At 40.1% G+C, this 144,179-nt stretch overlaps 5 protein-coding genes across 10 annotated transcripts in view; 3 read left to right on the top strand and 2 right to left on the bottom strand.

The window, feature by feature from the left end:
* The window catches only part of LOC120794181 (protocadherin-15-like), a 258,482-nt gene extending 258,090 nt beyond the window's left edge, over nt 1–392 (bottom strand). For all 3 annotated transcript variants that reach the window (XM_040134962.1, XM_040134959.1, XM_040134961.1), the window contains exon 1: nt 1–392. This exon is cut by the window's left edge and continues 71 nt beyond it. The gene's annotated coding sequence lies outside the window, so the exon portion shown is untranslated.
* Nucleotides 393–5,690: 5,298 nt separating this feature from the next.
* LOC120794471 (glycylpeptide N-tetradecanoyltransferase 1-like) lies at nt 5,691–24,073 on the top strand. Of its 2 annotated transcripts, XM_040135575.1 has the most exons (13): nt 5,691–5,846; nt 6,007–6,155; nt 18,622–18,794; nt 18,992–19,136; nt 20,093–20,211; nt 20,402–20,493; nt 21,063–21,179; nt 21,288–21,458; nt 21,990–22,098; nt 22,309–22,479; nt 22,637–22,804; nt 23,228–23,365; nt 23,917–24,073. In XM_040135575.1, the coding sequence occupies exons 2-13, from the start codon at nt 6,101–6,103 to the stop codon at nt 23,938–23,940; spliced, it is 1,482 nt and encodes a 493-aa protein (XP_039991509.1). In that variant the 5' UTR covers nt 5,691–5,846; nt 6,007–6,100; the 3' UTR covers nt 23,941–24,073. The 2 variants fall into 2 exon arrangements, with proteins under 2 accessions (XP_039991509.1, XP_039991510.1); XM_040135576.1 differs by lacking the exons at nt 5,691–5,846; nt 6,007–6,155 and adding an exon at nt 18,540–18,592 and having other exon boundaries at nt 18,686–18,794.
* Nucleotides 24,074–25,771: 1,698 nt separating this feature from the next.
* Nucleotides 25,772–76,872, top strand: svild (supervillin d). Its single transcript, XM_040135132.1, has 30 exons — nt 25,772–26,137; nt 38,943–39,454; nt 46,219–46,253; nt 49,858–49,919; nt 52,912–53,009; nt 54,399–54,504; nt 55,554–55,796; nt 55,887–56,161; nt 56,742–56,877; nt 65,172–65,319; nt 65,982–66,065; nt 66,299–66,385; nt 66,690–66,873; nt 67,126–67,298; nt 68,241–68,396; nt 68,658–68,794; nt 69,078–69,225; nt 69,760–69,905; nt 70,137–70,312; nt 70,508–70,643; nt 70,808–71,108; nt 71,394–71,548; nt 71,799–71,901; nt 72,181–72,388; nt 72,469–72,602; nt 72,694–72,849; nt 73,561–73,704; nt 74,120–74,232; nt 74,766–74,921; nt 75,394–76,872. Exons 2-30 carry the CDS (start codon nt 39,066–39,068, stop codon nt 75,478–75,480), a joined length of 4,476 nt encoding a protein of 1,491 aa, XP_039991066.1. The 5' UTR covers nt 25,772–26,137; nt 38,943–39,065; the 3' UTR covers nt 75,481–76,872.
* A 43,111-nt stretch (nt 76,873–119,983) lies between these two features.
* LOC120794327 (G protein-activated inward rectifier potassium channel 1-like) lies at nt 119,984–130,372 on the bottom strand. The gene is made up of 3 exons (XM_040135302.1): nt 129,704–130,372; nt 121,047–121,263; nt 119,984–120,657 (listed from the first exon to the last, which is right to left on the bottom strand). The coding sequence occupies exons 1-3, from the start codon at nt 130,370–130,372 to the stop codon at nt 119,984–119,986; spliced, it is 1,560 nt and encodes a 519-aa protein (XP_039991236.1).
* A 3,725-nt stretch (nt 130,373–134,097) lies between these two features.
* Nucleotides 134,098–142,187, top strand: znf281b (zinc finger protein 281b). Of its 3 annotated transcripts, none has more exons than XM_040136091.1 (7): nt 134,098–134,288; nt 136,439–136,963; nt 137,143–137,256; nt 137,464–137,587; nt 138,608–138,700; nt 138,815–138,933; nt 139,294–142,187. In XM_040136091.1, exons 2-7 carry the CDS (start codon nt 136,511–136,513, stop codon nt 140,920–140,922), a joined length of 2,532 nt encoding a protein of 843 aa, XP_039992025.1. In that variant the 5' UTR covers nt 134,098–134,288; nt 136,439–136,510; the 3' UTR covers nt 140,923–142,187. The 3 variants fall into 3 exon arrangements, with proteins under 3 accessions (XP_039992025.1, XP_039992027.1, XP_039992026.1); XM_040136093.1 differs by having other exon boundaries at nt 138,617–138,700; XM_040136092.1 differs by lacking the exon at nt 134,098–134,288 and adding an exon at nt 134,498–134,623.
* Nucleotides 142,188–144,179: the final 1,992 nt, after the last annotated feature.

Genomic DNA, 144,179 nt, shown 5'->3' on the forward strand with positions numbered 1-144,179 from the left:
GAATACTGAAAGTTTTCAAAGTAGTTTGACATTTAGGGCGAAGGCCTGTAGGACACGCAACGTCCAGTACTTCAGCTATTAAGTCCCTGTCCTGTAAGGCCCATGTTAAGTCCTCCAGAGGTGGCGAGGACTGGTGCTGGCAGGTGGATTTGGGGCTAAATTAACGATAGCAGACGCGTTTTTCCTGGTTACGGGGCTGGCGGGGAGGAAATAGCACGTAGCCTGTCGTTGAGAATGGCGGGTGAACTTGAACATTTCTTGTCTCCGTCTCGAAGTTGTTTTTTTTTTTGCTCCTGTATGGCTAGACTAGAGCACTGTCACAACTAGCTAGCGTCCCTTCCTCTGGGTACTGTCGACTGCCGAGTGACAGAAAAGGATCATGGGCGCATGAACTGCTGACACTTTTACAAAATAAAGGCTCGCTGTGGCAGCAACAGGTGTTTTATTTTTAAGTCACCTACTGTAGTCCGCAGAAATTTTAAGAATTAAGAGCTCTTAAATGATGTATCTCTTGCAAAGCACTTTGTAACATTTGTTTTTACCAATATTTGATTCCTGTATTTCTGCTTTTATTGTTTGGTGTGTTTGAGGTATTTGTAAGGTGCTATACAAATAAACTTAATAATAATTATTATTATTATTATCATTATTATTATACTGTGTATTATTTTTAACAAAACCCAAGAGTGAAAAATCAATAGATCTTTCTAACAAATATTGTCAATGTAGCTTATTCCTTTGTGCTAAATCTATTAAAAACCCACCTCTATTGGTGGCACTGGGTACTGGGCACCATGATGCTGCCAAAAGCTCTAACTACTACGCCATATCCTAAAAATGGCCTTAGAAATGCACTATTTACCCCTGTTTGAGTGATGTTTGCCAAGAAACAGAAATAATAATATTCCCACGTTTTGTGGCACAGACTTGACTTTTCCAGTACAGCTCAATGCTGGTAACTCAGGTTCATATTTAATTTATGTGGCTCCTGTTTCTTAGCATTTAATTAAACCTTTCATAGTCAGGATCCCCATGCCACATGTAAATCTGACACATGGTGTTTTGGAGCTATCATCGGCCATAGCTGCAATTGCATCATTATTCTGCAACTAGTATCCTTCCCACTAAAATGTCTAGATGGTAGTTGAATATCAAAACTGCCAGATCCATACAAAATGCTCAGGTGAACAGGTGGCGCAATAGTGATGGGTTCTGGATCCTCTGCCAGCAGGATTTGGTATAAATTAAGTCCTGGCCCCTTTTATATTATCACAGAAAGATGAAATGGGAGAGCGGATGTAATGTGTGAACACTGTGTACACAATGGCATTAAGAGGGTCAGAAATATACGTTTGAAGCACTGAAAATGTACAATTGTTTTTTTGTTTTTTTGTTTTGTGATTGTGTTTGAGTGGATCTATGAGTAAGATCCCAGGAGAAAGATGACAGAGGAGGAGAGAGAATCAAGCTCTAGAGGGAAAGAAAAAGAAAGAGAGCGCTCTGCATGACCCCTTCTCTCCATCAACAACTGCACACACACTGAGAGTGTAACACATTTGGAATGCATGACCAGAAGTCTGGGAAGAGTGATTCACATATTTTACCGATGCTTTCCCACAGCAATAAACGCTTCAACGCACAGCTCACCAAACCTATTTTACCCCCTGGTGGGAAAACCAATCATACCCGACAACTATTCAATTGTCAAACTCGCCCTTTGCCAGCACTATTACTGTTGCCCTGCTCATCTCTTACGTTCAGCCATCTGTTGGAAGTCCAAGAATCACCTCACCATGCCATCATCACCTATTCTCCTTCTCTGAAAATCAGGTAGACTCCGCTGTGGGTATTTCAGCACAAACTCAATCCACCTTCAATGACTGACATCACTGGGCTGTGTCAGAGCCAAAGAGTGTCTTCCTTTTCTTCCCTTTTTTTTTTTTTTAATTGCCCTCTCTGGCACAGTGCATGTTATAGATGTCTGAGGTACCCAGATACTTGATGTTCTTAATACAAAATGCGTTGTGCCAGGTAGATCTTGAGTGTGCAAATATGCCTGTCGAGTATATAAACTGGGGAGGTCAGAAAAAAAAGTTGTGCTATTACATAGTGGAGTTAAGCACAAGAGCCTAGTGTTAATCGAGCTTTGCCCTGCTCTCAGAGCAACAAGGGCTTCAAGAAACGACAACAAGGTTGGCCGTCCGCAACCTTTAGACCAACACGTGGAAGTGTTTTCTGAGCTGACGCCCCAGTCGGCAGGGCGAAATATTTTGTTTCTGCCTGCCAAAACCAAATCTCGAGTCATAATTACTACAGAAAAATCAGTTGATCTTACTGACAGGTATTGTCAATGCGCATCATGACTCGTTTTGTGGTGCACGGAGCAAACCTTGGTCTTGTTTAGATCTTTTCTTTGACTTTGCATGCAAAATTGCTTTTTCCCCAAAATTCACTTGCACTCATTCTGAACATACCCTAAGACCTTAAAAATCTCTCTGTGACAATTCTTCTGAGTCTCGTCTGCATCTCCACTCTCCATGTCAAGAGTGGATTTAACGGGCAAAGTCAAAGGGAATCATACAGTAGCTTTGACCCGGATATGAGGAGGATATATGACGTTTGAAGAGGAAAATTCTTGTTTCTAAATCCCTCTACTTCGAGGGAGAAGATACTCTCAGAAATATACATACTGCAAATACATTTCTCTCTCGATCTTTAACTCCCCTCTGTCTGTCTTTCACAGAAAAGTATAACATTGCCTAATTGTGACTACATTAACTGTGCATGTGGATATGTGTGGTTTTGTGTGTGTGTGTGTGTGTGTGTGTGTGTGTGTGTGTGTGTGTGTGTGTGTGTGTGTGTGTGTGTGTGTGTGTGTGTGTGTGTGTGTTTTAGCAGTCCCTGGCCCCAGTCTCCTAGTTGGATTGACATGATGTTGCACTGCACAGTCACTGGCAAATTGCAGTGCCAACCATTTCCCTCTGTGATGGTGTTTCAAAAAACATCTGTGAGCACATGTGTGACTGTATGTGTTTATGTATTATTTGAGCCTATGGGCATGTATGTGTATTATTGCATTTTTGCCTGTGCTTATATATTTTCTGTATTCTGAGCGTGCGGGTGTGGATGTTTCTGCATAAGTACGTGTGTGTGTGTGTGTGTGTGTGTGTGGCTTACCCAACCACATGCTGTCTCGTGCTGTTGTCGTTTTCCTTCTTATAATGTTTGTGCTGAATCAATCAGCTGGGAGCCAGAGAAGGAGCAAATCTTCTAGAGACTCAAGGATCCCCTCTCTCCTCAGTAAGAAGTAGCTTTTATTACAGCAGAATATATGTGCTGTCGCCACAAAACATTCTGCAGCACCAGTTTTTGTGCTACATCAGCTCGAGGTCTGCGTTATCCATGGTCTTAGGAGCCATAAACCCCATTCAGATCCTGTTGTCCTATACGCTTTTGATGTAGTGACTCTAAAAATAGCACTAACTCATTGTCCCAACAGGCTGCAGTGTTGTGAAGTACAGGCTCTATTCACAATAAGAGAAGCAAAGCATCTGATTTTTGATTTTTACTGCTTTTGATTTCTCACTGGGGATTCAGGGCAGTGAATAATAGTAGTGTTCAGATTTTCTGCTAAAAGTAAAACAAGTTTAAGTGAGAGCATACACACCATGTGGTGCACTCTTAATTAGTCCTTGAATGTCCTGTTTCTTACTTTCCCTGGGAAGTAACAAACAGAACCAACTGCAGTGAAATTTTTTGGCAGGACCGCAACAGCGGGGCCAGCACTACAAACGCTTGATTAATATTTCAAAAATTTAACACTGATATATATTGGATTTTTACTCCTGCTTTAGGTAAATCAACCAAACAAGGATTTTATGGCTCTACAGCCATAGTGAGTCAGAGGAGTGAATTTTCAATGATCGATCGCTGTTGGTAAAAATCTACTCCACTGAACTCTTCTCAGCAGCTGCACCGGTACTACTGCTCTTACTTATGAAAAGTAAGCGGAGACTTCAAAATGATAGATAATTTTTAAAGGTTATTTTATTTTTTTATTTTTTTGGGTGGCCCATGTTGCTGTTTGTTAATGAACAAGCAGAAAATCTAGGTGATGTGATTATATGAATTTTGTTGTTTCAAACAGTTGCTGTTTGGCAACTCACTCAAATCTCAGTGAGCTGAGAGTTTTCAGCTGGCAACTGTATTCACATTGTAGCATTCTGTAAACTGAAGTATAAAGGTGACAAAATGTCCACTGATCAATTATTATCTGAAACCCTTTTGGAAGTTAATGGAGAACAATTACTATCTTGAAGGCAGGACATCAGTTTTAAAACATAAAGATGACTGGCAGCCCAATGTACTGTAAAATATACCCAGTTTGGAGATAATGAGTCACATCGAGTGGTCTTTCATTTGCTCTGTTTTACATATACTCAGCAGAAAAGCTCTGCAGGGTGAGTTTAGTTCAGCTGGAGCTGAAAGAGCTAAAACCTGATCCACAGTACAATGTGATTTTCCTTTTCCCTCTAAAAAATGCCTGAAAAACAAACTCAGGATTCATTCAGTCACCTTATGCCAATCCCTCTGCCTTCCAGCCAGTCAACCAAGCGTTGCCTCTCCCACTGTGCCAATGCTGGCACACAAGATCCCTGCCTGTACTGTATACAGCCTGTAGTGCGCGTGTGCGCCGATGAGTGTCCTATGCATACACGTGCATGTGTCTGTGTGTGTGTAGACTCATCTGTGTGTGAGAGTGTGTGACTGCAAATTTTGGCCAGAGTAAGATACTATGCCTGTTTTTCCTCCGGTTTCTTTTCAAGAGGATGGAATTGTCCCTCGGTCAGTCAGTCAGCGTGTTGGTCCATCAGTCCAACACTTTGGTCCAATGTGATATATGTCATCAACTGGATTATAATAAAATGTGGCACAGAGATTCATAGCCCCGAAGTTTGAATCCCAATAACCTGAGTGACATTTAAACTGGTGCTTGTAGCACATCAAGAATTTCACTTGACCAACACTCCAGTTCAAAACAAGACACAAAAAACACTAATAACCAAGTTCCCATTAAGTTTGCAACCCATTCCTACCACAAAGAAGGTGAGTCAAATTTATTTTAATAATACCCAGACCTTTGCATTAGCATGATGGTTAGGCTGAAATTCCCAGCTGTAGCAAGACATACCACAAAATCAATACAACAATATATTGCAATACTTACTCTACTGATAACTGTACCAATACTGTGACACTTTCTCTGGTATCCTAGTGTATCCTCTGTTATCCATCCAGTATTTTAAGTAGAAAATGCTTCAGTCCTCTAATGGCCACTTGATGCTGGTTCCATTGCTCCATTAAGGAGCTATTAAAGCTCACAGAGAAGTTTTAGGAGCATGTTTGCTAGATTGACAGGTGTCTTATATGATCACCTTCAGACATATTTGTCATGATCTGTCCCTCTGTTCCCCTCGGCCCATCTTCAGCCTCTTCTCACTGCTCCCAGGCCATGTTTCTCGCCTCACCTCCTCAAACCTGCATTCCCCAAACTGTCCACCAGATGTCCTCAGACTTTATCTCCATTGTCTCATCACCTGACTGCCCCACCCATCCATACACCTTTTCCCACTTCCCCAATCAGCCCTGCACTATTGATACCTTTGTTCCTTGCCAAACTGTTATGTTGTGTTGCTGTCTGCTTTACGTCTTGGTTCCCTGTTCCTGCCAGCTTCACCTGTGTTTTGACATAAATTGGATTTTGGATTCCTTTCTGTGCTTTACTGGACTTGTCCGCCTATTTGGACAGCTTCTCTGGTTTTGACACTCGCCTGCCTCACCATCCCGTAAGCCTTCTTTCCACATGTTTAATAAATCACTGAACTTCATTAACTCTGCCTCTGGCATCTGCACTTGGGTCCTATCCTCTATGTTCTTGTTACCCTGTTTGCACCAGTTGTGATGATATTAACTGTTTTTCGCTATTTCTACCTCATCTCTACCCAGGCTTTCTCCCCATTAACCAAATAAGAATCTTCTGGCTCCAGGCTACATAGCAGCGATTGACAAAAAATACTGTATATCCATTTTTCAAGAGAAGATGAAGAAAACCCCTAAGAAATACAGCAAGTGCATCACTCTCTGTGCACCAGTGGGTAAGACTGAACGCCAGATTACATTAGCGTTTGAAACTGTTAAATTTTGCGGCAAAATCAGTTCTTTTCAATTAAATCAATGTGGTTAATTGAACTAATTTGCAGGGAAAGAATAAATCCACATGGATCTTTCACACTGAGTTTAACTTTGACAAACAATAGATAGTTGCGGAACAAGAGTCAGAAATTGTACAAATACGTCAAGTAAACTGTCTTAATGTCCTGTCAGTGACTGAGCTAACAACCTTGCTAACTGACAACTGTTAGCCTGCTAACTCTTTATTGAATAAATTCATGTATAATCCTGAGAACAAAATGCCAGGGGGGAGTAAATGTCAGACATAATAGAATCTTGGATAGCTATTGTGACTGACTAGTGCTAGCATATTCGTAGCTTGCTAGCCATTAGCTCACCAGCTACTGTACAGTAGTGGACCAACTAGCCCTGCTAGTCTCTATATCACCACGCCTCTTGCACCTTTTCCTCAATAGTTCATGCATTTGTGCATGAACTTCATTGTACCACCTTGACTGGACCATAATGTAAAACCTGGCACTCAGAGCAGCTACAGTAAAAGCTTTGGGAACTGAAGTACAATTGTGGTATGTCAAGGCAATACTGGCAGCAGCAGCAATTGTGTATATGAAAATGTTACTTTAATTACAGTGAAAACCACTTACTGGTCTGTGTCAAATTGATCACTATAAGCGGATGACTATTATAACCAATTGTTTTTTCTCTTTCTTTATTTCTCATACCATTTAATTGACATTTGTATATTTATTACATGAATATAAAGTAATTAAATGGACAGCTTCCCTATTTACTGATTTAAAGATAAATTAAGCTAACAAAGTGCATGGCCCTCTCCTGCTCTAAGCCCTTCTGAATAGTCAGGGTGAAAGCATTGCACTCCACTCACGTAACATACCTGCTGCTGTGACAGAGCCGGGATGATAATTACACACTGTAAAAGTCCCAAAATGCCAGCAGAGCAGGTATGGCAGGAGGGCAAAATAATTCACTGAGCCAGTGAGTAGAGGAAGATATCACATGGCATCTAAGTGCACACAGCAAGTGCACACAGCAAGCGCACACGCGCGTACGCACAGGGCACACAGAGTGAATTTATGTTAGGAGGGCAGACAGGGACAGTACACACTGTGGCAGTCCAAAAACCTCGTATAAATAAGTTAGTAGAGAGCCCAAGTATATGACAGCTTGCAGAGGTAGGCTACAACAGTTTTAAAATCTTTCTCCATGTGTTGTCAGGTATGAAAAGTCCGAACATGAACACTGTAAGCGGACTACTTGATTACTAGAAGCAAATTATAAAAACAGCATTTGTATAGGAATGATTGTCCCAAGCTTTTTGATCCATATAGGCGGTTGATCGCTGTAACCGTGATCACTATACGTGGTTTCCACTTCGCTACATAGCCAATGTTAGCATTAACAGCTATTTATTTACCAGTCTAGAAGAAACATTGCGAGCTCAGCATCAAACTTCATTCCTTTACTCGCCAAGAGCTGTCTCCAGTGGAGGAAAGCAACGACAGTGATAACTCTTGTTTTGCTTCTGTTTCTATCACTTCTTTTCTTCCACTGAAGTTAGCGATAGTGAGTCACTGTAGCGTCCAGTCTGCCCTCAGTCTAACACGAGAGGATGAAGAAGTAGCGCTGCCCAGAGGGAGTATTCTAACCTCTTATCTTGTAAACGCAACGGTGTCTGGAGATCTCGGCAAATGACCATCACCACCACTCACTCCTGACAAGAAACCACGTTTGACGGCAGAGAAAACTTACTAGCCCATTTATTGTAACATGGTGTGCATTGGAATTGAATGTGCAGCACAGCTAACTAAAAGTTGTTTACGGTTTTGTGTTGTTGTTCAGTTGTCTTTACTATGACCTCTCTGTCTCTCCTTTCTTTGTCTCTGTCAGGAGGGGTTTCAGCATGAAAGGCCTCCCTCTGTCTTTGTAGAAGTCAAAATCCACTCTACACTACATGAATCTGTATGAATCTGTTTTTTTGTCCTGTTTTTTTTTTTTTTTTTCCCCTGCCCTCTGTGTGTGTCTCTCTCTCTCTCCTTCTCGGTTTCTATTATCCAATGAAGAAAACAGGACCAATGTTCTGTTGCTCCATGACTGTCTGTCCGTGTGTCTGTCATTGTGTGTTTCTTCACATCTTTTACCGATGTCAAAAATAGAACTGTTCACTCTTGCTCTTTTCTTTTTCTTTTTTTTTCTTTCTTTTTTGCCCCCTGTTGCCTCTCTTTTCCTCTCTGTCTGTCTTTCAGAAATGTCACAGAGAAATTTGTGTGCTCTGAATGTGGAGTAGAGGTGATGTTTGGGTGTTTTTGAAGCAGAACTGTCTGTCTAACCATCTGAATACAGACTCAGGTCTATTGATTTCTGGTTTACGAAGGGATCAGAAGCTCATCTGTATGGCGCGCACACACTGAAATGCATACACTTACACACATCTGTGCGAAGACCATATGCACATGCTCCCGTTCGGTGGCAAATGTTTCCCGCCACTATTACAGGAATTAAGGGTTCGCACACAAATTAACACAAAAAAAAATGTTTACCTTTGGAAGGTTTTCATGGAGAATCATGACTTCCATATTGAAGGAGAAGCATTGGGGAACGCAAAAACACACCTGCATAGATATAAACAAACGAAGAGTTTACTTTAGGTCACAACAGTAGTGAAAAGTGTGGACTGAAGAAACTAAGTAGTTTCAATTCCTACAGCAGACATCATTCTTCTCAAAGGTATCTGTTCATCTATCAGAAACATCTCTCAGATGTTCTGTCTCTCTCACACACACAAACACAATTTATGTGTTCACAGTTAGGCATCCAGTGCATAAATAGTACTGTACATACACACAATCATCCATGCATATAATACACAAACACAACCAAAATGATCAGATGAACTGTCCTATCATTTTCCAAGCAAAGTGATTTGCTGGGTCTCATGCGGCTTGACAGTCCCAATAGCACAGCTGCTCTTTTATTAATCCCCCCCGTCTCTCCTCTACCCGCTCCTCCTTTTGTTTAATCAGTTCATCTGTCTGCTCTTCCTTCTGTCATGTTGATTTGTGAAGACACTCAGATGGAAGACTGGAGCTGATCTATCTAAACTAAATCAAACTCAGATTGTCGTGTTAAACGGACTTGTACGTCTAAATCCAAAGCTTCCCGAAAGAGTGTGATCATGCGTAGTTTTCAAACTGAAATTGAACGCTGATGTTGTTACAGATTTTGTCAAGTAATGGTCATAGGATTACAGTAAACTTCTAAGAGAAGAGGAATGATTGTTGTGATCTGTGCAATAGTCCAATTTTTGAAACTAAAGCAGACACCATAATAGGGAATAAGGGGTATGTCTAAGTCTTGCATTTTCTGTTCAGGTTGATTTGTGATGAAACTGAGATGAAATAATGTCCCAAATGGAGCAAAAACAGTTTCCTTAACTTAAGCAGAGTTATTTATCTGACCCTAAGGCTGCTTCTGCTGCAGTCAGAGGGAGAACTGTTTTCCTTCAAGCTTGAAATTTTCTGCTTTGGCACTCCTCAAGAGCTGGTGTAGCATCCAAAGTTGGGTCATTAGTTGATTTTAAATGGGTTACTACATTTTCCTGGAGATACTGGTGTCAGACAAATTTATTTATAAAGTCCTTTTCATAAACAGGCTTCTCACAGACTTCTTTGCAGAGAACAAAGGATTATAAATTCAGGTAAGAGGAGGACACAGAACATGACAGGTAGGACAAGAAATGAACAAAACAAACACAATAAAAGATGGCAGGATATTGTTGGCAGGTTTCAGTTTTCATAGGGACGCTGTATGAAGTAAGTGCCTCTTTTCGTTTTCTATTCCAGTTGCATCCCACATAAGGTAAATCACACACAATCAGTGTGGGAAACTAATATGAGCCAACAAGCAATAAATGCTAGTAAATTTTGACTGCAGTTGTTAAGCTTCATCTAGGCTACTTCTACCAACCACTTTGGCAGATACCCAAACCAGCATATGGAGGTTCACTTAAAGCACAAAATTAATTTGGCTGCTAGAATAATGTGACTGATGAATTTTGGAATGCGCAAACCACCATGGCCAAATCCCAAAAGACTGGTTTCCTGCTCAAAATATAATCAAGTAAGATAGGAGTACATATAGTTGCATGAATAGATATAGCACATATTGTGCATTCTGGTAGACTAGTCTCCATAGTTACAGATGATATAAATCTGTAACTAAAGAAAGTCGTTCCCCTTTAAAAAATGTTACAGGAATACTTAGACATTTTGGGAAATATGCTTATTTGCTTTCTTTCCAAGAGTTAGATGAAAGGATCGATACCACTCTCGTATCAGTCCCATAGCATAAAGACTGGAAATAGGGGGAAACGGCTAGCCTGGCTCTGTTCAGAAGTAACAAAATCCACCTAACAGCCGCCCTAAAACCCACTGATTAACACATTAAATCTTGTTTGTTTAATCCGTAAAAAATCTGAGTCAATATGTATGACATATGTAAAAACCTTTGCTACCTTTGGACAGAACCAAGCTAGCCATTTCCCCTAAGCTAAGATAACTCACTGCAAGCTGTAGCTTTAATATTTAGGAGACAAACATGAGAGTGGCATCAATCTTCTCATCTAAGTCTCGGCAAGAAAGATAAGTGTATATCCCAAAATCCTGAATTACTTCTTTAAGTAAACGGATTAATAACTTAGGTGCACTTCTTGTAATCATTGCCGTTGAGGCTCAACATAAAATTCATTCAGCTCCTTAATTTTTCAGACCCAGTCCTGAGTCAGTGAGTTGAATTGTGCACTCCTTGTTTTCATTTACTGAACTGAAATTAGCCTCGAGGTCTGAAACTGACTGGCTGAGCTGATATAAGGATTAACAGGTTGTAACAGCTAAGAATGCATTTTAAACAGTGTAGCCTATTTTGAATGTGTTCAAAGTGAAATTTGTACTTTGAATGACAGCTTAATGTATTTCTCTGTACTGTACTCGATAGCGATGAATTCCATATTTGGGATGTTACTGCATCTGGAATCACGGGAGTCAGTTTATATTCACATTATGGTCATCCAACTGTTTTATTATTTTCCAAGCAAGCCACACATTCGTTTACTGTACAAACACAGTGATGCACTTCAATACACTTTTGTACTTTGAATTACAGTATTGCGGCCTCATTCTTGGCAACAATTTTTGGACAAAGATACGTGTTTGTTTTTTTGTAGCTGTCAGGGAGGCAGTGCCAGAGGGTTTGAGTTGAAAGGCCTTGTATCCCTTAAGAGAAAATAAACACTGAGCTGAAACAAGAAAGTTCTCATTCAGTGTTGTGCCACAGAAGTTCCCCACATGGTAAAATGAATTCACCTGACGCCAAATGACTGCCCTGTCCCATTTAAATTGGTGATATTTAGACTGAAAGCCACCCCCCTTCTTTTAAGGAAAATTCCTGTATTTTTAAAGCTGGGCCCTATTTTCCCATCTGTTTGGGTCTGAATGATTAATAGGGACAAAAATAAATGGGACGCAATGAACCAGCAAAGGCGAAATGGCTGCAATGTAAACCAAAGGTTCTCTCCACTAAAAGTGCTGGTTTTTGCCACTGACAGGTTCAGATTGTTATTATAAGTGTCTGACAACATAACGGAAAGGATCCCTACAGAGAGAGACCTTTTTGTGTACGTTTCGCTTCTTCCAGTTTCTGTTGTAACATCCCTTTCAGTACCTGTATTATTTGCACAGGGGGGCATTTTCTGATGTTTACAAGAGGAGATGTCACGCTGAATCCTATCAGCAATAACATTAATAATTATCATTAATAATCTCTCTGATAACTCGTAATGTATAGGATATGCAAATGATGGCATAAAAATGGTCTTATAATGTTCGGCTATATGACTTTTTTACACTACTGTGGCTCAGGAGGTAGAGCGGGTCGTCCACTAACCGGAAGGTCCGTGGTTTTCGATCCCTGGCTCCTTCTGTCCGCATGTCGAAGTGTCCTTGGGCAAGATACTGAACCCCAAATTTCCTCTGATGAATCATCGGTGCGTGAATGTGTGCGTGTGTGTGTGTGTGTGTATAGAAAAGTGTTGTATAAATGTGTGTGTAAAAAGGATGAAAGTGGCATGTAGTGTAAAGCGCTTTGAGTGGTCAAAAGAGACTAGAAAAGTGCTATATAAGTGCAGTCCATTTACACTTTTGCAAGAATATTACCCCAATGACGTAAGGTTGCTGATATCACATCATTATGAATGTCAACTGCTGAAAAGGGGAAATTGATCTATGTAATTATTTTATAATGAGTCACGGCTCAATTGACGATTTGTAAATAATACTGGCTTATTGAGTGATTGTTTTTTTTTTTTTTTTTTTTTGTTTTTATCATGCCATGCTTTCATCTGTACTGATGGCAGGTTATCAAAATAACTTTAGCCTTTAGCTTTGGTGTAGGATTTCTTCTCCTCTTTGACTGGCAGTAGTCATCCTGGTCAAAATGGTTACTGCAAACAAGATTGTCTCAAAGATTAAACAGTGTAGACTAGACAGTTTGTTGCACAGTGCTCATACAGTAGTTTATGTTTTGTTGTATTAATAATATTTAAATCCTTATTTGTACCTTCCCTATGGGTTGCCAGTTTTCTAAACTTGGCATTCTTGTGGATTTGCACTCTCAGCAGGACAGTCGCATTCTCATTCAGGGAAGCAGTTGGAAGAATTTTGTTGGTAATGCGGTAGGTGAAAGTAGCTCAGATCAAATAGGCATTAAAGCTCTTCCATGTTTTCCAGTTACAGCCTTTCTTAATCAGCTTATTTAACGATTCTCATCAATGCACGGTGTGTTCATTTGGCCCGTAACTGGATAATCTTTACTTTTTATTTAATTTTAATTTTAATTTTATTTGCACTGACTTTCATTTATTTCCTTGGGACCTAATTTAACATTAACTGTAACCAATACATACTTAATCCCAACCTTAATCCAATTTTAGCCTAAATTTAAACTTGACCTTGACCAAAAACCTTAAACCTTAAAATGTAACGGTTTACCTTATGAGGACCAGCTTTTTGTCTCCAAATGGGAGGTGAGTCCCCATAATCTTAGTGCAGGGACAGATATTTGTCCCACGACATGAGTGAAACAATTACACAAGCACACATTCACGTACACGCAAACACACACACTGCTGTACTTCTACCTTTATTTGTGCAGTAGAAAAGAAGTGAAGTTGTGGTTAAAATCCCAAATGCTGGGGACTGGCTAATTTTAATAAAATCCATCCTTCAGACAAACTGTGGGTGATGGAGAGGCTGTAGTTTAAACAAGACTGAAGTCTGAAAGTAAACCCACACAACTTTATAGAAAAATAACAGTATGTTTATCCCTCTTTGTTACTGTGTTTCCAAATGTCTGACAACTTTCCAATAGTAGTTAAGGTTGATGCAATATTTCACATGTGTTTGTCTTGTTTGTCCTTAAGAATTCTCTTAATTTTTTTTAATTTTCCCCAAGTCAAGGCTGAATGAAATTTTAGAACGGTACTCGCCCAGACGAGTAAAGTTTGTCACTGCTTCTTTTTTATGTCTCATTCCTTTGTAGGAGTAAGGAAAGCATGAGCATATGAGAGAGAGAGAGAGAGAGAGAGAGAGCGATAGAAAGGGAGACAGAAAGGAATGGTGGGATGGATGGTTTTCCATGGTTGTAGATATAGTAGTCATTATTTGTAAAGTCAATGTTTCAATCTCCCACAACAGCTATTTTATCCAACAGTCACCCCCTACGTCCTTGCCTTAAATGTGGACAGAAGAGACAATTTGCCGATAACACAGCCAGCCAGCTTCAACATTCAAAGTAAGACCTTTATGGCAAAATCTGGCAGAGAGAGAAAGATAACAGTATTTAGCTCAGAGTGCAAGGGGAATGCAAATCCTGTTGTCCGGTCCTCTTATCAAGGCTGGCAACATGGCCAAATAAAATCAACAAACATGGCCCTGCGATTGCAGGATTTAAGAAGGATGACCCTCCAATAGGAACAAAACCCACCTTCTCATTTCCTCAGTTGTTGGCAACATCAAATTATTGTCCTGGACTCTTTGATGAGAAAGCCAGACCTGCACTAATTCCATAGGCAGGAAAGAGACTGGTTCTGCCTTCTCCAATTTAACCAAAAGATTAGACTCAGAGTTTTGGTTTTAGGGCTAATTATGAAAGCGTTTTAACTTTCCAGGGGTGGATCCCACAGGCTAGCTTCTATTAAATCTTCATTCTTGTTTGGAGCCAGTTAGCTCAGCCTCAGGCTAGAAACCTTTGCAAGGTAGACAGCCCATCAAGATGAGTGACAAGTGTCTCGGAAGTGCTGGATAGATAATGTACTGTTCTCCCTGCCGTAAGGCAATATTGTATTACTGTTTCTGCAACCTGCTTGCTAAATACGAACATTCATAATGGATAATCCTGAAAAAATAACTGGTTAAAGCAACTCTAGGTAAAATTTGACAAAAATTGACTTTGGTGGGGGGGGCAAAGTCAATTTTTGTCAAATTTTACCCAATTCTACTACTTGTCTGCTACTTCAAACAAGAAGTAGCAGACAGTAAAACACACCAACGTCCGCCATTCCCCTACCCCCAGTAATCCAGGGACACTGAGATCAATGATCTGAAACACCAGGGTTGTCTAATTTTTCTAAAAATAAACGTTAAGGATGAAAGGGTATCACTCTGGTAAAAGAGAAAAATGATTATCATCCAGCCCACTGATTAACGAGACTGAATGCAAAAGATAGACAGATATTTAATGGCCTAATCATTCCTTTGCACCTTTTAGAATTTACTATACATTTGGAGACTGTGATGACTAATTTGACAGTCAAGCCTTTGAAAAAGAATTGAGTTGAGCTGAGTTTAGATAAAGAATTGCATAAGTGAGAGAGAATGAGACAAAAACAGAACAATAAGCTGAAAGAGAAATATCTGAGATACGGTGAGTCAGAGAAACTGGAAGGCAGATGCAGATGCAGGGATTGTTGTTCATTCATCCACTCTCACAAACAACCGAGTCACAGACACTGAGAAGAGGGAGATGGAAGAAGAGAAAGCGAGGAGGATCTTGTTCGGCAGAAAGATCACAGCAATACAGATCTATTTACAGATTGGTAATGGTTCTGACTGTGTGTGTGTGTGTGTGTGTGTGTGTGTGTGTGTGTGTGTGTGTGTGTGTGTGTGTGTGTGTGTGTGTGTGTGTGTGTGTGTGTGTGTGTGTGTGTGTGTGTGTGTGTGTGTCTGTGTGTGTGTGTACTGCAGGCACCAGCACAACACAATCACACATTTGGCACACAATTACACACACATGATTGCACGATCACACCTATACACACACACACACACACACACACACAACAAACAGAGGCTGCTTTTGCCTCCTCATATCCCCTGAGCAGAGAGCAACAAATTGCCACACTGCAGTTTATTATTGATTGGCTTTAATAGTGGTGTATTTTATTATTGTCTGTGTTTTTGCACCATCTGCAGGCCTGGGTGTTAATATATGACATTCATTTTTTAGGGATTAAGTTACACCTATTATAACTGCATGTATAGGATAAATAATTTATAGAGTAAAAGTAGTAAATAATGTTTTAACATCTCTGCCCAGACGGCTGTCTCTCATAGGATAAACAGGTTGTGGGTTTTGCTTCTCACCAATGCCATATTACCACATCAAATTGTATATAAATATCCATCATAAAAACACAGTAGTAGTCATCATAGAAAACTTCCTAGAAAACATCATAGAAAAACGGGAAACGAGGATGTACAGGCCAGTCCATGAAAAAAGGACAATTACAATGAATAAAATCTTACTGAATTCTATATACACTATGTATTATCATCTACTGTTTTGAATGTGCTAGCTACACAGAAGACAAATATCTATGCTTACATTCTGAATCACAGTAGTCATCAGTTTATCCGGCGTATGACAGTAATCGCCATAGGCAGACTCAAATCATTAATACATTCAACTTTATTTACCTGCCTCCTTGACAAATTTGGTAAATTATTTTCCACACAACAACAAACCTGAGCGACTCTTTAAGTAACTCAAGAGAGCTCCAGCACAGTTATAAGAATAAAATTTAATGAATTTTGTGAGAAATTTGAGCCTTTTTCAGATTCCCAGCAGAAATGGGACACAACTACAACAAAACAAAACAAAACTGAATGCTAACAGAGATGGGCACAGATTTACAGTGTATTAGAAGCTGCATTAGCTCACCAGAGACATGCTGTATGTTGTTCAAATAGAGATTTCATTTAGTCTTCATCGTCTGTCCCACTGACACCTCGAGGGTGTGGAGCCGGCTGCGTCACTTGTTTGGTCATCCTGCCTGCATCCCAAGACTTGTCGCTGGAAAGTGAAAGCGCACTGACCATGAGTAATTGGTGAAACATGTAGTGTGTTACAAGGTGTTGAAACACCTGAGCCCCAAGAGGAACATGCTCCTCTGCCCTCTCTGCTCTCGCCCTCTGCCTCCTTATTGTCAAGTCATCAGCTGTTTATGAGCTTAGCCAGGTATACCGGTTATAGGACTGCACTAGTTCCACTACTTCACCCTGATTGGTGACAAGCGTTGGTAGCATCCTTCTCCTGTTGGCATTTAGCTTTCAGTGGAAGGATAATAACACAGTACAACCATGAAGTAGAGACAAAAATAGCTCCTGGCTGCACTTTAAAAATGAAAAAAAAAATAAATAAAAAAATAAATGTAGACTGCATCTATTTTACACGTATACGTGTTTCAGCTAAAAACACTCAGATAAAAGGAGATTGAACCTTTTAGAGCACAATGGTTATACAGATGTATTAGGCAAAAAATGCTCAGTACTCTTGAGGATGCTCCCCAGATGTGATGACATACAACAGACTGCACAGGGGCTCTAGTAAACCTCCATTGGGGTATACAGAGAAGAGCATACAAGATGCACAATGCAAGAGGTTTCACAGTTATTATTAGATATGAATGATATGAATGATCATCAGAGAGAAGCTGTGAGCTGTTGGATCACTTGGCCCAACTAACAGACTAACTTGTTTGAATATAACTAGTGATTGCATGAGTGGCCACACAATGATCAGCTGATAGTCGGCATGGCTTTGAACTAAAGCCAGAAACGCCAAAACACGTAGTTCTGTATTATCTGTATTTTTCAAATCTTTTTGATGTAGGCTCTTTTTATTTATTTCTTACGTTAAATCTCAAATGTAAGAATCCAAAAAAAAGAAAAGAAAAAGGAAACCCCCCCGCCTCCCCCAGCAGCATTTAGCAACCTCATAGTTAGATGTGGGCTCAGTGTCTGCCCTATCCAGAGACTGCATGGTCAGTCGGATAATGGATGACACTTTAGTTACGGATCTGCGAATGTGTTAAATTCTTGGCATTTGTGTTTTATCCTGGGAACCACCTTTTACCATGTAGGGATATATTTTTATTTTAGTAAAGAACTTTTACTTTGACAAACAACTCTCTCTTATATTCTCAAATTCAAAGTTAGTAAGTACTCTCGATTTCATAGAATTCTTCTCATCCTTCTTCACTGGGAAATAAACCTACAAATTTTGAATTGAATTTGTCGGCTGAATTGGTTTTTAGTTATATTTTATTTAATATTATTTTATAATCTTTACTTTAAGAATCTTGTCTTCTTCCAAATTATTGGTCGGATGCAAGCCATCTCAGAGAAAATGCCTAAAAATCTTCCTTTAATCATTAATACTTTAATTTAAATATTTTTAAGCCCATATTGCTATGTATTTTTAGATTATGAAAGCAGCAGAAAATTAATGAAATGCAACCCTTTGTATAATTTTTACTTTGTTGTTTAGTTTTTCTTTGTCATTACTATATACACGTATATATCAACACACATCATGTCAATCAAAAGGTTACATTTGTTCTTTGTGTGGAATAATCCTCAACAACTTGGTAATGAGTCTATGGTCAAAATGCCGAGCTAATGGTGATACACTTTACTGAACAGTGCTGGATTTCAAATGGAAGACAATATGGGAACTCTTCAATTAGACAACCTCAACCAATTAAACCTGCTCCTTGGATCAAGCTGCTATAAGCTTTAATCTGCCACAGGGCTCTAGCCAGCAGCTGTCTGACATATGTAGACCGTGAGAAGTCATGTTTAATTGTTGGCATTGTTCTCAGTTATCTATCTGCTGGGTGGGAGTTGGGCTTGGTAGCTGAGGCGGTGACTCTCCTCCCCGCACTGCTCGCCGAGATAAGAGCGAAAAAACCACAAATGTGTCAGAAAACACCCCAGTTCACCCTCAGCTTCAAGGATTCTCACTTGTTCACAATGACTGATTCTAACTCGTAAGTACGCCCGTCCTCTCTGTTTTCAGTGAAATTGACTGGATATCCGAATATGTGCACGCAGGAAGGTCAGCGCATGAATATGTCTTTTAGTGATAAGAAGCTGACAGAGGATGATGGTGGAAGTCTAAAAAAGAGCAAAAAGAAGCAAAAGAAGGGAGATGCCTGGAGACCAGAGGGACCCAAAGACCCATTCGCCATGGTATGTGTCTTTGTGTGAGTGCATATATGCACTGGTGTCTTTACTAGTTTTGATTTGTGACTGTGTGCACACTCATGCCACTCGCATATGAAACAGATAAATGTCTTTTACATGTAGACAAGGTGACTCAAGGTGATTTACCCTTCTGGGTGATTTCAGTCTTCAACCTGTCCTTTCCCTGTCCTGTTCTGTCCTAGCTGGACTCTCTGCCAGAAAAGAAGCAGCAGGAGATCCAGAAGGCCCTCCACCTCTTCTCCTTGGGCCCAAGCCTGCCCAAGACCCTGCAGCAGGCCAAGAGACATACCTACCGTTTCTGGGACACACAGCCTGTCCCCAGACTGGGTAAGAAGTAATTTCTCTCCTCTCCCAGAAATATTCTAAATAGTAAAAAAAAACAAAAACAAAAGTATTGGCTCAAACTTATGCTTGAAGCAAAAGTTTGACATTTTGGATTAGACTTACTTTGTTTCTTGCATGGATTAGACAAACGAGATATGACATGTCAATTTTGTGAGCTTTAGAGGAGCTGGCAGGTGGATATTGTGGCCTTGCGTACAGAGCCAAGCTAGCTGCTTCCCCCTGTTTCCGGTCTGTATGCTAAGCAGTTGACAGTAGCCTTATATTTAACGGACAGAGAGTGGTATCGATCTTCTCACCTAACTCTCTGCCACAGAACAAATGAGAGTATTTCCCAAAAATTGAACTACTCCTTTTAGTATTAAAATATGTGCTTTTCACTGTACAGAAATACTGAAAGTCAAAACTTTTGCAAATCCATCTTGTGAATATTTTTAAACCTACATTGTTTATGTCGACTTACGGGCTACTTCTGCCATTTTATTGGCACATTCCCACCTTTTAAAGCACATTACCACCAAATGTTAGACAATTGGCATAAATGTCTATCATATGACCCTGGGTTGTAGATGGGTATGGCAGCCAAGTGTGTGTGCAGTTAGCGGACAAGATTACAAACAATATGGGACCTGCTCAGTAAAGCATTGCTATACAGAGCCACTGTTTTTTCCGTTGCTTAAAGTATCTGTATGAGATTCCATACTAATTTTGTGAATTTAAAATAAAATAAAAAATTGCCTATACGTTATGTTTCTATACAAAATAGTAAGAAGAAGAAGCCCTATAAGCAGTCGCGTTATAAAAACATTATAAAGTATACATTTTAAAAAGTCATTACTGGGAGCATATACATCCTTCACTATGAATAAAATATTCAGAATAAATTTGATCTACATTGATTTGTAATATAAAATCTTTCCTCTTTATACTTATGTCCTCAGATGGCAATATTACAACTCATGGTCCAATAGCAGAGGGTGAAGTCAGTGTCCGTAAGGAGCCCTACTCTCTACCTCAAGGTTTCTCCTGGGATACTCTGGACCTGAGCAGCCCTGCGGTGGTAAGTTACTAACTGTAAATTACTCCAGAAACTGCACGGACACACAGCTTCGGAATTTCCATCTTTCAGAAGTAAGGGCCTGTACTGCGTTCTGCGGTGAAAGTTGCGGCAGGCAAACGTTTCGCGGTGTGAAGTTCGGGAAAGGTTGACTCAGATTTACTGCAAATTCAATGCTTTTCTTTAATCTCAGCTGACAGAGCTATGCACTCTACTAAATGAGAACTACATGGAGGAAGACGACAACACCATCAGATTTAACTTCTCTCCGGAGTATCTGCAATGGTAAGATCCAAGCAGGTGCATTTTGTCACTTTTGATTTCTGTATTTTCAGAATTTGTACCCTTTTTAAAAAAAACATTTATTAACCATTTTATACATCTAGTGGAGACTGACTGAGTGCACATGCCTCAGACAATCACAGTGAATTTATTTTAGCCTCTGAGTTACACTGGAGGAATTAAAACATTCAGTGTCTGAAAAGGACAAGATAATTTTCCCACTTAACTTTCTACTCTGACCCTCCGACATATTGTATCAGTACAGGTTTGCTACTCTAATCTCTTTGCTACTGTGTTTTTTCTCTCTGATCTGCATAAATGGTATCTCCACCTTCGGGGAAGACTTACAACGAAACATAATAACATTTACTTTGAAACTAATAATTAGCATTCCAGGAACTGGCACAGGTTCCTGGCCCCGAGCTTAACAGAACCTGCTCTATTCATTTAAGCTTAGTCAACTCGTGCTCAATTCTTTAATTGGAAATAGTTATTAATCAGAGTTTATTGAACTCCCCTTACATTTATTCATAGAGTCTAACTTCAGAAACTGTAATTCCTTCCCTCTTAAGGGCTTTACAACCTCCTAACTGGCTGGCCCAGTGGCACTGTGGTGTGCGAGTAGACACCAATAAGAAGTTAGTTGGCTTCATTGCTGCTGTTCCTGCAGATGTCCGTGTATATGAGACGTGAGTAGCTCATAAATGTATGCGAAGGTATGTGTTTATGTGAATCCTGGTGAGTAATGTTAGTATTCAGAGCACTTGCCAACAAAACGCTCAAAACATATTCTTCAGGCAGACGCGGATGGTACAGGTCAAATTCCTGTGTGTTCATAAGAAGCTGCGCCTCAAGCGGATGACTCCGGTTCTGATCCGTGAGCTCACCAGACGGGTCAACCAGCAGGGTTTCCACCAGGCTGTCTACACAGCTGGCATAGTGCTGCCCACTCCTCTAAGCTCCTGCAGGTAGTAGCTCCTACACAGGGTTGATTCACATTTGATTTAAAGGGGAAGTGAAGCCACAATTATCACTTTTAAAGCCCCTGAAAAACTATTTTCTCAACAACCTTCTTATTACGACTCTAAATTTGAACGCAACATTTTTGCCAAAGCTACAACAACAACATGATAGATTTCTGTTTTCATGGGTGCTTTTTTTAAAAAGTAATAACTTCAAGCAGCAGGTTGCATTTAACTTATTTTATTGCTTATTTATTAATGATGTTCAATTCTATGATGAAATTCTTAAGTTTTGAAACCAAGTTTTCAGGCAATTAAATGAAAACAAGCAATTTCTTTATCAGTTTATGGGTGTCACTTTCCCCATAATTAGCAAAAACATGCAGTCTTTGTTTGAAGTGTATATGCTTTGTCTTCCAAACAAATCTGTTACAATAGGGTCTACAAATTATCTTCAGTATGTGTATATCTTTGATATTTTACTTATGAGGCAATGTCTACCTTCGCCGTCCCTGTCAAATAAACTAATCATTTCAGATACTGGCACCGCCTTCTGAATCCCCAAAAGCTGATGGATGTCAACTACCCGGGTCTGAGACAGAACATGAACCTGCAGAGAGCTCGCAAATTCAACCGCCTGCCTGAGGTGAGTTTGTGCTGCCACCTAGAGACAAAAAACTATTAGTGCCACTAGAGGTCTGACCTTGGCCCAAAAACAATGACCAAAATGTCGGGCTGGCAAAAAAAACGGATGAAAAATATCAAAAGATAACGATTTTAATCATGAGGACCTTATGGTTACTGAAAAGGTTTTTTTTTTCTGTCCTGCTATTTCTTTCCTCTCTTTTCCTCCAAGGTGACAAAGACGAAAGGTTTGCGCCCTATGACCAAAAAAGATGTCGCAGGGATACACTCACTACTCCAGACAAACAGCAGCAAGTTTCATCTCAGCCCCGTCTTGTCTCTTCAGGAAGTAGAGCACTGGCTGTTGCCACGGGAGAATGTGATCGACACTTATGTGGTGGAGGTCTGATTTCACAGTTTGCCAGTTACATTATCTATATTTTTCATTTCTTTGGAGAGGGAAAAACTTTCCTCGCCATTTTCTGGAAAAAAAAAAAGGCCACACATTACACTGAAGCAGTTACTATAAGAATTCATTCACCTCCCCTCTTCACACACAGGGTGATGATGGTACACTGACAGATGTGGTGAGCTTCTATGGCGTCTCCTCCAAGGTGCTGAATCACGCAGTCCACACTGGCCTGAGAGCGGCTCAACTCCTATGCATTGCCTCTACTGCCACAGACCTGGCTGACCTCATGGAGGACATCCTGGTCCTTGCTAAATCTGTGAGTGTGTCAGGATAAAAATCCCACTGATTTAACAATTGCACAAGGAGTCTGACAGAGTATTTGTAGCAAATGCATGTATTCAGCATGTTCAAATGAGCTAAGATGAGTTAACAAAGTCATAGACAGGCTAGTAATCGGTTGTATATTACTAATTAACTTCCTCAACACTGTGATGTGTAACTAATCCACTAGAACTCATAATATTCACATAACATCCACTGAAGACATTCAAATGATTTCGGATTTCTTTTCCTCCAAACTCACATACATTATGCAGTTGATTATCAATATACTCAGAGTTAGAAGCCAAGAGTTGGCCTATGAGGTTTAGGGTTATTGACATAAACATTTTTCATGGATGTGAAAATTTGTTTTTGTGTGTGTCTTGACAAAATAAATGCTCTTTTTCCTCGCTGATAGAAACGTTTTGACATCTTCTCTGCGCTTGATGTAATGGATAACAAGGATTTCTTGGAGAAGCTAAAGTTCAGCATCGGTGACGAGTGCCTCCATTACTACCTGTACAACTGGATGTGTCCTAATATGAGCCCAGACAAGGTACTGGTTACTGCTATGTCACCACCTGTCAAGACACGGTCATGCTATGTGTTCAAGGCCCAAAATCCTGTCAGATGTGTGTATTTTGCAAAAATAGCTATGGAATCAGTCCTTTAAGTGGGATGAAACTCTTTGATTCAAATAAATACTACAGTAGAAGTTTGTCATTACACTATTATGGTATCCAGTGCATTAGAAAATGAATACGCATTTTCTTTTAGTGAGAAATTGAAATACATTTAGGGTAATAACACACATAGAACCTAGAAAGAAAACCATGTTTGAAAATGGTTTTAGATAGATTTTAGTATTTGCTAAATTCAGCAGGGATGAGGATACGTGAAGAGGAGCTGCTAAAATGCACCTTTACCAAAACTGTAAACACAATCAACAAAGGTAAAATGCTGAAATACAAAGTGGAGCATTGATCTGTAGAATTTTGTGGAATACAAGTTTTCAGCCTCATAGAGTTTACCTTCAGTGGGGATGATGGTTGTGATTGATAGCTGTCCATCATCAGGAATTTATGCTGATGGGCAAATGTTTTACAGGTGGGCTTAGTGTTTCCCAACTAACCTGCCACTGAGAGACGAAGGGAGTGTCGAAGAGGAGAGGACCGGAGTGACTGGCAGGACAGTGGACATCAAACTGCATCAACAGCATGAATAAGGGTTTAAAATACAAACTGGCAAACTGCAAAACACACAGTCACAGATCTATGAAAGAAATAAAGATAAAATTCTATTTGTAAATGAGTTCTCATCTTGCTGTCACTTATCCACTGGGTTAAGCACTTCTGCAAAAGGGAAATATAATTTCTGACATGATTAAAAAATAAATTAATGTGGGTCAGAAAACGATCCCTGTATATCCTGATACCATTTTGTGAGTGTGTGTGTGTGTGTGTGTGTGTGTGTGTGTGTGTGTGTGTGTGTGTGTGTGTGTGTGTGTGTGTGTATGTGTATGTCTGGGTTCACATAGCTACTAGTGACGTGACACATAATATTAGTAGGACCAATACACAAATTTGATTAGAGGACAAAAACATTAATCATTCTCACACACACACACACACACACACACACACACACACACACACACACACACAAACACATAAACATGTAAGAAGACACTCATGCATGCACTCAATCTAATACATGCCCATACAATCCAATTTCAGTGTGCATGCAGCAGATACATATTGTCAGGCGTAAATGCAATCAAGTTCAATCTCATCTGGCCGTGATATTGATATAAGATATAAGTTGATGAAAGATCTGCTCCCATGGATTTAACCCCTTCATAAACAAAGCTAGAGTATAACCCAAAGGACAGTGCTATATAGTAATTTATGCTCCCCCAAGCCATATCTCATGCTGCAAGAAAGCATGTCATTCTGTCCTTTTATCACCTTTTTTCCTGAGTTGCTGCTAACAAGCATGTCATTTCACAGTCATTTGTTTATTCTCGACAGAACCCATTTAAAGAGCATGAGCAGCAGGAGGCGCTGCAATGTTAACGGTGGCCTTTTTATTGCAAGCAGCAACAGAGGCACTGTAGATACAGACATCAACTACTTTGCATTTATTGTTGGATGTGTAAGAAAATCATTAACATAAATCAAATGTGTGTTTCCCTGTGTGTTGGAACGACTGGATAGTTTTACCTCTTTGGGCCCCTCACAATTTATCAAATGAAAGAATCAGAAGTTCTCTTTGATACTTCCTTAAGTGGGGCATGTACACTCAGTTGCCAGTTTATTAGGAACACCAAGCTAAAACGAATGCAGTATAATAAGTATAATAATAACACTCCTGCAATAAGTCCTACCTGAAGGTTACGATGTTAAGTTTTTATTGAAATTGTTTTACAGAGGTGTTGATTCTGCTGTACGATCATTTTGGAGGATGTAGTTTGTGGTGCTGTTGAACTGTATTGCGTTATACAGAGAGCTGTTTCTGTTATTTAGCCTACCTTCATTGATATAAATGAGTCATATCCTTCATGAGGAAGTATTTTTCTGTCCCCTTAGACATCCTATATGACAGTCTTTCCTACAAGGAGGCTCTCCAGGTGTCTTCCAGTTCCTGAAAATAATTTGCCATCCAGTCATTGGATGGAAGACATTGAAGTATAAGACTGCATTAGCTTTAGCTAGGAGTTCCTAATTAATGGCAACTGAGTGTATATTTCTTTTATTTCTAAGCAAGCGACTCTGTATTTTGGTTGACTTAACTTGCAAAATGTCACTTTCCACAGAAACACAAGCCTTACATTGGGCTCCACAATCAGAGAAAGGGGGCGTTTACTGGAAGCACGTGAACGCAGCACCGCCGTGAGTTCGGGCCAATCAGAAGCGAGAAAGCATTTTAAGTTTGAAGTGTCACTAGAGCAGCAGAGGCAACAGCAGCAGTAGCAGCGACAGCGCCTCTCGCCGCAGACCGAGCACCCTGCCCGGGCAGGACGGAGCCCTGTCTCCCCTCAGTTTTGGTGAAGGATGCGTAAAAAAAGCCTGACTGTTCTCTAAGGAAGATTAGGGTCGATCTGTTTTCATTGTTTCTTTCATTCTCGTCGTGGACTCGCTCTCGCCGGCGACTGCGGGCGTGCTCGGGTTGAAGCTAGCGTTGTCACGAACTTTCCAAAACACAGCTAGTGTGCGGTTAAGAGTTAACCGTGGTTTGGTCGTGTTTTGTTTCGACAACTGTCTCACACGGGACAAATCATTGTATCTCAGTGAATTCCTCGTGGTCGAACTTCCATAAATGATTGCAGGTATGTTGCCTTACAGTATGTTGTATTTTGTACCGAGTACGTTGTTGCGATCGAACTTGCACTCCTGTTGATTTCGAGCCATTGGCACAACCTGTGAGCTTCCTGTGAGCCATTTGAAGAGTTTGATGTGTGTGTAAGGAAATGCTCATCCGTCACACTCGTATTTTTATGCAACAAAATGTTACATGCAAGGATGTGATGCGTAGTTTTGTGTCGAAACGCTGTCTCACACACACACACACACACACACGCGCACACACACAACTACTGTCGTTACATTAGTCAAAGTGGTTTCCTTCCTTAAACATCATTCTAGTTCTCACAGTGAGAATACAGTAGAAACTGGAGGAAATCTTTGCTTTTTATTTGACACTACATAACCCTTCTGCTGTTTTAATCTTGCATCTGAAAACCCCTACTTGCTATTTGTGCCTTTTTTTTTTTTTTTAAGGTTTGTGCCATGCATAACTGCATCCTATGAAGAGAACAATGCTCAATAGTCCATTCAATTTTTAGGCTTTTTTTTTTTTTTTTTTTTTTTAATTCTTTCACCCGCTGTCTAACTTTGGCAGATTAGTCAGCAGAGACTATTTGAGTGGCTTTCCTGCCCCTCTTTCCACAGCCAAGATCTAACCCTGAGCAGTCCCTCTGTAAACAGTGACCGAGGGGAGTGAACATTTTAGTGCCTTGTTGTACAAAAACACCTGTGAAAACAAAGTGATAAAAAAGTCTGAGAACGCTGGGATTGCCTCACAACCCACTATCACTATGTACATTATTTTTCCAACTCTGCTGTGGTGAAAAGGATTACAGTAATGTCACTAAAAACTAGATTATCTAAGTTAGCGTGTAGCCTGAAGTTCATTACACAGTATCTTTTGAAATGTACTGCGTGAAAATGTATCCCACATTTACTTCAGTTACTCACTTGCTTCCAAGAGGTACTACAGTTTCTTTTAATTTTGTGCTATCTATCACTTTAAGAGTAGTTGATACTTTTTTAATAAAAATGCTGAACAGAATGAAACTCATCCAAGCCTCACATCGGAGGGATATGGTATTTGAGGCTTGCCCAACTGTAGTTTTCCCACTGTAGTGGCCTGTGTCACAACAGCCGGGCTGGTGTTGAGCAAAACAAAAAAAAAGATGTGTGCCTCGATAAGACATGCTCAGTGTGTATGTGTCAGGACAGCGCATGATTGTGTTACTCTGCGGCTCAATAATAACTGAGCGTGCTGCTTTGTGTTACTTTTGCGGAGCTGGGAAATAACAGAAAGTTGATGGACAAAGCGCACTCGCCACTGAGCAGTATCCAGCCTGTGCAGAGCAGCTGGATCAGAAGAAGGGAGTGGCTCGTGTCATGCTTCTTTTTTCCCCCTCCCACCCACATAATTCTGCAGCCCTTTACCTGCCCAAAGACCCCAAACAAAGTCACAGACACTCCATTGTTGTTGACCAGAAGTGAGTGTTATGCAGTTGTGTTGAGTTTTATCATTCACTGGAACGCCTCGTGTCAGTCAATCTGGGGGTGGTGCTGCCTTGCCCCTCTAGGGATCTTGTTACTCAACACTGGTGCGAGGGCTTTCGGAGGGTAGAGGAGCATGCTGTAGATGAGGGCTCCTGCTGCATGGACTTGCCTTTTTCTGTACTGGAACATCAACTTGTTATTTTTTTTTTTTCTCTTCACAGCAAGTTTTCATGAATGCAACTGAGGATCAAGTTTCAATTCCTGGATCACTAACATCACAAGAAAACAATAGCAAGAAGTGCAAAGGTCTGAATCACAGCTTATAAAAATCCCCCTGGCCTTTTCTCTAGAATGCTCACACATTTCAGAGCTGTTTTAGATAAAGAAGTAGTAGCTTAATTGGGAAAGCTATTTACGCTTTTATGTGCAAGCAGCGGTACCTATTCACTGGACCCTCAAAAAGTGTGGGACCAAAGTGTTGCCCAATTGCTTGCTGGCTTTGTGTTTTATAACTAATTTTTTGCAGCCAGCAGAGGACTTTCCGTCCCCTTTAAAGCTTCAGAGCGTTTGAAGGTCTCTCAGTAGGCTTTTATTCTGTGTATTGTGCTGCTGTTTTGCCAGCATGCTGTCAAAAAGGTGAGAGATTTTTCGTGCCCTGTGTGAATGTACCTCCCACGGAGTGTTGCTTAGCTGAAAAGTAATTGAAGGGATGTTAAAAAAAAAAAAAAACACTGGTTAAATAATTATTGTAACCTAGATTTATATGGGTAATTAAGGTTTTTAACAAGGCTTTAAAAGAGAGAAGCCCAAAGTATGTACACTTGTGCACCTGGATTGCCTCGGTTTAGTCTGAAATTAGGAGCTAACTACTTTATGTTCCTTTTTGGATGGCTGAATTGATACCTTTTTGTAGTGAATTTTTATTCATGAATTTCTGAATCTGGTGAGATTAAGCGAAATGGCAAAAGATGCCTCTAAGGGCTTTTTTTTTCTTTCTTTTTTTTTCTCTATTCCTTGCTTATATTTGTGACCACACTGTATTTATAATATTAAGGAGGCTTAGGAAACACTTGAAAGTGTATCCCTCTTGCTCTCGTGTGAAGGTTTTCCATAAGAAGTGCCAAGCTATGAAGATGCTCATGTACAAAGTAAGACAGAATTTATTTATTAGAGTAGAAAGTGTTTCACGTGGTCGGATAGATATCAGTATTATGAGCAGGTCTCAGTCTGAAGCAGTACAGTATCTGCCTGTGTTACTTAACAGTTAAGTAACATGCAGCAGCTGAACTGCAAAACTTGGCTGCAACAAAGTCAGGCACAAGATCAAACCCCCCCCCCAGTCCCATCTCTCTCCTCTCTCCTCAGCTCTCAGTAGAGTTTAATGTCGGCTGACCATCCAAGACGTTCTGCAGTACAAATATTTATATAACGCAGAAGGGATGTGACAATGTGAATGATAGGAACTCCACAGGGACAGATGCTAGGGGTTACCCTCAGGCTAATATCCACTACGACATATTTATAAACATTGCTAGCAGTTAGTGTGGACAGCTTCTAGCTTTGACACTAAGATGCTAATTATATTTAGTCAGCAACTACACAGTCAAGGCCCACTTCAGTGACGTCTTAAACCAGTGTAATATTTGCATGGCACATAAACATATGGTTATTCTTCAGACTTTGACTTGTGCACACATAATAGTTTCCATGCTTAGGGGCAGCACAAGGCCTCTCTCCATACTACATTTGACTTTGTTTTAGCTGTCTGACAGAGCTGAATTTCGTCTGACACCATCATGAAGTGAAAACAAAGCCTGTGAATAACATGTCAGAGGGTGTTTTGAATCTGCGTTCAAAACAAGTGGGTTCATGGGCAACCTTTTCTGTGCATGTCCGCCAGGGTCTTGCTGTCTTTGTGCCCATGTGAGTGACAGATGTTGCCATGAAACATCTATTAATAAAACATGCACAAACAAATTTATCTCTGGTAAACCATATATAGGGATCGTATTATTATTATTTTTTTTTTTTTTAAAGGAAGCAACACTTGCTGTTAATATAAATTAAAGGGGGGTTTTAAGGGTTCACTTGAATCTATCTTAATGGAACAAGTTTAAAGAGCAAATTCAAAATTTTCTTCCCTTTTTTTCATCTTATTCTTAGAGTTTTATCACCATTAGATTGTGTGCGCAGTATTTTGAACAATAGTTCCTGTGTCAATAAAGTTTCTGCTATAGTGCCATTAAAAATATCAGGTACACTGAATTTGAGGCACCCGTTCAATTTTAAGGTTGAATCCATGTTACTATTCGTTAAGGGGAGTGGTTAGTTGATTTTTCACATTCATCAGTCATCAGCAACAGTCATCCATTGTCATTTTCTGCACACTTCACACAATGAACATTTAAACTATTCATAAACCAATACACATTTTGGAATATATGCTTATTCGCTTTCTTGCCGAAAGTCAGATGAGAAGAGTTTTACCACTCTAATGTTTGTATAGTAAATATGAAGCTAGAGCCAGCAGCTGGTCACATTAGCTTAGCATAAACACTGGAGGCGGGGAAAACACCAAGCCTGATTCTGTTCAAAGGTAACAGAATTTGCATGCCACACGTCCAAAGCACATGCACACGAACCCTGTGACCATGCATATTAGTTTTTTCTTTTCTTTTCTTGTGCTATAATATGAAGGAGCAGTACACACTTTGATTCAATTTTTAACAGGATGGATATATCCTTTAAACAACATTTTAGACATTTTCATGAAGATATGTACAGGACACAGAACGGCTAACAGCCTCAGGGGCCTCAGTACTGTTACCCAAACAGTTCTGTGGGGTTTTGTCCCCCCCCCCCCACTTTAAACAATTTAGTTGGTCTGGCTAAGAGGTTAGTACCACTACTGTTAACACTCCATCTCTTCGCCATAACCCATCCCCCCCAAAGATAGGAGACCCCCTTAACCCCTCCACCCCCTGCTCAGTAGCATTCCAACTGTCCAGATGGCGTCTGCTCCGCTCAGTGGACACCACAGTGCTGAGAGGGAGAAACCCCGCGAGCAGGATTCTCTGGAATAGACATTCCACCCTGCTGATCCCACCCCTCCTCCTCGTGTTGCTCTGTCTCTCTCCCCAAGTCTTGTCTGTATCTTGACTGGTCGTCATTCTGTGGATGAAGACCCTGTTGATAAGTTGTTGACAGGCGGAAAAATCGCATTAGATGGTTTCTAGGGGGAGACAGCTCTGTAGTTACTCTGTGGTAAACTGTGAGCAACAATAACAGTGGAAATCACTAATTTCTGTGTTGATCCCAGAATATTTGTAAAAATAGTTGGAGTTGCATGCACACGTATTTACATTAATATGGATGAAATAATTGTTGTCTGCCTCTTACTTTGAGTGAAAAATTATGCAAGGTCATGTATATTTATATCAATCTATAGCAATTGAAGTCATTTTTTCTGTTAAATATCCTCTTGCTGGCAGCTTTCAAATTTGACTTTATTGTATAAGAATGTATGTTTTTGCAAATTTAATAGAAAGTGGCTTCAGGAACTAGCAAAATAAATGCTGGAAGTACACACGGAAGAGGAAGAATAAATTAAACAAAGCATCAGTTCTCTTCAAAACTACTGGCCTCTTTCAACTTTAAAAATAGTCGGCACAGCTTTGATTGAGTGTACTGATAAATGCCCTGGTCAGTTTGCAAATTTTTAGTCTTTTTGTCAAACGTTGGGAAGTTTAACACACTTCAAGTGTTTCTGGAGCAAGGCAATGCTTTCCGTATGTTTTTGTGCAGCAAAGGGTAGTGATTAGTGTGAGGGTAGGGGCTTTAACTGTAGCTGATACAGTGCATCTGTTCCATTTATTAAAAAAAACAACAACAAAAAACAAAAACCTGTGTGGGTGTTTGTTTTTGGCCGCCATTAACTATTTGAAAAGATTCCTATTTATTACATTGTGAGTGCTTATGCATATTATCCCCTTGCTATATAAAGCATCATAAACCCCACCCTTCCTACTCACCACCCCTGCTTCCCTGATTGCAGTCTTGTTGGGGAGCCAGTGTGTGTATTCCTGTTGGCTTGTATTTGGGACTCTTCAGTTGCGTGTCAGTTTGTGCTACAGTGTGTGTTTCTGTGTGCTTTTGATTGTTTGCTTTCCCATACGTCACATTTAATGGCTCCTATAATTGCAACAAAAAGAAAGCCGGAAGTGTGGGACAAAGAGCTAGCCTGTAGAAGAAACTTCAGAGCTTTGTTGAGATTGAATGACACAAGCCGTTGTCCCCCTTGTCAAAGATTTCAAGGAGGGGAAGCAGCATTATTTCTTTGCCTGGTGACAATGGTAGCTCTGCCTCAAGCAGGTCAGTACATTTTTTTTTTTTTACAGTGTCAGTTATTAAGGAAAAGAAGAGCACGGGCATGAGTACCCAGGGGGATGTTATGTCAACTGCCTTTCGGGTGACTGGCTCCAGTCAGCAGGACTTCTGGTAAATGGGATTTGAGGGACTTTGTTTCTGTGTGAGAAAGAGGGGGGGGAGAGAGAGAGGGAGAGATGGATTAGTCTCCAACCCTGTTTTTGCCCCATCCTCCTCCTCCTCCTCCTCCTCTGCAGCAGATCTTGTCCTCCCTCCGCCCCCTTACCACCAGACTGGGGCCCCTTGGCACTGTTGGGACACATGCCCCACAAAGCCATCACATCCATATCCTCAAAAGCCCATTCTCTCCAGCCTCCGCTCCATCTCCTTCCCCCCCTGCTCTGACCTCTGCAGCTCTCTCCATTCTCTTGTTGTACCCAACCTTCTTTGCTGCTGGACTCTTCATCCTCTCTTGCCTTTTTAAAAAAATATATATATCCTCCTCCACCCTCTGTACTCTTCCTCATCTTTCCTCTGCTTTTCCTTCCTCTGTCACTTCAACCGCTTCTCCCCCCCTTTTTCCTCCTTTCAGGGAAGAGTTGAGTCATATGAAAGAAGGGCTTTTGCCATGTTAGACAAATATACCCCTCCTATCAGATTCATTTTTGGAAGCTCTCTGTTAGTGGTGGTCATTTTCAAAAGGATAAAGTGTTTTGAGCCTCTACAATTGCAATTAAAACTTAATGCTGCCAGTGGTTGCAGGCATAGTACTTAAACCGCCTTGAAGGCAGGAAGATTGCTTTTTAATGAGAAACACATTGGAAACTCAGTGTGTGGTTGATGAGGATGACTTTAAAAAAAAGTGTAACACCCTGGACCCCCCCCCCAGCTGTTTCCTTATGTATTTGTTTGGTTGAATAGATCGGTTAGAAGCCAATGCTTAATGTCCAGCATGTGGAAGATGGAGTTTATTGGATTAGGGACTGGTGACCCGTACTCTGGCCTGTCTGCTTTCAGTGGTTGGTCACATGACCTAGTTTTAGTCATACACACCAATGCTGACAAACACACAACATACTGTATAGTGTACAAATCACAGGATACATGCCCTTTTACACTTCCTGGCAATATTTTGATTATTGGTCAACGGTAGCCTGGTATGTCTTTTTTTTTTTTTTTTTTTTTTTTTCTGGATGCATATTGAACTGAATAAAGGTAAGATTTGATTTTTTTTTAATTTGATTTTTTTTTCTTTCTTTCTTCTTTCTTTAAATCACAAATAAGATTTTTAATGTGGCTTTCTTGGTACAGAAGTTTGGGATAGTTAGGGATACACATTACGTGACCAAACCTCAAGAGAAGGAAGTCACTCAGATATCCTCTGCTGTGAAACTGTCACTTGCCTCCTCACTGAAAAGTGTACTTGATACTTCCATCTTTTGTTTTTCTCCTTATGGTTCCTGAACACAGCTGAATATTTCTCAGAACTGCACCAGCTGAAGAAACGGCACTGTTTTTACACTGGCACCTGGTTTTCTCTGTGGAGTAAAGTTTCCACTCTCCACCTTCTTCCCTTAGGAAGAATGTGTGTCAGGAGTTGGCTGCATCTTTAACTGCCTCCTCTCCTCTCTTTTTTTTTTTTTTTTTTTTGGTACAGCAAAGGAAAGTTGATGTCTTAAAGTCTCTCTGATGCTTGCGGTTACTTTATGTGGATTCCTGAAGGTTTCCAGTGGCAAAATGTTGTCAATTTTTTCATTGTAGTGTCCTTTTCAAATGTGACAACAACTTTACTGAAGTGTTTTAAACCTAATAACTGTCAGAATGCCAGCGGTTTCAGGTGGGTGTAAAGCTCTGTGGTGGTAACTAAGATTTTAAAAGGTAAGATGAGAAAAGACAAAGATGATGGAGACTGATGTGGGAATTCCGGTAAAGCTGAACTGAAATAATGCTGAAAAATCTGACACATTTGTAAACTAGTTTGTTGGTTTCTAGCTCTATATGTTCCATTAGTCTTATGACCCCTGTCATTAAATTGATGGCAACAGAGACCTGTGGGTTTTGTGGTTAAACTAAAAGGCAGACTGTCTGTCCCTTTTTTTAAAATGTTTGCTAAACAGAGCTCACATGTTCATTGCTTGGTCCTGGGCCAAGGAAGTGACCAGGGTATTGCCTTGCCCCTTCAAGCTTCAGTTTGGGTGTCTCTCGCTCAGAGAAAGCCCCTGATTTATTTTTTCAAAACCAATTTCACTGTTTACGGGTAGGGTGTAGCCTGCATTCCTGCTCTGTCTTATTGTGTGAGCATGTGATTTCTTAAATAATACACAAACTGGTGGGCTACAGGTCAACCTTTGCCTCTGAGACAGCTTTCTGTCTGGCCCTTGTCTTGAGTGAATCAGTGAGTTAATGTGTATGTGCTCCCTGTGGATCTGTGTGGCAGGTATTCTTTTCCCAGAAGCAGCCTGCTCCACGTTGCTTCATGCAGATGTATGTAGATAATGACATCAGTGGGCTATGAATAAGAATGAAATCATCGAATTATACTAGAATTTTTTTTTTTTTTTTTTTTTTTTCCAGGTGCTTGAGTTGATTCACTTTTCATAATGTTAAAACAAACTTTCTGTAAGTTCAATTATGCCTATCCTAATCTTTTATGTATATATTCTCATAGTATTACTTGACTCCACAGTTCCTATTGAAAAACTATATTTGCTTTCTGTGCTTTGGGAAATACTTTGTACCTGGTGCACAGAGGGATGTTGATAGAACTTCTTGTTGGCATAAGGAAACTTATCAGATTTTGAGAGCTTTCTTATCCTGCCGTACCTTCTGTGTCTATAGATCAAGGTTTCAAGTTCTCACCTCTGTTAAATCAAAACACAAGCCAGTAACACATTAAGAGTATAAGGACAGCATAGATACTGTTAAACTACAGACAGTAATTCTCAACTAGGGGTACTTGTCACCCAATGGGTGCTTTTGCAGTTGCCAAGGAGTACATGAAAAATTGTAAAGTAGTTCAATTTGGAAAAAGAGACAGCACATATTAATTGGAAAAAAAATACACGCATGTGGCATCGGCTGTAACACCTTAACGGTATGTGTTGTGATGGCTGAATATGTGAAAACTAGGTAGAAAGCAAGAAGAGAGGTCTAAACTGCAAAAAGTAATGCATAAATGGGTAAAATAGATAGATAAAAATGAAAATTAAAAGTAATGCTTACATGATTGAAATAGTTTGCTAAAAGTATTGGATAAATGATTGGATTAAATAGTTTAAAAATAACTAATAGTTTGAATAACTAAATGAATTGGATAAGTGGTTGAAATAGTTAGATAAAAAGAATTAAACCACTGAAATAGTTACATAAAAGTCTTTTTAGAGATGAATGGTTTAAATGTACGTCGTAGTAGTAGAAATGCAAACTTAACCAAACCGACCTAAGCATTGACAGTTCACTTGTATGAAAACATCGTTTTATGTGATGAATAGTATGAAATAACACCCAGTATAAAATCAGTTTAAATAAACATATTTGGAACATTAAGGGTGGTGTCAATTGAGGCCTGCTTGGGTTCATGTGACAGGGCTGCGGGGAGACGCAAAACCAAAAAGGTTGGCAACCATTGAACTGCTGGATTAGCGGACAAAGAAACTCAAAAACTATCCTCAAACCTTTCAAATTGTCTACGAATTGTCTTGGTCGTTGAATCTTCTGCATTTGTGGTATATTGCAGTTGACAGCAGGCCTAAAACAGTTGTTATGCAATCTAAAGTAACAGCTTGTAGTCACCGGCAGTCTTTGCAGAGAAGTAAATATTTAAAAATTTGACCATCATGGAGCACTTTGCCTTATAAGAGGAAATGATGATACTAAAGTCAATACTGTTTTGAGTGCGAAGGGGATGTCTGGCTTTTAAACCCATTCAAAGTTTTCTCACTGCACTTATCCATCCCATCTCTCAAGAGTTTATGAGTAACATTTCCTGATTAATTGAGTTTTATGAAAAAGGATACGGGGCAAAGTCGGGAAGTGACACATTCTGCCTATGTTGAAACAGATCTTCCTCTTGTAGCCAGTAACAACTCCCAAGGGGCAACAAAAGGTCAGAGAACACTCCAGTCATTGAATCAGTTTGTTTACATGCCCTAGACGAGCAGAAATAATATCACCTGTATGAATTAGCAAGTAGTACTGGTATAACTGCATATTGAGCAAGACAGATGCACTGTGGTCAACGTAACAAAAGCCATGCATGTGCTCAGATATTTTTCTCACATTCTGTCCATCAACAAACTCCTCAGTTGTGATAAGTGTGACACTGAGTGCCTGTAAGACGGTCAGGCCAAACAAGCTCACTTATCCACTTCAATCTACTACAAATAGAAGGAGGTATTTTTTATTATCATGTTCTGAATTGGTACTTGAACATTAGAGCTTATTCAGAGCCCTCTTAAAATATTTTGGTCCGGCATGTTTCCGCTTGCTCTACTTGCCTGTATTTCTTCAGAAATAACCATAAATAGGTAACAACACCTTTGGCTATTGTGGCTGTGTAAATCGCCTACCAAAACCAACACTCTTCGGTGAGTTCACATTTGCTGATAGGGCTGATGATTTTTAAAGTATGACTCACAACTGTGTTTTCAGTCCCCCTTGTTGCTTAAAATAACAAAGGCAGCTTCCAAACAAAGCAGCCTCAATGTTCTGGGTCTCCATGGACCAGCTTTAGCATACTGTTTAGCACTCCATTTATAGGTACTGACCTAGGTGAATTATGTAAGCTTGTGCATAGTCCTGAAATCAACATCCGAACTCGGGATCATTTTTGCCTTCATAAGGCAACTCACAGGCATTAGAGTGACATTCGGTTATAACCCAAAAGTCAAAAATACCTGCATTCATTTGTCACGAGGGAAATGGCTGTCTGCCTGAGACAGGTCAAGGAGCATAGCAGTTTACTGCTGCCTCAATTTTACATATATACATTTTTACCATATTATGACATAGACTTCACATTTTGAATTGCTAGACTTTTTTTAATCCTAAAGCAGAAATGTAATATAATTCCTAGAACATCCTTTTCTTATCAAGCTGTGGAGCTCCTGAAGGTTTGAGGCTTGGTAATAGTCGATTTACTACCAGTTGATTAGGCTTTCATATTTAATAGGCCATTTGGTTTCCATATTATGCGGTAAACTCTATTTAAAAAGCTTTAGTCTCATCTGATCCTGGTTACTTTCCTAGAATCAGTTCTAGTTTCTGTTCTGACTAAGTTTAATTGGCTATGGATTCTTGGTTACTGGACTAACTGGAAAGGAAATGAACTGTGCTCATTTGTTAATTTAACAAACGGATGGTGGTTTTTTTCTTCTTCCCCCCCCCCCCCCCCTCCTCCGACACAGGTTAGAGCATGCATTTCCCACAGTGTAGGTGTGGTGGACATCTCCAGGATTATGACAAGGAGCAGACGACTTGTAATTGTCCAGCAGAGTTACAGTTTATGGTTAAACATTGCATTTAAATTTACACAAGGGAGGCACTGTGGTCCCTCATTGTTTAGCCAAACACTATTTTGTTAGGTGGACGAGGGATTGGAGCGGTTAAGGTGAAGACTGACACGTGCAAATACACACACACACACACATCCCCTGACATATACACTGATTTCCTGTGTAATATTTCGAAGCCATATATTTTAAGCTGACCAAGAGTCCGAATTCTGGGCCGTTTTTTATGGCCCAGCAGGTGGTCAAGGGTCAGAGGTGTGCGCCTGGGATTTGCTCAAGCTTGCATCATTACAGAAAAGGCTCTTATGACAAGGCAAACCTCTCTTTCATCCCTTTTGTTTTGACCCATTCTTCACTTACCCTCTTTGTTCTTGACTCTCTCATTACTAATATTGTCCAGACACAGCACCCTCTTTTATATGTGTCCCTGTTCCTGACGATAAATGTGAGAACCAGTGTGCTGAATTAACTCACGCCCTGTAAATTAATGGAAAACGGGGCTATGTTAAACCCCTCCACGTCTATAAAATAAATATACCTCCTTTTTATTCATCTTTCTCTTCTCTTTGGCTTTAATCAGACAGAAGCCCCAAAGCATTGTAAGCATACTTGTGAAGTGAAAAATGTCTGTGGAAAAGCCCCTGTGCTTGGTGTAGAGAAATCAGAACCTGCACACACACATATTTCATTGCTGCTGTCAGTTGGCAATGCATTTACATGAGTGCAGTTCTCAAACCTCTGCATCCAAGCCACATGTGGTTTTCTACTCTGTGAATTCTTAATGGAACAAAATGAGCTCAACTCAGCCTCCTAATTTTTACCTCCTAAATTTAACTCACTAGGTATTGACAATTGAAAAGTTATTATATAGAGAACATTTTATTGTGCTAGATGTGGAAAGGAGATGTCTAACGGATCATCCTTTCAGGGACACAGGAGCCTGGATGGCTAAACCAGAGACTGTGCACACACTGGAGAAGACGCGCAAATATAGACAAACACATTCACACTTACAGGCTATTTAAGTTTCTTATGCATTGTGTTTGTAGTCAGTATGGGGTGGCATAATGTTCAAGAGGTGATTAGCCCAGGCACAAAGCCTTAACTAAGTAAGGAATAAAATGGGATGAAGATGTTATTTAATGTGTGTTCTCACTTTCTCTCACTTCCTCCTCCCTCTATCCAACCGGCTCCATGTGAGTCAGTGGGATGGAGGTTATATGAGAGCCTTACTGCGGTGGTCAGCTGTCTTCGAGCAGAGCTGGCTGACATCACTCTCACGGGGGGGTGTTAGCTGGGGCAGGGCAGGGCTTGGCTTGGAGCTCTTCAGTTAACCAGTTTCCTATGAAAGCTGGAGAAGAATATGACTTGGTACATCTGGTTTTACAGTTTTAGGGAGACAGTCTTCTGAAATTGTACTCTACAATCATGCACTAATGATGTCTTCCTTTCTTGCTTGCAGCACTGGGTTGATTTTGATGGTGTGAGACGTTGCTGTCAAGGGAGATCTACACGAAAGTTGGACACCATACCAGTTGAAGAAGCCAATTTGAATCTTATCACTTAAACTGCATTGAACCGCATAATGGATGGAATAGACACCTTGCAGAGCTCGGCCCCAGAGACCAAGGCTGAGCGAATTGCCCGCTACAAAGCAGAAAGGAGGAGGGAGCTTGCTGAGCGCTATGGCAACACAGAAGAAATCACCTCCAAATATGTCCGTAGGGAGAGGAGAACTGGTGACACATCCGATACTGTGTCCTCAGCAACCAAGGAGAAGGAAAAATATGATGATAATGGCTCAGAGCCAACATATAGCAGGAGGGGCCCAAGGAATAAAGTAGTAGAACCTGCGGAGCACACAGATGATGAGCCCGCCCAGGTGAAAGAGGCTACAACTCACCTCAAAACAGACACAGTTTTATCCTCCAAATCAGAAGCTGTCTCCTCCATAAAGACATCCTCTCATTTCAGGTGAGTTTATTCACATTGTCACAAGATTAAACAAAAGCACACTTCTCTTTCCCGTTGTTTGTATAAGACCAGTAACACTGTTGTTCTCAATGTGACCAAAGTGACTTGGCCAAAGACATTGAACACTAAGATACGCAGGCGTAGAGACTCCGAAGGCTGAAGTAAAAAATTAAGTAAATCTGCTGAAACTGGGAGCATAATGTTCAGATCAACCCAATTTGCAATTGAATCAAGTGCAGTAGCTCCTTTCTGAGGTATTTCTTTATTTAGAGAACTTTTTTGGTTTAGCTAGTAAAGATGGCTATTAGAGTACTGTACAACAGCTTGCTGGCTCCTAATGAGTGAAGAGGAGGCAACGAGTCTGCACATTTGAGACAACTTAGTGCTATCTTCTGATTGAAGTAAACACGGCTGCTAACATTTCCAAAATTGGCCATGTGTGTCAAACAGAGAACTACCACATTTATTTGGGGGACAAATCTGCAGCCCCCCCCCCCCCCAGAAAGAATAAAAATTTTGTAAACTCATTTCCTGCCATTGTAAAAAAAATGTTTACAGTAATGTCTAATTGTGTATTGTATTATATTACTTTTTTTTTTTCCTTTTGTAGCTTTTTCTTGTTCCATTGTATGTAATGGCAGAGATTAGGGATTAATGAAGTACAGCCTTAATCAAATGAACAGAAATCTAAACATCGTTATATGAAGACAAGTCCAGATATTGTGGCCAAGGTTTAGCAAACTGTTTTGGTTTACATATTTACAAGTAAACGTGGGTGGGCAGCAGCGGTGTTTGCTCTGCTCAGCTCTCCTCTCATTTTCTCCTCTCGTGCTATCTTCTCCTCTCCAGCCCCCTCTCCTCCTCTCCTCTAGTCCTATATGCTCCTTTCCCTTTTCAGTCATCTCTTCTCCTGTCCTTTCCTCTGATGCCTCCTCTTTGTTCCTCTCCTCTCCTCTCCTCTCCATGTCTCCTCTGGTCCTATATTCTCCTCTTCTGTCATCTATTTTCCTTTACCCAGCCCCCCAATCATCTCCTCTCCTCTGCTCCCATTTCGTTTTATTTATTTATTTAATTGTTTTATAAACCCACCCCCCTCATGCTGGGGACAAATTTATTAGTTTTAATGTTGTTATTTTTTCAAATTAGGGCTTTTACTCTTTTTTGTTGACGCTCTCCAGTCATTTATTCTCTTCTCTTCTGGTCCTATCTTTTCCTCATTATTATTGTTGTTGTTGTTGTTGTTTTCGGTGTTATTATTATTATTATTAGTAGTAGTAGTATTGTATTGTATTGTATTGTGTATTGACTTGCCATTCCTTAAACCAGAGATCCAAAGGCCTTTTTGCACTTATCGTTGGATGAAAATCCTTTGCAGTCAATGCCTGTCTTAACTCTGGAACCCATGGACATCACCAAATCCTGAGTTTTCTCCCTTGAGCTGCTTTACCAGGCCTTTACTGCAGCTGCCTTCAGCTGCTGCTTGTTTGTGGATCTATCTGCCCTCAGTTTTGTCTTCAGGAAGTGAAAAACATGCTCAGTTGGGCTGAGGTCAGGTGACTGACTTGGGAATTGAAGAATATGCCATTTCGTTGACATGAGAAGCTCTTGGGTTGCTGTCATAGGCTTTTTTTTTTTTTTTTTTTTTTAAAGATGTTTTTAGATGTTTTCTGGCAAATCTGGACTTTCTTCTGAGTCTTAGCAGTGGTTTGCACCTTGTGGTAAATCCTCTGTATTTACGTTCATGAAGGTGTCTCTTGATTTTACACTTTGACAATGATCCCCCTACCTCCTTGAGTGTTCTTGACCTTGCGAGACGTTGTGTAGGGTTTTTTCTTCACCAAGGACAGAATTCCACGATCATCCACTTTAGTTGTCTTCTGTGGTCTTTCGGTAATTCCAAGCTCGCCAGTGCATTCCTTCGTTTAAAGAATGTACCCAATTGTTGATTTGTCCACTCCTAAAGACATATCCCCAAAAGCATTTTTGGGATATATATTATAATTATGTCCTTGATTTGCAGTAATGACATGCACGCTGCTTGTTTTGGTTCACTTTAAAGTCATACCGGGGATCTCGCATGTTAAACACATCTGGGAATAACAAACCGGTACTGTCAAGATGGCTTGGAAGACTTTGGGAGTTTTCTCATTGGTTGCCAGGAATGCTCTTCTGAGAATTGTACATAGATGGAGTAAAACATGTCCAGTCGTGGGTCTGGGGATGTTTGAGTTGTAATCAAGCTGGGGATTCTTGTCAGACTTGTCTGCTCTTGAAAAACAGCCTGAGGGAATGACAATAGAGAGAGAAGAACTGAGATGGACGGGGTTTTGAGATCATTTCAGAGTTTGGGGTTTGCGGGGGTAGGGAGATTGAGCTCTGCCAAGTTTCATGCCCTGTGCTTAATGAAGCAAGATAGCTGTGATTGATGGCTTGTTAGACATTATGGACCAGGTACTTTATAAGATTGGGAGAGACATGTCTTGTGTTGTAATAGGCTTTCAAAAGAAGTACAGTACGTGCAGCACGATAAGTTTCGTCAGATCTCAGCTGTCAAGTGTTTTACTTGATGATCGCTCATGGCAAAGCTTTGGTAGTTTGAAAATTTTCATATGGCCCTGCTTATGTCAGAATATGTGTAAGTGCAAAATTTAATATAGAAATCAATCCAGATTAAAAATCTTTTAAAGCATTGGAATTTGTGCTTAATTGTGGATATAGAGGAAGTTTAAATAAAATTGTGTTGAGCAAATTGTGCAATGTAAAAGGAGCTGTTTTCTTACTGTATCATCTTATCAAGGCAGAAAGAATATTTGGCAAAATACAGAGTTAAGTCACACACAAAGATATGGCCTACATTTTTAATTAAAGATCACAGAGACAAGTTGACATGTTGATGTGTTTGTCTCTCATGCCTGACATGTTAGCTACTAATCTCGTCAGTTTTGTTATGACATTCGCTGCGTGTCAAAGTCCAGCTGTGCAGTCTTGTGTGCAGGCACATTCACAGTACATGTATTATTACAAAGAAGAGATGTTCAGAGGCTATTGCTATGAGTAAAAACTCATCAGCTGATCCCCCACATATAAGAGGGTTATTTGTATATTATGCTTTCACTTTGAATTCTAGGGAATAATTGGAGTTATGTGTTCTTTATGTGTTCTTGTAAGTATCTTTACAGATCATTCTGAATTGTATATTAATAAAGTATATCCCAGATTCCTGGTGGACTCGCATGTGCTTTATGATTAGAGCTTTACAAATGTTCACTGAACCTTCTTAGGCAACGTATTTGTGTGTGTCTGTTACAGAAATAGCATGAAGGAAACTGGAACTCAGCGATCCCGTGGTTAATGAAAACTGTCTGTCAACAGGTTTATCTCACAAAGACAGGAATCATTCGCATGTAAAGTTACAGTTGAAGGGTGACATTCCAAAACATTCACATTCCAAGTGCATTTTTTACATTTAAAACTCACTGCTGCTTAAAATTCACCCCTAGTAATCCAGAAAAATACAGATTCTGTACTGTCCCACTACCTAATTCATCTGTTCATATAAATATAATTTCAGCGTCCTGTCTGCCTAAATCTCATTTCAGAGAGAACACAGTAACATCAGGTTCCTTGGGTTGGCATTTAATGTTAGCACCTGAACAAACAGTATGAATATAGGTGCACTTTTTGTACAAAAATGTGATTCTTTATCTAAAGGTACTGTGTGTACATCAGTTTTGCAGCAGTCAGCATGCAAACTTATCATGCTTCTTTACACATAGCAGTGTAAAGAGGTAAAAAGTATTATATACAAAAGTAAGATACTGGGAACTGGGGAGATTTTATAGGGAAGTGTATATAATACTGTACATACAACTGTTTTTACATCTATCCATGTTACCTACGCCATAAAGAATGCGTTTGATTTTTTGAATACATTTAGGCCTGTGTAGTAAAAACACCAGTTATTGTGCTACTGGCACATTGGTGTTAGTTGAACGCGTTGGATTATAAACAAGACTGCATGGGATTTTGGCTAATTATTGTTTACATGGCTGAACAATTACAGACTTACAGTACCATCTGTATGAAGGGCCAACCTTTCCATCAGTTAAGCTCACATATTAGAGACAACAAGATATAAATCTTTTAACCATGCCACAGTCATGATTATATCCGTTCTACACTCCTACTTCACCCTCTCCCTCTGTTTCACAGTCTCACTTATTGCTTTGTGTGTATAACATAATTAATAGAGCAAGAGTGAGAAAGTTTACTGTAAACGTGTGATTAATAACTGGCCTGCCTTTATTAGAATGTGTGTTTTAACTTTTCTTTCTTTAACTTCTATATTGCTTTTCTTCTTCTCGTCCTCTCTCTGCACTCCACTCTACTTATCTGGTTACTGTTTATGGGAGCGCAGGACCGACGTGTGCGGCCCCTCTCTGTCAGCCAGCAGTCAAAGCGTGGGTGGGGTTGACGAAGTATCACTGAGCCCTGCAGTTACAGAGTAGAGCGCTTCAGAACTAGGAGGCGTCAGTTGCCAAGATTGCCAAGGTCTGCAAACAGACTTTCCAGTAGCCTTAAATGGGTAATGTTGCATACTCTAGTGCTTTTACCCACGTGGCTGAAATTGAGTAAATTATGTCACACTGTAATCATTTTGAAGTTCATGTGTATTTTACACTGCCACAGATTGGTGTGTATTACATCACTGACTTTATTGTTACACCTACATCAATTTGTCTTCCATCACATTTCCCATCCCCAACTACTCCATATTCACACACCATAAATACCTTGGTCTGGCATATTCTGATTTCCAACAATATCACTAAGCTGCACTTAGGCATGCCAGCCAAAAACTGACAAAACTTTCTGCGGTAGCCAAACCCAAGCCCAAAATTACTCATAATAATATACTGCTGTAAAAATTATTTTTTAACAATGTTTTGCTTATATTTTTGTTTTTTCCTACGTAGCATAGTCCACACTTAGCCTACAGTGTTCCTACTAGGGCTTTAGTCAACCAAAGAAAATCTTGGTCGACTGAAATCGTACCTACTCTTCAACCAATCAATTGGTCACTGGGGAAAAAAATCTGCATGTTATCTCTGGATCAGCAGCGCACTGAGAGTATTCTACCTGGTAGACTTATTAGCCTAAATGAGTTATAAATAAACCTAAAAAGCTAGTATTTGCAGCATATTTAATCATTTTAACCTAATTATTTTATACTGAAATGATGACAACAGACTCAGAGCCGACTAGCATGTACCTGCAAATATTCATATGATTTCCGAAAATAGAACTAGTGTTTTCAACTGGTGATCACAGCACAAGAATTGAAGAATATACACTCAAAGCCTCTCGTGTTAAACAGGAAAGTTAATGGAGCACCCTAACGCAGACAAGATAGCCTACTGTTTCTAAATGCCATGTTGGTTGTTGAGCTCTGATATTCAAACTACTGCTTGCAAAGTTTACACTCTTTGTGGCAGCATTTTGTTAAAACAGATGACCAATGATGACTTCTTTGGCTTGGTGTCAATTAGTTTGGAACCGACTCCGAGTAAATGTTCAGTAAACATTCATAAACACTAAATATGTTTAGACCCAGCAGTTCCCATTCGGTTGGGTGTTTTCACAACACCCCCCTGTTTTCACAGGTAGTCTGTCCCTCCCACCGCTGCATTAAATAATGGATTAATCCTGGAAGGCTATTGGTGTAGTGCTTTTCTTGTCATGAAACTCACACCGGCGATTGTCTGAACAATGAGAATTTGGTCAGACGAGAGCAAATTAACCAACCAGTCGACCAGTCGAGTGGGATACTAAAGCCCTAATTCCTACTTTAAATGTATCACAGCAGTTATTTGATATCTTTAACAGCTGAATAACTCTGCATTAAGAAATGTTTTCTGCATCATAGGCTTAATTGATGTTTGCTGTAATGTTTAATGGCCTCTAGTATTTTGTATAATATGAACTTTGGTTCACCTCCGAAATGTCACTGTAATAGACGCTAAGTGACCCACAGAGGCTAAGCATCGCTCATTGACACACGTGGTCATGTGATTAAAATTGTTAGCTACTGTTTGTATATTTTATGCACCCCGCAGATGTGTGGTTTCAGTCTTTTAAGTGGAGCACAATAGGATGTACTTGAAATAAACAAAGCATCTGAAATGAACCAGACTGTATTTAGCCAATACCAGTCACTTAAAAATGCCCGGATTGGTCCTGGTTTCGATTGTGCAGATGAGCTTGGGGCTATCTCCCCTTCTGCACTGACCTTTGACCCCTTCCAGATGTCCACCATGTTTCCCTATTGTGTTTAAAGCAGTCCTCTCCCCCTTCTCCTGTTACATCATCGCTGCTGCCCCACAGGCAGCTGCTGTCCCCATCCATATTTAACGCCCATTACTTAGAGATGAATGGCCATCTTCAGATGCTGCTCAGGCATTGCTGTTCTGTCACTGCCAACATGGGACTGGAAGAGCAGCATAAGTAAATGTGGGGTGCATAGGGGGAGTAAGCGTCTTTCTGAAGACCTGTTAATTTGGTTTATATGGCATCTTTTTTTTTAAATGCGGGTTGAGTGTGCATTTTTGGATAATAGCTGTGTAAGTACAACTTCATGCACTAACTTTTCTGTTTAGTGTGCAAGCATCAATTGTAACAGCCGTGTAATCCTGTCATCACTTCAGTATGTTAGAGAGTGACCTCATTTGTCTCTCTCTCTCTCTCTCTCTCTCTCTCTCTCTCAGGCTGCTGGAAACTGATGACACTGAGGAGCCAAAAGGTAAGAAGAACCCTCCACTTTCACTGCACTCAGATCCTACATTGTTCCACAAACTGCTTTATCCCTTAACCCATTCAAGTTATCTCTACTACGCTATTACTCATTGCTGATGTCAGATCACCTACCTGGTTTATAGATGTTAGGTTTTTAATACTCTGCCACTGAGGAGGAGTGAAAGAAAACTGATCTACTGATTGGCTGTGTTTTGTTCGCTGTCTAAAGTAAAGTGAATGTTGTGCCTGAGGCAATGTTTTTCTTTTTCAAAAAATAATGGAGATAATACTTGGCATGTGTCTGAAGAGTTATTGTTTAAAGACTGACTTAGGGGTTGTGTACATACACTGTGTCTTTCTGTGCAAATGTTTGATCATATGCAATTACAGTGGAAGCTTGCTTCAGCCAGCTAGCATTATGAACTAATTTTGGAAACTGCTGCTATAGAGAGAAGAAAATGGCTAAGTCTACACATGGCCCGCTGGCTGCTTTTCTGACTCACATTCAGCCACCTGAGCCCACAGCCTGAGAGTCTATCAGTCCGTCAGTCTGTCTGTTCATGTGCCGCCTGCCTGTCTGTGTCAGCGGCTTCCTGCCTTTTCACCCATTGGCTGGTTTACCTGCCCGTGTGTGTTTCTCTGCTTACGTATTTGATTTGTCCGTCTTGCTTTGTGATTCCTTGTAGCCAGTCGGTGATAGGTGTATCTGTGTATGTGTGTGAGTGCTAGATTGCACAAGAAAAAGAAAGATAGTGACAGAGAGAGGAGATAGGAAGGTACCTTTAGCAAACAGCAGTTATGTCAGTATTTTAGGATGTGTGACACATTGTTGTTTTTTCTGTTTGCACAACTATGTAAACAGGTGTTTCTACTTTTTAATTAAATCAAGAAGTCTGGTTTACAAAGTCTAAATAATTTCCAAATTAAATCAAAAACAAAAGAGCAAGGAGCTAAAATTGGATTTATAAGATTATAAACTGTGGAAGCCATTATGTTGAGGCTACATTATATGCTAGTTCTCAAACCTAAGAACTTTTCTGTTGAAAAGTTTTTCATTGTAGTCATTGATTAAAATTATGCATTGTTCCTAGACTTTCTAAATGTAAGTGCACAGCACGCTTAAATAGTAAATCACAGAGCTGGTGTATCCAAGTGTAAATAAATCACAAGTTCTATCCAAATACTCAGTATTGTGTTTGACTGAGGTGCTAACTCACTTACTGACGTTGGCAGAGCTCTTTCATTGCAGCAACAAACTGGGTCTGATCTATGATAAGTTGTAAAATTTAAAACACATCGTGAAGACAAAGATCAACACAATAATATTCTGGCCACTGCTGCACATTTTTTAATTCTGTGGCCTTTCTGGTCTGTTAACACAAACAGGACATTGAATTATTGTATTTTTTTCCTGAATGAGTATTCCTGAGATGTTTTTACTGTTTTATTCAGTTTTTAATAGTTTGGACAGTATTTAATAAAGTATTTAAAATCACATTGTGAAAGGTAAACCCATGTTTACCTCACTGACTTCAATAGTTTTCTGCTGTTCTACTTGAAAAAAATCCAGTATGTTCTCAAATATTTAAGATTCATTTGAGTAAAATTTAGCCTGTTAAGACAAATCATTGATTTAGACAAAAAAATGTGAATCACAAACTCTTGATATCAGAATGTTGTGATTACTTGATCTGTCAAACTCGATTTTGTAGACTAACTGGCTCGAGAACAAAAATGATGAGTGTATTTCTCTGGTTGAACGAGAAGAGTAAAAACTGTAAAAGAGAGAACAAAATCTACAGAAAGAGAAACAAAAGACAGTCAGTGTTCATCTTTAATTGAGATATGTGCTTGAGAGAGCAAGAGAGTGTGAGAGCGTTGGCAGTGCATTAACAGGCCTGATAGAGCTTCCTGTCCAAGCTGGCAGAGGAGTCGGTTCTCCTAGCCAGAATGCCTCTCATGGTCGCATCAAGGGTTTCCCCAACCCTTCAGCTATCCCGCAAGCCACCAATACATACATATATCCAACTGTTTCATACTTAACACATTGTATAGGCCTTCAGTTAGATATGTGTTTCCACAATTGCACTCAGTCATATTAGTGCATTCAGAACGATTTCCGCTCACTATGACTTAGCGCAGGTATGCTGCTGCTGCAAAAGGCATCCAAACATATTTAGAACCCATTTCTCCAACATAATCATTGTACACAGTAGATGACCACATACATTACAGGTGGAGTATGTTCATTTAAAGCAAATACTCTCTCCAAGATTTTCCTTGTATTGGGAGAAAGTTAATGCTCCTGTAAAACATATTATGCAGATTGGATGAACTCTACAATTTTTCATCATGTATTTGCACATGTGGAGACTCTGTTGGCCATTACAAGGTCAAAGGCCCATCCACTAAGTCACCATATCTCAGCAGTCTGGTGAGATGAATGAAAACACTTATGAAAGTCAGTAAAGTTAAGTGGTGGCTTTTCCATCTTTTGAGTGTGTCCTTTCTCTCTCCCGCTTGGATGTTGGATTGATGGTGATGTAAAAAAGATTGGACCAGAGTCAAAACTAAAGGAGAACAGTCTGAGTGAAATCAGCAGTCTGCAATGCTAACGTTTTATCATCTGAACTAAATCATGCTAAATTTTGGACAGCAGGGGGACTTGGAAACATAAATCATAACTAGAGTATTAAGCCTCAACTGAACAATTTTTTCACTTGGAAAAGGGGAGTTTGTCAGAGACATGCCATTATTTGGATTTGTTTGTTCCTTTGTTTTCTTTGGAGGGGGGACCTCTTTGGCTTGAAATGTTACATCGTCAAAGCAATAAAAACTGATTTAGAGTGGGAGAATGGGATTGAGTGAGCTGATTTAAGAAATTTGTGTTGTTTTGGAATACCATTAAATTTAATGGTTTCCTTTTGTTCGGATTAGAAGATTATACTATTCCCACAGCTGGTTTTGATTAGACAACCCACATGGAAAATTATTTTCTTTCTCTCTCGCACTTAAGCACAAACACAAGTAAATGTATCCCTCCCTTTTTTAAAAAGTCAGATATCTCACTTTCGCTATCTTCAGTCACTGATAGACTCACTGAATCCCGTGGCACCTGGTGACTTTACTGGCTCAACCTGAGGCCAGTGCACATATCGCTCTCATCGTTCCTTTTCGGATGAAAAAAAAAAAAAACACCTTAGGAGCATGAGTGAAGCCAGTAAGATTATATCATGTCAGGTTTCCTGTGTGCATTTTTCAAGCTGTTAGCAAAATGTCTACTCAACCTGAAAAGACTGTGATGTGTGATGTTTGTCTTTGTGCAACTCATTGCCCCTTTGAGTACATGCATTGAATTACCTGTTAAATCTACCTTTGTGCAAGTGTCTGTGCTCAGTTCTGCCTTTGCATGCGATTGTATTCTCTGTTTACAAAAAGCTAGCGCTAAGTGCACACCATCCATCTGAAGCCAACGTTCTACCGTGACACTTTGCCTGATCATGTGTTGCTCCACTGTAATTAAACAGTTCTCTTCACTAGCTAAACAATTGCCGTCTTATTGTTGCATACATGATCAACCGTGTGTGTGTGTGTGTGTGTGTTCTTTTCAGTTAATGAGACACCTGTGGACTCATCTAAGAAGTCTGTTACTTCCAAAATGTCTCTCTTTAAGGTACGGTATTTTATGTTTGCCAACTCTCTCCCTTTATCCAAATGTTTTGTATTGTGTGGTTGATTGCGTGTGTGTATTTGTGTATGTAACACAATTTATATTGCAAATACATTTAATGTTTTCAAACATTTTGTTGTTGGTCAGGGTTTTCATGGCTCAAAAATGACAAAGTATGTACCAAATGAACCTTGAGTAACTCCCTGTTTTTAATGGAGAATTACTTTTCAATGACCACAGGTCCAAAGTATATTTACAATGCCCAGATTTTAATAGAAGCTCTGGCCATTTACAGCACATTTGCCTGATTCACATGTGTCTCAGCAACTTGTTCTTTCCACCTCAGCTCCATAAAGCCTCCCCTTTTTTAGTTTAAATGTCATACCTCCCAAAATTGCCAAGATGACAGCAGACAGTTTACCAAACCTAGCTTCAAAACATCAGTGTCTAAACTTATGACTGATGTCACAGATGCTATATCTATATTTCATAACCAGTCTGTGGTTAATTCTTTTCCTTTCCCTTGTTGATTTACTCACAGCCCTTTCCAGTGCAGCTGGTGTATGCTCCAACCCCTCTCTGGAAGTTTGCTCCATTAATAACAAATTGAGCCTTTCCATACAGTACTGAGTTGTCCTGCACCTGGTTGTATGCTTGGCCAAAGTCATGACTTCAGCATGCACAGTCCATGGAGGTCTTAAAAAAGCGGTCGGAAGAAAAAGTCTAGAGAGCTGGAGGATGCACTCAGAAACAAACACTTGATATTGTCCAGTCCTATGGGAGAGCTACACATGGGTGCTTAAAAATGAGCTGACTGTTGGGCTTTCCCAGGCTACTTAGGTCTCAGAAGTGGTACGCTTTCATGATATTGGATGTAAATAGCTGTTCTAACTTGGCCTTCACAGACCAGGAGCTGTGCCAAGGTTTGCCAAGTGAACCCAGATGGCAGCAAGACGCTCCAACCAAAAACCTGCAGGGAAAACAGCTCCCACAAAGAGGCTATCTTACAAAATCACACTTTTTTCCTTCTCTCTCCATCCCTCCCTCTGTCTTTTGTTCTGTCCTACATCTTTGTTATTTTCAGGTCTCACTTAAAAGTCATCAGCAGTGACAGTCACTCCTTCGCTGTCTTCACTTTTCCCTTATCACTAATTTCTCCTCCACACTTCCTGTTGAAAGCCAGTAAGTCATTGTCTCCAGCAGGAGAGGCCGCGTAGAAGTGAGGTTATAGTACCTCTGTGTTCCAACGTGGATGGAGGCAATAAAATGTGTACATGGAGACTTCTGGAGAAAGATACGGCTCATATATATTTTGAATTTCCTGGCTGAATTCCCTGGGTATATAAAAACTTGTTTTGCAGAAGGCAATATAATAATGCTTGATGGAAAATAAGTTCTTTATAATCTGTGAGAATCAGTTAGTCCTTAAGAGGCCTCTAATTCTGTAACCTTTGGTATGTAATTTTGTGAAAAAACAGCATTTGATTTTCATTGCTTTTCTCACAGCTGGAGAACCACTTATCCTAACCAGGACACCCCAGGGTGCCAGTATTGTGTTTACTGAGAAAGCTCTCGCACAGCTGCACGGTTCACACTGTATGCAGGTTTCAAAAAAGTCTCTGACTACTAGTAGACCAAAAAAGACGGGTAGAGATGAAGTGACAAAGTTAAATTCCATCTTTTTAATTTATCGAATTGAACAATATTTTGTGACTAGATAAGTTTTTGTTTTTTTGTTATTTTTTCTGTTTCTATTCATCTTTCATTTAGTTGGTATCAAATAGGGCTATCCATTTCAGATTGACAGGTTATTGTTCCGTTCGGTGCCAATTCATAGTCTTGAAAAGACTTAAAAAGCATTTAATTCAGTTTCCTTGAAAAAAGGACCTTAAAATGCATTAAAAGGTTTTAGAAAAGTCATAAATATTCTATTTTGCCTGTTTATAAAATGTTTTATATCTGATTGTGGACTATCAGCAGCCAAAGACAAGGATTGTTGTGACGGTGGATTGTGCATGCAGGAGGCTCTTCAGTCCCTTTTTTTTTTTTTTTAGTCAGCGCCATTACACCTGTAGGAAGCACTGTCACTACTGTTATCTACATTAGCTAAGAAGGTCATTATCTTACAATGGACAAATGCTGATTTTAGCGAAAACTTAAATGCAATTAAATTAGGCAGTCATCGTTAATTGGTTAATTCATTCATCCATTTTATGCTGTTTATGTGGCCCAGGTCAAATAAATTAAATTAATCATATCATTAGGAGTTATTGTTATACACTGCTAGGAACTACTGAAAAATGTGATACAACAATATATATTTATAGGCCATATAATCTCCTCTGGTTTTTCATCATTACTTTCATCAAACATTCAAACAGGTTCTAAATTGCATCTTATGTGGTATTAAAAAGGTCATAAAAAGTCTTAAATTTAACTCGGTTTCTGCAGGGCTGAACAATGGATTACGATTTTGAGACTGTGTTCATTTGCATTTATCAGTCATTGTTTTGTAAACGGCCAGTACAGGGATATGATAACCCACTGTATCTACCCCCGCTGACCTGAAAATGGACAGTTCTTCAGACAGTGGACCCAGTGAAGCAATATTGAGCCTTAGAGAAAGTACAAAATAATAAAAACAAACCACAATGGTTCCCTTGAGGAGATTTTGCTTTAATGTGGAAAATGCAGCTCCGGCAGCCCTCATCTGTCTCCGTTTTAGTTTTTACTGTACTCAAGGTGGGTAGATTTCTCATACTTGCTCCAGTCCAGTAAAACTCTGCTTTACGGCCACTCACACACTACAGCACTGACCTCTGAGCAACTCAGCTGGAGCGTTTGTAGGCGGAACTGCTTTGCTCAAGTGGAGGGGTGGAGCCTTATTCATTCATTCGCTTCCTTTATTAAGATTTGTTTTGTACAGCTGGTGTAGGGATTCGGTGTATTTCTTAAAAATCCAGCCCCTTACCATTACCCTTCTCTCTGCATGTAGGACGTGCAGGGGACAGAGGATGGAAGCAGTGGTCGACGTGCTGGTGACAGAATAAAGCGTCAGCTAATGAGCAGCGATGAAGAGGAAGCGTCTACCTGGTGAGCAGGTTCAAGCTGATATTATTGCCAGCATAGTCAGACCATTTTATTGGACTAACTGCAATTAAACTTTGAAGTCTTCTTTTTCGCCAGTCGAGTAAAAGATTCTATTGACTGCGGTACATTACATACACTTCGACACAAGCAGATAGAACACCTTGAAAACCAACTGACACACTCAGACACAGACAGAGAAGACTGTAAGGAGCAGAGAAATAATTACAGAGCAATTTAAAGGGCTGTCCATTGATGTAAACAGCTGCGGAAATAAACCAGATAAACCTGCAGAGCTTGCCTTTAGTACCACACTGTCTTGCACGCACGCACGCACTCGCATCTACACACAAACACTCGGTGGGCTATGTGGTAGCCATGGTGATGCAAACCAGATTGAAGTTAATAGCTGCAGCGGTGAGAGCCAGACTGTACTTAGCACTGTAACCACTGGAGTAAAAGGTCTGGACTGTGTGTGCGTGTGCGTATGTATGTGTGTGCGAGTGTGGGTAAGTTAAAGACAATAATTAACTTCATTCCTCTCTCGTTTTTGTCCACATTGGAGTTTGAAGTGTTCTCAGATTTACAAGTGATATCTATATATTCTTCCATTGGCAGCTGAACCTTGTCACTGACCTTTTCAGCAAAGCTCCATTGCACTGCATAAAGTAAACCAAACATTTTCATATAAGTAAAAGCCAATATTGAATAACTTATTACAAAAAAAAAAAGTATTACATAAAAAACTAGAATGGCTCCCAGTAGAGCGCAGACCTCCGCCAAGACCAATGGCAAACAACATGTACCAGGCTTCAGAGAAAAAAAATTCAAATTCATAGTAAATGATCCGGATCTGCCCCCAAAGTTAGTAGGTTCTTCCTTGGCCCATGCCCCGTCCCTCCACCAGGTTTGGTGCAAATTGGTTCAGTACTTTTTGCATAATCCTGCTGACAAACAAACGGGCATGGATGAAAACATGACCTCTTTGGCAGAGTTAATGCATTGCTCAAAAAGATGAGCAATTAGGAAATTGTACATTCATTGCCATTATGCTGACCCAGTGCCTAGATTTATTACAAAGCACCAAATCTGTGACTGTATATTCATTTTGGCAACGCCATTTGAGTTAGTAAAAATCAAGGAGAACAATTTTTTTTTTTTGCTCCGTTTGGTGCCAATTCATCTGCAGTTTCGCAGAATACAACTTTTATACAAGTTTAACTCACGTAGATTGATTAACCTTCAGTTAATGATGGTTATGTACTACTGTCCTTGATTCATATAGTACATAAAATACAAATATTAACTTTTAATTGTCCTAAACGTTTAAATCAACATTTAATTTAACAATTGTTTCCACCATCTTTGTCCTTTTTTTTTTTGCTGATTTGTCAGGCTTCCTAAATCTGACATAGTAAAGGCAATGGAAGAGAAAGAGGCCAAAGATGAACCCTCATGGAAGGAGCAGTGTGAATATTCTGCCGCTGCAGAGGAAAAAAAGGTCAGTTTTCTTTGTAAAGGTAAAAATGGTAAAAATGGTTTTCATAACTCGGATATGCAAGTCATCTATGTCGATTGTGATTGGAAAGATCATATTTTTGAGCAAAACTGCTACATGTCTTTAACGTCTTACCACTGCATGCAAGCCAATTCAAGAATTCTTACTAAATTTAATTTGGCTCTGTTCTTCTTAGCTCTGGTTTAGTTTAGTTTTTTTTTTTTTTTTTCCCCCCAGAAGTTGATGTGTAAATTGTAATTCATGTCACTGATGTACAGTTGCAAAACAGACACAAACACACACATTACTTGACTCGTCTGGACAAAATGCGATTACGTCACCCAGATCTTAAGTTGATCCTTGCCAGTGGTGAAAGTATGTACACATACTCTATACAACACACAAATGCCCCCATCTATGGTCTCTTGTGTCTCACAATTGCAACATTACTTGACATATGTTTTTTATTACTGTGTTTTGTTTTGTTTTTCTGAAAAGCATAACAAACACATGGGATGTTCCAAACAAGTCTTGCAGATTTGTTGACGATGAAAAAACCCTTCAGTGTTTCTTGACACTCTGTTTCTCTTTGTTTCACCACTTCACACTTAGAATTCTCACTTGGTCCCTCCTTTTCTACTCAACATTGTTCCCCCTCTCTCAGTTCCTAGATCTTGCGTTTTCATTTCCTCATCCCCACCTTTATGTCCCTTTCAACCACCTCGGCCCACTCATCTGACCTACTAACCTTCAGCCTCTTGATAACAGCGGTAGATCCCTGAGAGCAGAAACAGTAGTAGTTGGAACAGGAGTACGCGTTTGTCTGCATCGCTGCACATTACAGTCTTTGAGACTTTGAGACAAGTGATAAGAGAAGGTTTTTCCCTTCCTTTTAGTCTGGTCAGAGAGAGTTATTTGCGATAATCAAGCACCATAGAATACGCTTTTTCAAGTGGTACTGCAACTTTAATAATCTTCTCCAGATATTTTAAATGTCACGGCTGGTAGTAAAAAGAAAAAACTTGCTCTCTCTTTGTCCCCCTCTACATCAGTCTTCCAGTCTCCTCTCTGACAGCAAGAACAGAGAGGCCGCTCCCTCTCCCTCTCCACCCCTCCAGCCTGCCTCGCTGCAGCGCCAAGACTCAGGGCCTCAAGGCATCAAGGGAATCCTAAAGAAAAGCCGCTCCACCAGTGTGGAGTCGGACCACAGTGAGGGCTCGACGCCCGAGTGCGTGCCAGCCCGACAAAGCAGCATCACCCTCAGCCGCCCCGAGAGCGAGGAAGAGACGGAGGAGGCAGATGAAGAAAAGCAGCAGCAGCAGGAGGAGAGGGAGGAGGAGGAGGAGGAGGAGAGGGAGGAGGAGGAGGAGCAGCAGCAGGAGGAGGAGGAAGAGGAGGAGGAAGAGGAGGAAGAAGAGGAAGAGGTCTACGAGGAAAATGACAGAGAGGATGAGTCAATCACTGATGATATCACAGACGGAGAGAGCTTCAGCATTGACAGGCAACAGAGGGAGGGCAGCAGTAGCAGCAGAGGGAGCTTCGAGGAGATGCAAAGTCCCTCGCCTGATGAGAGCCTGGAGAAGACCTCCACAGTGTCAGAGGATGTTGAGGAGCTGGACAGCAGCTTGGATCAAAGTCTGGGCTCTTCACTCAAACAGAGGTCATTGGATGAACACACACAGCATGCATGATGTTAAAGTAGAAGGCCTAAATGGCTATAACTTGTCTGTCCAAAGAAAAGGGAACCAAAAAATATCAATATCTCAATAAATTTCATTACATTATTACAGAAAAAAGTGTGAAAGTGAGTGACAGACCTTTTACACTGAATAATATTGAATTAATTAGCAGCTGTTGTATGGATTCTAGCTAAAGCTGACAAAGACACTATGCTTATGATTAATATTGAAACCTGAGTGCTTCCTTTTAATACATTTAAACTGAGTTTGGATTCGTTTTCATTAGAGGTAATGACCAAAGCTCTCAGTAAATGAATAAGCTCAGCACCATTACAGGTAAAAACAGTGTGTTTGAAAATCATGGTTACCTAAATATACAGTTCAGTACTTATAACAAATATAACCATGAACTTATGACTAGGTAATAGAAGCCAGCATGTACAACTTCTCTATATCTATAATACTCTGACTTGCATAGTAAAGGTAAATTAGGCAGTGTATTTGAATTCTGCCTTAAAGAAAATCAAGGAAAAGAACTAACGTGTCTTTTTCCTTTTTCAGACTCACAGAATTCACTAGTGGAGAGGATGAGAATAACGATAGGCTGAAGAAGCCCAAGTCATCTAAGCTGATCCAGACACCTCTGGCTGATCGCTTCAGTCTGCTCCAAGACGCTGAAAATAACTGGAGGAAAAAGGTGAGTGCGAGTTTTTTAATGTAACGTTTCCTTTGTGTAGTGGGGTTACGTGGTTGGTCAGGTGGGGCGAATAACAGATCTACAAGACTTATTAAAAGTAAAACCCTTTTTTGTTGCTGTGTATTGTTTATCAACTAATACTGTTTTTTTTGGGGTGGGTACAGTGGCATTGGCTTTAATGAGAAAATCCTGCCATATGTTGAGGTTTCCCCTCAGCTCTGTGTGCAGGGAAAGGAAGTTTTGGCCACGGACACGTTTCTGCTGAATCAGCTTATTTCCCTTAGTTGCTGCCAAGAGGGTGTGAGGTTAGGAGGGCTTCGGGGGGCTCAGTAGATTTGGGAGTGGTGATGCCAGAGCCAGATATCCAGGGATTAGCTAGCCTCCCGAAGAGAAAGAGAGACACACCCCTTTCCCTTTGTAAAAATAAAATCCTACGCCATGACTAAACACCTTCCAAGCTAATGCCTGCTTCTTTTGCTGTTTTTTTGCACTCTTCTCTCTTCTCCTCTCCTCAAATTTAAAAAATAATTCCCTCCATAAAAAGCTTTTTTATTCTTCGCAGACTTTCATGTCTCACAAATGTACATAAACATTAAGGTCATACAGAGTAGAGTGGGCTTAATAGACACATTCTGGGTTAACTGATATATTTTGAAGTAGTGATGGAAGTGCATGCAGGTTTCTACATGCTCTTCTCCTATACAAACAAGACCACCCTTGCTGAGTATTCAAGTGGGAAAAAGAACATTACACTATATAATAACCATCCCATGGACACTGTGCAAGTAAAGCATGATACTACAGCAGAGAAAAACCTTATGGGTGCCACATGGACAACACCAAAACAGTCAATTTGACACTAAGAGTGAAGTGATGTCATGTTTATTTGTACAAAGCATCTTTTGGCTGGATGTCTGTCAAGATCAGTGATCCTCTTGGGGATTTCTGGTTTGGGTTCATCCTTCATCCAAAGATGAGCTAACCATAGAATAAATCCACTCTCAGTCTGGTAAAAGCCACTTTATAAGTAAGTACAGACAGCCAAAAATGTGGATAAACCCCCAGTCAACTAAATACTGAAAACTGATGCTGTGTTACATTTGCGTGGTCTGTCTTCTTTAAGGTGCATCACCACAGAGTCCATGAAATTTAGTGTAATTCCTCTCATGTCACAAAAACTGCATCCGCAACACTCCTGCATGAACGAGGATCAAACTGGTGTCCAAAAAGTCTACGGATTTCTTCCTTTAATTCTATCTAAGGCCTGTGAATTGGTCTGGAACCTACTGTGCACTGTGGCTGCTACTGTAGAGCTCTGGGAAACTGACTCACATCAGAGATGTAGACAATACATGTCTTGGCTAAATTATTGGCACTGATGCCATGTCTGCATTAGTTATGGGGGATTTATTTGCATGTGACTATTCTTCTTACATTTCCGTTTCTCTCGAGGGGAAAGGCCATTGGTTTTTCATGTGTAGGCATGTCGACTTATCTCACACACGGCCAAGCCGGAGCAGATGTTGTTGCTCTTTGGCTGATATGTGGGGGACCAGGGAATGTAACATGTATGGTACACACCATGGTCATCTCCAACCAGCTCCAGATGTTTCCTGTTAAGCCCGCTAAGCTGTTCTGTAAACCATGGTTGTGTTTTAAAGTGAGGCCTTCTTGTAAATGTAATTTCAAAGAGGGTATGTCCTGTCGTGGGTGATGATTGTTAGTCATTACATTGATTGTTTGCAGCATGTCACCAGTTAATGATTAATAGTATCCAACGAAAAATTGCTGCTTTGTTTTGGCATCAAATTAAGTAACAAATTTTGAAGTGTCCATTAAAAGAATACTTGAAAATCTAAAGTTTTCCTTCAAATCCTCCAGGATTTGCTAAATGTCTAGGTTTTGTATTCCAGCGATGACTCATCGAGCACTAGGCTGATATCTCTCTATGAGTCAAAACACTGACATTGCGGCTCCCCTACAGAAACTTCACTCCCTTAAAACCCGGTCTGAAATATTGTCCCTGGTGTGTTGATTCCCATAAAATGGATTAGAGACTAACTAAAGATGAGCTGATAATCTCCAATACATTGTGAATGTTTCAAAGTCGGCTCTCTAAATAGGCATAATCATAGCACCGTTCCTGGGAAGTTAATGCACTTTGCCATCTTTTAAAGTTTTTGCCATGAGATCCACCAGTGGGAAGAGACATTTTAACTTGCTTCCAACTAAATCACTATCATCATAGTTAGTTTCATACCCTTATAAGACAGAATGAATCACATACACATTGCTTTCAGTTTATGGTGTCTGATTTCTCTTCATGCATTGTTATAAATAGTCTGTTTCCCTTTTCCTTTCGCTCCTATTCTCCCAAACTTTATTCCAGGCTTTAAGTGACCCATTTCTGTTCTTCAGGCTTTATTCAGACTGCAGGCAAATCAGATTTGTTTCTCAAATCAGGTCTTTAGGATGGACTGTCTGCACTGTTATTTGCAAGTGATCAGATCGGATTTGTTTGTCCAGACATCACCAACCTATTTGCACGGGTTGCTGAAGTAATGACGTAGGCTTCCGTAACTATGTAGTTACCATCACTCTGTATTTGATGTCGTCATGTATCACGAAAAAACACTTAACACACTGAAATCCGTGAAATTTGAGTGGCCCGGGTGTCTGGACTGAGACGCATCTGTAGAGTTCCGAATGGTATCATATTCCAAACAACCTCCAAATGTGGTTGGTTATGATTTGCAAAAATCGCATTTCATGTGTTTGTTTGGTTTTTTTTTTTTTGCTGTCCAGACTTTCTAAAATCAATCTGGAAGTGCCAAAAAAACGGATTTGGGCTGGCAGTCTGAAAAAGACCTTGTCTTCCGTACTAAAACCCGCTCACTAAAGCTGCTGCAGTCTAATGTTGCCCTGCCATGCTTTTTCTCCTTCTTTCTCCTCTGATAATTTTCCCTTCCTCCTCTTTCTACTACTCCTACTCCTCGAGTTTCCTCTGTCCTCACCTGTAGACTCTACCCCCTTTTTTGACTTTGACACCTGCCTGTCAGCCTTTCCCTGTCCCTTCAGGTGAGTGTGTGTACATACGTATGTACCGTATGCGCCTCTCTGCACAGACTTAATCGCTTAATATTTAGCCCTGCTTTCTCTACCTGTGCTCTGGACAGTCTCTCTCACACTGAGGATTACCGCTGAGAAATTAGAGCTTTCGACACACTTGCTGTTGCTACATGAATGTGGTTTCTGGCCCTCAGCTGGTCGATATCTGTGTCAGTGGTTTGGCTGAGGTGCTGCCTGCGCCATACAGTAAGGCAGGGCTGAGAAAAATGGTTTCCTGTGGGGGTTTGAGGCCCAGGCCCTTTCCTCTCCTTCTCTCTCTCTGGGGTCCTGTCAGGCCAAGGTATTTCCCTTCTCTGATTGACTCCAGAGATGGGCTGCTTGCTGGAGGGGCTGTCTCAGTGTGTGAGAATGCTTCAGGACTCTGTTAGATGACAGATATTGTAGTTTGTACTGTAGCATGGCTGTACAAGTATTATTTCACTAAGAGACTGTGGTGTAAACCCATTTGAAATGGTGTTTTTGAGTATTAACAGTTTAAAGGTTCAAGAAACAGGATTTACTCAGTCCTGCAGTACACAATTGGGGGAAAAAAACTCATATTCTTACTCAGGCCACATTCAAGACGTGTCTGTGCAGAAACATCTCTGTAAGTCAGATGTGTCACATTCTCTAATGTTATGAAATCAGCAAGAGTTCACTTTGATGTTTAGTCCCAGCATGTTGTCTCTGTGTGCATGCCATTGTGATTAAATGTATTTCTTTGAACTTTTGTCTCATGTCAGGCTAATATTTGACCACATCGTGCAACATGTTTGACATTAGTACAAAAAAAAAAAATCTGTTACCATTTGTACCTTTGCCTTTGTGTGTAGCGAGGGAGAGACCGAGGGAGAAAGGGTGAGAGGGTTTGGTGTGTTGGAGTGGAAGAATGTTTGAAAGAAACTTGTTTTTTCCATTCATTCAGTACATGGCTATTTATATATTTAAGCATGTTTCACATTAATTCAGGACAAATGCGAAGGATTCCTCTGTTGTTTAAATTTTGCTCTCCACTGGAAGGAGGTGGTTTTAGTGAATTGCAGTTTCTAGCTGTACGTTAGTAAGCAGGGAAAGAATTTCACAGTAAATATATTGTCGGAGACAAGGACTGTAGTATGCATTAAACTTTTGAACTTCTAGTCTCTGAGTCTCTCCAATCTCCGGGTTATCTCGCTTCTACTGTTCCAAGCAACCGTAGGTTTTTTGTTTGTTTTTTTTTTTTTCCAGATCTGCATGACTTCTCTATCAACACCAAGTTTTCTTGGAAATACCCTGAGCTGTGGGTAATGCAGTAGTGACTGTTGTTATAGTTGATCCACAAAAGTAATAAATATTCGTTTTTAATTGCTTTGGATGAGTAAAATGTATAAGGTGGTAGCAATAAGCATGGAATTAATCAGGTAGTCAATTAACCTTTAGCCTTTGATAAATACTATTATTATGAAGTAATATTTCAAGCAAAAACTGCCAAACATTTCCTGGTTCCCGCTTCTCAAATGTGAGGATTTGATGCTTTTCTTTGTCATACATAAACAATACATGATGATAAACTTACATATATTTGGGTTTTAGACTGTTGGCCAGATAAAACAAGCAGTTTCAAAATGTCACCTTCAGCTTTGGGAAAACTTATGAGAATTTTACACTACTTTCTGGCATTTCAAAAAATGATTTATCATAATAAAAGAACAAAAAAAACAAATTAATCATTAATGGAATGTAATCAAATTGAAAGTAATTAGCTGCAGTCCTAAAGCATGGTTTGTTCAAAGTTTGCATCATCGATAATTTGTATGAGTCTCTGTCACACCCTGGACGGGTCACCAGTAAATGACAGAGCTCTATTCATGATGTTGCTCATTAGAAATTCACATTTTACCCTGTTTGGAACCTAATTTCAGAAAGATATCGAAGTGCTGCTCTGTCATAAAACATAAAAGTTACAGTATTATTTGCTCGTTCCCGCTATTGCAGGGCTAAACAATTCATCTTGAGACTGTGATGCGAAAGTACAATTTTAACAAGCTGTAGAAAATTTTACAGCAACAATCATTTATTTACAACTCTAAAGACAAGTGTGGTCAAAAACTTTGGTCATCAGTAGCTGATTAAGGCTAATTCAGTGAGTTGGCAAAACTGGAAAATTAAGACTCCTGCTTGTTGTCTGGTCTTTCCATGCCAGTATCGGTAAGGGAGGACCCTGGAGATCATTAATGTCATTATCTATATTTTTCTTTTTTTTTTTCTTTTTTTTTTTTTTCTCCCTAAAAAACTTCTGTCTTGTTTAATACCATGTAGACAACCAATAAAGTTTACGTCACAATATTGATCAGAAATATCAATAACACATTTTGCTCAAATCATTCTGCCTATATTATTGTATTGATATACATTTTATTTCAAAATTAGACGATAGATAATGCAAGGCTGCAGTTTAGGAGAACATCTTTTTCTCTTTAAAGTAGCTGACATCTGTGAATGTTAAAGTGGACTATTCAAAGCATATGGAAAAGATAATTTTACACGTTACAGTATGACAGTCAGCAGATCACACAGGCCATCTTTCATCCGCAGAGAAAATTCCTCTGTCTGTAACGAGCTTTTGGTTTCGGGGATCCCAATCATTTGTTTGTCATTTACTTTAATTTCATGCAGTATAAACAGTCCTGCTGTTGCCATCATATGAATAACTACTGTATGTTACGCAAGTACAAGAATTTTCAGTAAATAAACATATATACACGTTTGTTTTGGTTTTTTGTTTGTTTTTTTTTTTTTTTCAGATCTGCATGACTTCTCTATCAACACCAAGTTTTCTTGGAAATACCCTGAGCTGTGGGTAATGCAGTAGTGACTGTTGTTATAGTTGATCCACAAAAGTAATAAATATTCATTTTTAATTGCTTTGGATGAGTAAAATGTATAAGGTGGTAGCAATAAGCATGGAATTAATCAGGTAGTCAATTAACCTTTAGCCTTTGATAAATACTATTATTATGAAGTGAATATTTCAAGCAAAAACTGCCAAACATTTCCTGGTTCCCGCTTCTCAAATGTGAGGATTTGATGCTTTTCTTTGTCATACATAAACAATACATGATGATAAACTTACATATATTTGGGTTTTAGACTGTTGGCCAGATAAAACAAGCAGTTTCAAAATGTCACCTTCAGCTTTGGGAAAACTTATGAGAATTTTGCACTACTTTCTGGCATTTCAAAAAATGATTTATCATAATAAAAGAACAAAAAAAACAAATTAATCATTAATGGAATGTAATCAAATTGAAAGTATTTAGCTGCAGTCCTAAAGCATGGTTTGTTCAAAGATTGCATCATCGATAATTTGTATGAGTCTCTGTCACACCCTGGACGGGTCACCAGTAAATGACAGAGCTCTATTCATGATGTTGCTCATTAGAAATTCACATTTTACCCTGTTTGAAACCTAATTTCGGAAAGATATTGAAGTGCTGCTATGTCATAAAACATAAAAGTTACAGTATTATTTGCTCGTTCCCGCTATTGCAGGGCTAAACAATTCATCTTGAAACTGTGATGCGAAAGTACAATTTTAACAAGCTGTAGAAAATTTTCTAAAAGTACAGCAACAATCATTTATTTACAACTCTAAAGACAAGTGTGGTCAAAAACTTTGGTCATCGGTAGCTGATTAAGGCTAATTCAGTGAGTTGGCCAAACTGGAAAATTAAGACTCCTGCTTGTTGTCTGGTCTTTCCATGCCAGTATCGGTAAGGGAGGACCCTGGAGATCATTAATGTCATTATCTATATTTTTCTTTTTTTTTTTTTCTTTTTTTTTTTTTCTCCCTAAAAAACTTCTGTCTTGTTTAATACCATGTAGACAACCAATAAAGTTGACGTCACAATATTGATCAGAAATATCAATAACACATTTTGCTCAAATCATTCTGCCTATATTATTGTATTGATATACATTTTATTTCAAAATTAGACGATAGATAATGCAAGGCTGCAGTTTAGGAGAACATCTTTTTCTCTTTAAAGTAGCTGACATCTGTGAATGTTAAAGTGGACTATTCAAAGCATATGGAAAAGATAATTTTACACGTTACAGTATGACAGTCAGCAGATCACACAGGCCATCTTTCATCCGCAGAGAAAATTCCTCTGTCTGTAACGAGCTTTTGGTTTCGGGGATCCCAATCATTTGTTCGTCATTTACTTTAATTTCATGCAGTATAAACAGTCCTGCTGTTGCCATCATATGAATAACTACTGTATGTTACGCAAGTACAAGAATTTTCAGTAAATAAACATATATACACGTTTGTTTTGGTTTTTTTGTTTTGTTTTTTGGCTTCTGCCTGTTTAGCCAGCAGTTTGTTCAATAATTGCCTCATACCGTTTGTCTTCTTGGAATTTATTATCCGTGCGTGTTTCTCCTGTGCAGTCATAGTGTAGAGAGAGGTCTTCTTTTGCGAGACTAAGCGGCGTGTAACCCACTGCAGAAAGGAAGTAACCGCTCATGGTACGTTACACGCAGTGAAATGCTCATTATTAGTGAAGGAATGAGGGGTGGCAGCCAGTAAAAACCCAGATGGGGCCATAAAACGCTTCAAATATTTAGGAGTGGAATATCATTAATTACTGTAATACAGCTTCTGGAGTCCAGCGGGACCAGGGGGCCCAGTAAACCGCCGCTAATTCATTTTTAATGGTGGAGTTCAGGTGCAAACATGGCAGCAGGAGTAAATCATGTAAGGAAAACTTTACTGATGGATGGCCTCGGTATATAACAGGGATTTGGTGTTTTATTGTCAACATTATTCATGTTTTTGTTATTTTTTTATTTATTTTTGTTAATAAATAAAGTTTGAATATCAAAGTAAAAGCTTGCGTGGAAGTAGTTGTTTTTGGAGGAAGCAACCCTCCTCCAGAAATAATTACAAAGTCATGGGATCTTCCATACTTCCCTGTTGAATTAATTTCTTCCTGTGTGGGTGCTTCACTATCTTTCTTCACCATCACCAGTAGTAAGTTCTATCCTCCTTCAGCCTTTCTTACTCACTCATGGTTGCGTCACTGTGTCCTCATAACTGTCTGTTCCAGTCTGAAATCAATGGACAGTAGAGTAAAAGACTTTCACTCCTTTTAAAAATAGTCCTAATACTGTATCTTAAAATTCAATTATATTTTCAAAAGAAGTCCAATGTAGATGTGGAGCCCAAGATGTCACTGGTAGAGAGGATGAAGATCCTGAAGGAGAAGGAGGAGCAGTGGAAGAGCAAAGGCAAAGGAGCAGCCAACGACTCCATCCAGTTCACCGTGGCTGGACGCATGGCCAAGAGAGGTGGGTTTCTTCTGAGTGGTCCTGGCACAAGCAAGCTCATTGTTCTGCTGTGATAGGCCTAGTCATTCCTGCAAGCTCTCCATTCAGCTGCATGACTCTTCCATTCCTTCAGGTGTCTTTCAGGTCTTAAGTTTGCTTTTTTTTCCCCTCTCTTTTAAATAACAGCAAATAGAGGTTTTGCAGTGTCACATTTGATGCTCTCAGTGGTTTACACAAAGCACAATAGATAGTATGTTATCTTCAGGGTTGTTGGATACAGTATGTCTCACCCATGAAGATAGAACCTAAAACGATTCCCTTTAGAGCTGCAATGATTAGTAAATTATATCGATGCTGATCGATAGAAAATTATTTGCACTGAGTTTCAGTCATTTTTCTTGTAAAAATGCCATTTATTCATTTTTAATTTTTCTGTAATATGAGAATTTGCTGCTTTTCTTTTCATATTTGAAAGTAAACAGAATATCTTTGCACTCTGAACTGTTGGTCAGACAAAACAGGACATTTTAATATGTTACCTTTCACTCTGGAAATATTTATATGCATTTTCACTATTTTCTGACATTTTTAGACAAAACAAGTGAATGATTAATGGAGAAGATATCTGTCAGAATAATCTGTGACAAAAATAATTACCTAATTCAACACTTGTGTTCCACCAGGGCTTGTGTCAGATACAGGAAAGGAGGAATCACCTCTTATCTCTCTCAAGAAGTCTACTGCCACGCCTGTGAAGCCGCATGAAGGTACGGTCTATGAGGCATTCGATTAATCAATCACCAGATCTTGTGAATGTTTTATAGGTTGCATTAAGTGCCACTAATTCAACATGACAAAGATTTAGTTTAAATCATTTTAGCAATTTTATTGACATTTTAAATGTTTTCAACCATGTTAATGCCAAAAATTAATATTGTTCTGAAACACTAAATGTACTAAGCCACAGTTTTTCAGACCTCTGTTTGTTTCTGCTGAGCAGAAATCTCCAGTAGAACTGATGTAAAGGTGGAAGGAGATAAAAGGCTCGACAAGCTTGAGTCCTTCCTAGACAAGCTCCACAATAAAGGTACGATCCCCCTGTTTGTAATTGTTTTCAATATAAGATCAGATTTAATTATACATTGTGTTATTAAGGCACTGTTTTACAAGTGTTTATGCAGATGTGTTATTCCACAATCTTAAGTCTTTTTTACTGCTATATAGCCATAGTGAATACTGAACATTACAGATCTCTATCATTAAGGAGTTTGCCCTTACACTGTTCACCAAAAGCACAATTCAACAAAAAAAAAACCTAATTAGCAAAAGTTCTCTTTAACCCCATCTGTTCCATCCCTCCTGTTTCCTCATGTTATGGTTTGGCGGGTCAGGCGTGAGCAAAAGCAGGACATCCACCATTGAGGTGACGGCAGAGACGGAGAAAGAAGTGATGACCCTGGATGATGAGGAGACATTCGGCATCTTCTACAAATCTGTCTCACCCTCCACACTCCAGGACTCCATTGTGGTCATGACTGAGGAGGACCTCAGCCACATTCATGCCGATACCCCAAAGTTAGTAAATTAATTAGTGGCATTTTTATCCCTGTTTGTAAGAACTATTTCTGTACCTTATTGACAGAAATGTTCAGTTTATATGATCATTTGCCATCAATCATGTCTTAACCTTTTTCCTTAAAAGTATTATAAAACATTTTAACTTGTATTTAACTTATTACTTAAACTTATATGAGAATGTTTGTCACTTTCAGGTCCTATGTTGCTTGTCTTTATACCACTTCCACTGTTTTGTGTGCGTGTCTTAAGGCTCACCTCAGCCGTAGCAGAACACAAGCGTGCAGTGCGACCAGCCCGCAGAAATCAGGGCTCCAGGAACCCTCTACGGGCTCTGGCTGCCCGCCACGACCTTCGGCAGGTCTACACCGAACAGAGGCTTAATGTAGCAACAGTGGAGACCAAGAGGATCCAAGTGGAGAGGAGTAAGACGGCTCAAACGTATTCACTGTGTCAATGCTACCGTTCTAACCCTAGCTACACTTAACAATTGTAGATGGCTTGCCAGCTTTAAACAACCAAAAGTTAAACCCAGAAAAACATCCATAGAAAAACTAGCAAAAAGAATGAGATTATACTCAATAAATATAGTACTCTTCCAATATTTTAATAAAATCTCAGGATGGCCAATTTCCCATCAGTTCATGCAGGAAATAGGACAAAGAATTTCCATGTACTGTTGTCACCTGTTCATTGCAGGTCTGTGTATACATGCAGCAGATCATTTATTAGATTTCTCCCTTAGACCAAACCTTATTTGAGACTTATAGAAACTTCTTTGTGTCAGTTTCCGTTTTAGTTGTAATTTTTTTTTGAATTTTTGGGGAACACAGGGATGCATCATTTCATCCTGCTGCACTGCCGTCACATCGATACTAACTCAGGATGAAGTCTTAGGAACCTGGTTAAATATAAACGTGTGGCCAAATAAATCACTTTCCTGATGTTTCAGAAACCAGGTGTTAGCTGTACTCAAGGACTGAAGATGTTCTGAAGGTGCAAGCAGCTCTACTTGTTAGCCACCTGATCAATTTGATGTTTGTCTGCTGCTCACGTATTCTCTATATTCAGTTCCTCTCTTTTGATGCTTTTCACAGACTAGGCTAACCTCAAATACCTTTTCAGTTTACAAAAGAGGAAACAAGACAGCTTTGTATGGACTTGTCTAGTGTAGTCCACATGAAAGAAGAAATTAGAAAACACATCCTATCTTTAATAACCAATGCTAAATCTGTGTTTGTGGTTTCTATTTGTTCTGGGCAGATTAGATCGCGATACAGTAATGATTCAAAACACATAAGTATTAGTTCAACCTTCAGCCTAGAGTAGTTGGTAATTGTAGTCGTCTTGTTTGCTCTCCCACCCAGTGGCGAAACACTCCAACCTGGCCGACGTGGCCTTGGCGGGCCTCGCCAGCAAGGAGAACTTCCGCAAAGTCAGCCTGCGCAGTGTCAAGTCCACCGATGTTGTGACCAACAACAGCGCACTGCCTTTCAACAAGCTCATGCTTATTCGCATCAAAGGTCTGCAACACAAGAGAATGTACTGTGTGTTTACGTTTTTGTAAATATTTGTTTAACGCCGATGGGATGTTTGGTGAATCATTACCCATAACCATTTATTATGAAGAAGAAATGAATTGACCCTCAACTTTGTTTCTTGTATTGTTTCTTAAAAATATGTAGTTAATAAACAAAACAAAAAGAATATTTAATTACAGGTCAAATTAATGCTGTTGAAATCTGGTTGCAAAGAAGTACAAGCTGCTTTGTCGCTGTCTTTAGGTCGGAGGCACGTCCAGGTGCGCTTGGTGGAGCCCACCGCCCGCTCTCTAAACAGTGGCGACTGCTTCCTTCTCATAACACCTAAGCACTGCTTCATGTGGAGCGGAGAATTTGCCAACGTCATTGAGAAAGCAAAGGTAGTGAACCTCACACATACTTGATACTGCAAAGAGAGGCTTCAGAACCAGCAGTGCCATGTTTAGACAGGTGCTGCTACAGCTGGATAAAGTTGAAACCAAAAAAAAAGCTGCAGAAGGATTTTTAAAATTCCTGCCCCGGGTACATCTAGGTCTGCAGTTTAACCAATATGCCCTGACTAAATAAAGACTTCTATCCTAACTTCTCTCCTTTCTCTGCCTAAGAGATAAATTTGCCACCAATATACACTTGCAACATGTGCCTTATGCTTTGTGTGACCAGGCATCGGAGATGGCAGCGTTTGTTCAGGCCAAGAGGGACCTCGGCTGTAAGGCTCCCCAGGTGACGGTGCTGGAGGAGGGCATCAACACTGAGAGCAGGTGGGCCAAAGAGTTCTGGAGCCTGCTGGGAGGAAAGACCAAATACAAAGGTACATGCATGCATTTATTATCTTGACTAAAGGATGACTGCAAGCAGGCAAGGTAATCTCCGCTCAGCTTATCACACGCAGGCTCATACACACACTTAACAGTTTACATACCAGTGATCATCTGCTCTCTTTCTGTCTGTACCTCTGCCTGGTTCTGTCTCTGCTGAATACACGGAAGAGTTCAGCAGCAAACACCTCTAACAGTCGAACTTTTATAATGGGTATTTTTAGGGAAAACTGCAGTCCTTGTTTTGTTACTTATTTATACTGTATCGTGTAATATAATACTGTCTAATAGAACTTGTAGGTATCCCTTATTTTTCTTAACAACAGTTGACTGCTTTGTGTCTCAGAGGCTTGAAGCTTGGTTGACCACTTGAAGGATTATCTGTCTAACCACTCTACCGCCCCGCCTGCGCTACACATATGCTTACCTCGCTCTTTGTGTGCTGTGTGTGTGTGTGTGTGTCTCTGTGTGTGTCTGTTTGTGTACACGTGTGTGTGTGTGTGTGCGTGTGCGTGTGCATGTTACAGGGGCAGGGGAGCCAGAGGAAGATGAAATGTATGAGAGTGGGGTGCTAGACTCCAATGGGGTGTACAGACTCCAGGGAGACAAACTGGTGCCTCATGAGGATGCCTGGGCCTCCATCCCGAGTGTCTCCTTGCTCAGCTCTAAGGAGGTAAGGCAACTATCAGAGTAATGACCTCATAAAAAAGTCTGCATAGAAAGTCTGAAAATAGATGGAAGGATGGTACAAACGTTCAAGATATGATAAAGCATCTCTAATAGTTCAGACAGACAATTCAATCCACATTTATGATGTATGTTTCTGTTTTGCATGTTGTAATAACACCCTGAAATTTCTCTGTTCTCTCTCCTCCTTCCTGCTGCTGCTAATACCCCACACCAGGTCTTAGTGTTTGACTTTGGCAGTGAAGTGTACGTGTGGCATGGGAAAGATGTGCCCTTGGGCGACAGAAAAGTGGCCGTCAAACTGGGCAAACAGCTCTACAGCGGCAGCTACGACTACAGCAACTGCAGAGTCAACCCTTTAGATGCCTCCTGCACGGACAAGGATGTGCCTCTGTGAGTATTAGAGACTACTCCCACCCAGTTGTAAAAGTTTGGAGAGTTTGTTAGATTATTGGTTGTGTTATTGTAGCCCCTAGTGGTTTTATTTTGCCAGTACAGCTGCACAGAGCAGACTGTTTTGTTTTTTGTTTTTTTTTGTTTTTTTCTTAAATGATAACTTACATGTGTGATTACATGTGTGATATCCAGGCAGGGAGAGGGTCGTCCGAGCTGGGCTCTGTTTGGCCGGCTGTCAGAGCACAATGAGACGTCGCTGTTCAGAGAGAAGTTCCTGGACTGGGCTGAGAGGAAGAAAGAGGAAGCAGCTCAAGCTGAGGAAATCAAGGTAGACAAGATTAGACTCACTGTAGCATGTATGCATTTTAAAGAAATCATTAGCAGTGACTTTAAAAATCTGTTTTAAAGGAATTAAGGTAAAACACTGCTCTGCTGTATCTCTTCAATTAATGAATATACTTAGTGAAGTAACACTCTTCTTTGTGCGCTCAGAGTCCAGTCCATTCCACTGTCCGCTCCCCGCTTGACTTGGACCTGCAGCCATGTGATGCCAGAGCCCTGCTGGACAACGAGCCTGAGCCGGTGAAGACTGTTCTGGAGGGAGTTGATGTCCAGCGGGGCCACGGCCTGGTGAGGAATGAGGATAGCAGGCAGGCAGAGTTGGCTACAGTAGCTGTAGACGCCTGGCACATCAAAGAGCACAGCGAGGAGGAACTGCCTGAAGAGAGCCTGGGCCAACTACACGAGGGCGATGCCTACATCATCCGTTGGAAGTACTCCGTCACCACACTTGGTGAGTCATGCTTTGGGCTTAGCCTGAGGAATTAAAATTGGACTTGTGAAATGGGGGGGTTTGAATACCATGAGAAATTTGTAAAACCAGGGAGAAAATGAATGGAAAGACGAATTAGAATCCTTCTGACTTCACTTGCTGAAAATGCTTAGTAATTTAACTGTGGTCGACAGAGTTTGAAAGAAGACCGGCTTTAGCGTTACATTTTAGGGTTACAGCTGTCCAGATGTGGAAGCAGAAGTCCTGGTTTCACTCACTGGGCTCAATGTGGTTCTGTGCTGTCAGTGGGGAAGCGGCAGAAACCTGGGGAGCTGAGTGCTGGAGCTCCTGGGAGAGAGAGGACTGCTTGTTTTTTCTGGCAGGGCCGGCACTCCAGCATCAGCGAGAAAGGAACCTCAGCTCTGATGACAGTGGAACTGGGCAGCCACAGGGGGTCACAAGTGAGTATCGGACCATCACAGCCACACACCATCAATAAAATGTTGTTTTTTACTGGAGGTGTAGTTGCTGTTTAGCAGGGGAAAATTTGCAAATGTTTCTTTAACAGCTAAACATGCTTCATTCATCCATCTACTCATTGATCGACTTAGTATGAACACATACAGACACATTAACGGTTGTGTGTTCAGGTCGTAGCTGATATAAGTGAGGCTTTTTTCATCTGATTGTATCCGATTCTCGTGGACCCAGGTGTTGGTGAGTCAGGGGAAGGAGCCGCCGTGCTTCCTCCAGCTTTTCCAGGGAGGTTTGATCATCCACAAAGGCAGCAGAGAAGACGGTGGCAACAACACAGGTACCAAAAAAAGCCCCATTGTTTATGTTTTCAGTGATGCTCTTTATCACTGCTGAATGATGTAGAGGCTTTATTTCACTGTAAAATATTGTCGAACTCATCATTACCACATGATGAGTTCGGATTTGTCGACCACTCGTGCCAATGCTCAGATTTAGTTGATTTTGACTCAAGGATAGACTCAGAATTGCCTTTTAATACTTTTTTATGTCAAAGTAACGCATGGGATTTTTACAGGGATATTCTGGCATAAAGACTTCTAATCATGTGTGTGTCAAGGTGGCTGGAGGTTGTTCTGTGTCCGTGGTGAGGCGAAGGTGGAGGCCTCGCTGGTGGAGGTGGACTGCCAGCGGGCCAGTCTGCGGTCCCGTGCCAGCCTGGTGCTTCTGAACGCTCAGAAAGCTCAACTGTACCTGTGGCACGGCTGTAAAGCCCACGCCAGTGCCAGGGAGGTGGCCAAAAGAACTGCGGACAAACTAACCCAGAGGTAAGACACGTGCGGATGTATATAACGGATGGACCTATGGCAGCTTTGGTGGACCAACTATTTTCCGTGTTTGTGTTAAGGTGTCCCTCGGAGTTAGGTCTGAGCAGCACCAGCAGTGTGAAAGTTGAGGAGGTGGAGGAGGGAGCTGAACCCTCAGAGCTCGTGAAGGCTCTGGGCGGTCAGGACAAGAAGGCCTACGACTGTATGCTGCAAGGTGCCTCCTCACATCCAACCGCCACTTAAAACCACTCGGCAACTTAGCAGCAAGAAAGATCACTGATGAGGTGTGTGTTTGTTGTCTCCAGATCCAGGGAAGTACAACTACACACCCCGGCTGTTCCGGCTGAGTGCCAGCTCAGGGGTGTTTGAAGGGGAGGAGCAGCTGTACCCTGCCCGGGTGACAGAGGGAGTCGTGGCGATGCCTTTCCTGCAGGAGAACCTCTACTGCACACAACAGCCAGGTACCACACACCTGTAGCAATGTTACATTTCAGTGGATTTTATGTTTATTATTTGTCTGATGCTTCCTCTAAAACACACTTCGCTCTCTCTTTCTGGAATATCAATTAATGCAAAACCACTTCTGGTATGTTCTCTTAGAATAAGGTTAAAGAGCCAGTTGGAGTCAATACTGGACTAAAAATGTCTCTGCATAATGTTTGACCCTTGCCTGAAAAAGAAGACGTACAAGATTGAATGTATTTACCAGAAAGTAGTCAGTATTTAATTAATAAAAATTACTTCTCTGTTGGGTTACATGTCAGTGGCTGCGCTGAAAATCCCACTATCCCGTATTTTTAACCTTTGCAAAAATACAGTGGTTGTTCAATTTTTCAGAGTCATCCCTAATCTGAATATATCATATTTTATATATTTTGCAAAAATAAAGAGTTTGTCTTGGCAGGTTTCTCATCTAGGAATACAAGGAGGCACAACACCGAAATTACAAAAACGTTCAGTTACTCATTGTTCCCTGTTTGAAGCTCGGACTGATGAGAACTTAACATTGAGGTGCAGGTGTTGAAAAGACTCTTTCACATGCTCCCCCGCTGATGGATATGTTTTATTGTTCGAGCTTATTGCGCATCCTTCTAGCATCCGTAGCAACTGCAGTAGACTGTACTATCCCTTAGTGCTACTGGATCTAATTCTCATGCCATTTCTTTCTCCAGCCCTGTTCCTGCTGGATAACCGTATGGAGGTGTACCTGTGGCAGGGCTGGCAGCCCGAAGACACACAGTGCACCGGCTCCGCAAAGATGCGCTGGGACAACGAGAGGAAATGTGCCATGGAGACTGTGCTACAGTACTGCAAAGGTCAGGGTTCACAGAAAGGAATTTTGGCTTAAACCCTTTTAGGGCTGAAATGCTTATGCGCTCTCCGATATTTTCCCTCCAAAGTGATCATCTGTGGTGCACATCAGAAACAGTCATTTGTTAAAGCATTCCCTCATACATTGTGTTTTTGAGTCTAAAACTTCAGTGACATTATCTTGCTTCTAAATAAGGATTTTTGTGCTTCTTTGTTTTTAAATATTGATTTATTTTATTTTTAACTATCTACAGTCACTGGCACTAAGTACTTAATGCTTCCAAAAACAGTTATTGCTTTTGTATGTTGCTTTTTTCCATCCAGTAGATGTCTGAGTCTGGAGCTGGATTCAAATGCTTCACCACCTTTGCAGTTTAGTTTTCATCTCTTCTCCATTACTGCTTTCTGTATGATTTCCAGAGAAGAACCCTCGGCGCCCCCCTCTGGCTTATCTGGTTGTAGCAGGCTGTGAACCCCTCACCTTTACCAACATTTTCCCATACTGGGAGAAGGATACCAGTATCACTTCAAAGGTAGGAGACTTCTCTTTTCTTTTTTTCTTTTTTTTGTCATTGTGATGTGTCTGTTTTTGTTATACAAGTCTGAGTCAGGGTTAGGAGAGCTGTCCCAGTATCACAGCTTAGACAGGAAACTGCTGCAGACCATGTAGCTGACTCTAGAAAGGATCTAAATCATCTTAGCCAACTGTTCAGAGCAAGTGCCATCCCCCAGATGTGTCTATTAAACGTTGGCATGCAAAATCACATTAAGTGTAAAGTGAAGAGTTGTGGAAAAACAAAGAATTACATAGAAATTCTGCAGACTACAGTGCAACACAGCATTTTGATAATGAAAATGAAATAAATTTTATGTAGAGTGAAGTTTAAATGCCTATGTGACTGTCTCTGTAGCAAAGAGAAATAAAGTTACTGTCTTGGATTGCTGTAAATTTATTTGCACATATTTTCATGTTATATATTTGAATCTGTTGTGTAATGTGTATAGTTGAAGCTTGCAGTACTTCAGTTTTACATTTGTTTACCTACTGTAAATTATGTGTATGCAGGTCGAGAGCTCCAGGAACAAGGTGACCTTGGTGAAGGAGGCGCTGTCTAAGCTCAGTAAGCAGCAGTACTCCATCGAGGAGCTGACCAGCAAACCGCTGCCGGAGGGAGTGGACCCTCTGCGCCTGGAAGACTACCTGTCTGACCAGGACTTCAAGGTAGGACACGCCCAGTGACTCCTGAAGGATCGCAGGGCTAAACATTCATTGTTAGAGGATGAGAGGAACGTTTAAAAAAATGATATTCAAACACAACTGATAAGTGCTTTTAAGAACTGCAAAATAAAAAGCTAAAAAGTGTAAAACAACAAAAATAGTTTGACAAAAAAAAAGGACCTCGACTCTTAATTTTTCCTTGCACACGGTAGACGCTAGTTGTGTTTGTTTTAGCTGATGAGACAGTCATTCATGCTTATATAGTGCCTACATGACGGCATGCTGGAGCAGATATACATATATACAAATTAAAAATGTTAAATATTTCATAGATCGAGATACAGTGTAAGACCTTTGGGTTAAAAAAAAAAAAAGAAAAAGAAAAGTGATTACAGAACTTGCCCCACCACAACCAAACTGCTGTCACATGTAATCTGTTGCGTGACATATTTCCTCTTACTTGAACGTTTTGCAGACACTTCTTGAGATGAGTCGAGTTGAGTTCAACGCCCTGCCAAACTGGAAGCAAAAGAATCTGAAGAAAAGCAAGGATCTGTTTTAAAACAAACACAAACTTGCCTGTTCTTTATGGCCTCAGCAGCTTTTCTTATGTTTTTTTATTCCCAGGAAAAAAAAACAATGTCCTTATTTTGTAAAGGTTAAAGAGAAGCAAATGTAAAATTTTGTTCAAATGTTGATCTATTTTTAATAACAATGCCATTTTTAATGTTTCCCTGTGTCATTGAAATATTTTAGCCAACAATTATGTGCAATTGTTAATCTTTTTGATGGCGAGACGTTTTCCTTGTATGGTAAAAATAGTTACCCTCACATTATAAATATGTAATATACTATAAATGAATGTGTTTTTATGTTTACTCCAGACATGTCAATTTTTGGGTGAGAAGGTGTATGAAAATTGCCTGTGGTTTAAAACTGAGTGAGTGGAAAAGTTAGTGGAAAAATTCAGCTCTGTGTAGTGGGATTAAATGTTCAGCAAAAATGTCTCCACTTTGATGTTGACAAAGGAAAGAAGAAAAGCAAAAACAAATCAAAGTTCAGAGAACAATCTATCATTTGTGGCTGGTTGAAAGAAACTATGTGGTGTCACACGAAGACTGTATTGTAGACGTCTCGTGCTATAATTTTAACAGAAAAAATATTCAGTTTTTTTATCTTTTTATTTTTTTTCTATTGTAACCAAAACAAGTAATTTCCAAAATCCCAAAGATTTCCATATTAATTTGTGTAATGATTTATTATATTTGACATCAGATTGTGACCCTGTGAAGAGCAGAAGTTGGTCAGATTGAACCATGAAACTTCACCTCTGCAACTGCAACCATTACATTGACACGACTGACTGTAGTCAGCGTCCTTGAAAGTGACCCATAATCATTTTTTTCAAGTTTGGTACTGAATAATTCCTGGTCCTCATGAAAAACTGCCTGTGTGCCAGTGATGGCAGCCCTCTGATGAACTGGTTGTGTGGGACCAAATCTTTTCGTCTTGTTATAAATGTTTTTTTGTGAATCGTGTGGGTGTGGGTGTGTGGGTGTGTGTGTGTGTGTGTGTGTGTGTGTGGGTGTGGGTGTGGGTGTGGGTGTGGGTGTGCGCGTGTGTAAATGTGAGACTTCAGAAGTATTAAGTGTGTATGAAAGAGACAGTGAGAGAATCTGTGCAGTATAAACAATCTTTTATAGCGAAATCTGTGCTCCTTGTAATGGTATGTTTATGTATAGAACATACTGTTAATATGACAGCCTGTGTTGTGTGAATTAGGAAATTCTCTGCATGACCAGAAACATGTTTTGCTTTAACAATCCTATATTAATTAGTTGCAATATGCATCTTTATGCATCTGCATAATATGTGGAGACAGCAACCAGGCCAGCTTTTATTTCTTGGCACATAAAAATGAACATTGGTAGGGAAGTGAGATGCTAATGTTCAGTTTTCCCTTTTTAAATAAAATATCTTAAAAATATTTGGCTCTGATCTTCTTCAGCACCAGCCTGGACGTTGCCGGGACATTACCCTCACAAACAAGATCTAATAGACCTTTTTCACATCAGATGTTTTGACATTTCACAGTAGGAAACTCGATAAACATTAACAATGATTTACTGGGACACTTAAGTAGAACAGAGGCATTGTTAATGTTATGAATTTTTTTACCTACTATGGCAAGTCAAAACGTCTGCTGTGAACAGGCCTGCTGGGATCAATATTCCAACAGTCGTTGCAGTACAAACATGGTACTTGTTTGGAATAGCTAACCACATTCATTTATTTTATTGGTGTGTTTTTTCTTTGGGTTTTAAATGTAAAAAGGTGCATTCTGTGTTGGGGACCTGAAACGTAAACCCCCCCCCCCAGCCTGTGTTCCTCACTTAAGCTGCTTTAAGGCCCTTGAGTCTATAAGGGCTACACAAGCTCTTACAGTAGTTGGACAAACATCAAGATCCTGTACTGTCTGTGAACTTATAGCGGGACAGCAAAACATTACAGAGCAATCTATTATTTATTTTCCTAAACATCTTTTATAGGCCTTTTTCACAGCAGGCATTTAGACTTGTTATAGCAGGAAAATCACAGGTGGAACCAATCACATTTACAATGGCTCAATTTCAATTAGGGGGTAGAAAGCTCTGCCTGTGTGCCAGCATGCACAGTGCCAGAGCTGGAACTGGTCCATCTAAATTATATACAGCCACCATTAATGTTATTAGTAGCACCTGTGTTAGACAAGTCAAAATGTCCACAGTTTGTGAGAAAGGTCTCTATATCTTTGTTAGATTAGATGCTTTAAACTCTACAAACCCATTAGACCACTAAATGGCCATTTCATTAAAATATCTCAAGCAGCCATATCTGACAAGAACGCTGCTGTTTGTTCTGGTTCATTTAGAACCACTGTGTATAATACAGGTATTCAGTAAGCTCATTCTTGTTTGTCATATTATTGTGCACAGGCTGGTAGGAAAGTTTTTGGAAATACTAAGGTTGTAAGTCAACGTGTTTTTTTTTGTTTTTTTTTAGTATTATGAAGATACTGTATTTAAACCTACAAGCACTGATTTTTTTTTTTTTTTTTGGCCACTTGGTGGCAGCAGAAACTAGTTGTAAACACACTGGCATAACTTTTATTTATTTTATTTTTATTTATGTCTTTATTTAAACTTGGAAAATCATTTATTGGCCCTCATTTACAAGGATGTCAAGTAACAGTGTAAAATGACTTAAAAAGATACAAAATAATAAAAGATACAAGGTAATTGAAAGCAATCAATTAAAACAATTATATAAATAAAGTTAAAGATATAAGGTACAGATACAAAAGTCATTTAAAACAGGTACAAACAGAAACTGAATGATTTTTCATCCAGGATTTTAATTGACCAAGGGTTACCAATTAATTTTTAGGTACAGTGGAAGGAGCTCCAGATGTTAAGAGAATAGAAAACAAAGGCAGATCTTCAAAGCTCAGTACGGACTTGAGGGTCTTGCAGTGAAAGCCGGTCATTAGACTGCGTTTAATACGGACCAGAGCACCAGTGTAGCAAGGAAGTGATATAAGATGGCAGCTTCCCTATAAGGGCCTTGTAGATAAACAAATACATATGCCTATCACGTCTTTCAGACAGAGAAGACCACTCAGCTTTTTCATGCAGGATGCAATGATGAGTACTATAAACATTACCAGCAATAAACCCAAAGGCAGAATGATAGAAAGCATCCATGATGATAGTAATATTGATTATATAGCCACTTTTTTTTTTGAATCAGCTAACTATTAAATCATAACCTATTTTCCTAAAATGTGTTTTTTCTAAATGATGCTTCAAAGCCTCCTTCATTTCTTGGCCTAAAATCAGGTCAAATTTAAATAAAATAAATCTATAAAAATACTCGAATCAGCTATAAAATATTCACTGACTGTTGCTTTTTTATTATAGTGTAACTCCCCTTGCACGGATTGCTGAAATCCTCAACAAATTCCCCACAAAAAATCATATACAAGACCTCAGTGTCCTCAGTATCTACATCTACAATAGCTACATCCATAATTGTGCTACTGTGTAGTGAGGGAAGGAAAAGGTTGTCCTATTCCCTCCTGAAAGCCTCCTGGAGCCTGCCCATGTTTGAGACTTTGCGAACATAAGCAGGCAAACTGCTGCATTAGGTGAAGGATAATCATGACAGTTGTGCTCATATTTAACCGACAGGGGGTGTTGTCTGTCCAACCTTCACCTTCAGTGAAGCGTTTCTCTTTGAATCTGTGCAGCCTTTTGGACCTTGCATAATCAAAAAGTGATGAGTAGAAAATTAAACGTTAAATAAGAAAACAAAAACAAAGTTATGAAGCAGAATGAAATTGCTTTTGTTAATGTGTGGAGGCGTTGGAAATGTATTGAATCTTGTGTCAAAGACATTCATGAATATCCATTATGTTCGACCAGACTCATGCATTACAATAGCTGTTTTGAACAACACCTGCTTGGCTGGGATGCAGTATAGCTGTGCATTACATTCCCAGGGTCACTGACATACCAACATAGCCAAACACACAGAGATAGGCGTATATTACACAAAGTACACACTTAGTCAGACATAAATTACCTCTACATCTCTTCTCTGCAGAGCCACCTATCACACTGCTGCCAACAAACAGCCCGAGAGTTGTTTCCACAACAGATGGCAGGAGGTGTCCGCTGCTTCCTCGAACAGCAACTGGGCGGCTGGTTAGTTTATTTATTATTAACTCTGTCCTGCGTGCATTTATCACCTGCGTGGCTCTGCCTTCTGGCTCAGGTGCCCACAGCAGCCCACAATGTGGCTTACATGCAGGCAAACAATGAAGCTGCTGATACAAGGTAGATTAGCTTGATTAATAACACGCTGGATGTGAGTTGATGGGGCTGCACGAGCACCATTAGGAGGTACAAACAGCTTGGATCAGGCTCCGGGCTTCAATTTTGACTGAGCATGAGCCCGACGAGTTCGTGAACTCTGTGTAAATCCGTGTTTAAGCAGTATTTCACGATGTGAGCGCAATTTAAAAAAAAACAACAATATTTCCCCACCTGCCACTCTGCAGAAGTCACACAAAACATGTGATACACTCATAGCTTCATCAGTGCAATCCAGCATCCTGTCTATGTTTCCCTTGACTATTTTGATGAATGATAGTTACAGACTGAATATTCAAAATAAACCATTCCATACATTGTAATCTAGGTCCTTTCAAGTTTTACTGAAGTGAAAACAGCTTTTAGTGTTAGCAGACAGATTAAGGGAATAGTTGTGGGGCATTTCGGGGAATTCGGTGATTTGCTTCCCTGCCAAGAGTTAGATGAGAAGATCAATATAACTCTTGAGTTTGTATGGTAAATATGTACTGTAGCTAAAGCAGCGGCCGCTTAGCTTAGCTTAGCATAAAGACTGGAATCAAGGGGGAAACAGCTAGCCTGGCCCTGTCCGAAGGTGACAAATTCACCCTAGCAGCAATTCTAAAGCTCACTAATTAACACAGTATATTTTAAACCAAAGGGCAGAAATGAAACACTGCAAAGTTGTGGAAGTCGTGCCCTGCTATTTCTTGGCTGGGAGCACTGACTTCCTAGAGTATTCGATGGCTGCCTAGCATGCCCACAGTGACAATAAGACTCCTGGAAGTCACTGCTCCCAGCCAAGAAATGGTCCTGTACATAACCACGTATAAAACCATAACTTGTCATTTTTACGCTTTTTAAAAAAATGAATTAAACTAATTAAATATTAGCTAAACTAAGCCAACCGGCTGTTTGTTTCAGCCCTATATTTCCCGTAGTGATAGGAGAATTGTTTCCATTTTCTCTTCAAGAAAGTGTATTTCCAAAAACAATTTCTTTAAGTTCTTTGTAAAAATAATGAAAAAGGGAGAGACTTCTGCAAATATTGCTAATGTACTGTTAATGGCTAATGTAACACATTTCACTTCAGGCAACAGTAGGCTTTCTTGCATTTTACCCTGACAATTCTTCACTTTGTCAAAGTTGCCCGTGCCAACCTATTCACTAGTGAGTAGGAGCTCTCTTTGTTCTGATTTCAAAACTTTAAAAAAAAAAAAAAAGACAAAAATTGTACCAATGTTATTTATCTTGTTTGTGTGTGTGTGTGTGTGTTTAGCTTTTATGCCAAAATGTGTGATGAAGTCAGAATTGCTGAGTAGGAAACAACAATCAACAAATAGCAGGATAATAAAAGAAAAGGATTTAATAACCTCCACGCCCAAATGTTCCAAAGATACATTTTGGAAGAAGTGATTGCCTCAGAAAGACCCAATCAATACGAATCTGCAATACACATGCACCCCCTGCTTTTTTAGAGGTCTTCTTTCACTGTATAAGATAAGATGTGTATTAGCTGGAGCAGCAGCGATAAACTCGGGGTGGAGGAGGATAAATGAGGCCTTCAGATTCTAATAACCCGCAAAACAATAGTGGCTGGCTTGCCTGGAAGAGAAGAAAAAAGTAAAACTATTGTTTTTATGTGGGAAATCCAAGGCCTTGAAAAATTCATTGTTCGCTCTGAGTGCAGGAGCCAATGTTGAATGGATACAAGCCTGCAATAACCTTGGATGCCTGTGTATTCGTGAGTGTGTCTGTGTGTTTGTGTGTGTGTGTGTGTGTGTGTGTGTGTGTGTGTGTGTGTGTGTGTGTGTGTGTGTGTGTCTATGTGCATGCACTGAGGAGAATCAGTATGAATAAAGGTGATAATGTTGCTAATCAATGCTGCGCTCCAGCTTCCCTCCCAGCAGCGCTGGATTCCTGCTGCTGAGATGAACGCGCCAGATTCTCCCAGACTGCTTGAGAGCTACAGCAGGATTAACTCCCTGTTTTTACTTTTGATATTTAAAGTACATTTACATCAGGACGTTTACTTGTAACAGAGTATATTTACACTGTGGTATTACCACTATCACTCAAGTAAAGCACCTTAATACCTCTGATAGTTCCTTCACAATACTTTACTTTTGTGTGTCAAAGTAATTGCAACTCAAAGCCTCACATATTAGCTTTGTCAGGGTTCTCAGTGGTACCTCATGGTCTTTATAAGCAGATAGACCTGAATCAGGTGTCCTGGTGTCAGGACCTAAGTGTGGACCGCTGTGGAAGTGTGGGACTTAATTCACTGACAAAGACTGTGAGAATCAGTTGAAAACTCTTGGGAATACTGTGCAGCACATCATTCTCCCAAGGTTAAGAATCAACTTCTATGCTGTGTGCGCTATCTGAGGATAGCGGAGCTCTGCTAATCCTAGAGAAATGGGAGAGCTGACTTCTGCTTACAGTTCAGTTGCCCACGGATGTGCATCCTTGAGGGAACCAAAGCCAAGCAGGCTGCAGCTGCACCTCCTCCCCAAATGAGATCAGCCAGCCAGGATTTACCAAAGCTAATGATGCGTTCAGGCAAACCTCATCAAAGTGAAATTTTTTGGTGGGTGTGACATGGATAAATCTTTTGACAACATGTGCTGCAATACAGGCTGGACTGCCAGCAGTAGCCAGTGACTGAATCTTCCTTCCTTTGGAGTGGAGCCAACCTTTTTTACTGACGGGCGTTGATGTTGCTTTTAGCGCTGTAGTTTATTTCATTCGCTCTTAAATGCAACAGGTAACCACAGGTATTTTGACTTGTCATAGTGGGAAAAGCACAGGTTTTATTAAGTGTGACAGACAGCGAGCCAGCACAGTACCGGGACCGCAAAACTGAAGCAGCCAAATGGAATCAATTCGTCATTAATTTTTTTACACCTGTGCTTTTCCTGCTGTGACATGTTACAATGTCAACCGTGACAAGGAACTATCAAGTAAATAACTTCTAAAGGGCTTTTTTGTCCCCTTCAGTAGAATGTTGAGAGTCTTTTAAGAGGTAATCTTCTTGTAAGGGAATTTAAATTACGAAAGAAATAAGATCAAACAAGCAAACACTTGCATAGCATACATGTTTAGGATTAGGAGAGCTGCTCCCGCTGAGCCGACTGCTGAAGTGAGCACTTATATCGCCTGATGTGTAATGTCAGCGGGTATTTCCAGGCAGCAGATGGTGACAGTTTGCCTACTTAACTTCAGCACCACAACCTTGAACACACACTCTCGGTCTCTCTTTCTCTCTCTCTCTTTCTCTCTCTCTCTCTCTCTCTCTCTCTCTCACACACACACACACACACACACACACACACACACACACACACACACACACACACTCACACACCTCAACTATACAAACTTCCACCACACAGAAAGAAAACAAACATACATGTCCCACAGCACCCCCTGACAAAAGCAGGTACTCTACATCACTTGCATGCATAAACACCCCCTTCACACACACAAACATGAACACACCCACACACACCCACACACACATCTCCCACTGACAAAAGCCTGCCTGTATCGACCATGACATCAGTCCTGTTACCCGCTGATGAGAGGAGAACGGTGGATGACAGATTGATTGAAGGATTTTCCTCCCTCTCTCATAAATCATTTCAGCCTCTATACCATCTTCTTGCTGTTCAATCCATTGGCTACAAAGAGAGAGAAAACCATTTAGTCCAGGCCAGACCGGGGGGGGGGGGTAGACAACACACAGCAGGGGCTTTGCTCTTGTGGAAAGCAAAAGGACCAAGATTTGTTTGGTTTGAATTAATACAAACTGCCATTTGCTTGATCCTGTCTCTCTGAGTAGAAAGGTAGCAGGCCTCCTCCTCCTGATGAAGATGTAGACTGAACGTTATCAACCCCGTCACGGTTGAGCTGCTCGATAATCTAATGCCAAAAGTTCTTTACCTGAGTGAGGTTGGGAAAAGCCCAAAATGTAATCTCAGGACATGGAGGGATTTGTCTAAGCTCCTCTGGGATATGTCTCAGCTGACGGTGTGGGAACGTTGGCTTTTGAATCAATTCATCTTGCCAATATGTTTTGCAATTACAAGCATGAGATAAATGGAAAGTGAAATAAAACTGCAAAGTAGGTACAACATATTTGTGTTAGGCCAACTTATTTTAGGTTCAGTCGTAAATCTCACTCATTTCACATTAATATCTTGGCTTATTTATCTCTTTTAATGTGCCCATTAATCTGCTGTATTGTGTACCAAACACCACGATAAACAATTGTACAGATCAACACACAGATGGGCTTTTTGGGACTGATAGAAATTAAGCACCCACACAGAGTCTTTATGGGAAAACAAACACAAACTGACTCAGCAGCTAAAATTTTAAAGCCTAATGCAGGGGTTAAGTTCAGCATTTTGTGTAACAGTGCATGCTATAGCACAGTGGTTCAGGGTTCAGGGGTACTTCTGCAGTTACGGAGGGGTACATGGAAAGATTGTGGGGTATTTATAATACATTCCATCCACTCAAAAGGTAATTAAACAGCCAACTACTAGCTACAGGCTAACTGCAGAGTAACACCTCCAACCAACCTGACTGAGTTGGAACAGATTACATGTTCCAGTTGGTATGTGCCAGTTGGTATTACATCGCAAACAGAGAAATAGCTAAAAGTAATATAGAAAAGGTTAAGTAGTTAGAAAAAGTTAGCTAAAAGTAATGAATAACCAGTTCAACGAATCAACTAAAAGAAAAACAGTTGAAATAATGAGCTAAAAGTAATGGATGAGCAGTTTTAATACTTAGCTAAAATTAACGTTAATGTATAAACAGTAATTGATAAATGGTTGTAACAGACGGTTTATAATAGTGGTTAAACAGTTGAAATAGCTAAAAGTAATGGATAAATGGATAAAACTAGTTAACTAAAGTAATGGGTGAACACCTTACATAATTAGCTAAAACTAGCTTAATGGATAAATGGTTGAATAGTCGAGCTTCTGCCAGTCCAAGTGGTTGTGGTCACCGACAATTCAGTTTTATGAAAATACGTAACAATGGCCACTTTTGTGTTGGTTTTTTTTCCTTGTTTTTTTTTTGAATACATGTGAACATTTGGAACATGGTGGTTCCACAAAAGGCGTACTTGAGTTACTTTGTTCTTCAGAAAGGTTTGAAAGCACTAACATGTTGACAACCCACAAGCATTGGATGTCTGCAGTGGGCTGAACATTTTAAGGATTTAGAAGGTATTTATTCAGAGACGCTAGCAATGAACACAACAGTTCAATAAAGCGAGACTTCTAGGTCTCGCTTTAAAACCAATATAGACCCCCATTAGGAAGGAATAACAGTGTCAAGGCTGAAGAGCACCCTGCAGACAGACACAAACACATACTGTACCCTTATATCCTCGAAAAAAGTCATGAAAAAACCATGATAAGTGAGCTCAGTAAGAGCTTAGAGCAAAAAGAAAAAAAGCACTGCAGAAAGGTTTTTAAACGTCACAGTACACCGGTGGTAAGAAATCAGTGTCATTGTGGAAGCTGGCACAATAATGCATAATGTCGACTCTTGAAGTCGCTGGAAAAATATGGCTGTGACAAAGTGTTATATGCTTTCTGAAAAAAGAAAAGAAAGAAATATTACTCATCTAAAGACAGGCATTTTCAAAAAACCTCTGAATACAGAACTACATTTTTGGTTTATGATAGACAAAGTAGAGAGAGTGCAGATGAGCAGGAACAAAGAGTGAGTAGAAAGTGAGTGAGGTTTTTTTTATATTGTAAGGTTTTCCATACCACCAGCAGGTTCACTTTTGTTGATCATTGTGAAATATCTTAACATCATGGTCGGTCATGAAATTCCTTTCATACATTCAAGGTCCCTTGAAAATGACTCGTAATGACTTTGGTGACCTTCTGATTTTTCTTCTCTCGCCACCAGCCGATCACAGTTTTCACTTATTCAGTGAAATGTCTAAACATCCACTTGATGAATTGGCACAAACATTTCTACAAACACTCAAGGTTTTATAATGACTTTGTTAATCCTCTGACTTTTTCCTCTTGTGCCACCATGACACTGATGTTTTTGGTTGTTAGTGAAATGTAACTATTGGATGCATTGCCATGAAATTTTGTATAGATGTTGATGTTGTCACCAAGCTTTGATTCCCTGATTTTCACCTAGTTCTGTCATTAGGTCAAATTTTGTTTTTTTGAATTGTGACTAGAATAAAAATAATTGTAAGACGTCTTAAGCGAACCACTATAATCAGAATCAAGAGTGTCAGTTACTGCGCTGGAGATCTACTGTGTATCCTTAGCAACAGCACAGTCGTAGTTGGTGAAATTGTGCTTTGCTAGTCACTGAAAACAGACTGAAACCTGAGCTTCAGTCACAAAGACTGAACAACTGGCTCGTGTTTCAGAAGGAACAGTGGCTAAAGTTACATCTGCATTTAGATCTATGGGAAAGGCCTCGGTAAATAGGGTCGGACTTTGTGGTCGACAGCACACATTTGATGACCGTGATTCTCGTGCATTAGTGTGATATGTAAGGAAAAAGAGAAGAGCAGCTCTTTCTCAGGTGACTGAGAATATCAATTCAGGACTTGGTCAGACTGTGTCAGCAAGAACAGCCCGCCCACAATCACATAGATAGGGATGTTATCGTAAGGTTGTAGTGCATAAACCCCTCATTACAGAGATGAATGCACATTTGGGAGTTGAGCGGTGCAAAAAGCATAAGCACTGATCTTCAGAGATGTGGAAAAAACATAGAGCACTAGGGGTCACTGAGTAGTTCGATGAGTATGAAGATGATATGAATCATATGGCCTTCGCAGTCACCAGATCTCAACCGAGTTGAACACATATGGGAGTTTTTGGACCGCGGTGTTAAGACAGCTCTCTCCACCTCAATCATCAAAACTTCATATGAAGGAATATATTTTGGAAGAATGGTGTCCAGTAGAGTTCCAGAGACCTGTAGGATCAATGCCAAGGCACACTGAAGCTGTTCTGGTGGCTCATGGTGGCCCAGCACCTTACTAAGACACTTTTTGTTGGTTTTTCCTGTAATTTATCACCCGTCTGTGTTTCTTATGGATTTTAGAAGGAGGAGACAGCTTTGTAATTGAACCATAATTTCTGTATGATGATGGGACTCAGCCACCCAGGCACTGTCCAAACTTATTACAGCCAATGAACTTTTCCGTGTATTAACGTCAAAAATCCTTTGCTAAGCCCATCAGTGTCTTTGGCGCAGCCAAACGGGGTTGTCTGGGGGGGGTTGTTTCATGTGGAGTGACCTTCTATGTGGCAGAGGAAACTGAATTAGTTCTTCCAGGGTGCTGTCTCTGTCCTGCCACCGTTTTTGTCCTACTTTCTGTCTCCCCTCCAGTCCCCATATAATACTTCTAGTCCTGCTTTTTATATGAATTGACTTGCTCCAAAATGACATTTTCACCATTGGGAGACAAGTGTCACAATGTTATATAGAAGCTCTGTATTTTGCTGCCTTTTACCAGCGTTCACTGCGCCTCCCTCTTCCTGCCTATTTTGTCTCTTTTATCTCACTTTCATCCTCATTCTGCCTCGTCTTCTCAGTCCATCTTTATCTGTAAATTTCTCCTTTTTCACTGTTGCGGTAGTGGATTATATTTCAAATGTGTTGCACTTTCTTACAGCATTATTCCATATATACAGATCTTTAAATCTAAGATTTTTTTTTAGCATATTCATTCAATTTAATGTTGAATGATTTGTTCTGACTAATACCTAAACCTTAAAACTTACAAAAAACATAATTGTAATTGCTGTAAAGGAATAGCTGGACATACAGAAATACACTTATTTACTTTCTTGAGTTAGGTAAGAAATTCAATACCACCACCCCTGAGCCAGGCTACCTGTTTCCCCTGTTTCCAGTTTTTGCTTAACTAAGACGCTGCTGGGAGTAGCTTCACATTTAGAATACAGAGATGGGAGTGGTATCAATCTTCACATCTAACTCTCGGCGAGAAAGGGAATAGGCATATTTCCCAAAATGTGGAACTATTCCTTTAAGTTCACTGCATTTATTATCTAATTTGAACTGAAACCCTTCAAATACAGTTCCTATGAACCTCTGTACAAAACAATCAGCTCTTCACAGATCCCTAGGACAAAGGCAGTAGCTCCCTGTAACGGTGTCCAGTGGCACGTGATGACTAGGGATTGGCCACCACTCTTCCTACTGGATCTGCAATTAGATGGCAGCTAAGGGTTTGTTGCGGGGTTGATACTGTACTAGATTTCATCAAGGACACTGTAAGGTCGATTAATTCATGACACACAATCTAATGTGGAGTGAGGAAAGAGGATATTGAGAGGTGTGTGTAATAAAGCTCTCAATGTGTGTTCCTTAGTGTAAGACAGGGGGTTTGGGCTTCAGTCATTTGTTCTGTACTCCAAAGCTTTGATATTTTTCCCTTAGATTAGATGTTTCTGATGAGGTGCTATTTTTTTAATCACTGTTACAACAGTCTTGAAAATGATTTATTCCTACAGTGTTGTATCTCCTGTGGTTTTAAGCAAACTCATTCTCCTACGCAGACGCTGTGAAATTGCTTTTATTGTTGTGTTTACCTTTGCCTGTAACGCTTATTGCACACACACACACACACACACACACACACACACACACACACACACACACACACACACACACACACACACACACACACACACACACACACACACACACACACACACACACACACACACATACGCACCTATACATGCACATACATGCTGCATGATTACTTACAAATATGTCCTCAAAATATTCAAAATTTCTATCAATCAGTATATTCTTAGCTGGGTTTCAGTATCACTGCAGGTTTTTTTCACTGCAGCAGCTCAGTTATGTGTTTCATTTTGTGTATTTTTTTTCTCTGTTTTCCTTTTTCTCACCCTCATTTCCCTCCCATCTCCTCTTCCTCCCATCCATTTGTTCCCTCCATGTCCACCTTGTCTTTCATCCTCTCTCTCTTTCAGTCTGTCAGCATCCATTCTTTCTTCCTCCTCCCCTCCATCCTGCTCGCCTTCTCCACCTCTGTTAAATTTTCAACATTCAGTAGCAGTGGAACGGCAATTTTCCAATTGTGTGCCAACACCAGCATCTGCAATTCTGGGTCAGAGGTGTTGTTGTGTACACCTCAAATTGCCCGAGGGACAAAATAAATGTGGGTGACGTGGCCTGGATGGGTTTCCCCACTGAGTAACAGGCTTCCCCTTAATGTCTAACAGAGGAATTTAGTTTTATTTACTTGAAAGAAAGGGCTGAGTTTTGTGATTTATATATAGCCTTTGTCACTTTCTTCTTAATCTCTTTAGATGGCGTTTTTTGTCAACTGGCGCATGTGTTCTTTGTTGTTGCCAAGCTTGATTAATCTGATTTGGAGTTTAGAACTGCTTTCTAGTTTTTTGTTTTTTTTTTTCAAACAGTTTCCTTTTCCAGGCTTTTCTCATTTGTAAAATGCATTTGTAGTGTCACAGGCCATAAACAGCTGAAAAATACCCCAATTTAATTGCAGGCTTCTGTAGCAGTCCAGATGACAGGATCGCAGCGCTATTAAAAAATTGATGGTGACTGTGTAATTGTGATGAATGTTGTGTGTCAGTGTGTAGCACTGATGGAAACACTAGCCTCTGTGCTAACTGACTGGCTAACCCTCCTCACTGGGCCCCGAGGACGTAATGAATTCAAGCAGTCAACACGGAGCATGCCCTGTCACAAAGGATTTCTACATTGTACTATACATACACGATGACACACCCCTGTGCAGCCTGACATCATGTATGCACTCACACAGATTCCCTTGACATGCACATGAGCAGACACACTCTTGCACTGCTTCTAAGGCATGAATTATTACCTGTTGTCCTCACGTATCTAAAGGGCGGGGAAAGAGATTCAAGTGTTTTCTCAGCCACAGTGAACGTGAACTTTAACTTCACATCAAAGAGCCGTCTCTTTCTCTCAGTCCCAAACCTTGTGTTTACTTCCTCCACTGAACGTCAGTTTTTCTCAGGAGTGTAATTTTCTGTGAGCAGCATGATGTCTCGCCATTCATGTCTGTGCTAATGTTGGTCTTATACTGCCAGTATGTGTGTTTAAGTATTAAATGTAAAGGTGAAATGTCCATAAGATGATTTAGATTTTTCATTATTTGCTTTCTCCTTAATATCTGCAAATGCTCCGGGGGATTTGTGTTGGCAGAATCCTCTGTTGGTTTATGTATCGGAGTGATGTAATAAATGTGGCACAACATCAGCAATTTTCCATGTGAAACTCAATTTCAGCAGTAGCAGAGGGGATTCTCTGTGGTGCTCGCATTAGCTGCAATTCTTTTTTTTTTTTTTTTTTTTTACGTCTCACCTCAGTGCAGTCCATTACAAGCATTTGCTATCAAGGGAGTTTATTACGGGCAAAAAACCCACCATGATCCTTCCATTTCCACCAACTAGCCTGTGTTTCCTATAATGACACCCGTATGCTTTGACATGTTTGTAAAATAATGTGTGCTCTGACCCCTTCTGACAAAGGGTTATGAACAAAGCCATTTCCTGCTGTTTTACAGCCTCCCTGATGATTTCTGCTCCTGCTGGCTGGATGCATTTGTTGCGTGCCCCCGATCCGTCTCAGCATGACCCCAAGGTCATCCTGTAATGCCACGCCAGCATTTTCACGGACTGAAAAGAGGCCGAATCTGTGTGTTTGTTGTCATCGCATAGGGTTGCCTCGATGGATGGGACGCAGGGCTTAAGTAAATTGTCAGTTTTACAAAGTGGTAAAACCATATTTATACAGTTTGTCATTATCACCAGTACTTGCATGCATGAGCGCACATACACATGCTTTTGAACTCACATTTATCTGCTATTGCTGCACAAGTGTATTAATGAGGTGACGTTATTTTCTATACTGCAAATTTCTTCCGGATTCGTTACTTTGATTTCCTTTAGCTTAAGGTGTGATACATAACGCACAAGTCTTAAACTATAGCTTACACTTAGAAGGGTAAAGGTCTGCCTCTCAGGTTAAATCTTGAAACTGTTAAACGGAAAAATAAAATTTTCCATTAAACCTTGATTTACAAAGCGGCAATTATTCCAGAACAATTTAAACATTCAAAGAGGCGCCTTCATGTTCTAATGCTGAACAGAAATATGAAAGTGCTTATAAGTGAATGGAATTCGTTCGTAAAGCCATGCAAGTTCCAAGTCCTGTACCTTTTACACATTTTTCTGAACTAAGATGGTTTATTTTCAAATACGCTGAAGCCACATTATAGCCCTACTGTTCTTCTTCTTTTTTGCTTTCTTGCCAACAGTGAGATGAGAGGAAAATTTAAGGAAATAATCCCATGCATACATGATCTTCTCATGTAACTCTTGGCATGAGAGCGATAAGCATATTTCCAAATCTGTCTGATATTCCTTTAAGGTCTTTCAATAATTCTGAGTAGACTTCTTTTTTTTCCAGTAACCTCAACTCAAGGACGCTCTCAGCTAAAGTTTTTCTTTCCTTAGACTTTGATGTAAGTCTAAGGTTCAAGTGTAAGAAATACCCAACCTCAGTCTGTCCAGGAAATTTGGTTTTAAAATCTCTTCAGGCAGCAGATCAAATGTGCCTTAAAGGGAGATTTCATTCATTTACACAATAACAGTGTCTCTCTTTAACAAATATGTCATATTTTCCATCTTTGTAAAGAAAGCTGACAGATTAAATGTCATCTGCTCATGCATAACTTCAGCACTCATGCTGGATTTCACTGACAGCTCTCATGACCATCTCACCCCCTTTGGTTTGCCACTGATCCAGCCATTGGAGGTTGAGTCCTCCCACAATCATGCATAAACACACACACACGCACTCTGAAATACACAAAACACACTTCACTGAACACTTCGCCTTCTGTGTGGTTCTCCACTGAGGCTTCTTCTACCCCCTCCATGCTGAGATGCCCACTCTCTCTCCCTCTTTCTCTCTCACACCAACACGCACCCATGCACACACACACACACACACACACACACACACACACACACACACACACTCAGGGAAACATACTCGACACTCACAGTTAGACATGCATTCAGATACAGACACAGTCACACTCACAAAACATATATTCACAGCACTTAAATAGAGAATGGCTCCCACATTCACACAACACACGTACCGTATACATTTTAAAATTTCATGCACGTTTGCCCTTCACTTCCGGGACTCAGCGCAGCTACACTACAGTAGCTCCGTCAACTCATCTAGGAGAAAGAAAGAAGTACACCAAGTTTCCAACGGATTGGCCCATTCCCTCTGCTTACTGAAAGAGAGGCCAGAGACCCAAAATCACGCATTTCTCCTCTTGTAGCTCAAAGCTCATTATGTTTCTCGGCCGTGCTACTGGCGTGGCTCTGGGGCTGGAAGTGTTGGTCTGTCAGCTGGTCCATCCCTTTTATCCAGACTAAATAGTTCAACAGCTATTGGATGGATGGCCATGAAATTAGGTACAGATATTCATGGTGCTCAGGGGGTGAATCTCACTGACTTTGGAGAGCCCCTGACTTTTCCTTTAGCACCAACTTTAAGAATTTCGACTCAACCAATTTATGTCCAGATATCTCTATGTCCATCTGTCCGTCCCATTCTTGTGAACGCGACATCTTAGGAAGGCCTTGAGGGAATTTCTTCAAATTTGGCACAGACGTTCACTTAGACTCCAGGGTGCACTGAAGGCCCACACACACACTCACAAACACTCAGGCTGCACTGGCATACACATATTGAGACAGCCTTTACTATAAATAGCAATGCTACAGAAAAAAGGCATTTAAAGTGCATCCGCGAGCTGGTAACTGCTTGAAGCTTTCTAAACCAGGAGGTTTAGAAACATCTGCAGCAGTACGGAACACCCTGTTGTAGTGGTTCAAGATCACAACACCCTTGCAGAGACACAAATTGAACCTTTGTAGAATACTGGAATAAAGCAAAGCCATAAAAATACAATAAACAGTAACAGCACATAAGAACGGCAATGATGCAACAGCAGCACAATCATAAATACATTCACTGAGGTCCAAAAGTCTTTCACATTCAAGTGAATGGGAAAGTGGTATTTCTAGTTTTTATAAGTTGTTCTTCCTTGTTTTTGTTTTTTTTAAGTCCTCAACGAGGCTTGTCAAATACAAATTGCGTAGAATATCACAATGGACATTTTGGTGGTAATTCTAGCTGGGAATGTCTCAAGCTTTATACATTTTTTAATTTACTGAAATCGAAATTTATAAGCTAGTAGTCATGTTTGTTCTCTTTATGGTACACATTTGTTTTTGCCTATACACAGTCTTCTAATGATCAAGACCATAAATTTCTATGGAAAAACAGAAAGTATTCTGGTGAGTCTGTCTGTATGTTACATAGATTGTGTGTGTATATATATATATATATATATATATATATATATATAACTTGTTATGGCTGAATAACTGATGACATTGTTTCTGCTCCTTCACCATCACAGAACTCCATATGGACCTACAGCTGGCCAACTCAGGCTTGTTAGTGCTCAGGTGACAGATAACTGCTGTGCTCCACACAACTTGCATTAGTCAGACTGTTAAGCAGTTCAAAATGGTACATTTCTTACATTTGATTCATTATTTATTTAATTTTTGTTTAATCAATCTCCTATCCATTGTTACTTAGCATTTTGTTCTAGATTTGTTAGAATCTTTCATTCTTTTAAATGACACGGAGCAGTTTCCAAGGAGTCTGGGAAACATGGAAATGATTATGATATACGATATATTCTGATCACTATAAAGTCACACATTTTGTAGATGCTAATCATCCAATGTGACAAAATAAAACTCAACTCAATGTCCACGTACTAGCGTTTTTGCAGCTGCATGTCATGATCTTCTTTAGTGACTGGAGAAAAATCAACAACAAAAAAAAACAAACAAAAAAATCTGAAGCTCATGACAACAACAACAAAACTCCAAGACAAGAAGTCAGTGCTTGTGGCCAAGGAGTAGTCCAGTATATAACCCCCCGTAAGACAATATTTATACTGTGTGTTAATTAGCAAGCTTTAGAAGTGCTGGCAGATGAATTTTTTTTTTACCTTTGGAAAGAGTCAGGCTAGCCGTTTCCCCTTGTTTCCAGTCTTTGTTCTAAGATAAGCAAACTAGTTTCATATTTACCCTACGGACATGAGAGCGGTATCAACCTTCTCATCTAACAACTCTCAGCAAGCAAACAAGTAAGTTTCCTAAAATCTCAAACTATTCCTTCAATGTACTTTGTACTTGAAAAGGTTGAATCTGTTGATAAGAGGGAAGAGCTACTTAATTTCCTTCATCCTTCATCAGTCTTACTCCTGGTGGCATGAATGTGGGATCTAAGAACTGTCTTGTAGGTACTATATTAAAGGTTTATTTGTAAGAGGGTTATTCACCTGATGTGTTTAATAGACCTTGCTATTTGGATATTCTAGAGAGGTTTTTGTAAAAAAAAAAAAAGGGAAAAAAAGTGTCTATCTTAAATGTTTTTTTGATTGTGCAGTGTGTAAAATACCTCTTTGAGGTGCACTGATGAAAGCTGATAGGTGGGTGTGACCAATTCTATCACAGCTGCTTTAGATCAGCGGACTGCGACTGGTTGATTGAACATAAACCCGGGAGAAACTCTGATGTGACTGTGTTTATCTAGTGAAATGTTGATGTGATAAAATTGCAGCAGAAAACTGAGCGTGTCAATGTGTCTTTCAGATGTATTTTCATCACTAGCCATGTTAAATGGACCAAAAAGCCAAATTCCAGAAACCCCTGTAAATTGATCCAGCCCTGTGTTAGGTTCACATGGTAGAGTCTCTGATGTGTATGTGACATGTGACAGGGCCCCCTGCATGAACAGTGACATGGGCAGAATGAGAATGGCAGAGCCATATGGTGGCAATGAAGGAACTGAGTAATAGCGCGGATGTGTTGAACGGAGGAGAGTTTTTTTGTCTGAACTACTGACTCAGTGAGAGAACGGGCAGGGTACATGTCGGTCTGTGTGTCCGTGTGAATACTGAATGGCAGTGTGTGCGTGTGGACATGAATGTGTGTGTGTTGTGTCTACCAGATGGAGCTCTTGACAGCGAACTGTTTCGGTGTGTATGTGTGTGTGTGTGTGTGTGTGTGTGTATGTGGGTGGGGGGGACAAGACGACATTGAAATGATATCAGTCAGTCCTTCTCCTGTCTCCCCCTAATTAAATAAACTCTGACTCGCTCTACCTCGCGCTCTCAATCTATCTCACTCTAATTCCATCAGATCCGGATCCCCTTGCATACATTGCAGGGGCAGGAGGTGCGTGTGTGTGTGTGTTAGGAGCACAGGGGGTTAAACATGCGGATAAGACAGCGGGTGCAGTAAATTCATGGCCTTTCCCATTTGACAAATGACTCTGTCAGCCTCTCGGAGAGCAGTGGTCCACCATCGACCCTCAAGGTGCCCTTCCACACTCTCGGCTGCAACTGCGAAGATCCAAATCACAAGTGCAACGAACTTAATGAACAAATGTGCAGCTGGTGCCTCTGGGGAGCACAATTAGCACATTTCATTGTGTCCCCCAGTACAGTGCATCCACCTTTAGAAGGGTTGGCTGCAGAGGGAATCAAACCTTTAAAAGGGTTCAGTTTATTCTGACTTATCCAAAGAGATATATAAAGAGAGAGCACTGAGTTGACAGAGGCTGCTCAGAGTCACATTAGTAGGTACATGGCTGTTGCAGGGATTGAACTTGTGACAACCTATAATTGTTAATTATTTTTTTAAAGCTGAAATGATCTTTTTTTTTTTTTTTTTTTTAAAGACTGAAGACTGAAGCAGGAATTATCAGCAGATGCTTGCAGAGGAGATGATGCGCACACCATCCCGCATATCAACTACATGTGTTGCAGACCTGGGCATCAAGCAAGCTGATTGGTTGATTCAAATCCTGGTGGGAGGCAGGTCTGAAAGGGAGAAGAAAAAAACATAAACATTATGCAAGTTTTACGTGCAAGCACAAAAGAAAGAGCTACATGGCCCCCAAAGTATGTACACTATTCATATAGCGTGACTCGGGTCTACTTAAAATCAGATAAGATTGTGCATTCATATGAAGTGTGATCCAAACACGTCTGAAGGCAAGTCTTTATAGACCCGAGCAGTCACATTCGATGGTGCGAAAGAGGTTTCTGTGACGGTGAGAGGTGAGACCAGATGAATCATGCAAACGGGGACAATGTCACACACTTTCAGGCAGTCTCCCCTCAAAGACACTAATCATGTTGTTGCTCTTGTCTAAACTTGACAAGTGACAGATGTAACTATGCGAGGAAAGACAGGAGAAAGCCTGAGAGAGAGGTTCAAATCCTGCATAACTTGTCACTGCAGCACATCTGCCCCGTCACTGCCTGAAGGCTGCAGACCTGTCCATTGTTGAGGTGAAGGTGGTCTGTTACCTCATTTTACTGCAAATAGTGTAGTAGAAATGAGTAAAAATGGGGAAATAAATTGAAACTGGTGGTTAAATGTTCTTGTAAAATAATCTGTGAATTTACACTGAAACAGCCTTTACTTGTTTTCCCTGAAAAACTACTCACAGACAAGTTCTCCTATTCAGTTACTGAACGATTAGTCAGTTTTCCTCCAGGACTGTTCAGCTAAATAGATCACTCCAAAACATTATTAAAGAGCGCATTTTCACTGATGGCATTTGGGAATCAGAATCCAATCAAAGTCATCAAACAGCTCAACTCTAATATTGACTTTTTACACCCATTATAGAAAAGAGAGTGAATTGGATTTTCAAGGCAATTTTCAACTGCTCCATAACAGAACATGGTTTAGTTGAATGTGAGCAAATCATATTTAATGGCACCATGTGGGGGGGTGGGGAGGGGGGGTGGAAGAGGCCACTTCCATTAGGGATAGACATTGTGCGACAGCAGGGGGAAATGAGAGTTGGTTTGGAGTGGGCGGGCGGGATGTGACTGCCTGTGTTGGAGAGGGATGAGGGGCTCCGTTTGATAGAGTTTGGTCAAAGTGGGCTGATAGAGTTGAGCTTTACCGTTATGAAAGCAGCTCTGAAATGGAAGCGTGTGGGTGCCAAGTGCCTCCACGAACACTCGCTTATCTAATTGCATGTCGACAAGTAGGGGGGATAAGAGAAAATTAGCTGTGTGCACGTGTGTGTGTGTGTGTGTGTGTGTGTGTGTGTGTGTGTGTGTGTGTGTGTGTGTGTGTGTGTGTGTGTGTGTATGTGTGATTGCATGTGTTCATTCATCCCATGCCTATTGTAATCCCATCATATGAAATCCATATTATTACCTGTGTGTTTTGTGGTTTCCAGTGCCAGCCTGTGCATTTGTTGTCACTTGTTTTGAGGATGTAATTAGGTTATTTCTTCATGTAGTTACAGTACCATTAGTGTGTGTTTACCTCAGCTCATACTGTACTTTCATGTGCTTCCGCTCCCTCCACTCATAATTGTAACTGGAGTGATTCGGATTGCAAGGCCTGGATAATTACTGTGGGGATTCAACAGAACAGCTCCTCAGGTGGAGGATCCCAGGTCAGCATTGCTGAAACGCTGACTAGAGTTTTACGCAGCGCTGCAAAGACATAGCTTTGCTCTTACAGTGCCAAACACGAACAGACCCACCCCCCCCCTTCACCTGCCACAGAATATTACCTGATACTCCCTGCAGGCATGAAGAACTAAAATTGCAGACATTGCATTACATTTATTGGTGTTTCTTATCATTAAGTTTCTCCAATAATAGAAAGTAGTCTCCATTTTGCAGAAGATGAAGTTTTGACCCGTATGTGTTATCATATTCTCACAATTTGGAATGACTGTTTTCTCAGCATGCAATGGAATCAAAGAGATGGCCCAACAAGTCCTTCAAAATAATGAAAAAATACATTGTTTGTCATTTACTTCCAAAAAGACATATTTAATTGGAAGTTTTTGGACGTTCAGTATAAAGACTTTGTTTTTCAATGGCTTTTAAAATCATAACAAAATAACAGAAATAATTCATAAGTCCGTTTTCAGATCTGTTATGCCTATGGTTACGATTTTGTTAGAATTAGGCATAAAAACTACTCAGTTAAGGTTAAAAACAAAACTAATGTAGTAGTTTTGAAAACACATTCACAGTATCTGATTGGGACCAGCTTTTTCATTCAGGCTTCATCATCAGTGGCTGCTTCACCAGCTGTGCGGCTAACAGCTGACTAATAACATCTAATCATATTCATGCAGGTGTAAAGTGCCGTCACTCATCACTGTTGCACCGTTGATATGTTCATGCCAAGGCAGTCTGCTGCCACAGCTCCATTCACTACCCAACTTCATCCTGATGGGCTTTTTTTTTTTATTCTTCATTTAACTAAGATTAATATTCAATAATGTTTTTATAAATAGAAATTGGTTGTTCCAACAGAACAATCAGGATGTAAGTGCCTCTGATTTAACTTGGTTAAAATTAGGCAACAACCACTGTCAATTACATTTAGGATGGTCCCGCATACTTAAGTGATCTATTGTTTTCATTTTTGTCCATTTCACTATCTTGAGGCTTTGTTATTATTTGTCTTTTTATTGATATTATAAAGGCTGTAGCTTTTATTTTGAAGAAGTAATGCCGGTAGGAGGCAAAAAATATGTATATATATTATATAGTATTTAATTTAATTTTGTGTGTCATGTTGAATAATATGATAATGCCTCTTTATAGTTTTTCTGAGTTTGAAAATGAATGTGTGTAAGCTAGCAAGGCTGTTATATTAACACAATGCCCCACAACTCTTAACTCTCAGCTCTTACATTAAGCCTAGTTTGAAGAAATGCTGCGATATAAAAGAGTGGTTTGCAGTAACTGCAGTTTAAAAGGTGAAGCATGCTTGACTGAAGTAGATTTCACGTGTGAGTTTGCGCTGACTACCTTCCTATGTTTTATGTTAATTGTATCTAAAAGGGTCATTTTAAGTATAAATATGCTGAATTGTAGCACTCTATCAGAGACTGTCATTATGTCAAAAAGGGTTCAAAGTGATTTTTTTGAGGTTTAAAATATAAGATCTTGGATTTATTGTTTTATATTACTGGAAGATTACAAGGCTATATTGCTATATACAGTTATGATATGGTAATGTTTTGTTTTAGCTCTTCTTCTTAGCTATTACGGTATGTTCGCAGCATTATTGTGGAGCTACAGTACCGTGTATCATCGTTCAGCATTTGTGAGCCATTGTTTGAAGAGTTCGACCATCGTTCAGCCAGGGGTGCTGTAGTCATAGATAAAAGAAAACTACACTGACTGTTGGTAGGAAATGGAAAACAAACAGAGGACTCTCCTTATTCAAGTCCAACACTTTATAGACCCTGATAAGTTTAACAGTCTGTCATTATTCTTGTGAGCACATTCTCATTGTCAGTACACTGTGTCGGATTGTTAACAAAAAACATGCACTCTTCAATGGAAAAAGTTAACTTTGGCACTTTATCATTTACATTTGAAGAAAATGTTTTTTTGTTTTTTTTTCTTTCCTGTGTAGTTCTCAGTCTGGGAGCTGCATACAGCAGACCTGTATAGTACAGATTATATAAAACTATCCACTAAGTCATTAAGTATATGAATATGCAGTAAATATAATTATAGCACGACTGAATCATGGATTATGGCTTAAACATCCGTGAAGATTTATGTTAAACAGCTCTGACAGGCATGACAAGAAAAGATGTAGGAATCCCTGACAGGTAGAAGAAAACTGCAAAATATGTGTGGATGTGCTTTTGTGATCTTTGTATTATCTTTGTAGGGAACAATTTAAATTTTAGATACAGAGTGAGAGTGACATTATTGGAAAGTGATGGGCACCTTCTTCAGAGGATGTTTAAGGGTTAAGACTTGTTTGTAGGATTAAGGTTTAGGTTTCAGGGTAGGATAAGGTTTGGGGTTATGGGCGAAAATGCATTGTGTCAATGACACTCCTTACAAGTACAGATCCAAAAGTGTGTGTGGGAAGGGTTCATATGTGCAATATTAACAGTGCTGTGTATGTTATAAGCCCTCTGTTGTGATCTGTATGCATGGTACAGTGTGCACCTACTGCATTATTGATGAGCAGTTTGTGTATGTGTGAGCACACACGCGTGAGTGTGAGACACATGAAGAAGATGCAGGAGAGACTTGGACACATGTCCCCTCCAGTTTTTTCTCTCCCCCACCTCCTCCTTTTCTTTTATGCAAACTTCAGTAATAAGATATTCAGGCGCGAAGGTCAGCTTGAGTCCTACTTTGTCCCCTCCACCTAGCCATTTACCCCTCAGACCCGGTATGTCAATAATGAAAGATGCAGATTGAGACGGGGGATTTCAGCGTCCATGTTTGAGGACAAACGCCGGAAAGGGCTGTGGATGCTTCAGTCAGTGAAATTAAAAATGAGCTGGGACACCGTAGATTTCATGTTTCATTCATCACTACTACCAGGGGGGCGAACAGGAACAGCATGGGATCAGGTGTGCATCAATGTGTATGTGCGCATGAACGAGCGGTGGTCGACAGTAGCTGACCCCTGAGGGGAACGCTCGTGTGCATGTATGGGTTTTGCATGAGTGCGCATTTGAATGTGTAGATTCACACTCGTACATACATATGCATAGAGGCATCTCAGTTTGTTTACCTTAGCTGTACGTGCTTGCTTGTTGTCTTAAGGCTCATGGTGTGTGAGTAGCACTGGTAAGCCCTCAGATCATTCATCTTGGGGAAAAGACACAGGCCTTGATTCCTTGCTTTAATTAACCAGTGAAGGATGTATCTGGGACGAATCTCCAACTGTCAGGGTTTTAGTCTTTAGTTCCTCAAATACCCCAAATCTCTTGGCTCGAAAATTTGAGGTTTGCCTGAAGTGAAGCATCATTTGAAGCTGATGGTATTGAAGCAAATCACATTCCACTTCAGCTCATAACTATGGACTGCACACTCCTTTATAATTTACCCCATTGGTGTTCACACTAGTTCATATCAAATGAAGAAATGGCTGAGTAATTGCATGAGTTGAGACTGCTCTTCGCATTTCATTTTCATTTTAGCTGCATGAGTAGCTGCAGGGTATCAGATGTCAGCATTCATCTCATTATGAAACCTTATGTTTTCACTACTTAATTAAAACAGAGGCTGAATTTAAATAAACTGCTTCAAACCTGCATGGTGTGAATGTGCTTCTAAGCTTCTGGCTGTATCTGCAGCTGACATGTGTCGGACATCCCGAGCTGAGATTGTATCCACTAACACTACAGTTTAGTCATGATGTGTCGGTTCAGATTAATTTTGTTATTTTCTCCCCTCTTCTTTGATCATTTTTTTTCATTCAATCCAATGAAGCAAGTAACCGAACTTAAAGGGTCAGTTCACCTTAATTACAAACACACATTTGTTTTCTTACCCCAAGTGGTATCTAGCCAGTAGTAGATACCAGTGGTACAGTAGTTTTGAGATACAATATCTGTCGCTTAGACTTCTGTGATTATAGCAGAGGCAAATGGAATTTCATTTGTGGTGCTCTATTTTGTCTGTTTGTTTTTCGCCATCCACGCATTTATTTGATAGGTGACACAGAGTCAGAGGTCATGTCCTCATTGTTGTGGCTGGAATCTGGGGATTTTGAGGACGTAAGGAGGAGACTGGATTCTACATGTACAGGAAACACATGGTAGTTTTTTCAGGACCGATTCTGACATTTGTTAAAGGTAGGATCTTAAAATTGTGGCAAAAAATTGGCACAAAAAAAGTTAAAGATAGCTCAACTAAACATGAGGATTATATTAATGGCAGTGAGGAGTATTCTTTGAAAGAGCACATGTAGACATTCATATAAAGGGGATCAAGACATGTAAATTACAAAAAAAAGTAGTAAAGTAGAAAAAAAAACATATCTCTTTTTTGGCAGGTTGTCTAATATTTGCTTTTCTAAAATTAATTACTGAATCATTTTACCTCTTTAGGCGTCTAAAAAGTATACAAACAAAACAATGTGTAGTGAAAAGTCTTTGGGAGATGATGGAAACTGGCCACAACCTGTAAACATACTGTACGCAAACTGATGAGTACAAAACTCCATCTCTAGGGGTAACAAACCAAAAAGGCAGTGAATCAGTCACAAAGGGAAACAACATTTACGGAAAGATAAAGATTTTCAGAAAGTGTATATAACCCTATACAATTATCTTGTAAAAATGAAAGAGTTGAGGGGGATGACATGCAACAAAGGTCTGCAGCTGGAATCAAACCGGATGTTGCTATTACATGCTATATACCCTAGACCACTATTTCACAGACACACCCAAAACGTTAAATCTCAACAGCAATGTGTCTTCTCATAAACAGTGTCCCACCAGCTCTGGATAATCCTCAGGACTCACTGTGAATAATTTCCACTGGAACCACGATACTTCCTACCCTAAAGTTCCTCTTAAAACTGTTGACAAGGTGTTTTGTGAATTGTCCAGAGTAGCAGGAACCTTGTTTCTAAAAAAGAGTGTTGCCATTGAGCTTTTCTGAATGTAATTTTTAATACTGTGAGCACCTCGAATGATCGATCACAGTATTTTGCGATGGGTGCAGAAATCTCAGACCTGGGCTAAAAATAACAAAAATTATCGGTATAGCTAGATACCACAAGAGAGGAGAGAAAAAATAGAGCAGCTTTTTGTGATGTAGTTGAACTGAGGCTTAACACCCTGACAGGGCATTTGTTATGCAATACTCTTGTTCTTGTAAGCATTGTAATGGTTGACACAGTTTCAAGTCATTTTCAGTTTTCAAACATTCAATCCACAGTATCCTTTTCAATTCAAGTAGTTTACATTATCAATCAGAAGCTCTGTCCCCTCTCATCGGCAGTGGCCCTGACTACAATGACTTATCGACCCTGTGTTTCACTCTACCACCTTGTGGAAAGCCAAATGTGGGCTTGCAAATAGATTTTCTGGACAGAATGAGACAAAACTGGTGTCAGCTGAAATTCTGCTGTAGCCGCTGATTCGCTCGAGCAATCCACTGGGCCAGGGCGCTGGTGGCGTTGAGCCTCGCAGCAAAATATGTTTGCTTTCTCAAGGCTGGAGGTATAAAAGAACGTGTTTTACTTTAATGGCTTATGCATTTTTAAAGAACATCTCTTATACTGAGTGCAGGGGTCTCCAAATGTGTTTTTTTTTTTTTTCATATCTCGAGTCTCATCTGTGTCCTGCAGTCCAGTCCAGCGATTTTACACCCCAAAGGGAAGGGGAGGAGCAGAGAAATCTTCTGTCCAACGTTTACACCCTACACCAAGTGTTGTATAAGGAGTGTGTGTGTGTTTGAAGATTTATATAATCATATGCAAGATAATTGTGTATTGCTTTTCTTCTTTTATCATCTCATGTCTTTCTTCTTCTTCCTCTTTGTGTTTCTCACTCTCTGCGCATTAAGGTTCAGGCTCATCAGTAACTCGCTGCACTGCATGGCACCCATAACAATCAATTAGTTCAATCAGTTAATCCAGTATGTTGATGTTAACAAAAGCCAGTACAAACCAGAAATTATCTCATTTGTAGCCACGCTGGCAGCACGGCTCTAGGGATGGCAATGTCGGTCTGTGTGATGGCCCACTGCTCTGGTCCAGACTGAAATATCATCAACAGCTGGTTGGATGGATTTCTATTAAATTTTGGTCAGACATTCATGGTTCCCAGAAGATGAATCCTGCTGACTTTGGCAAATTACTGACTTTTCCTCGGGCGCCACCAGTGGGGGTTCACATTTGTGGTTTTGAGTGAAATATCTTGACAACTAGCGGATGGATCGCCATGAAGTTTGGGACACACATTCATGGCGTTCGAACTGAGCATTAAAATCTTCACAAAGAGAGGATTTATATGCAGTGCACTGCACAGAACAACATACCATAATTGAGATTTGGTACAAATCCTCTCATCGCATTTCAGGTGTGGTGACCAGTGGCTCCCCTAAATTAAATATATCTTTTTAAAATGACTCTCTTTCTCTTTTAGAATCTTTGTATCTTATCTTGCCCCATTCTTCCCCTATTTGTCCCAGCAGCTTTTCTCAAAAGGTCTTTGTGCTCACTGGTATAGCGATTAAGACATTAGCATGCTGCAGCATATTAGGATGAGGCTCAGGAAATGAATAGTGGACAGAAATGGCCAACTGTCTTCAGGCCTTGGGGGAAGAATCATGACCTTTCAATTGTTTAGCTGAACCAGGGGATTTTATCTTGAAACAATAACAGATATGCTATGTGAGTACCTCTAGAAGGTCAGCTGAGGTACAAATTCGCAACAGGCAAAATTTTGAAAATTTCCCCAGACAATCAGCATACTAAAGTTTATTTAGAAAAGAATGTTTTTGAAATATAGATACTGATGAGGGGAGTTGAGTTATGTTACTAACTATATGATGCTGCATAACTTACAGGCATGAAAAACAACAACAGAGGAAGTCCCGGTTGGATTTGACAGTGATTAGAAAAAGCAGGGGCTCCTAATCCATGGACAGGCTAAATTCTGTCCACAAAGGAAATAATTTCTCCCATACAAAAAGTACAAGAGCATTTAGTAGCGGGCTAAACTATTAAAGTCGTGTGTGTGACCTTAAAGATTAGTACATAAATGAGGCAGAGGGACGCAATGTGGACAGAGTCTGACCTCACTGTATTTATTCAGTGGTGTAAATTGTAGTTCCACTCTCATTTTTCCTAGATTGTGACAGGGTCTGACCCATTCTATTTAAATGGTTCTGTTGTACCAACGTGTCAGTGGGAGGGAGTTTCTATTCAAGAAAGAAGTTTATCTAAGTAAAGGTAGAAATTACAAAATTTTCTGATTGTTTCACTCAGTTGACTTTAAAAATTCATAATCACTATGTCATTTGTCTTTCTTTTTTATTAATAAATTTCATCAGCGCTCCAAGGCACATCAGTGCATACAAAGCAAGGGCATGGGTTCGGCTTGAAAAAAAGAGGAGAAAAGTATAGGAAGAAAAGGAAACAGAATTTCCATCCATGGATGAAATTACAGCCTTGTGTATCACTGAGCGATCCCAACACACCATAATGTTCAACACTGCCTCTGACTGTCAGTTTAGTGGTAAGTTCAGTCTGCTGCTGGTTGAAGTACACATTCAGTCCAGTACATAGCTCAGAGTTATCACATCATAATCGTTTCAGTGGCCTTTGTGGTCTTTTAGAAAGCTTTAGAGCAGGCAGTGGCATACTGTATATCACGGCTGAGCCCGACACTGGTACTTTCATTATAGTCAGTTCAACCTGATTTGCTGTTTAAGACTCACTCCCATATACAGTGAACAACGCTACATCTGTGGGCTTGTTATATTTTTTGACAAGTTGATCATTGATGTGAAGTTTTGCATGCAAAATGTTCTTCCTAGCCTAACTTAAAGGTACTGAACTCATGGAGGCTGCTTTCTAGTGCTTTTTACCTAATAATGGAAGTAGTTACAAAATATTTTAAAACTTGAACATCTCATCCCATTGGGTGATTTTAAACCTTTAACATCAGAGAGATTTGGAGAGATAATTGTGATTTGTTTTTGATGCTGTTTGTGATTCAGTCGAAGTGGGACTGAAGTTTGTTTTTTGGCTGGACCGCAACAGTGGGCTCAGCCCTATAAATGGGGATGTCCGTGACAGACTGACTGATTTACTGATTGATAAATTTACACGATTGGTTGTTGCTCTTTCATAATGAATTGGTGCAAACAGTTTTTATTGCGTCATCTGGGGGGTGTTTACAGGTGGGGGGGTGTTTGGCATCTTTGTCGCTAGATTTACCTACTTTTCACACCCTTTTAGCGACTTTTCCTCACAAAAGCATTTACGACAAATTTAATCCGACTTTTTTGCACAAACCTTAGCTACTTTCCAACTGTCCGTAGACACACCTCTCTATGTTTCTCATTCAATTGACCGCACAGCAGCTGACACAGACGTGAATGGGCTTCTAACTTTCTCTCTGAGGGACCATTTTAAAAGTAAATATACCTGAAATCTCAGCACAGCCATTGCCTGTCTCTAAATTATGTGTACAGTGATTTTGTCAGATGACTGTGCAGTTATAAATACAGGATTTTAGCAGAGAAGAGCATCAGCTTGGAAATTATTGGAAGTGACTGCTGGTTAACATGTAGTCTTAATGGGCTGCGTTTCCCTCACTTTTTCATACTTGTTACGTTGTCTGACAAAAGAAACAGAAAAACATGTAAATGAGAACAGCTTTATTGGAAGTTCGGCTGCATCAAAATACTGTACATGTGAGCACAGAGAGTCAGAAAGAATCAAACAGCCAAAGGGTGGTCTAGCCATATACTGGGTTTTGACCTAGTCTTGTTGTAGTGGGTAGTTTAGTCTTCACTCTGAACACGTTTCCCCTGCTGCACTCAGGTCTCTCTCTAAAGAGATCTTAATCTTGATAAGACAACCTGATAAAATAAAGGTTATATATATTTTGTCTTTCTTTTAACATAAAGCAAACAAGCTGCTGTAGAGGAAGGGTCATGATAAAAACTATAGGCCTACTTGCAAGCCAAAAATAGAAACATCATCCTTATTGTGTCTTTAATCTTTTCCTGTTCTTTGTCTGTCACATTGTCTGAGAGTAGGCTGCACCTGTGATGCACACTCCTCTCACTGGCAGGTAAAAGCCCAGACATTTCTCACATAAAACAAAAACAGGAATGCACATACAAACATGTATCGACAATAATTAGGTCAGAATTGATTCATTGAATTGTAGTATCAGTTTTAGGTCTGGGAGAAAACAACTGCAAGTCCTTACAAGTATAGGAATACGTATGTGTTATGTTCATATGCACTTTTATAGTAAGAAGAGACCTGAGATGAAGTCTCATAAGGACAAAAAAATCAACGACAATCCAATTATCCAGCTCATAAAAACATCCTAAAGGCTGTGCTGCTGCTTCTCAGTGTTCATGGACATTTTATTGCCAGAGCATTTTAATAAAGTTCTTCTGATATAAAGTAGCAAATGTGCGTTCAAGAATCATATGAATTATGAAACAGTTGCAGTCATAAATATATTATTAAAGTATGTTAAGGTGTAGGTATTGTATCTTTTGTGCAGACTGTAGAGCAAACGTTCATGACTTTTTCATGAGTTTTTCATTCACTTTTACATGTACATTTGTGTCTATTAGCTGCCCAAATCAAGGACAGTCTCGACAAGCTTAGTGTTCCCATTTCTTAGTAGTTACTCTGTTTATTAAATCAGTGAGTAATCAAATCAATCAAGTAATGAGATTTAAAAATTTCCCCAACTGATAGGGCACAATGTTGTATAAGAAACCACAGACCTCCACAGAACATACAATCTGATTTCCTCACAAACACAATTTGTCCACTGTTAATGAAAATGAATGCAACCTTCGTCCCCACACTGTTTCAACAGTGGGCTAATGAGGTTGCAGAGCAGAATAGTGAGTCCAATCACATTTATCAAAATGTAAACACATATCCCTGTCGTCATTGGCGCCTTATTTTAATTTTTCTATTTGACACTTGAGGCCCTTGAGTAAAGCAGCTTGCAAAGACAGGCCTGAAGAAATAGGAAGCATTGGTAGTTGTAGGGATATAAAATGCTACACCTTAGTTGCAGGATGATCCTATAGCCACCAAGTTATCCCGTACAAAATGTTGTCATGGCTTTGACAGCTGAACCAGACAGTAATATCCCTCTCACTGAGGGCATCAATGTGTCAACAGCTGTAATGAGATTCATGTTAAAGGGTGAAATGCAGTCATATATTTGCTGAAGTCAACAGCAAGCAGATGTGTGTGTGTGTGTGCGTGTGTGTGTGTGTGTGTGTGTGAGTGTGTTTGTGTGTGTGTTTGTGTGTGTGTTTGTGTGTTTGTGAGAGAGAGACATCGACTTGTATCTGACATACTTGTCATAATTTTGATGACAGAATTGCCAGTCACAGGTAATGACGCCAAAGGAAGAAGTCAGTCAGCGAATATCCTGGGTCTCTACTGTCACAGATATTACCGACACTCTGAGCTCTGACCCCTTGATGTGAGGAATTACATCTCTGAGTTGTGAACGATGCCCTGAAACATAAGGTGACAACACAGGCCAATAAGAAACATGGTGCTCACTTCATCTCCACAGTCAGAAGACAACAAAATCATTACCCTTCTCTCTTTGTAGAGCTCTTTATACAGCTTGTACTCTCTGTGAAACAACATTTTCACGTACTTAGCAGTGTGCACAAGGTGCTGAGCTGCAGGCTTATTTTATATGTTGTGTGCACACATTTCTGCAGTTTTTACCTTAGAGAAGCATGCTACAGATTGTCATAAAAAGTGCAATGAATCCAATATGTTGCAGCAATTATTGGGACAGACTTTTTTTAAATCATTTTTTATGAAAGCATTGGCTACCAGTCTAGTCACTAAATTTCCACTTTTCAACATGTTTGCTCATGTTTCACACCAGCTGCAGATAGTGTGGAACCAGTAAAATATCACATAAAACACTAGCTCTCCAGTCTTCACTCTGGATAGTGTTACATACTAAAGCATGTCCTGAATTCACCACTTACTAAAGATCATGTAAACTGAATCAATGCCTCTGTGGCCAATGTGATTAAGCACTTTTTTTTTTTTTTTTTGTCGTCATCTTCTTACAGCTGTGCGATAGCTTAAACCAAATAGGTTTTAACATCATAGCTTTTTGTTGGCAGTAGTTCAAAAGTTCATCTCCGGGGGAAAAAAAAAAAATGAAACAGCTAAGTTTTTAGTGGAATATTGATTCGTCATGGGAATGATATTCTGAGGAGCAATTTCATTTGCCTGTTTCGCCTCTATGGTATATTAGAGCTATGCAAGTCTTATCAAGTGTATTTCAGGACACAAGACTTTCTGCGAATATTGATGAGAAAGAGGGAGGTGCATCGTCACCGCCCTAAAAGTGGACCTGAGTCAGATAATGATAAATCCACTCAATGTGGGAAATCATTCCTAACGAAATATATTCAGCACTTGCCCAGTCTGGGGTGTTATTGCTCATGTAGATATTTCTGTATGTATCATACCAGCCAGTATTGTAATAATATTTCTGGATCGATTTCTGTGCATGTGTTTGCTCCATCCTCTGATTGAAATTTGAAAATGTAATTAGACATCAATGCATTTTTTTTTATTACCGGTCTTTCTGTAAATATGTTCTTTTGAATAGCCAGAGATGCATATTTGCACACCATCCCTATATACTCTTGCAATTGGCCATAAAAGTGCAAATCTATGAGCTGCAAACATCTGCAAATTGATCAGTGGGCAATGAGCAAGAGTTAATTCTAACCAATTAGATGCCTGTCCGTGTAATACTCAAAACATGTTTGTTAAGTGGAATTTCTCCCTAAGTACATCAGTGCAGTAACCCTTCCTGCCAGATAAAACATTTTTTCAAACAAGCAGCACAACATTAAACACAAATTTACTTTCATTCCTCATGACAGTGTTATGAAAGGCAGATGATTCAGTTCATACAATTACATTGTGCTTTATAAGTTGTACCATGACCATCTGCTGTAGGTCATGATTGCACATTTCAAGTCATGCAAACCATTTTCTGCTTATCCTGATTACACAAACCTGCCTCCTTGAAACAATTACCTCACACTTAAGTAGAGACAGATGGCAAAGAACTCCTCTCTGGTAAAGCATTTAGCATGACAAAGATATTTTATTTATCCTAACATCTCAGCTGCCATATTGTTTCGTTATAAACTCACATGAGAACATAATGTGCATGAGTTTTTTTTTTTTTTTTCTCAAGGGCATTTTAACATATAAGCCAATCTCCTTCTCAGCTGATAATTACCATGACAGGCTGTGCTGCAGTAACATTTACACAAGACTCGAGAATGAAAAAGACTTTCATCAAATCCTGGTGTGAGCAGATCACTTGACCCACTTTGCCGTCAAAAGATATCAGCCATCACAGAGGGTCACCGAAGGTCACCGAACCTCCCGGAGGACATACTTTTAATTCTCTTTTAAGTTTTATTAAGTCCCCCATAATAGACCTCGACAGCAGATATGGGGTGAATACAAGGGCACACTTCATAGCTGCCCCGCCTGTGTTCTGAGCTTTAAAGCTTTTATTTGCTGCTCTCTGGCTCTGTGATCAATGTGCTGTTTGTTTTAAATATATTTACATAAACCTCCATTAGCCTTTTCTATTAGAAGAGGCTAAAGGTGCTATATTTAAGTTTTTGCTATCGCTACATAGCCAATGTTAGCATTAACAGCTGTTTATTTCCAAGTCTAAGAGAAATATTGCAAGTTCAGCATCAAACTTCATTCCTTTACTGGCCAAGAGCTGTCTCTAATGGTTGGAATCCTGCCAGTGTTAACTCATGTTTTGCTTCTATTTCTATCACTTCTTTTCTTCTACTGAAGTAAGCATGCTAACCAGCTAGCCCTGGCCCGGCCCATCTCATCACTTTCCAATAATAAGTCACTGTAGTGTCCACTCCACCCTTAGTCCAACATGAGAGGATAAAGAAGTAGCGCTGTTCAGAGGGCGTATTCTAACCTCTTCTTTTGTAAACACAGCAATGGCTGAAGCTCTTGGGAAGCGACCATTATCACCACCACCCGACAGGAAACCATGTTTTGCGGCATCGAAAAGATTTCACTTTTGTTGACAGAGTGAACGACAAATAATAAATCATCTTTGCCATGCAAGAATCATGTCATAGTATTAGCCTGCAATCAGTTTTCCTGCAGGAGCACTAGGGAGTCAATGAGCAATACAGTAATTGCTGTTGTCTGAGTGAATCCCATAGGGAACTGCTGGGTAAATAATGCAGAGCTAATTGATTGGAACTACTCCCAATTCATTGGGATACTGGAGCCAGTGTAACAAACCAGAGAAATCACTGCCATTGGCGTGTGAGAGAGAGACATTAGGTAAAGGCTCACACACATGTTCTCCTTTAATGTCTTTTTATTGTAGTTAAAGGAGCAATTGCATATGAAGCATAAAGTCCTTCCCTTTTCCCACCTGCCTGATTTCCCATTCTCTCTCAATTTAACTTTAACCTAGACTGCTGGCTAAATAAATAAGCACATTATTATTATTTTTTTTAATAGAACAAATGGCTGCACCACTAACTGGCCGACTCTAAGGTGTCACTACTTTATTACTAATATTCTGTGAGGGAATAATCTGTTTTGTCAGGTAAGAGTAGGAAGGAAATGTCAATATCCCTAGTACAAATGACTCACTTTCCTGCCTTACCAATTTGTCCCCAAACCATGCAGTGATTAACCTCACCCAGGGGCTGTAAATCAGCAGGGCAGGAGTTGGATAAGGAGGTTCAGGGCACATATGCAGCTTCTGCACAACTTACATCCTGGCTAGCACTGCATCATTTACCCAGAAAACAGACTGGCATTGTGGCCAGTCTGGAATGTGTGCACTGAACATTTGTGTTTGCCAGATTGAAGAGCCTGTTTGCACAGCTGCTGTTTTTTCTTGAAACTGGCGAATGTGCGAGACAGCATTTTATTGGTCATTATTGTGCTGCACTGATAGCAAATCTGAGTCCCCAGTTTGGCAGTCAAATGTTAGTCATGACAAGTATAATATCCAAAAACCCTCAGAGATATCTAAATGTTGACCTAAATACCACTTTACTGGTTGTTTTCTTTACTTTCATATGCCTTCAGATACAAACAACAAAGTATATCAGTGATTCCCAACCAGGGGTACTTGTACCCCAGTAAGTACTTCTGCAGTTGCCAGGAGGTACATTGATATAGCTGATATTTTGAATAACTAATTAGTATTTGATAAACATAGATAAAATAGAATAGAAAAAGATTTAGAAAATATCCACATATAGAGTCAGCTACAGTATAACACTTAAACAATGTTGCAGTGAAGAGTGTGCTAAAAGTTCATGGATAAATGGTTAGATAGCTAAAAGTAACGGATAAATTATTGAAAAAGTTTTCTGAAAGTAGTGGACAAATGGCATAAATCTATAGCTAAAAGTATAAATAGTTAAAACAGACACCTAAAGATAGTGAATAAATAAGCTATCTAAAGTGGTAGGAAGTAGTTTGCTAAAAGTAATGGCTGAAAGTTTGGCATGTCCACTCAATGTGAAAGTTTTATGAATAGAGTTGAAGATTTACAGAATGATGAAAATATAATAAATGAAACAAACATTGTAAATCCACTATTATATCATTAATACTTAAATAATATCTGGTTTAAAATCAACCAAATGAATTGCATTTAAAACCTGACCACAGGTGTTGATGAAGGAGTGGGTACAGCAGAAAAAAAAGGTGGCAAAGGGGTTAAAACATACATGTTATTTGTTGCAAGTCACTTGCAAGAAGCACATCCTCCACCATTGTCTCATCTCTGCTCCTCTAGGAATTGCTTCCTAGCATTTGGGGATAATAAAAGTTTGAATAATTTATCAAACTTAGTGTGCAGGCAAAATCCAACACCGAATCAGCTGTCACAGCACTGTGCTGAATAAGCCTGTGTGCTCAGCTAATCAGATTTATTTGTGTTGGAAGCAGTTTAATTTAATAGGATACACCTGAACAAAGCTCAGAAATACTGACCGGGTAGAGAATATTAAAGCTGAATTTGGTACCAATGTGCTGTGGGTTGACATGCAAATCTGAGGGAGACTGAAAGTTTGATTCGAAAGTTTGAAAAGCAACCAGCTGTGTTGTAATATTTTCAGTATGTGGATGCTTCTCATTCTCAGATGTTTGCGTGCTTATCTTATAGTTTACCACTTCTTGTGCAGAGGAAAATTACAGTTTTATCCTTACAAATGAAGCAGACAATGGTTTGCTGACATTTCGTGTATCTCAGTTGAGACAAAACCTTCCTATCTGAAAGTTGTGTGGATGACGAAAATCAAGAAGAGGAGCTGACATCTTTGTGCCCCAGAAAATATGTAAATTTTCTGAAAATATGGAAATTATCTGGGACATGAACAAGTCTTTATTCTTGAGCCTCTCTTTGAAGATTTCTAAATTATCCCACACGGTATTTGCTGAATGGGTTACTTAGGTAATCCAGAGGGGGAAGATGAATTAATATGGTGAAGACTGCAAACTAAGTGAGTAATGCAAGACCTTTTGGAAGATCAAAGGTTTTACATTTATTTGGTGGAGGTTTTTTAGTGCTGGAAATGCTTTTTTCCCCCCAAATATCAAATGCAGGAAAATTTTGTCTTTGTCACTCACTGAAGGTCTCACCTGAATCAATACTTGTAGCAGAGCTGGTGTGTAGGAGAGTGACAGAAAAGAGTGCAATTTATTTGAATAAAAGATGAGAGATATGCACCTTGAAATTAATTCGGTTTACAGGTTAAATCATCTTTTTTGTCCTGTGTTCTTCATAGACAGATGAAGTCACACATTTAAGCAGGAATGTGTTTCCCAAGCGGTGCTTTTCACTTATTAAAAGATCAATCAAATATTTATTAGACAAGCACGCTTTTCACAAGAGACGAACATGCTCATAAATTTTCAGTCATGTAGCCGTTTGACTCAGACCATAAATGATTCTGTCTGCTTCACTAACTCCTCATTAAAGCTTTAAACAATTCAGGACCCCTTCTATTTAAAGCAAAGAAAGCCCTGTGAAGACAATTACTCATTCAGAGCAGTAGCACTCACTCCTGAGGTTCATCATCTGTTAATGTGCATTGAGTGATTTCATATTCACAGTGGTAGGATTGTAATTCGGAGGGTCTGAAAAAGTCTTACTGGGAAAACCCAATTAGGATGCCAAGAAGGGGCATGTAATAAGATTCTGTCACACTGTAATGGAGCGACGAGGCTGGTAATAAGGCAGGCACATGTTTAGCTCTCTCTTTGAGCAGATTTTGATCAGGATCATCTTAGGAAGCATGACCTGCCTCGAAAATAGGACACAACACCCTCCCGTGCTAGTTTGATAATTGTGAGAGAACGCACTTTACCTTTTTCAGCCATATGATTCATTGTACAGTTTCGACAATACACAACAAATGTACAAAACTTAGTTAAAGAAAAGACATAAACATTCCATTAGATATCCATGATTGACTAATATTTGACTAATCTAATGCTGCTTGATAAGCCCAAAATAAACAAATAATTACATGAATGAATGAGAAATGGCTGTTTTGACAACCCATTAATGATTTAATTTATTCAAAGAATGACAAATTTTTACTGGTTTGAGCTCCTCAAGGGTGAGGATTTGCTGCTGTTCTGTTATCTGTGGCTTGTGGCTTGGGATAGATATTATCAATAATTGTTGACATTTTAAAAATTAAAGAAGAGTAAGTGTACAGTAGGGTGTCTGATAAATATTATATATTATTAATATTATTTCTTTGTAACCTCCAAATAAACCTGTTTTAAGTGTCAGGTACAGCATGAGAATTAAATTAATGGCATCAACTTTGTTGCTTATTTAGTCATGAATATTAAACCTGCTTTAACTGCCACTTGGGGGCAGCAGGAAGAAACTATAAAAACAACAGTCACGTTGTTGTGACATTTAGTTCACCTTTTAAGTTGATATGGATAACTCGTGGCCGATTTACACATCCAGCAGATATGGATCAAGATTATTATTCATTTGGAGTCGTATATCTGGCTACCTGCTGAATGTCTGTCTAATATTTACTCTTCTAATAGCTCTGTTTTTGGTCTCCACCAACTCAAATAAAGTCACGAACCTGAAAACTTTAAGATGCTGAAAGCTCTTTCCATGGCATCCTTAAAACAAGCTAAACTTTCTCTAAATATTAACAATTCACGTAAATAAAATGTATTTAGCCAAAACTTTTCTATCATGCTGTTTGGTTTATTAGCAAAAAGCAATGATATTATCAAACTCCATGTGGTATGATTCTGAACTAGATTTAGGTGTACAGTGACACCGCACCTGATATTAATTAAGATGTATCAAATAAATCCTTCTCTCAGAAGAAACAAAGAGCATTCCTTTATTATTCAGGTTTATCTCAAACATTGTTTAAACAACATTTAATTTGTAAATAACTTTTGGTCATAATTCTGCTGACAATTTAAGTCCCCGGTTAAAAAAGACCTTGCTTTTAGAGTACGCAGTTTTTCCAGTAGATGTGAAAATGCAGAGAAAAATAGATCTTGAAACAAGCATTTTTTCAGATGGAGAATGCTTTCTTTATAGAGTTACCAAAACTAATTCTTACATTCCTCAGCCTGGAATTTTATCTGAAAAGACACCACAGCAATAAAGAACAATTGAATTTATGTATGTTGACTCATGGTGGAAGCAAAGTAAGAAAAGCAATTGAGATTCTGCAGGGGAAAACTAAACATTATTTACCTAGGCTGCCCAGAGTGAGTCTGTGAAACACCACAGCTAAGAAGGCAAGTTAACACAAGTTAATGATACCCACTCTGGTCTCTCGTAGTGATCAAAAGGACATTTTAAAATCTGTTTTTTTCTCTCATGAACATTTGGACATTTTCTGGTATTGGAAGCTCTTCTCTTGAACATTTTAAACCATCTAATTAAGAGTGTTAAAGGGTGTTAAAGGGTCTAAATCTGTGATATTTCTGTGTCTGTTTTGAAGACTGTTTTTGCTAATCCATGTGAAGAAAATAAGTGGTGTATATTTACAATAAGAGAAAGTGTCCATTGCCCATTGAGAGAGGAAAACTCCCGCTCCAGCTTGTTCAGTCATTTGATAGTCTCTTCATCAGTGAAACTTACATACACTTTCAAAGTGATAGTAGCTCATAAATACAGATTTATTCATAGCTTCCAGTACCTGTAAATGCCTGCATACATGTAAGGGGTCAAAAAGCAACAGAGCTCAATCTTCACATCCTAGATGATTTCTCAATTCTCAAGCTTGTCCAGCTCACTAAGCTAATGACACTGTGCTTTAGAGAAGCGACAATTTTTTCACTCATTGACTATGGATGAGCATCTGGTCAGTGTGGATGTGTGATCTTAGTGCTGTGCTCCTTCTGAGAGCGATTCGCTGTGTTTCCCTATGTACACAAATAAAAATGCAGACATACAGTCACGCTCTGCTCCCACATCTGCCTCTATGGTGACATACAAATGCAACTTACGACTATACAAGACAACGACTTGAGCTGTTGTATACATAAATGAGCCCAGCAACTGGAAAATGAACTGGTGAAGAGGCATTACACTCATTACTCACAGTTTGAAACTGTTAAAGTTTCCGAATATATCTGTTTTAAATGGGAAAAATTCAACTACCCAAAAGTATATAAACTGAAACTTAAATCAACTCTACCACAAGCATTAAACTGCTGCTTACATGGTAATGCAATCATTAAATGACAACCTAATAATATATTATACAACTGTCGCAATGACATTGGCCATTCAGCTCCATAAAGAGTACTTTTACTTTGGATTCTTTAAGTACCTTTGCTGATAAGCAGGGATGGAAAAAAGTATTCAGAACCTGTATTTAAGTAAAAGTAAGAATATATCACACTAAAAATACTATTTTATTCGTAAAAGATTTGCATTCAAAATTTTACTTAGGTAATAGGAGAGAAGTATTATCAGCAAAATGTACTTAACATATCAAAAGTAAATGTAGCCTCTTCAACAGGCCGAATAAGCCCGGTCAGTTTTATAATATCATGTTATTTGAGCATTGTTACTGATGCAGTTACAGGTAAACATAAACGCTTGAGCTGGTTTAGATGGAGCTTTTGACTGTAACTGCTTTATATACTTTAAGGTTTTTTAATCTATAATAATACATCATATTTTATAAACCAATTATTTGTAAAATCTTAGAAGTACATGGAACAGCTGTGAAATAAATGTAGTATAAAAAGTACAATATTTCCCGCTCAAATGTAGTGGAGTAGATATTTCACTCGAATGAATGTATTCAGAACTGTCTCCAATAGTAGGAGTTGCTTATGAAACTTATGAAACTAAAATTAATGAGTGTCTGGAACAGTGCTGTGTGAGCTATGTCCACCAGATTTACGTGTAAAAATCAACTATACTCTACTTTCTATTTCAACCTTCTGTTCTTAATCAGCTCAAATTTAGTTTTTATGGATACAAGTTCCTTATTGTGCTGAAGAAATAAACACATGAGGAAAATCTGTAATATAAATATTTACATTTCAGTTATTTTAAGGACTTTTTGGTTTGGTTGGATCTCATCCATTTCAGGAAAATTTGGAGCTTGAATCATACATAACATTACAGTAGCCCAGGTTTACAAATATAGCATGTTTCATACTTTCATAGATTTAATTACATTCATTCCAACAAGGAAGTACCATTGAAGTGAAAATTATACTAATTCATTTCCCAAGCACAAATTACTGACAGAGGAACAAGCAAAACACATTTTTCTTTACAGTTGAAGGCATCGCTATACAGTTTTACATCTCTGTCAAGCATGGTCTGTGATTTATTATTCTACCCATCATTTATCTGAGTTAATCTAAATCTGGACAGAGGTCATTTTTTACTGTCAACGAATTGCGTAATCAAATTTCTGTTTTCTGCTATTCTTTGCAGTATGACTAATTAGCTGTTTACATCCTCAGATATGTAATATCTGGAAAATTGCCCTTTCCGTAGAGCACTTCCATCTCAATAGCCACAGTCAAGATAAAACGAACCAAGTGATGCTGTGCAGTCTGGTAAACAGTGGGACTTCTCCCGGCTTCAGGACAACTAAAATTATTAACTCAGAGGAGAAAGTTAAAGCCTTTGATTTCAAGCGAGCAGAAGAAGGAGTAACTAAAATAGTTAATCTGGTATCATAACATTTTTATGGTTTAGACTTAAGTTTCTTTTATTCTGAATTCTTGCCCTCTTGAAATTTGCTTCAAAATAGAAGCTAGTCACGCTCAAATTTAAGGAACTTAATAGTTGATAAATGTTGGTTTAACGATCTTCGACGTATGAGCTGCTGATGCATTCTGTTGGTATTCTGTTGGAATACCTCTAGGTGTTTAAATGTAGTACACAATCAGCAAATACACGATTGGAGTCTCACAGAGAAGGTGATGAAGCATGTTCTGGATGGAAAAAATTCTGTACTCATAGACACAGTTGTGATTTCAAAGAATTTATTATGAGTTGCAATATCAAGTTTTATCCTATTTTATATTGGCAATAATACATGTGTCCCCTGATGTCAGCATCCCTGCATTCCCAGATTTTTGTTTTAAATGTTAACAAATCAGTTTATGATGAAAGAAAGTCTGTGGTCCAAAACTGGTATGTGATTACATTTGGTCACCTATGCTATAGCGGGCCAATGCAAACACTGCACCAAAGGGTAAAAATTGTGAAAATTGTACAGTAGTAAAAATACAACTTAAATGTGCACTCAAATAAACATATATTCAGTAGACTTACAAGTGATAAATAAATATAGTGTATCAACCTGACTTGTGTATCACAGTTTTTACAAATTTATTACCCAATTCAGGTTGATTTACTGTTTGCTAAGTCCCATGCCTATCAAGCTTTTATCGCACAGCACAGTTTACAGTGATAACTTTAGAAGATTTATCACTCAAATTCTCAGTAATTTTAGCAAGAATGGGTCCTTGATTTCAGACAGAGGTAGACATAAGTAGGTTTCCCATTTCTAACCTGTAACCAATGATTTTGTACGTTAGCTAGGTAAGTTAGATAATTTTAGATCCATGAGTTGACTGACGTTCTGTCTAACTCTTTTTAAAACTATGTAAAAGGGTCTCAAATATGCACTTGATGGCTATATACTGTACATGATTTGTGATAAAAGAAAACAAACAGCTTTGTTCTTGTGTTGAAGTGTAGAGCTAGTTAGTCAAGTGTGATAAAGAAAAATGTGATATCGGACTTTTATTTTGTTCTTACATAACCCTGTTCGGCTGCTTAGCTTACATACTAGTTTTTATTTTCACACAGAAAATTTTCACTGTCAAGCTTATAAGAGAAAAGGCCTTTAGGATGAATACTAGCTGCTGTGTTTGGCACAGATAACACTATCTTGCGTAGCATTGTCCGGGGGTAATTGTGTGTAGCTAACATTTCCCAAATCAAATAAACAGCGGGACACGGCAGCTAAGGTTAGCCTAAATTCCGCCAGCTTCCAGGATTGGTACCTACACAGTGAGAAAATACTACACAGTGGATGTGCTGGACATGAACTGGGCCTTTTTAAATGTAGCCTGTAACCCCACAAACTAGTGTAAGTAGTTTGTTAATTGCGTGCTCCTTGGCCTTTAACGTGACACTTAGTTTGCACTGCAGTTAGTAAGCTTGTTAGTTGGACATGCTAACGTTTACAGCTTGCTTTAGAGCAGACACACCCACATTTTAATCATTTACTTACATTTTTGCTCTTTTGCTTTCAGTTTGGAAGGTTTAAAAGAAAACACTACCATCCAAACTTTTTAAATGCCGAGTATCACTCTTACTACAGACCAGGGTGCACCTTTTGAGGCATGAGGAGCAATCCAAAGCTTGACATGCCTACCAGTGCCTAGTTAAGGTTACTAAGCTATGAGTGGACAATCAGTGTTTGGTGGAGGGGTTTAGTGAATAGTCAAGTTAGGTCAGTCTTATTTATGACTGCCACTTCGGTGCTTGATCAATTGAAAAAAGTTGTTGCTTGAGATGATTAGAAAGCAACTCAATGAGCAGAAGTGAAAGAAACAAGCACAAGGGCACAAGCATTAAAAGCCAGTGGGGGGCACAAATGGTGATCTATCAAAAATGACTCACAGTATGAGCGGATGGATGGCTTGTTGGTGTTGTCCTTCTATTTGTGGCAATGGACAACTTAGTAGAGAGCCTGTAAGTAAATGTAAAATATTGGACAAAATCTGCAGAAAAAATAAAACTTATATCACAGTAGTCTTTATTTATATACAATGCCCATCAAGCCTGATTTAATTTTCAAAATGTCTTTTTAGTCTTAAAGGTTGTCTGCTGTTGTCAGCGGTCTGCATTCATTCTGCGCAATTTGGGGGGCAGGTTGTCCTCCGGTCGACTCCCTACCAAGGGGATCTGGATTGGTGTTGGGGTCAGAGAAGCGATGGTGCTAATGGCTGCTGGTAGTCTGTGTTTCTCCAGCTCTCCCTCTTCGGCATCTCCATCCAAGGACAACAGCTGGACCTGCTCCTCTAGCTGTCCTTGCCTCGCAGCCGGGATGGAGCTGGACCTCAGCCTCTGAATACTAAGCGGCAGGTCTCCTGTGCTGGAGGCTTTCCCACCTGGCAAGGCAGGCCCTGTCTTCAGCCCCCTCCAGAGGTGCTCCTCCTTGGTGGAGCTCATGCGCTGGAGTTTTCTGGGCAGCCTAGAGGCTTGGTCCTCTACATGGTCTGCAAAGTCAGCTGACAGGAGCCTTTCCCTTCGGCCTCCACGGCCACTGTTACCCAGCAGAGGAGAAGAGGGGGTGGGTGCAACAGGCAGAGGGTTGGGTGATGTCAGCGAAGACTCCTCCTCCTGCTCTTTGACACTGTAGGGAGGTGTAGGGACCTCAAAGGTGTTATGGAACTGAGAGTAGTCAACTCTGAAGAAGCCCTCTTCCAGTGACATGACAGGGAGGAAACGATGACCCCACAAGACTTCATCCTCAGTGTAAGATGTCCTTGCCTGGCATGTCATACCTACAATGGAGTGAAGAGACATTAGTGTAGAGGAATATTCCAAATACAAATGAGAAAAAGACAAAAAGGAGACACTAAGTAGAAAACTTCAGCAAGTGGGCTATTAAATAAAAATGGACAGACAGCCAGGCAGTGAGCAGAAATGAAAAGTGCTGAATCCTTTTCAGGGAAGAGACAGACAGAAATATGAAAGAAAAAAAAACTGACAGAGAGGAGCTTGTGCTGATGAATATTAAAAGACCATGAAATTAAACATTCTGTTAAATATTTTATTTTATGACTGAAAAATGCTCTATGCCACAGGCTAAATGATGATCAAACAACTGATTAGGGAAAGGGAAGCTTATTCAAAGTTATCACATGTAAAAAAAAAAAGAATTTGCTCTAACCAGTGGTTTCCACAATGCCTTCTAGGATCACAACAATCTCAAACTGCTCGTTCATGAGAGAGCGCTGCGACAGATCGAAGAATGGGCTCTTGATGTTGATTTCGTGGCAGATGGTTAGAGGCGACACCAAGAAGAGCTGGTCCGCCCCAGTCCCAAAACCCACGTCCAGTTCACACTGGTCCAGGGGCAGGAACTCACCCTCTGGGGTCTGCCGGGACTGGAAACACAATCAGGACATATTATATTTACATTTTTATTTACTAGCAATAATTCTTCAACTTTCTCCTCTACAGTGGGGTCAGACCACAGAGTTATGGAAATAAATGATAACAATAATATTTTGAATCTGTTAGCAACTGAATACCTAATTGTGTAATCAAACCACTGCCAAATGCTTTATGTTGAATTTAAATACCATTTAATTTATAGCACTAAAATATTTTAGTTTTAATTCCCCTCTTGAATTTTCTCTTTGAATTTTCCAGTAGATATCTTCAAGGTGTGGGGTTTAAAAACTTGAGATATAAAATGTAAATGTTCATCTTCCCTAAAGAAAAAAAAATCAAGTTGCTCTAATAGGACTGGTTAAATTTAGACATCAAACCAAGTGAGATATTTCAATGCAATTTAAATGAAGTGGTATTCAAATTTCTACATTAAGTATTCAGTAGAGGTTAAATTTCACAGTTAGGTAATCAGTTCCTTATGAGAATTAGATGATTACAGCTATTATTTGCTTTCATACAAGGTCAACTATTGCAATGGACAAGTTATTAATTTGACTTAATTGGTGAAAGCCCAGAGAATTTAAAACGGAGGCTTAACTCACTCTACTTTAACTGTACCTGCCTGCCTTTTTAACCTCACTAACCGCAGGCACAATCATTATTGCCCTTTTGTTTATGGAGAACTCTGTTTAGCCGTATAAAGCACAACACAGGAAGTGACCAAAGTCGGTGGTCCTGATGGATAGCAGGGATGAATAATAACAACAAGGGGATGAATGGAAGCCCTCCAGAAATTCAAGGCATTGCTTTGTTGTCTTGCAGAAAATGTAAAAACCTTTATCCACATGGATACAGGGTTTCTATGACCCAGAGGATGGCTTGCAGTCTAGCAGGCCCACTTCACCAGCCAGGACAGATTTTTATGTTATCTCTGTTGGTTAATTTGCACTACTTAGATGAACATTTTTCATCCAATACCACTTACATATACTGTATACATGTGTGTGCATGTATTTTTTTGCAGGTGTAGCCCTGATGAGAATGTAACTGAAGCAGTGTTAAGGGTCCCATGAAATAGCTTTGAGAGGGTAATTTTGTTTCTGTGATTTGACACTGTTCCATGCGAAACAGTGTGTTGGGGTGGGATTTAAAGTGAGGAGGGAGTTGATTTTAGGCCTGAAAAGCAGGCAGGACAAAGCCTGTAAACAGGAAGTGTTAATAGCTATTCGGGACTTCTTCCATGATCCCCACTTAACGAGGAAGGGAATGAAGAAGAAGGAAATGTTTTTATCTCAACAAGTCCTACGTTTCGTATTGATCAGACTGATGCTCTTGTAAAATGATGTCAGCCATCACCCACCTGTGACACAGCTGCTTCAGTGGGGGTCTGCTTGACACACCTGCTTGTTTTGTAAAATGGGAAGGGGGTGGTTTAATCATCCCAAAAATCTATGATGACATTTTATTAAGTGGAAAATTGTCTCTGAGAGCAGGACGAGTAAACAATATTGTTGTTGGGTTTTTTTTGGTGGAGAAATTGGTAGATTTTGATTTGAAAAAATACACAAAAACAAATATTTGGACATATTCTTGGCACATTGTGATAGATAGTGGAACAATACACCCAGGGGAAAAACAAAACTTCACTGGACCTTGATGTTGTTCTCTGTGCACTGACGGGTAGACATGCTGGGTAAAGTTGAGAATAAAGGTGTGAAAATCAGTAGTCTCCTACATCTCCGTCAGACAACACGAACATTGGTAACCTTTATATATAAGATACTCTGGTGTAATCATTTACTCTGTACAAACCTCCTCATTGCCAGGACATTAGAGTACTTGAAAATTCGCTGTAGGAGCCTGGCCTCAAAGACAAGTATCATTAGGTTATGGAGAATACATTAGTGCTCGCTCTTGAGAAATCAAACTCAATCAAATAAAATAGCTGTTAAATTAAAACATGGAATTAGGGAGGATGCTAAACGAAGTGGAAAAGAGGAAAACTTAGAGCTTATAAAACCTCTTGTGCTGTCAAATGCAAGCCTGTAACTCCAGCTGATATGCCAAGAATGAATGAATTACAAAGGAACGGGTGTTTTTTTCACTCAGAGGGCCAAAGATAAAAACCTTGCTGAAACCCATATGAATTCCAATATCAATACCAGTGAATATAAAGCAAAAGAAAAGAAAAGAAAAGAAAAGAAAAGAAAAGAAAAGAAAAGAAAAGAAAAGAAAAGAAAATCCTCTTTCCAAGTTGATAACATTTATTACCTAAACCAAGTTATATTCCTCTATGGCTCAATTCAAATAGTTCTCCCTGTCACCTCATGTTAACTTGTATGCAGAGTAATCTCCCTGGCCCTTTGAATGAGGAGCCACTTGGTCCACAGATGGCAAACAGACTGCCATTTGTATTCACAGTGATGTTGAGGACAGAAGGATGTGACATTTCACAGGAAGACGTCTTTGCCCACAGATCTCTGGCTCGCCTTGGTGAGGGAAAGTGTCACCCATCATGCTGTATCAGTGATGGGTGCTCCTGAAATATGCAGATGGGGAGCCTATGTCGCACGTCTACTGAAGTTAAACCAGGATTTAAAAAAAGAAAAAAGAAAAAAAATTGCAATGTTTTAAATAATAGAACAATCTTTAAAAGTGTGAACGCCTGAAAAGTAAGAAAGTTTGTAAAAAGCCACACCACCTGCCTGTCCTTGCAGCCTGCAGGGTAATCTTGTAATGAGTAAAATACCATAACTTCTTTTTGTTGTCATTAATATGCCTTACATTTATATGTGAAATATCTGTATTATGAATAGATTTTCTAATCGATGCTCTTTCCGGTAGTTCAAGTTTCTCAATGCACCCCAGTGTGGTAGTTACTACTTATATATTGATTAATCAGCTTCTTCCTCCCATCCTGCAGCATCTCTTGGACATAAGGTCTCAAAACAGGCAAAATTCAGGATTTCATAACCTTTAAATACCAGTGTGAGATTTATTGATTTTTCCAGGTTGCTGTTGATCACTGCCTCGGGAAAAGCTTCCTCCTCGTCCTATAAGTGGCAGCAGCACATCCAATCATTTTTAAAAGCCTGTCATATCTATACATTTATTTATTTATTTCACCCAATCATTTGAAAATGTAAACTGTCGTTGAGTTGATGCAGGAAGTCAGGAAGTCAAAGTCAGTGAGATTGGAAACCAATTTCCTGGGAAGGCATATTTAAGCGGTTTTAGTTATAAAAGTGAAGCCCCTTTTTTTTTTTTTTTTTTTTTTACAGATACTGTTCATGGCTCCACTGACAAGCACCATAGTGCTGCAACAAGATTACACCTCTGCCAAGGAAGAAGAAACCTGATTGACACTGACTGGTTTTAACAAGGTGAAAACCTTGTGAGTTCTCTTTTTGCCGCTAAACACTCAGTACCACAAGGGGGAAATTAATGGCCTTTGGAAGAGGACTGGATATAGAGAGAGTGCGTAATTTACCAAGCCACCTGAGATTCAGGTTGAGTGAAAGCAGGCCCTTTCCCTGGTGACTCACTTCATCCTCAGTTGAAAGTGTGTCTGTGTGTGTGTGTGTGTGTTTATTTGTGTGCAGGCGTGTATGTGAGACGCAAAGAAACACAAACAGTGACAGCGCGAGAGCGAAAATTATACATGTGTGTATGTGCGCGCACATTTGTTCTTGTGTGTTTGTGTGTCTTTAATTCAGCTGTGTATTTGTGTGCATATGTCCATGTGTGTCCAGCTGGAGCCTTAAGCTGGACATGGAACATAATGCTCACGAAGACGTCACATCTGAGCTGCCTTACCCAATCTTTCGACAGCACCATTAAAGCTAATTCATCTGTCTCTCTTTTTGTCTCTTCTCCTCCTTGTTGTCCTCTTTCTGCTTCTCCCTCAGAGTTAGATGGTGGGAGATGTGGTGAGCCACGCTGACATGTCTGCGTGCCTGTCTAGCTAAACCACTGCATCCATGCCTGTCTACATGCAACTACTAGCCCCTACCACTCATCTCCCGCTGTGGAGCAACCTACTGCGACGGGCTTCTGTTGACATTGATGAGCACCGCCCAGCTGTCACTCTCTCCTTCTGTCTCTCGGTCTTTTTATTCGGTCCTGTTTGCCACATTGCTGCTGTTTCTCTCTTGTCTGAGTGCTTTTTTTCTTGTTAGAATGAGGGTATTTTCTTCATTCACTGCTAGCAAACCAGATGCAAACATGTTTCTCAAATTAATGTTGCCTGTGCTGCAGGTGCACCACTTTATTCTATTGGTTTCTTAATGAAAGCTGTATTAATATTAATGAGGATTCAAGGTTATATTTTTAAGTTAATATGCCTATTATGGATATAGAGAAATGCACAGTACTGCCAAGGGATAATGTTTCAAAAAACTGAATTCAAGTCAAAAACTGAAGTGTAGGCACTTGCAACTTTGTGACCCTTGACACAAAATTTGGGTCTAACTACACAAAAAGTAATATCTAATGAAATATGACTCACACTCAGAGGACTGGGTACTCCCTGTTCTTTCAACTGTGGCTACATCTACATCAGTTTTGACGATAAGTGCCTTTTTTTTTTCTAAAAAAACACCTCCCAGCAGGTATCAATTTCTACAAAGTTCTTGCATTCCAGAAAGGTTTATCGACAGGTGTGTGGGATCATAAACTGTCATCACAGCTATGTCAGGCGCCGATGGTTTTCAGAGGAAAAAGTCTCATCTATTCTTCCCATTGACGATCACGACAATTGTGTTAGAAATATATGGTTCTTAAAAAAAAAAAAAAAATTGAAGGTACAAGCCTGGGTGCACAAACATTTCAGGGTATTACTTTAAAACTCCAAACCCTGTATAACAAAAAACAATAAAAATTCTGCTTAAACTTCTGATATGTGTTCTGCAATCGGTGGAGGAAAGCAAAAGATGATACTGTTGAGAAAACTGCCGCTGAGATTCGTGCGTCTGACTGGCCTTTTTCGCTATAGTAATGGTGGCCAAGGCTCATGTGAACTGTAGTATTTAGATCTGTCCACCGCGCCAAACTGATGGACAAAAGGCGATTTCACAGAAAGGAAGTAGAAATAATTAAAACTGGTGAAAATAACATAAACCTGTATAGTTGTTACACCATTCATGAGAATGTTTCCATAATAAGTAACACTGAGGATATTGTTTAAAGAAAAATTCAAAAATGGGAATACAGACTGGGGAAAAGCACTTCCAGGAACCAGTGGCAGCTCCCCCTTCACTTTACTCTATTCTCAGACCTTCAACTGGTAAAATTCATATAGACAAAAAGCCCTGGTATATGTAAGCAAAGGATGGAAAAAACCAACCAATCACAAAGTCCCAGCAGCTCGACCGACTGTAAATGGTTGCTGGAAGGTGATAAATTGAGTACAAGTGGATGACAATCTACTGGGTTTTTTTGGGGGGTCATATAAAATACTTCATAAAACAATCTTTTGGGAAACATGAGGATAATAAGGTTGACACTAATGATCATAGCGAATGGAAGCATACTGCCAATGGTCTTCTATGTAGAATTGTAAAAGTATACTCCTATTAAATACATGCCATCTATTTTAAGCAAACAAACCCAGCCAGGCTACTGCTTTAAAAGATGTGCAAAAGTTATAGCTGCATTCCTGCACAGTAATTCCATCAAGACCCTGACCAATTTTAATTTTTGGCAAAATCCAGAGTATCCAGGCCCCATAAGTATTTACAGCCCATGTCCATCCCTGAATAACACCGACAATTGATAGCAGGTGCCATGCCACAGTGCGTTTACACAGCTCCATCATTAGGATTTACTGCCGCATGCCTCATTTCTCCAGTCAGCTTTGTGGGCATCCCATCTGACAGTGACCTTGGGCTGTGTTTTAACTGAGCACAAGCCACGGCTGTGTTTCTACAGTGCAGCTATAGTACTACGGGTTGCTGTAGAGTCAATTTACTCTACAGCAACCCCCACTGTACGCTGTACGGTCGCACACCACCACGGCATAGTTTTATGGGCTCTTAAAACATCATCTTAATATGTGCCACAGAGGTATCCAGCATGCTGTAGCTTTTTTAACATCACATTTAATCGAGAATCCAAAAGACCAAATATGACAAATCGCCACATCTGTTTCAAGACGTTATCCTGCAACAAACATCAGAAACTGCACTGGATAAAAATGGACTCAGAAAGCATGTTTTGATTGTTTACTGTTTGTCCTCTGGGCATGATTGAATGCACTGAATGTGATGCTCAAAGTCCTGGATGTCTGACCTTCCACCAACGCATGAATAGCTGCGGCTTTTAAAAGACAATTTAATGATAATTTAAAAGATCATCATTTACTGGCAGAAATCCCAGATCAGGCTCATCGCCTGAATCTAATCAACTGATCTCTGAAAGAAAGCCAGAGACTGTTTAAGTGAAAAATAAGAAAAACAGATGGGTGAAAGCACGTCAAACAAAAAATGTTGCTACTGCATTTAGGATTACAGTAATTATGTTACATTCAGGCTGGTTCATTTACTTAAAAAAGGCCTAAGAAGTGGAGGCAAGATTGAGTTACGTACAGTGTAGCCAAAGTACTGGTTCTCCACAATGTACTGTACCATTCAAGTGAATGGGAAAATGCTCTCACACTTTTGGACTCCACTGCATATAATCTGCAACAGTACTGCAGAGGTTGTTCCCGGGTGTCCTGCTTTGAGTGTTATGAATCAGAACCAATTAGTTGCAAATCTCAGCTCAAATTAGTTGTGCAAATTAGTTGATATGGGATCAAATACAGAACATAATTTCAACTATCTCAAAATTTCCTCTCTACTAATTAATCTGAAGTGGCCCCATGCGGCATAAAAAAAGAGGCAATTCTATTAAGGCATCATCTGTAATATTGGTGCACTCACAAATTTGACCCAGGTCAAATATGACAGCATGCCCCACGGATGGATGTCCTACTGCTTTTATTTATTTATCTTTTTTTTTTTTTTTTAATTAATGTAATGAAAGTAGCAGAAGTTACGGACAACTCTAACAGAATATCAAACTGAATGAGGCTCTTCCCCTCTATGGAGGGAGAAAATTTGGTGATATTGCATTTGTGTCTTGCATTTGACGCACCATATTTTACTTTGCCTCTGTGGGCTATTAATTAAAAAGCATATGATGAAATGAAATAGAAATCATCACAGAGAGAGCCGAAACAAGAGTGAGAGTAAGTTCTTTAATCAGGACTTTTAATGTGTGAAACTGAGTGACTTTTATTTCTTAAATGGGTAAATTTCCTGTCTTTTTTTTATCCTAATCAAAAGGAAAATGACAGAGAGTGGACAGGAAACGATACTTTAAATGATTTTATATGCCCGGGTAAAATCAGCAGTGTGCAGCACAAAGCATTAAACATGGCCATATTAATGCACTAATGGTGATACTAGCATACTGGGAGCTTTCTGGTGAGTCTCCCTTGAGGTTCAAAAAGTAAACTGCCACTTGAGATCATCATGCCACTCCGCAGAGACGACAAAAGCACGACTGACTCTCCCTGTCACAACAGAGCATCGCTGTCCTTCGGATATGATCCCGATGTTTTGGACGTAAAGGGGATGTCTGCTACAGAGAGCAAACGCGAGACTTGTACATAAAACACACAACAGGAGTCTTTTCAACACACAAAGGAGCATGCACTTTAAGCAAAGGTATATCACTGCCTCGTGGAGCTCTGGGTGCTTCAGATTAGTGACTTTTTTTGTCTTTGGGCAAGAGTGGCATTGGGAAATACCCCATTGTGGCCCACTAAGTATGGGAATTGGTTCAATAGATCTTTTAGCCAGTAAACGCAGTCCCCCGCCTACTGTCCCCCGGGGGCCCATTCGTCTCGTCTGCGGACATGTGAAGCGGACGATAAACTCAGATATACAGCCCACTGGCGGCCATTCTGCTGACTGAGGGGGGGGGGAGTTTGGGATGACCCTGACTGTACCAGGCTACACACTCAGCAGTTCACAGATGAAGAGGCAAGAGAGCGGAAAGTAGCGGGGGACTGTGCTCACGACGAATCCGACAATGAAGTAGTTGCTGCAGGGGGTAAATGTAAATGGCCACTCATTTAAAAACGTCTCATGTTGGAGCCTCGTGTTAAAATCATAGCCTCTCTACAAATCATAGGGACCCTCGGGGAATACAGTCAATTCTGGGGGATGAATAGAAATGCAATGCATGACTTGGAAAGCACTCAAAAAACATAATGAGCAATTTCAGAGCAAATGAAGTGACTGTCAGTTAGTCGCAGCCTCGGTTAATGGCATTTCAAGAGTTGAGATGGAGCAAGAGGCAGGTGCTCACTGCGCCAAATTGTGCCTATTTGTTGAGTGATTTTTGGAGATACTGCGCTCCCCCGCTGCATAACCTGTAGCCTACCTTGATGAGCTTGCACCTAATCTGCGCGGACACCATATGGCTGTTGCGCAGGTTTCCCACTCGGAACATGAGACACAACTTCCCGTCCCGCTGCGAGATGACCGCGTCCTGGCTGAACATCAGCGTCTCCGCGCGCTTCTTGGGCTGCGACATCTTGATGAACATGCAGCCGATGAGGAAGGCGTCCACGATGGACCCCAGCAGCGACTGGAAGAGGAAGAGGATGATACCCTCGGGGCACTTCTCCGTGATGTAGCGGTAGCCGTAGCCGATGGTCGCCTCTGTCTCGATGAAAAACAGGAACGCGGAGGGAAAGTTGTACACGTTGGCGACGCACGGGGTGTAGGACGAGTCGTGGCCGCCGTGGCTCAGGTCGCCGCGGATGTAGGCGATCACCCACCACATTGAAGCCATGACAAGCCACGCGACCGTGTAGGTGAGGATGAAGATGAGCAGGTTCCAGCGCCACTTGAGGTCCACCAGCGTGGTGAAGAGATCGGAGATGTACCGACTGGTCTCCCCGCCAAGGTTACCGTGCTGGACATTGCAGCGGCCGTTCTTCTCCACGAACCGCTGTCTCTTTCTCTTCACCGGGGCGGAAAAAGTCATGCCCCGGTTGGTGTTTACCACCTGGTAGTCCTCCCCAAATTTCCGCCGTATGGCTGACATCGTATCAATTCCCTACTTGTGACAAGCAATCAATACTTGTGCAGAATCAGGCTCTTTAGGCAAGTTCGGTGCCCCCCTGCCCGAAACCATGCAGTAACATTCAGCGGGCGACTCGCATCCTGTGAGATGGAGACGCGCTCCTCTCCTGTAAATTAATCGTAAGTGAGCAGAGATTCTGCGCAACACATGATTCAGAGTCGTTCCTTTACGCAAAAAAAATAGACTCTCCTGCGGGCGCCAACTTTATTTCCTCAGGTCTCATCCATGCATGGAAAAAAAAAAAAAGCACAGTCAAAATAACATTTTTAAACAACAGCTCTATTCAGAATAGCTGGATTCAAGAGGTCTGTCCTTGGTGGATCAGCTGAGTTGTTGCTATTCAATATCCCCTTTGAATGTGAATAGCGGGCCACAGTGCGCACCTCTGCCTGAGGGAACACGGTCTGGTAGGAGTGACTTCAAATTAAAGACTGTAGAGGAACTGCAGCCCGGGTGGCAAATTTCTCTGTCACGAAGGGGTGGGGGTGCTGATGTGGGCTTACAGAGAGGGAATCTCTTTTTTCTTTTTGTTACCCAATCAGGTAAAAGCATCGGAGCGAGCAAACAGTGTAACAGTGGAGTCAACCGTAAACAACCCTTCAGTATTTCACTTTATTACTTTCACATTACTTTGAAATGTGTTTCCCGGTGCCCAATTATCTCTGTTTTGAGGAACACGCGCCACTACAAAATTGTTTTTTCTCAGCGCTTGTGGTGATGGGCGGCCACTTGGCTCCCCCTAGTGTTACCGAGGCGGAAGTAAAGTTTGAGCGGTGCGGAGCGATAAGTGTAGATGAACGGCAGCGTGCACTGGGGAACACTCCATTTAAAGTTATTGTCTCGGCCAGATGGCGAAGAAGTGTCTCAGATAAAACATATGTTTATTGGAATATTATAGGGGTTGTTCAGGGAATGTAATTGGTCACCATAGCCTATAAGCATTCTTACATTTTTACATAAGCATTTTTCTTTACAGCATTATTTAAATTAATATGGCTATTTGTTGTCAAAGCTATTTACACAGTTGGAATGTGAAATCTTTGCTGTGATCCACTGTGGCTCTAATGAGGGCAGTGATGTGATCCGCACTATATCTGTACAATGTATTTTTTCAGTAGACCAGATGTGAGAGTGTATGGTACCTCTGTAAAAGCAGGTAATGGCATTTATCCACAAAGGAATATCAAGTTGAGTGCATTGAAAATTTTGCAAAAAAAAAACAAAACGTGATTTTCCTTTCTGGTATGCATCATCACTGTCAATGTTATCATCTTACACTCGTAAAACAGCTTGTTAACCTCAGCGTTATAATAAAGTGACAACCAGCACAGTGCGTTGATCGGTATTAGGTTTGAGGGCTGCTTTTGGTATAAACCAAATTTAAAAAAACATGGTAAAATGCTTTTACTATTTGCAGCTTTTTTACTTGGACATAATGATAATGATGATTTTCATATGAATAGATGACATTGAAATGACCTGTGGCCACAAAGGGACAATTCAAGAGGCATGACATCACTTAAGTTTGCAAAATCTCTTATAAATGATCTCCTCCCCATTCTTGCTCTTTGACACCCACAAGGCTCTCAGTGATCATTTATCGGATGCAACTCGATTGTCAAACATCACTTCAGGTTTTCACTTAGTTATTCCATGTTCATGAAGAGTATGTTAACTCATGAATGTGGATATAGGAGGAAAAAAATACAGACTACCTTTCAGTATAATTTAATCACAAGCAAAACCACGATGACAGCAAAAACTGAACATTGTAAACCTCACAAAAATAAGATTTGTTGCAGAGGTACTATATTTGATTGCATTAGATAGTACATGTGTACTTAATGAACTGGTAACTAATGTAAAATAATGAAGAGTAAAGCAGAAAATGGCTGTTCAGCTACACACGTTTTTAACCTTTTTACAGTTAAAAGTACATCAGATTAAATTGGTTGTTCATTTTCATCAGAAATACTACGCTTCACCTAACACACGTACAAAACAAGTCTGAATCCCATAACATTATTCAGACAACTGGAGAGTGAGCTGATGAGACCAACTCAAATGAAAAGCACCAAAAATAAAAGCTACTAACATTAGAATTTGTCACATAGAACTGTTAAATGAGCACTTTATTGTTTTAAGCTCACCGAGGAAAAATTTTAACCCACTTGGCAGGAAATCGGGACTCGCAGTCATTAAACTGATACCTGGCAATTAAGCTGAAGAGGAAAACCATGTTTATGTATTCGGGGAATGATTAAAGATGTGTTGGTTTGCACTATGTCCATTTTTGCGGTTGACTCTTGAGTCTGTGCCCAGGAAATGATGTTAAACGTGCTCTGAACTGCAGTAAGAACCCAAATACTGTCTTATCTACTTCTAATACTTGCTGATATTGAATATCAAATGAAAAATGCATCAATGGGAAAAGAAAAGCTTTCAAGAGTCATTATCCAAGCAATCGAATAACCAGTTATACTCAACCACAAATGTAGTGCCTCAACATTTCAAAGGAAAGGACACTCTTATTACTTGAATCCATCACACGCCAACAGAATCTTTTCAATTATGTCTAAAGAATAACACAACAAAGGGCCATGTCCACAGAGTCACCACTTACCACTGCAATAAAAATTCTGAACTGGTCTTAAAACATTTAGATTTAGGGTCACTAACTACATGCATGGATTTTGTCATGGCCAGATTAACATATTATACTTACATATTGACCCCCCCGCTCATCATCACAACAACACAGGGCCACATGGGTCACAATGCAAAACTCAACTTTGTTGATTTTGTACTTTATTGGCGCAAGTTCCCTGATGAAATCAGTGATGAATCTAAAATCTAAAATCAATTCACAGTGAAGCTTTTGGAGCCCTCGTGGTCTGGGGCTCCAGGGCAGGTCCAGTGCTGTTTTTATGTGTAGGGATGCACCCATTTGATACACCAGATGAGTATTGGTAACAATACTGACTTTATTAAGCTCATCAGGCAACTGCCCGATGTGACCGATCCACATTACATACTTTTTCTGGCAAGTTACTTTGTCAAACCACTGCTACAGTCAGTGTGCTTACGCAGTTTTCATTTAAATAATGTAGGACCTGCCTTAGTTGATATTGCACATTAGTTACGCAAATTTCCTAACAAATTTACAGTTAATTAAATTACAAAAATCCAAGTGTATTTTTTTTGGACTTCAAAAAAATACAGCAGTTGGGCAGTTGAACTGACTGGTAATTAAGCCTTGACAAAATGTGGTATTTCCTTCATTCAGGTTGCTGACTCAAATTCTAGCCACGCAGTCCATGGCCTCATGTGGCTTGACCTGATAAAAAAAATGATCTCAGTGATATAGACAGATTTTGAATTTGGTGGAAAAAAGAGAGTTGAGGCATTCCTAATTATGTGCATGTGAAACAAATCCGTGCAAGCCTCATTTGGATTGCATTAGGCAATAAGGTGAGGGGCCACTTGGCAATACACATGAACAATACATCATGCAATCCAGTTTGAAAATGCACCCTGAACAACTGTGTGGTCAGTTTTCTAAGTACCTGACTGACACAGTCACAACACTTTAGCACACAACGTCAAATTTGTGGCAGGGCTATTGTACAGCATAAATGCTCATGCTAATGCGTCCACCTCCTTTAAGTCATCCCTGCCCAGTGAGACTCTCTCAAACCTCGGTAGCTTTCGCCTGTCTCCTCTCACGACCCGTCCGCTACACCCATAATTCCCCGCGCCAGGACAAGATGGAAGAAAGCAGCGACCGCCGGAGAACAATGTTTTGGCAATAAAACCCCAAAGCGGCGAATACGGAGACAATACAGGCACGTTTGGAACCAACTGCGGTCATGTGTAGGTGAGTGGGAAACAAAATTGACTTTTTATTCGTGGCGAGCGCTCGGCCTTTGTCGAAATTTAGGCGACGGAGACGCCTGGCTCGGCGCAAACGGCAGATGCAGTGAGAGCCAGCATCATTGTTTCTGTTGCATGGGCCGTAATGCGGGTTTTCGGTCGGGGCTGCTAGCAGCTAACTAGCTAACTAACTAGCTAGCTAGCTAGGTCGCTCGTGGCAGCTTGATTGTTATAAACACAGCCGCCTCAAAGCATACAGTTTTATTTAGCTAAGCCATTGGATCTGGAGTCGACATGTACAGTAAGCGCCGAGGAAGGTTTCGCTAGCTCGGTGTGCTGGTAAGCAATATATGGTTGTAATTACAGCTAAAGTTAGCTATCAATAAATAAAGCGCCAGCGTTGCTCGCAGCCAGACAGATTTGATTTCACGAGCGTCATCAAAGCTTGGGAACCGGAGAATGAGCAATTCATGTCGCTGACTTCAAAGCAAACTGGCTATTCAATTTCACCATATCGAATGTTGTTATACTTTTCTCTGACTATTTCATGCTATTTGGTTTCAGGGTACTTCCACCTCATATAATTGCCGTTTAAATAGTCCCAATGTGTGTTAATAGCATCAAATCGTGGATCCTGTTGTAGCGTTAGCTAGCTTGATAGCAACACCAGGTAGCAGGCTAAACCTAACGTTACATTGGTTATAACGGAATAAATTAGAAACGTATTGACTACAAATACGGCGTATTTCAGATCACATAACTTTGAATGCTGATCCGACATTATTTGAATGAGGGATTATGGTTTGTTGGATGTCTCAGACGATTGTTTTGATTGAGGACCTTGAGATAACGTTGATTGTGTCTCATTGTGGCTAGCCGGCTAGCTAACTATGCTAACTATTATGCATCACAAAAGCTCATCCGCTTTCTGTTGAATTCAGTGTCGCGCAGCCAAATGGTCGGCTGGTCTAGACTTAACAATAAATTCTCACTCCAGTCACTTTTCTTCGCTCGCTTCGATACACGTCCCGCGTAGTCACCCGACTGCGCCCACCTAAAATTACTGAAATGTATCGCTGGATTTAACCTTAATATCGTTTGTTTTAGGCAAGTGTAGTGAACCGATTAATTTGCCAATATTGGAACCAATGCCCCCAGCTTTTGCACTCGTGTTGCGTTATTATCCAAAGATGGCAAGTGGTGTTGTCCGGCATGAATAAAAGTGTTAAAACAATTGGGATGTTTGTCTAAAAGCTATTAAACCACAGCACAGATTTTATATTGGCTACAATCCAAGTCACATGTGGTGCTAAATGTCGCAAGTAGAACAATACAATACGTGGATTAACTATTACAGAGGCAGTCTTTTTCTTTATATAGAACAAAATTTACTAAAATATTTCAAAGCTGAAACTTTCATTTGATGGAGTGCGGCGATTCCCAGTTTTTACTCCAAAGTCACTTAATTAAATCCTGATAGAACATAAGTCATTGATATCATTCATCCTTAATTTATGTTTTTCTGGAGCTTTTTAACCAGATCTTTTATTTTACCAACGCCTAGGCACACATTAACCACATTAATATTTCTTCTATTCAAACTGTATTTGAATCAACCTTATATTTGATGGCTGTTATAGATTAATCTAAATATTTTAACTTTCATGCTCAGATGGCTCACATCTTATCGCGTCTATGATAAATAAATCACCTTAAATTAGTATTTAATCGTTTTACTGTTAAATGTTTTAATATGCTCTGCCATATATCAGCAAAACTTGTACAAAATGAAATATTTATTTTGATTTAGAGATTTCTCCTGACTTTTTTTTTTTCTCTACAGTTTAAATTGTGCAAAAATATTCATTATGGTTTCCAGTAACTGTGCCCGGTGCTTCTGTTAGTAAAGCCTAATAAATCCAATACAGTAATTAATGTTTGACTGAGGGGAAATTCAGAGAACATTATAGCTCACACAGTACAAACTGTGAAGGATATGTAGCAGTGACTAAATTTACTGAACTGCTAATACTTATAAGAGATGAGATATTATAATTAAGACATGTGACAGTTACTTTGGATTGTATACTTATTCATGTCTGTAATCATCAATACTTCACATGGATTTTTTTTTTCATCTGCCCTCTCTTTCAGGATATTCTCCTTCTGCATTCCTCTTTAGATTTATTGCCCTCCTTCTCCCCTGCACAAAGCAAAAGCACCACCATGAGTATTATCCAAGACAAATTAGGCAATGAGTTTTTGCGCAACGGTGGCATGGACCCCAATTTTGCACCAGGTATGCTGATGTTCAGCCACCTGCCACCTGTCACCAGCTTTACACGGCTGGCCTCCCAGTCCGTTATGGGCGAGCTTCCCCAGGAGATGATCTTGAAGAAAGAACGTGACTCACCCCCAGAACACCAGGGCGCCAGTGCTGCGAACACAGGGGGCTTCCTCCACAGCATGGGCATTAAACAGGAGCGGCTAAGTGAGCTGGATTACCGTATGCCACTCTATGGCGGTGGTGGAGGAGTAGGGGTGAACTGTGCTGGAGGGGGCGCGGGGAAGAGTGGCACCGACATGCCGGACATGTCTTTCGGCAACCACCACCAAAATCACCAGAACATGCTACTGCATGACCTCAGCCTCAGCAATGTTCGTTCCCTTGGAGAACCGGTGAGAAGGCGTGGTGGTTCTTATATTGTTTCAAGTGATACATTGTGTAGTTATTAGTAGTAATAGTAACATTATACAGGCTTTTATTTATAGACTGTTGTTTACTCTTACAGTAGTGATTTCTGCCTCTGTCTGCCATCTATAGATTGTGGTATACACACTCTGTTATTTGTCCTTAGATGCCTGGAAGACCAGGTAAAGAGCCAAAAGAGTCCGCAGGTAGAAGAGGGCGGAGGAACAATGGGGATGGGCAGGGAGGAAAAGCCCGAAGGAAACGCAACGACGCTGCAAAGGTTAATCTCTACTCTGTTTTCCTCTTCTCCTTCCCTACAACAGAAAAATATGTGTTGTTTGGCTGAAAAATATCTGCACATGACAAGAGTTGCCTTACACCTTCAGTATTTTCAGCCTTTAAATGATTTTGAACTATGCTAACGAGCTGAGGGAACGTCAACAAAATTTTACCTTTACCCCTTGTACTCATGATTTTCTCCCTGTAGGCCATGATGTTGGATGCAGATGGAGCCTGCCTGTCCCCCAACTCAAAACCACATATCTGTGAGCACTGTAATGCTGCCTTCCGCAGCTCCTACCACTTGCGCAGACACGTGCTCATACACACAGGTGAGAGACTTTCACTGCTTGTTAGAGCTTTATTTTTCCTTAGGATGTCAACAGTTAAAATATAATGCTTACTTTGCTGATCAGAGGTTTTATGGTGAAATAAATCAACTGATGTAAGATGCACACATGACATTTTTAGTCAGAAGCAGAGCAGATACCATTATAGAAGGAAGTGTCTGCCTCTTTCTTTTAAATATATATAATAGAGTTGTGTCAGACTGCAGCTGACAAATTTTGATGAAACATCCAGCCCCAGATCCATTTGGAGAGAATCTGAAGGTGCAAGTGGGCATAAGGCTATGTTTCCAAAATTTACCAAGGTAATGTAAAATAAGAACTGCAATTAATGAACATAACACTCTCAGAACAAAATCAATTTCGGGCAACAAATAAGCTGCACTCTTCAGAATCCTCCACTCTTAACTGATCTCTCCTTCACCACGAGTGCTTGGGACTTTATTTAAAACCAGACAGTCACTAAAGCCATGGGTGACTCGATGATTACTCATGTATTTCTGGATTTCTTAGTCATTCTCTTTGCTGGGAATTCCTCACGTGGTTTCTAGAACCTGAACTCATAAATTATTTAAAAGAAAATGCAATTTTTTTTTTTTTTTTTAACAGCCTCACTTTATTTAGATAATTTTGCTTGTTTTGTCCTTATTTCTTCCAAGTGTAACTTTATGTGACGAAAGGTCTCTGTAGTCTAGATTATTGGTATATTACAATTTAGACATGGAAAATAAGTTGTTCTTGTATAAAACATTTTTATGTAATGGGGCCAAGTGCTTTTTTACATCCATAATGGAGTACAAAGGTTCTTCAACATATTTACTGACATATTCTTAGTGGGTATACTCTTTAGCATGACAGTCTGATTGAGTTTATCTTGATGTTTATTCATGCACCAGATGTTGGACAAAATGCCACAGGTTCCTTGTCATTGTGACCATATGGTGAAAATAGTTATGTGACAGGCTGGGTGTATATTAATGTGGTGAGCGGATGGTTGTACTCTTGATTGCACAGGTGAGAGGCCTTTCCGGTGCAGTCAGTGTAACATGAGCTTCATTCAGAAGTACCTGCTTCAGCGGCATGAGAAGATCCACAGTGGTGAGTTTCTGTACTTGAATATAAAGTCTACTGGAGTGTTTTGGAATGAATGCCTTCGTTTTCAACGGCTTTACTGGAGTGACCCACGAAAAATGTCACTGCTATCTTTTGCAGGAGAGAAGCCTTTTAGCTGTGACCAGTGTAACATGCGCTTTATCCAGAAGTACCACATGGAGCGGCACAAAAGGACACACAGTGGCGAGAAGCCATATCGCTGTGATACCTGCCAACAAGTAAGCAACATCTAGTTTGTTTACTAAGTAGCTTGCTTCTGTTTTGCCTTTATTTTAAAAATATTTTTCCTGTTGGCTTTGGATGCTTTTTAAATGATCATTTAAACACTTCTAAATTTTGTCTTTCTCTACCTCCCATCTGTCTCAGTGGGATTAGTTGTGTCAGAAGATGTCAGGGAATGTAATGTTCTCCTGAAATGCCAAGGTCATATAAACTAGCTACTTGCCTCTGCAGTACATTTCCTTTTATTAATGATTGGGAAAAAAACTTACATTTTAAAACTACTTCTGTCCATCCTGTGGAAAGTGAACTCATATTTCTTTCTTTTCCTCCTCTTTCATCCCTCTGCCTACTTTCAGTTTTTCTCAAGAACAGATCGGTTACTGAAGCACAAACGGACTTGTGGAGAAGCCATAAAGAAGGGCCTGGACCCAAGCATGCTGGAGCTCAGCGAAGCGGAGCTAGGCCAGGGCAGCTATTCACTCACTCAGGGAAACTCTACCACCTCCGGACGCAAGAGGGCCAAGTCCAAAAACGGTGAAGGTGGTGAGCGCAAGAGGAAGAAGAATGCATCAGCATCAGTGGCAGCAGCCTCATCCTCTGGGGGGATGGCCCGTGACCTGGGCATGCAGGACTTCAGCATGGAGCACCCCTCAGGCTCTGGCCCTGCCATGCAGGGTCGTACTCCCAAATTGGTCTTTAAAAAAGCCGGTCGAAAGGGCCTTGACAAGGGCCTCCTCTCTCTGGAAGACAGTGCTGACGGACAAAAATTGTTGGGTCAGAAGCCTGGCTCCATGGTTCATGTGGAGGGATCTGGCCTTGACAATATGGGTCTACTCCAGGGAGCCGGGGGTCCCAAGCAGGGGCCCACCACCAGCAGCAACTACGATGATGCAATGCAGTTTGTGAAAAAGCGGCGCTACCTCCACGCAGTTAACAGTGACTATGGAGCCAGCTCACTGCACATGGCAACCCAGGGCAGTAGTGTAATCCAGGGCTCCCTGGGGCCCGAGCCCACGCTGGCCATGCTGGACTCGTCGCCCTTGGAACTCAAGCACGACAAGTCGGGCATTCCAGATGAGGTACTGCAGAGCCTGCTAGACCATTATAGCCATAAGCCAGAGGGGACACACCACCATGACGTGACTTTCGACCTGTCAGACCACCCACACCACGTTGATCTCCAACCAGCAGCTCCTGTCACCCCTGAGTTGGAGGATGACTCACCCAACGGTGGTGATAAAACAGCAGTGATGAGCGAGTACTCCAAATTCCTCTTGCAGGCCCTGGAGCGCACTAGCCATAGTGGACCCTTCCCTAGCCTTGGCCCAACCGGGCCTTTCCCTCTACTGTCCAGCAGCTCCAGTCCCACAGGGCCCCTCTTCTCTGACAAACACGTGTACACCACATCCCCACTGGATTGTGGCTACCCGCCTGCTGTCTCCTCCCCACTGCCCATCGCTGCCCCTTCGTCAACCTCCTCCTCGTCCTCCTCCAAGTCCCACTATGGCATGCTCGTTGGCTCCCCCTCCCAGGCAGGCTACCACCTCAGCTTGGAATCTACCAGCCACCAGCAGCTGACTCCGTCTCAGGAGCTGACCGAGCAGTTGGAGAAGCAGCACTCCCCCAGCGCCTTCAACCTACCTCCCCAGGACCTGACTGCCCCGGCAGAGGGTTCCAAGGGGCAGCAGCCCAAGGCTGGAGGGAGCACTGCACCCACCAACGGCTCCAGCTACCCAGACCTGTCCCCACTGAACCCCCCTAAAGAAACCACGTATCAGATTGAGAACTTCGCCCAGGCTTTTGGCTCCCAGTTCAAGTCAGGCCGGCGGACCCCTCTGAGCTATGGCAGTGATCCTGGGGCAGAGGTCGACCACCGAATACGGACTCCAGTGTCAGAATTCTCAGGGTATACCAGTTTGTTAGCTGACGTCAGTGAGCCAGTGAGTACAGGATCAAAAACCCCAACAAGCCAAAGTTTCAGATAAGGGTCAAATAAGGTGAATCCAGTAGGGGGCCGTTCTGTTACTGTCCATACGGTCCCTATACCCATCCTAATTTTGTTCTTGTAGCAAAGTTTTGTTTTTTAAACACTGCCATTAAATGTTAATACAAAAATGACCAGGGAGGGTCTTCAATGGCCTCAAATGCAATTTTTTAAATATTCTCATTTTATTATGTATTTAGTCGCTTAATTTTTGTTTAAGAGTAGTGATTTTGATATGAACGTACCGTAGATTTAAATGTAATTTAAAACATTTAGAGGGTAGCTATAAACTTGCTTGATTTTTTTTTTCTTTTTTTTTCTTTTCTTCTTCTTCTTCTTCTTCTTCTTTCCTGAACCCTTGTGTTTTACCAATCATACCATTCATTGTAAAGTAATAATGAATAATGTTGATAAGTTCAATAATAATAACATTTGTGGCAGGGAAAGGCCCAGAATTCAAATGGCAAAAAAAGTATATATTGTCTGTTACAAGAAACTTTTTAACTCAGGAAAATAGGCAAAATTGTGTAATAAGACTTTGTATAATGAGATGCAATTAGCACAGTTTTTACAGGTGTACTTTGAGCCTACAAAGCTTTGATTTTGTTTGTGTTTTGTTTTGTTTTTTTTTTGTTTTTTTTGTTGTTTTTTTTTGTTTTTTTTAAATTAACTCGTCAGAAAAACAAATTACAATACACGATCATGTTTGGTTTCTACTGCGTGTAGCTTTGTCGAGATTATGGTACTGTTGTGTCAATGTGAAGACATCCACATTTCTCTTGAGAGCCACATGTGTACACGGGGTAGTACAAATTGTAGTGGAGTTTAGCTCATGGTGCGCACACAGCATGTTCTGAAGTGAAGAGGGTGTTTGAATATAACTGACCGCTGTTTATTGGCACACACAGTCAGTTGATTAAGTCTGTCTAACCATGCACTCCTCTTGCTGTGCCCACCAGTGGCCAGTAGAAAAACAGTTTAAACAAAATCCTGCCCATCGCAGTCATGGCCGTTTTCAGAATGCAATGAACACCAGTCCGTGATCTTTTATCGTGCCGTTGCTGAAGTGATTTCTTTTTTTCAAACAAGTCACCACTTTTCTGCTCCACTCCTTGCTGTTCCTTTTTGTGTCAATGGAATCAAACAAGCACTTTTTTTAAACAAATCATCATTGGAACAGGACAACAACCCATTCAATTTGCATATGTGATACGTGAGTATTATGCTAATGATTATTAATATTATTTTAAGAGGAGAAAACTGTGAACAGGGGTTGGGAGGGAGGGATGGATGATGGGTGGGTGGGTGGGTGACTGGGAGGGAGGAAGGGAAGGGCTGGATTATTGTTTAATGCGGTTTGATAGGGGTTGACTAGGCATGACCATGGGCATTTAAATGTATTTTATGTTGCTTTTTCTCAAGGGTAGAAGAGAGAGGGGGTGGGCTGGGGGGGTTCTTACGGTTTGTCGGGTGATGTTGTAAAAAGATGATTTGCCATAATTTTGTTATACAAGATTTTGAGAGTACCTCTTTGTATTTAAGTGTTTTGAGAGACGGGCTGACATGCTGGAACCCTTTTATCTTTAATCCCATGGATCTGTTGGATGCATACCGGAACCCTTTTATTTATTCTCCACTAGTCACAACTCAGTAGCAGATTTTTTTTTGGCAAGTAATCACCGGACCTACACCCTTACCCCCATTCCCTCTTCCTTTCTAAATGATTTTTTTTTAACTTCACCGTTTTAGTAATTGCAAGAAACTGCTTCAATAAAACAGCTAAACAACTGAAAAGTTACGTTATATCCACCTCCCCTTCCCAAAATGCAGCCCTGCACTCACAAGAATAAACAATGGCCTTCTTTGTCTTCCATGGCTAAAGCCATTCTATCCTGGCAGCCAGGGTTGATATTTAATTTAGTTGATTTCCTGTGAGCCCCCCAACCCACCCACTTTCCTTTTCCTATGTCTGTGAGCTCCACAGCCAAGAGACTTTGAAGCTGCTCAGATCACAGGGAACAAAGACTGACTGACCAGCCACTTCACTCCAAACACACACTATGCTTTTAAAGGAGAGAAAAAGAGTGGGATGAGAGACGAAGAAAAAAAGACAATAAGATTGACCTAAATATACCTCATATCACTAAAGCGTAAGAAAGCAGGGACACGCGTTTCATGTATGTAGTGGAAATATTTGTAGTATAGGTTCGACATATTGTATAATCATTTAACACTGCCTGTGTTTACAATTATAGAGCGAATGACTCAAAATGCAAATGTATAATTTTTTTCTGTAAAAACATCCACGCCAAGCAGTGTTGCATTCTAGATGCCTCATAGAACATTCATTTTTCTCATGTTATATCCCTTATTTTTGTTACTTGCCATAATGTGTTTTGATATGATCTCTAGAAGGATATTGTTTACAAAAATGTACAAAAACACTAAAAATGTGTGTTCTCAAATTTTTTTTTTTTTTTTTGAGTTCTTCTCCAGTATGCATGATAAAGACATTTTTGTATGGCTTTTTTTCTGTCACCTCAATACCAAATTTTGTAGCAGAAGCCTCCCCATTCCTTTGTCTTATTTGTTCTAGACCCCTTGTGATATGATTTCCCAGGCTGTACCTGTTATTGAGATGATGAACGGATTAGAGAAGCCAATAAAAACTTTTTGTTACAAAAAAAGTGCATAGTGTGTAGTTTTTGTCTTTCAAATACACTAAAAGTCCCTGTAAGACTCCGACTTCAGCTTTGTTCTGTCAGTAATAGCTCAAAGATGCCTAGGTAGAAATCTGTGTTCCAGTAAGGGTTGCTTTGTTGTACATGACCCTGATCTGAAAGGACCGGATGTCCATTTCGGGAATCATATTGTTCCAAAGCCAACATGACAATGGTGTGGTGAGAGGTGTGTTCAGATTTAGTGAAAGCACCATCAAAGCACCTACAATTTAAAAACAATGAATAAAAGCCCTGCACTCAAAATATATCAAAGCAGCAAAATACAGATGTGTGACAAAGGAAAAGCCAACCTCAAGTGTCTTAGTAAAGTGCTGGGCCACAAGGTGCTTCAATGCGCCTTGGCCTTTATCCTACAGGTCTCTGGAACTCTACTGGAGGGATGAACACCATTCTTCCAAAAGATATTTCCTCATGTGAAGTTTTGATGATGATGGAGGTGGAGAGAGCTGTCTTAACACCTCGGTCCAAAATCTCCCATATGTGTTCAACTTGGTTGAGACCTGTTGACTGCGAAGGC

Source organism: Xiphias gladius, chromosome 9 (assembly GCF_016859285.1).
Source record: "Xiphias gladius isolate SHS-SW01 ecotype Sanya breed wild chromosome 9, ASM1685928v1, whole genome shotgun sequence".
Lineage (NCBI taxonomy): Eukaryota > Metazoa > Chordata > Actinopteri > Istiophoriformes > Xiphiidae > Xiphias > Xiphias gladius.

Excerpts from the sequence above, each read along its gene's own strand:
- LOC120794471 (XM_040135575.1), top strand. The coding sequence starts at position 6,101 with ATGAAGAAAACCCCTAAGAAATACAGCAAGTGCATCACTCTCTGTGCA. Across the intron at positions 20,212-20,401 it reads ACCTGAGCAGCCCTGCGGTG|CTGACAGAGCTATGCACTCT; the intron begins GTAAGTTACTAA and ends CTTTAATCTCAG. Across the intron at positions 22,480-22,636 it reads TCGACACTTATGTGGTGGAG|GGTGATGATGGTACACTGAC; the intron begins GTCTGATTTCAC and ends CTTCACACACAG.
- svild (XM_040135132.1), top strand. The coding sequence starts at position 39,066 with ATGGATGGAATAGACACCTTGCAGAGCTCGGCCCCAGAGACCAAGGCT. Across the intron at positions 66,874-67,125 it reads ATTCATGCCGATACCCCAAA|GCTCACCTCAGCCGTAGCAG; the intron begins GTTAGTAAATTA and ends GCGTGTCTTAAG. Across the intron at positions 74,922-75,393 it reads TGTCTGACCAGGACTTCAAG|ACACTTCTTGAGATGAGTCG; the intron begins GTAGGACACGCC and ends AACGTTTTGCAG.
- LOC120794327 (XM_040135302.1), bottom strand. The coding sequence starts at position 130,372 with ATGTCAGCCATACGGCGGAAATTTGGGGAGGACTACCAGGTGGTAAAC. Across the intron at positions 121,264-129,703 it reads TTAGGTGCAAGCTCATCAAG|TCCCGGCAGACCCCAGAGGG; the intron begins GTAGGCTACAGG and ends TTGTGTTTCCAG. Across the intron at positions 120,658-121,046 it reads AGGCATTGTGGAAACCACTG|GTATGACATGCCAGGCAAGG; the intron begins GTTAGAGCAAAT and ends ACTCCATTGTAG.
- znf281b (XM_040136091.1), top strand. The coding sequence starts at position 136,511 with ATGAGTATTATCCAAGACAAATTAGGCAATGAGTTTTTGCGCAACGGT. Across the intron at positions 136,964-137,142 it reads TTCGTTCCCTTGGAGAACCG|ATGCCTGGAAGACCAGGTAA; the intron begins GTGAGAAGGCGT and ends ATTTGTCCTTAG. Across the intron at positions 138,701-138,814 it reads GCATGAGAAGATCCACAGTG|GAGAGAAGCCTTTTAGCTGT; the intron begins GTGAGTTTCTGT and ends TATCTTTTGCAG.